Source organism: Cupressus sempervirens, chromosome 5 (genome assembly GCF_028749045.1).
Source record: "Cupressus sempervirens isolate cs-2001-9-10 chromosome 5, ASM2874904v1, whole genome shotgun sequence".
Lineage (NCBI taxonomy): Eukaryota > Viridiplantae > Streptophyta > Pinopsida > Cupressales > Cupressaceae > Cupressus > Cupressus sempervirens.
Genome location: NC_143122.1, coordinates 367979304 through 368123482, shown reverse-complemented (window position 1 = coordinate 368123482; position 144179 = coordinate 367979304). Strand labels below are relative to the sequence as shown.

At 35.0% G+C, this 144179-nt stretch overlaps 1 protein-coding gene across 1 annotated transcript; it reads right to left on the bottom strand.

Moving 5' to 3' along the window:
- Positions 1-81717: 81717 nt before the first annotated feature.
- On the bottom strand, positions 81718-142661 carry LOC149556273 (kish-A-like protein). The gene is made up of 4 exons (XM_089830474.1): positions 142413-142661; positions 142155-142261; positions 131971-132005; positions 81718-82179 (listed from the first exon to the last, which is right to left on the bottom strand). Exons 1-4 carry the CDS (start codon positions 142413-142415, stop codon positions 82112-82114), a joined length of 213 nt encoding a protein of 70 aa, XP_089686600.1. The 5' UTR covers positions 142416-142661; the 3' UTR covers positions 81718-82111.
- Positions 142662-144179: the final 1518 nt, after the last annotated feature.

Sequence of the window (144179 nt, the reverse complement as noted above, 5' to 3'; positions counted from 1 at the left end):
TTTTGTTATGATAGTTGTTGTTTTTGTTCCCTCCTTGAAGGTTTTGTACACTTTTAACATCAATGACACTGTCATGTTTGACACCTTTTTTTTTTTATCGAGTTTGCTACATTGCTTGTGTCATTGCTTGAGGATGATGAGCTATAATGTTTAATGGTACCTTTTTCTAAAATCCTATTTTCAATGTTCTTTCCTTTCTTAACTAAGGTGGAAAAGTCTTCAAGACTAGCCATCTTCATGTGGAAACACATCTCTGGTATCAAGTTTTGATAGATATATCCACAAGGTGGGAATCCTCAATTTTATAAGGCATGCGATTAGCAAGATGCCTCCATGATTGTAGAAAGTTGGTGTGTTGTAGGAGAATTGTGCTACAAACCTTCCCATTAAGTCATTGAATGATGTAATGGAACCCTTGGGTAAGTTCATTAGCTACTCTAGTGTGGGGCCTCCAAGACTTTGTGTGAAGAGAGACTTCATGTGAAGAGCCTCTTAAGATAATCCTCACTATAGGCTACTTCTTGACATAAAATGGAGAATTCCTTGAGATGTGTGACAGGACATGTTTGTCCCATGTATTTTTTGAATTTAGGAATCTCAAAGTTTGGTGGAAACAAGATCATACTAATAGATTTGTCAAATGGAAAGGGGAAAATTTATTCAAAAGAAAAATCCTTCACCCTTTTGTTTCTCATGGTATGGACCAAGTTTCGAAGTTCATGCAACTGCTAGGCTAGATCTTGGTTTGGTTGCATTTGTGACTATTGGAAATTCATAAATCCACCTCCCAAATGTATTGTGAGGTGGGGGAAGTACTCCACTTTGGCCAATGTCTTGATATGCAGTCATTGAAATTGGCATAGATATTTTCACCATACTTGTTGGAATTTGTAAATAAGAGGAATACATTGGTTGTGTTGGAATTGTCATCTATTGAGGAGACTTGTCCAATGTTTAAGCATCCTACAGTTGGACTTGTCATGGTTGACTGTGGAAGACTAGTGCTTATAGTGTTGGACATAGCACTAATGATTTGTTGGATATGTTTCACACTTAATTGGAATGCCGATTGTGTGGTGCCACTTGATGTAGATATAGCACTAGTTATCACTATGGGTCCTTTGCTAGGTGCTTGGGTTGTGTTTGGTAATACGAGAGCACCACCCTTTGTAATCTGTCTAAACAAGGTGCTCTCATCAAAACTCATAGGGGAATTAACACCATCTTTAACCAAGTTTAGGAAGATCTCAGTCTTGTTTGCCCTAATAGATTTTTCTATCATTTTCACATTATATGGATCCGCAAGGAATGTTCGAGCATCACTAGGGATATTGTTTTGTCAATAGGGTCTTCCTTTTGGCATACTTCTTCATCATCTTGTGGATTACTTCCCAAAGTGGTATTGTAGAAAGGATCTTTTGGTTCTTGTGTGGATGTTAAGCTAGGCATGCCAAAGTTTGAACTAGAGGGAAATGTACCCCCCAATGAGGTTGGTCATGGAGGAAAAGGATTCTCCATCTCTTTTTGCCTTAATGATTCTAACAAATGAGACGTGTGATTAAATGTGAATATGTTGGATCATGTATGTACCATACAATAGTGACCAAACCAATGGGTGGAAGACTATGGAAGAAGGATTAAAATGTGTGGGAGAGCCACTGAACCTTATGTGATAAAAGGGGCCAATACCTAAATGTAAACAAAAGACCTTGATTTAGCAAACGAAGTGTGATTATAGGATAAAAGTATCTTTCTCCTACCAAAGATGGTCAAGTGATCTTTAGGCAAGATAGGACACCAAATTGATTACCAACTATTTGGAGATGGACTTGTGATCCCAAATGTGTAAGTGATAGATGTTTTCTTATGGATAAAAGGTCTAGTCTTGTGATCTCAAAAGTTGTTCTTATGCCAAAGTTTTCAGGTCCAAATGATCAAGCTCTCTAGAGGAAATTTACAAATGGAAGACTAGAAATTTGGGGAACTGGGTAGATGTGGAAAATGAAGGTGTTATGGTTACTTATACAATTAACTCAATCCTCACTTGCTAGGAACAGAGATCTTGGGTTCACTCTAGGGAAGGCAGACCAATTTCAAAGTTTAGCATTACATTCAATTCTATCACAATGGTCTTCTTTAGCTTCTTCTTTTTGGATGTCTTTGATAGCATATCAGAATTATTTATCATTGTGTGCTAGGTTTTTCCTTTCCTTGTAGGCAAATGGTTTGGACAATTTCACCTTCTTATGTTTGACTTTGTCAGTCATGGCAGGAACAAAACAAGACCCAGTTTCAAGCACGAAAAATTTGCAACAAGTTGTAACTAGAATCAACCAATTTCAAATGCTAGACCCAATATAGAACTCTTGAAAAAAACTGTGAGTCAAGAAGACCCACTTACCACTATTTCACTCACTGAAAGTTTAGCTCACAATTTCACTTGTTTTTTATGTTTGGTTTTGGTTTTGAATGTTTAAACAATCAAGCATGCAGAACACATCAACAATCCTAATAAGGCTGCTACTAGGATGTACAAAGATTATCTAGAGGGCATCCTTGATATATGCAAGGTACGTAAGGCCCAAATCTGTAGATGAAAGAAAATAACACCACACAATTGAGGGGAGACGGTAACCCAAATCTCTGCCTTCACTTCCCAAAGGTATAAATTTCTTTGAGTCTTAGCTAAGAGTGAGAAGATCTTACTTCCAAGAGAGGTGTCTTTTGATTTACCTCCCATTTCTTATACTCCACTAGACTACTAGAGTTGAGGTCATCCCAAAGGGTGATAAAATCCCCAAGTAGGCCTCCTTAAAAAAAGAAAATAAGAGCACTTATTTCTTGTGCACTCAAGATCACTCGAAGGCACGAGAGGAGAGAATACATAAGTGGCCTTGGGGTTTAAGAGACACTTGTTCTTTCCCAATGAAGCTTTAAGTTTTGTAATCTACTCTTGAAGACACATGTGTTTAAGCATACATTGTTCTTTCCAACTTGACAACGTCATCAACATAAATAAAAAATGAAGATTCCTCAACAAAAATTAAATTGAGCATGTGCATAAGCAAATTACTAAAAATGAAACCAATTTCCTTTAAGTCATTCAAGATTGTGTGAGTCCATTTTAAGCACCAAACCCAAATGTTTCATAGCAATCTTCATTAACCTTAGGCATTCAAGAGTGTGTTTGCTATCCTAAACATTCATTCCAATGAAAGCATGTCAATTTCCTTAAGGCATTCATGAGTGTGTTTGACTATCCCAAACATGCATTCCAATGAAGTGTGAGTAAATTTACCTTAAGGCATTCAAGATTGGATGTAATTTTTTCTTTAAACCATTCAAGAATGTGTTTGGATTTTAGATGTTAATTTGTAACATACATTCAAAGACAAATGTTTATTACATACAAGTTCGTTAACCCTTTAATCCTACAAGAGATAAAAATCACTACAAATTTCCTAAGTGATAATAATCATTATGAGTTTTTTTTAATTCCTCCAAGGTCTATTTTTTGCAATGAAAATTTGTTAGAAATCCCTGTAAAACAACCAGTTAGTGAATAATTTGTTTAAAGTTTAATAAACCTACCAAAAATTGTAGACAATAGATGACAAGCACAGATGACAGAATAGCATAGATGTTGAAATGCACAGATGACAAACTCATAGATGCTCAAATGCACAGATGACAAATCAGGGTCAAAGATGCTAAAACTTGTAGATGACAAAAGTTACCTAGCACACAACATAGATGAAATAACTACAAATTGCAGATGACAATTTGGGTTCTACAGTAGGTCAAAATATATGCCCACAATGTAGAGGACAGAGGAAAAGGAATAGACGACAGTTTGGTTTTAATGCAGTCTACGTGGGTTCAAACAGTAAGGGCAGAGATGCCAATCTACAAAAATGCTAATCTATGGAGATGACAGAACACAGATGACACTGCGTTTAGCGCAGAAAACAATGCACGATTTTTTGGTCATGAGTTGTAGTTTTTGACAAATTTTTGAAAGGAAAATAGGGATTGGGTCCCACCGGGCATGCCAAAATGTATGCAAGAAAACTTAACCTATCGGGAACAAGAGTAAAAAAGCAAACATTAGCCACATGCATATATCAAATATTCAAAATAAAATAAAATATAACTAACACTTGCTTGAGTTTTGCAACTCAAAGTAACCAAAAGACAAAGTCCTCATGCAACCTCAAGTAGCTCAACAAAGGCAACCATGAGAGGCCATGTTAGTGTGCTTTGGATTGAAGGGATGTTGGTGCACTCTCACAAAACACAACTATACAAATCTCTTTGACATGAAATGCAAATGTGAGAATGAAACTATGCTAAATGAGTGGAGAATACCTCAAACAATGGCTATGGAAGCAACCATGCTTGAGAACATTCAAAGGATATAGAGGTAGATGCAAGAAAGAAACTAAACTAACAATGCAAAATGAGATGAAATCTATCAACTACCAAAGATTAGTAACAATGCAACTATGAAAATCACTAGAAAGCTCTAATACCAAACTAGCATGATAACAATGCATATGAGGGAGATGGATAATACTTGAGACAAGGGCTCTATTTATAGGGTTGAGAGAGGCATTGGTGAGGTGGCATCTATGTGGCATCAACATAGGTGCCACATGGAAGACGTGTAAGCAAGTCATACAAGTGGTCAACATTCAAAATTTGTTCACACATGTGTAAGCAAACTTGAAGAAAGGAGTGGGGGACAAAAGTGTAAGAGGTGTGAGAAGTGTGAGGGGTGTGGGAAGTGTGAGTGTTCCTCACATATATGTGAGCACGCACTTAGGATTAAAAGGGGGCTTAGCAAGGTGATTAGGATAATTAAGTGGGATTAAGTAGTGGGTAGGCTTAGAAGGATGAAAGTGATGGGTGTAGACTAGATTTTAGACTAGGCTTGAGACTAAATTAAATAAGATTTAATTTAATCATAGGTTTAGAGAATTTAATGAGATGAAAGGAATTGAATAAATAAGATTTATTTAAAAGGGGATTTATGGAGGATCATGCATTAAATAAATTTAACACATTAGGGATGGAAGTATTTAAATTAAATTTAAATACCTTAGGAAAGTGAACCTATTTAAATAAATTTAATTAAATAAGTAGAAGAATATGAAAAACATAATTAATTAATTATAATGTCAAGGGCAATATTAAATAAATTAATATAGTGTTTGGGATGATTTTAAGTGTCTACAGCACCTTACTTGAGAAATAAAGTGAGACCATTTTTGTTTATGGTGGGTGAGAAAGACAAATTAAGAAGTGAGATTACAGCAGCAATAAGTCAGATATTGACAAAATCTAAGGCAGTATCTCCACTAGCACCTAGAACCTCGGAACTGTCAATGAGTGGTGACACTATGCAGATGGATTAGAGTAATGTTACCATTAACATTGATGATACTAATCCATTTGAAGGTTTTGAACTTAATGAACCTGATATCGTGGATATTGAAGATGAACTGAGGAAAATTGAAGAGAAAAAGAGATTACTTTAAGAAGAAAACAAGAAAGTAGAAGAGGCCAAGCAAAAATTGCTTGAGGATGAGAAGAAAAGAAAGGAAGAGGAAGAAAAGAAAAGAATAGCAAAAGAAGAAATAAGAAAGAAAATAGAGGAAGACAAGAGGAAGAAATTGGAAGAGGAAGAGAAGAGAGAAAATGAAAGAAAGAAAAGAGAAAAGAAAGAAGAAAAAGAGAGAAGAGTAAAAGAGGCAACCAAGAAGCAAAAGAAGGATGACACTAAACCTTATGGTTCATCTACTCCACTTTCACTTGCCAACCTAGAAACTGATGATAATGATCAAACTAATTTGTTCCTATCCTTATCAAAACTTATTCAGAAGAACAAACAATGAAAAGCTTGCAAAAAACCTTAATAGAGGTCACTGAAAGACTACATAGTACTCTAGAAATACAACACAGAAAAGAAGATCCAAAACAAAGGGCACGAGCAATGCTAAAGTCATTTGATGAAGAATTTACCAATTTGATAAATTTTGTAGAAGCAAAGGCACAAATTTCACATGATGCTAACTTGTTTAGCACCATTTGCCAAAATATTAAGAATGATTTAGTAAGTCTTGATAATTGTATCAAGGAACTTAGGAAGTGTCAACAAGATGGGAAGATATTGTGCATTAAGTTTACTCTACCATATTAACTGACTAAAGACATTGATAGTCAGATTGGAGGAAAGATGAGTGAGCTAGAGGCTCTATCTAGCCAGATACAGCATCCATCTTGTAAGATTGATGATTTTGAAGGACCAGTGGCCAGTATTCACAATGATATCAAGAAACTAGAACTTTGGAAGGAACTAATTTTGAAGAGAATATCAAATTTCAGAGAGTCTATTTCTCTGAAATTATCTTTTGTTGAGAAACAATTGGAGGAATGTGTCAAGGCCAACGACACTTATTCTAACTTTTTGTATTTAGACCTTAATACAGTTAAGATTGCACCATATTCCTTATGTACAATTCTCACCTCTTTTGAATCCACCAAAGAGACATGGACTAAAGGTATGGCTAGTCTTAAGGAAAATTTTGATGATTCCATGAAGATCCTATCAACTTAAAACAGAAGGACAACATTTTTTGATAGCAGATGGACAGGCTTTTTTAGCAATTTTTGACATTTTGATCTTTGTCATTGATGTCAAAGGGGGAGAGATACAATGGAAAATTGTAAATCAAGAAAAGAGGAGAGATTAATATTGTAAAGTATATTGTAAGGGGGAACATATGTAAAAATAGACAAATCATAATAGATGTAATGTGAATGTGTTGTTTCTTTTAAGTTTTTGATACTTAGCCAATTTTCCCTATTTTGTTGCCATCAGTGCCAAAAGGAGAGATTTTTGAAAATTGGCTAATGGAGATATGTAATTTTTGTCATTTATGGAAACACATGAGGTACATGCTCACAGGAAACCTCAAAAATAAAGATACTTAGCTTTTGGTACTTAGAAAATTGTCTAATTATGAATTTGGTATACAGCAATGTATTGTTTTGTTTATAACTTGTTGTTGATGTCATATTATGACTAGTGAAGTTAATTGGAGATTGTATACATGTTGATGATGACGTGTATAACCTTGGAAGTCAATACAAACTATACAAAACAAAGATATTTGTGTTGTAAGTAAAACAAGACAGCAGAATTGAAGGAAAGAATTATTTTGTTTACAAAATAATTACTTATCCAATTAGGACCAACATCCTATATGTTTATTCTAAGTTGGAAAAGTGGATTGTGGTCTTAGCCAACCTGGCAACAATTTGTGTAAAGGCATGATATTTATGCAAAGGACATCTTGTGATAAGAAGTACAATTGTGATGTAAGTTATGTAAATATTGTGATGTGTGAACTTACTATGAAAGCGATATATATGAATTTTTGTATAATTTATTTTGTAATCCGAGATCAAGCTGAACATAAGAGATCAATCAAAGAAGAAGTTAGAGTACTTATATTCCATAAGTTTGATTACTTGTTTGGGTAGTGAGCTCTTCTTGTAATTGGAAGTGCATGTTTTGGCAGTGGACTTATCTTTCATCTATTGTACTACAACTCCTAACAAGGTTGGAATCTCCTAACAAGGATTCAAAGTCTCCTAACAAGGACTCCTTACACTAAATTTTCTCATTGACTCCTAATAGGGTCCATCCTCTAACAAGGAACTTATATATCAGCATATTATCTAGTGGGTATCATCCCCACCAGGGTTTTCCCTTGACTAGGGTTTCCCTAGTTAACAAAATATGGTGTTATGATTTATCTTTGTGCATAGTTACTATTATTGTTCAGCATTACTTTATTACTCTGTTATGTATGGTTTAAAGTAAGAAATGATATCCAGTTGGCGATTAAAGTTTGTAGATTATTGATTCCCCCCCTAGTAATCCCTACTTCTAACACATTCTTGGTCTTCACGTTTCACAAGAAGATTATGTTTTTAATCTTGGAAAATATTTTCTTAATCAATAAAGATTCTTGGTGCATATTATGATGTTCCTAGGTTCTTGGTCAACATTTCACTTGGATCCTATATCATCTCAAGCTTAAATGTTGGATTTATTCATGGTTTGGGTCATGACCTACATCTTGTAACACATTTTATAAATCTTGAAGAATGTGATCTTTTCCAACAAACTCATTGGATGTGAAGGCTCTATAAATTGATGTAATTGATACATAGGAAGACAACTCTGGTTAGCTAAGTAATTGATAATATCTTGAAGGTTCAATCTTAAGGATTGTAAATATTTCAATTTGTAATCAGGCATGTATGCCTAGAATGTAAGACTACATGTTACAAGTTTGTTATAATTAATTTATTGTCCAAGTTGATCTTTCTTTTCTCTCAATAAAATCTTATTGTTTTTGTCGTGTGCCTCTTGTTACATGGATTGGAGTAATATATTTAAGGTCCCTCCAATTGTGATTGCATCAATAAAATATTTATAATGCATGTTCAAGTCACTTAGGTCGCATTTTCAAAAGTAAAAGATTGTGAAAAACAAAATTTATCCAAATGGCATTTGACATGAGAAATTAAAGGTCTTTGTAAGGTATGTGTTATTTGGCATAAATTACACAATCCCATTTTTGCTTGTTGCCCTTAAATCGAGGGTCAGCTTACCTTCTTTTTGAATTAAGATTGTTGTAACACAATCAAGAGAATATAATTCACGAGGCCTATTCAAGGGTAGAGGAGATAATAAGAAATATCTTACATGTGGTTCAACCATGTTTTGTCCAATTTTTAGCATTACAAATTGAATATTTGATGCCCTTATTGTAAACATTCAAATTTTTGATTGACAAATATGAGAAAATACATCGTTTGGCCTACAAATGTACATGTAGCATGAATTGCCTATAACATATTGTTGCTTTGGTGATTGTAGACTTGGAGTCCCCTTGGATTTTTTGTTGGTTTCACCTAGATGTTCCTCTAGAGTCACCTATTGAAATGGATACATGAGGATTATGAAGCATAGTTTACTAGGGTCTTGCCTCATAGTTAGAAGGCTTGGACTAGAAGATGGTTCCAAGATTTGTGGGTGTGGATGTTTTAACTCAGATTAGATTTTCTTTTTATGTTATCTTGTCGAAGTGGTTCTGGTAACAAATTTTGTAAGTCTATTGCCTCAAGTTGGATAGCTCAAAGTAGAACCAAACTTATTGGCATGTTTATTATGAATTGAATTTATTGGCCTATTTGTAACTAGCATTTATGTCCTAATTTCTTGAGCCTTAAGACATATGTTATATATAGAGGTCAGCACCCTTGGTTGATCTTTGGTTATTTCTCTTAGTTGTCTCTTTGCTTGATAATGTTTTTTTTTCTAAATGTTAATACCTATTTGATTTGTGTGTTATTAATGACATGTATGGCCTATTTCTAATAGGCTTATTTTGACTTGTTCTTTGTAGACCTATTTTGGACATTTGATCCATAAAGTTGGATGCTACTTTAAACAAGTCTCACTTAGTGGCTAAGTACTTGCCTTTAGTTAAAGTAGAAAGTAGAAATATAAATAGAGATAACTTAGAAAATTAATATTATTTTTTCCTAATAATTGTAAAAATAATAACTTTATTCTAATTAAATAGCATTAATGATAACTCAAATTTGAAGAAACCAAAATTATAATATTAAAATTTAATTGATGACTAAACTACATAATTATACTATTTACTTTTGTATAGTTGTAAGAATAAATAATTATAATTATAATATGTAAACAATTCTAACTTATAAATAATTTAAATTTTTGTTTTATTAGTATAATTTTAATTACATATAATTAATAAATTTTAGATTTGGCCTTTACAATTTATTATGTTTAAGGATTCAAATGTGAAAAAAGAATTGCATAGGCAAAACAAAATGAAAGTCCTATTAAAAAAGTGATGAGAATATGTTTAAGTGCAAATAAAATTGTTGTCCGAATAATTTCCTATATAAGAGGCGAGACAATTTAAGCCAATCACATTAGTAATAAATAATTTTTATGATTTAAAAGTTTAATTTTTCTATATTAATACTTTAAAATATGAAATTTTCATAAATTAAGCAAAATTAAAAAATTAAAATTAGATCATACATTTTTTTTTTAATCACTAATTAACATAAAAAATCGTTACAATAGTACTTAACCTAGAACAAATATTAATAATAATAAATATACATTAACGTGCTATTTTTCCATCATATGTAATATTTCAAACCTCCATATCACTCTCCAATCTTCGAGATGGAATCCTAGTCCCTTTCAAACCGGGCTTCCCATTTCAATTTGCAAATTCAGATAAATAGTTCATTCTTATAATCATCGTCTTCCACTGATGTTTTTAGGTCATCTGCGTCACCATTTGCAGAAATTTAAAAGTTCTATAAAATGAGAACTTCACATTTTAATTGTAAATTGATCTATATGAAACCTGGAAATTATAAGGTTTTTGCAAATTTTAATAGATGTTATATGAAGGATTGCATGTAGCAAGGATTTATTTTAATCGACTCTTATAAATATTTAGGTGAAAAAACATACCAATACAAAGTGAAGCCAGAGCATCCACATGGAGAGAGCATATAGTTTTCAAAATCATTACAATCTTCCTAGTTTGACTCTAATATTAGCAAATTGTTGGTGGTTTAGAAAGTCACGTATGAGGAAAATTAATTTTTTTTAAAGGTTTTTGTGTGGATGCTAAACTTAGTTTTGGTGTGTGCTTTTTTTAAGGCTAGTTAGCATGTCTTGGGAGGTTTTTGAAGATTGTTTGTAATTTTAGGGGTTTTTATTTTATTTTTTTTGAAAGAAAAAGAAGTATGAGATTAGAGAGAAAAGATCAAGAGCTAGGTGTAGTTTTGGTGTGGAAAGTTGAATAATTTGTTTGTTGTAAGGGAAATTTTGGAATGTATTTAGAGGGAAATCTTTTGAGAAGTCAATTAGTTGCAGGCCAATATTCAAACATAAATTAGACTGTTATAGTAATAGAATATGAAGTCAATAAGATTTGATTGATGTAATAGAAAGTTGTTTAAATTTTCAATAGAAAATCTCTAGTTTTGTTTTGCTTTAATCAAATTTGCATTAGTTTAAGAAGTGTGTTTTAGACGGTTATTGAGGGTTGTGCTAATCATTGGATCAACAATATCAAAACTAAAAGATTCTAAGTGTGTAGGCAAATTTTTAGAGGGAGGCAACTTGCACCAAGTTGAGCTTGTGGGTGAAAATGTACGCAAGAGGAACCCTATGTGGTTGGCATAGAAGCGGAGGATGAAATATTCCATATGTTATCCATGCTGATAATTTTAGAGCCCTGAGTAGCAAGTTGAAGCCATAAAACAAGAAAATAGAAGAGGGTTTGCTCGTTGGAGAGCACATGAAAGTGAAGAGGATGAAAGTAGAGAAAGTTGATGTCGACAATGAAGCAACAAAAATAGCTTTAAATGATTCTCTTGTTAAAAGCATTAACAAGGATGGAAAAAAGAGACTTGAGATTGGAGTTCCTACCTAGACTAGATATAGGATATGGAAGAATACTTCAAATTTGAAGTAGAAGATCTACATCAATTAAGGTTTGTAAAAACTAAATTGATAGGTCATGCTAAATTTTGGTAGAAATAAGTACAAAATTGGAAGAGGAAGGAGAGGAAAAAGAAAGATTTGCAAATGAGATAAAACGATGAAAATACGATGTATTCCTCTTGATTATGAGTTATATTTGTTGAGGATAAGGAAAATGAAGAGATCCTAAAACAAGGAAGTAGAACAATAAGAGAATATATTGAATAATTTTATCATATTTTAACAAGGATAAGATAGCCCATTACATCAATCAGTTGAGACCAACCATTCAAGAAGAGTCGGGTCCAGTGAGGATTTATACTATGGAAGATGCATAACAATTTACCTTGAAGACTAGAGAGAGATTAAACAAGAAAATTGAGAACAAACAAAGAAGAGGCCAAGCTAAAAAGAAAGAGGGAGGATTACACAAAGATTGGGGTCAAGATTCAAATCTAAAAAATGGAGATCAAGGGTAGCAATAGAAATTAGAGATATGATCGTCTCCTTATACAAAGAAAATGTTAAGAAATAAAATAGAAATATTCTAAATATCTAATGAGAAAGGTTCTAAGTTATCTAAATAAGAAAATAGAATTCACGTAAACCAAATATGCTTAAATGACCATTAATATGACATTAATTACTTTATTATGCTCCCTTTATGGTCATTTTACTAACTACCCTAACAAAAGACAAAAAAATTCAAGTCATTTGGTCATGGATGCATAGATGGATAACTCCTCAAAATCCTTTGCTACATGAGCTTGTAGTTGAGACTTTCTTTGGTTGGACCTATGATTACCCAAACACTTTCTATGGAACCATTAGATATGACCAAGCTTCCCACAATAGTGACAAGTGATATTCTTCATGGAACCTTCCTTATATGTGTGTTGCCCTTTATATTGAGTGGGTACACATTTTCCTTTACATGTGGCATTTAATGCATACTTTACATTGACCATGTCACTAATGCTACCAAATTGTTGTCTCCACCTAGCTTGTTGGAATAAATTATTGTACAACTCATAAAACTTCAAGTTGACATTAGTGAAAGTAACGTTGAGCATCTCAATGAAGTGTTCATATGATTGTGGTAGACTCTTTAGCATAATCACCACCATGTCCCCCATTTCCATCTTTCATAAAATAACCTCTAGTTGATCTATACATCTTTGATCTTCATAAGTTGTTCCTACAAAGACATATTTTCATCCATCAAAGGGAAAACAACATAAATTTCAAAAACAAACTTCAACTTTTATTTGACATTTCATGGAGACTTTTTCAGGTGTGTCTAAATATTTGCAACATATTCTAAATATATGTAGATAACATCATGGGTTTTGTGTGATCAATTTTATAGCTGGAAGGATAAATATATGTAGATGATTAATTCATGGAACCCTAGGTTTAATCCCTCTTCAAGGATTGTTTAGCATCCCATTTGGGTTAGACTCCCCAATCTTCCCTTTTATCTTTGGACAAATTCCCTATTGGAGGAAGTGGGTTAGGCCTTGCAAGATTTTTTTAATGTTGGATGATGATTCTTATAATATCTACCATTCTATCTATACTCACATTTAGGTTGATTTGGATGTGTCTAAGGGTCTTTTCCTGATATCAGAATTGATTCTTCCTTGGGTTCTTAGATTTGGCATCTTGATTATGAAGGTATCCCCTTCAGATATCGAAGATGTGTCAAGACAGGTCATGTGTCTTCTCAATGTAGATTAGAGAAAAATAAAAAAATTGCTTCTTGGTGGAAGGGTGTTTCTTCAAAACATAATACACTTTGGAAGAAGAACTTTTCTAAGGTTGTTGTGTGGGATCTTCTTGTGGCTGGTTTTTCTCTTCTTGTGGTTTTTGTTATGGCTCAAACTCCCCCTGTTATGATTGGGTTTCTAGAGGATAGAAATTTTGTTGATATCGTGTAATGCCTCGCTAGGTGACCCAAAAGAAATTAACCTAAAGTTTCACTAAGTTTATCAAACATTTTATTTTATTTTTAAAGATAATAACATCAACATATAATATAGCAGAAGCAATAGCAATAAGAGATAAAATAATATCAAAAGAATTAACTCACATACATAACAACTATCATAAACAAATTACATCTCTTAGGGTTTCGTGACGTTGAATCACATTTAAGTTTAATTAATACTAAAACCAATATATAACACATTCACATTAAAGAATAACTAAAATTACAAATCCATTTAAATAATATCCAATTATTCTAAATGCCACTTGGCAATAATTAGAATGCACTATCATCCACTGTACAAGTCACAGGGTACGAAAGGTTGAAAGAATATACATCATAAAATAGATTACATCATCTCGTAAGATCTATGAAATCAAATACAATAAACTTAGAGTATAACCATCCAACATAGAAATACAAGACCAGATAGAATGAAAGGAACATTTGTACAAACACATCCAGTAATGACATCCAACGGTCGGATCTCAATGATATAAGAAAATGCACTACCACCCGACCTCATGGAACCTAGAAAGGTCCACTCCCACCACACTAAGGAGATAAACTCAAGTCCCAAATAGGATAAAAAACTCAAAAGTCAAAACCAACAGAGCTAGGTTCAAGGAATCACTTGAAAGAAAACTATCTCAAGGGTACCAAGACACAAGTATCAACTAAACCTAGAGGCAACACAGACACATAGGAAATCTACTATGCAAGTGGACAAGTGTCATCGCATGAGCCAACTCTAAGGTTACCCAAAAATCTTTTAATACTTCGGCCTCCTAGTGTCTCTATGCAATGTCAATATCCTTTCATACAGACAAGACATACTATAAAGTCAGCTCTAAGGTTACCTTGGTAGTCTTTTAATACTTTGACCCCCTAGTGACTTTTTGTGGTACCAATATCTTATTAATTCATTTTAAACTCATTTATGAAATGTTATAACTTATTAAAATAACCTACAATGGGTTACTTGTCAACCTGTTTAGGGCCTCAGCCTCCATTGCAAGCCACTTCCCAACATGACATACAGAAGACCTACCCTAAGCTCAACAAAATAAAAACATCTCAAATGACTATAAACCATACATCAATTCTTTAAAAAGCAACTGGAAAGTACTGAAATATTATTGATCAATCACAAATTCCACCAATACGATCATCCTAATAGGACTAATCCAAAATCAAGTACACATAAACCAATCCCATGCCATAACGTGACATCACCAAAAAAAAATCATTTAATCACCTTAGTCCTATACAAGCAACTGGGAAACAATCAAGGATAAGTGATCAAAGACTCAAAGGTCATACCATTCACCTCAATCCCACATAAGAAATTGGAAAGCACATCAAAACATCTTATCAAGCTCATCATAGCACACACACATGACACATCACCATGGTCAGGTATAAAAGATCATGTACAAAATATCATCACAACATCATAGAACAAAACTCCCAAGCCTATGGTAAACATCCTAACTGGTCAAAGCTAAGTCAACCCCAAAACCCATAACAGTAAACCGCACATCATAAAGAGTACGTACAAAAGTCATTTTCATAATTGATTAGGTTTTGGAAAACACACAAGTTTAATTTTCACTATAGGTTTCCAAGTTCTCATTTTCATTTTCAAGTATTATAGATTTGCTAAAGTTCTCAAATCCACACAAGTCACAACACTCAACAAAACATAACAAGTTGTTTAAACCTAGTTTTCATAGTTCAATTTGTTATCAAAATATAAGAGTTCAGTAAACATACACATAACCATTTTTGTCTTTTCAAGGTATGTTAATTACTAAGGTTTTCGAATAAGAAAATTTCCCTAGCAATATAAATCATTTCCATTTATAGTATTATAATTGATAGGGTTTTTGATTAAAATCCAAGGTTCACGTTTTTCATTTCCAAGTAGTATTTTCTCTAGAGTTTTGCAATATACAAATAGGGTTCTAATTTACATATATCACTTAACAATGTAACCCTAGAAGTTCCTCAGATTCACTTAGATAAATCAATCAATAAGTTCAAAATAAATAGTTTAATTAAACCTAGTTGATTTAATACTAAAACCCCATTTCCAATCAACTTATAAACTTACCATCTAGAATATAATTTTAAATGCATATTAGCAAAATTAAATAATTAACATTAACTATTAAAATAATAATTATTAATTATTAATAAATAATTTTTAATTTATTATTAATCAGTATTACTATACTAATAAATAATATTAACAATTTAATAATATCATAATTTTGAATTAACTAAATTAAATTTAAACTAATTTAAATTAAACACAAACTAAATTTAATAATTTAAAATTTAATAAGGGATTAAGGCCCATTGGTCATCATGGTAGAGGGTCTTGGAAGATTTATTAAGGCTCAAGTGGAGCGGGGTTTTATTCAAGGTTGGAGTTGGGACGATTCTATCCCTTCCTATTCTCACCTTCAGTTTGTGGATGATACTGTGTTGATGGGCATTGCCAAAGTTAGTGAAGCTATGAACTTTAGGCGGGCCCTAGACATCTATTTGTAGGCTTCAGATCAGTGTATCAATGATGAAAAATCTTCCATTTACTTCTTCAATACCCCTCAGCCTATTCAAAATAGGATTGTTAGGATCCTTAGATTTCATATTGGTTCTCTTCCCCTAATATACCTTGGGGTCCCTTTGGCTCTAGGATATCAGTATAGGGTGTATTGGCAGGGGATTTTGGATAAGTTTCAAAGAAAACCATTGGACTTATAGGTGGCTTTCTTCTACTGGGAGAGTGGTTCTTCTAAATACTGTGGTGCAGTCTCTCCCTATTTATAGGTGTTGTGTGCAAGTTCCCCCTTCCACCTTTGTGAAGGATTTTGATGCTCTTTCTCAATAGCTTCTTTGGTCAGGTACCCTTCTCTCATCAAAGTGGAGCTTAGTTAAGTGGGAGTATGTTTGCAGGCCAAAACATGTTGGGGGCCTTGGTCTCAGGTCTATGGCACTTATTGTCATGGCCCTAGCTGCTAAGTTGTATTGGAGATGGTGCAACAATCAACATTTGGATTGGGCCAGGATTCTTACTCACAAGTATTTTCCTAGTGTTAATAGCTTAGATGTGTTGCGACTCACTTTGGTGGGGAAAGGTTCTTGTGTTTGGAATACCCTTAAGAAGGGAGCCCAGCTGATTAAGGAGGGTTTGTTTTGGATTTATAACAGTGGATCAGATGCTTTGTTTTGGCATGACTCCTGGGATGGCCACCCACCCATTATTTCTAGCTTTCCTCAGCTTTAACCTCTTTGTCACACTTTTACTAATGCTGGTTTGTTTAAGGTGGAGCACTTTAAAACTGTCAAGCATTTGTGGCTAGGTGGAGGTGACTTGCTGGAAGGATTCTAAAGAGTGGCCTATAGGGGGTTTTGAAGAGGATTGTGCTCTTCTTTCTCATGTGCTGGAGGATAGGTTTTGTAGCTTCCTCAATGAAGAATGTATCTCTCACTTGTTTTTTCTCTATCCTTTTTCAAGGGAAATATGGCATAGATGGTGGGAGGCTTCGTGCCATGGTTGTATCCATGCCACTTCTCTCATTGACTTTTGGGAAAGTTTGGGCAAACCTCCAGCGAAGACTTCTTTCTTGCAGGTTGCCTGGATGGTTGGACCAGTCTTTATTCTTTGGAACCTTTGGTTGGAAAGGAATCATAGAATCTTTTTTGATTCCAAGTTAGATAGCCTTTAGTTGTGGAGGAATATTCTTAGTAGGCTTTAGGAGACTATTTTTGCAAAATGTGATACATCTAAAAGTATAGATCCTAGTGATCAAGCTATTGTGAGAAATTTGAACCTGGATGGTAATATTCAAGGACACACTCTTGGAAAAAGGAAATGTTATGGTAAGCAATGGGTATGTAAGGTTGGGAGGTGGACTCCTCCCCTGACTAGAATCTTGAAGATCAATATAGATGGCTCTTCTCGAGGGAATCCTGGTCATGTTGGTATTGGTGCTATAGGTAGAAGTAATGATGGTGGGGTGGTTTTTATTTTCTCTATCTATAAGGGTCAACACTCTAATAATTTGATGGAGGCCCTTGCTATTAAGATTGCTATTGAGAGAGGATGCTCTTTAGGCTGGAAAAAGATCACATGTGAGTCTGACTCTCAGATTGTTGTTGATATGTTGAATAACTAGAGTTTGCAGAACGTTAATTGGAAATTAGCCTCTTTGGCAAGACAAATTTTAAGTCTTTGTAGTTCCTTGGATTATGTCTCCTTTCTTCATAGCCCTCACAAATGGAACAGAGTGGCAGATTGTTTGGCAAAGTGGGCTTCAGAGAATGTGGATAGTTGGGATATTAGCGAAAGTAATGAATTACCTTCTGAATATTGTAGGATTATTGATCATCTATTATTGGAAGATAGGCATATGTAGTGTTGTTGTGGGCCTCTGGCCTTTGCTCTGTAATTTGAATTTATTTGAATAAATGTTTACCCCTTTTTCAACAAAAAAAGGCCCATTGGTCACTTAATGCACTGCAGCCACATCAAAGTATTGTTGCGCTAGCAATACCTACTATTGTCATAGTAGTATTGTTGTGCGGTATAGCAGTAATCACTGCAATGGAGAGAAGTAAGGGGGTTGGGTGGCGGGTTGGTGGCCCTACCCACCAATAATATCTTTTATTTTATATATAAAAACAAAACAAAATGCCCCCCTTCAATTCGTTTATTTATTTATTTTTATTTATTATTTTTATAAACATTGCAAATTTAATCTGATAGGGAAAATCCAATGAACCAATCAAATTTACAATCTAAATTTTGATTTTTTTATCCCAAAACCCCATCTGATTAAAATACCCATTTATAAAATTTATAAAATGAGGGTTTCAAACACTCCACTCCTAAAACACAAATAACTTCGATATGAAGAGGAATTGAGATTTACATCAGGGTTTCATCCATGGTATCAAACAAATCTACAAATTTTTTAGAACAAATTTATCCAGACACGAAGCAAACTGAAGATTGGAAAAAAGAAATCTATTGCATAAATTAACCACAAGATTTTACCTGAATCTAATGCTAACACGCAAATGCACGAAGCATGTGAGAAAACCCCTTCCTTCTTAAAAGCTTCCTTCTCTGAAATTGGCTTCTCCAAATCCTAGTTTTTTGCAAAATGAGCTCCCAATCTCTGATAAAAAGTTCTCCCTAAATTTGGGGCTTTGATTGTGCTATCACATGAGGGAACTTGCTAATCAATTTTTTTTTGTATTTTATTATCTTTTACATTTTCATGCACACTTTTTGCAATTTAAAATATCTTTATTAAATTAATTTTCTTTCTCTCTTTAATTAATTTATTATATTTTAATTTCATGCATAAGCTTTATGCAATTTAATTAAAATAAACTTTATTAAATTTATGTTTTCTCTCTAGTTAATTATGAGATGTTTTAATAATATATTTATTAATTCATCAAATAATATTATTTATTAGTTAGTGTTTATTATTAAAATAAAACTCCTAAATAAATTATTATTAAATTATATAAATATAAATATGCCTAATTAAAATTTAATAAAATATTTAAATTTAATTACTTTATTTAATTAATTTCTCAATTAATTAAATATAATTAAATATTAAATTTCCAAAATAAGATTTTCCATTAAATTAAATCATTAAATATCTTGTAATTTGATTTAATCAAAATAGAAAATCATCAAAGACTCACAAAACGAAATACAAAGACTCATCATAAAGAATAGAATACCAAAACAAACTCCATGGTCAAAATCATGAATTCACATCACTTAACAAATTTGAAAAGGTGAAACTGACTCAGATACTTGTCCTATTTTCTAGGACAATTGGCTTAGGTTGGGATTTGGACTCAAGAGTTATCTCCCCACTTATACCATTGAAACATTGCAATAGAGTATGCTCATCTTGGCAATTCAGGGAAGTCGATACCTGATACCTGCAATCTGCATAAAATCCATGCATAGACAAACACATATATTCTAAACTAAATAGGAAATGGCAGGAAGTGGTACATCGTGTAGATCCTGACTAGTAGGTGACTATGACTCCCTCCCTCAACCATATTAGGAATGTCAATCATAAATTAAAACATACACATATACCATACACATGCAAGTATGGGGTAAGTATCCATAGAACTGCATATAAATCACTCATCTAACTAAAATCATGAAATAATTAAAAGTCACTAAATGAACATATATATCATCATCGAAATAATCCTAAATAAATGAAATAACTAAGTAACTCATCACATAAATCAACTGAGTATGAAATTACATTTAACAATCTAGAAATTAAATGTCACTAAACATCAAGCATAAACATAATGCATAATTAGAAAATAGACCTAAAAGAACCTAGCAATACAACAGAAAAGTCAAGTAGGGGTAGGTGTTACATATTGTTTCTTCTGGACCTCTTTGTCATGATGTTTTTGATTAGTTGAAGGTTGATCCCTCTTTGGTTGTCCCTATTTCTAGACATCATGTTCTTGTTGGTTATTCTTCACCTTATTGGACTTTTATTGGCCTAGCTACCTCTGCTAGATGTATTAACTTTAGGATCTGTCTCATATGCTCATATTTTTGTGGTCCTTGCTACTCTTATTGGCCCATCATTTGGTCCTTGTCTCCCCTCTCAAAGAGGGAGTTCTTTAGTTTTGGATTCATTCTCTTGGTATGATATCTCAGATAGGGTGGAACTAGGCTAGATTACAATTAAAAATAAGAAATTGAAATCCCCTCATTCCTCTTTCGATATGACCCTCTATTCCCATAAGGGTAAGAAGAAAAGAAAATATTAAATTTATATATTTGGTTTGGGCACCCTCCCTTGATGGTCATTTCACAAACTACCCTCATAGAAGAAAAAATTTTCAAGTCATTTTTCCATGAATGCATAGAAGGTTGACTCCACAAAATGCTTTGTTATGAGCCTAATATTGAGACCTCCTTGCTTGGACTTCTGATCAACTAACCAATTTTTATAGAACCTTTGGATATGACCAAGCTTCTCATAATGGTGATAGGTGATAGGTGATATTCTTCTTGGAATCTTCCTTAAATGTGCATTGTCCTTTCTACTGAGTGAGACCTATTTCACACTGACCATGTCATCATTGCTATCAAATAGTTGTCTTCACCTAACTTGCTACAATAGTGTATTATACTAATTATAGGAATTCAAGTCAACATTATTGGAAGAAATGTTGAGCATCTCAACAAAGTGTTCATGTAACTGTAGTAAACTTTTCAACGTGATCTGGATGTCCTCTTCAATATTGTGACCAATGGTCTCTAGTTGATCCCATATATCATTGTTCTTCATAAGATTCTCTTGTAGAGACATTCTTGTCCATAATAAGAAAATTAACATATTATTCAAAAAGAAAGCTCAATTTTAATCTGATGTTTCATGGAGACTTTTCAGGTGCGCTCAAATCTCCATAGCACTATTGTTAAATGGCACTTCCGAAGTCATTTTATCAATAATAGATAATGTTTCCAATATAATTTCTTATTGGTTAGATTCATTAAACTTTTTCTAATATTAATGTGATATGTGTACCAAGGATAATTTGATATAGGCATCGATACTCAAAAATTGAGAACATCCTCTACTTCTAGTTGTTTTTGTTCCTATCATTGAATAAACTTTCCTTCTAGCATGGTGTTGGTCAACAATGGCATCCCTCCCATTTTTGATGCACAGAAATGAGGACAACTCAATCTTTAAAAGATTTTGATTTTCTATTTAAAAATAGAGGAAAAAACTTTTGCAATAGCTAATAAATAAATTTTGATTTCATATCAAAACCAACCAAACCAATTTGGCATGAAAATTATTCTCATAATAAAAAACTTCAATTTTAGAAAGAAAAAAATTTATAAAACCCTTCTTTTTTTAATTATATTCTTCATTTTTCATCAAAAAAATGGTAAAAAGATATTCTAAGAAATAAAAGGATTTGGAACCTTAGAACAAATTCCAAGTTAAGTATCTATAAAAAATTCAAAAAATTCCAAGGTAGGCAACCCAATAAATCAAACCCATCATAGGGAACTCACAAAAAAATAACAAAAATCTATCCATGAGGTTCACAAATTCCTATAAAACCCTAAAATTTAAGATGCTTTTTAAAAATTGGTAAAACCCCACATATTCACAAAAATCTCTAATTGCATGGCTCAAACCAAAAAACTCTTATACAAAAGACTTTATGATTCAATGAAAATAACGACACAAAAATGTAGTTGCACAAGCCCAAAACATAAGAACATGTGTGGCCTTGAACTTACAAGGTCATTTATTCACATGACAACAAGCACAAACATGTAACCTTAAAAATTTCACATGAAGCCACTGTAAGGCTGAAAAATGGGGGATTCTTGAGATAAATAGTAGGTGTGATTTTGAAAACAAAAAAAAAGGCAAGAAAAATCCCAAAAGATATTTTTCCCATCAAGAAAAATTGTTAAAACCACAAAATATGGGGAAAAGTACAACTATTATAATCCACAAACTTCCATTAAGTTGTAAAATTGGTCTTCAAGATTACTTGCAGAGACATGCAAGAGCAAAACACAAGAAAAATGTGCTCTAAAATATGGTGTTTTTTTTTTTTTAACTTATTGGTTAATTGTGTATTGTCTTTGATGTTATACAAAATGTCATATCTTTACTAGTCATTATATGTCAAGCTCACTTAGGATTTGAAGATAATTACCTGCATCTTTCAAGCATTCCAGAGTTTTCCTAGTTTAGAAGACAGTGTCTACCAAGTTCACGTTGGTGACAAAGAAAAGATCACAGAAGTTGAGTGTTAAACAAGCTCACTCTATTAATGAAGGAAAAGTTCGATGGAACCAATCTTAACCGAGCTCACTTGGTTACCAAAAGAACTTTGTGGAAATGCAATGTTAACCAAGTTCACTTGGTTAACACAAGAAAATCATCTTTAAGTTAGTGTCTCTTGAGCAGTGTCAGCTAATGAAGGATTTTCTTGTTTTGGCATATTGGGTTCAATTGATTTGTTTGTTGGTTCTAGCAATTGTTTGTTGGTTCTAGCCAACTGAGGAGATGAATATTAACTATTCTAAGTTGTATTCAAGCCGATTTGAAAATGTGTAAGATATTAATATAAGGTCAAGTTTAGGGTTGATTGTGTGCAAGTAATAAAAGATTTGAGGATTCTTAGAGGAAGAAAATCAAAAGGATAAGAAGAAGAGCCTTGTTGAGTTGTGTTGGTAAACAGATTAGTCACTTGAAAATGGCCCAACAGAGTGTATGTGGAAAACTATTCACAATAGTTGGATAGGCTCTTATTATGCGGCCTTCCTCTACGTTTAGAGGGGCAGCTCCCTTGTATCATATAATTTTGAAGTTTTTCAAATAAAGATGAAATCAAACTTTAAAAGATCAATAGAAATCCATTAACGAAGAATGCACCAAATGACTTCAAAGCTTTCCTAGACTAACTTAAACCGCTAATAACAACAATCAAGATCTACACTTGAGAATTACCACTAGCACAATGTTGATTGAAAGATTCATAAACATTTGCATAATACCATGAAAATATTTACTGCAAAGAGAATCAACATTTATAACAATTTAGATTTTGAAAGAAGAGAACTCAAATTGCACATTCCTTTATTTTCTTGCACCAAGAATCTAAGAGGAATTTTTTATTACAAAGACAAAATCTATACACACTTTCCAAATATTATCTTATCACCAAAATTCTAACATAAGTGTTCTCATATTCCAAAGTCCAAAAAGTCCCCTTTACAAAGCTAAGATAAACCCTTATATAGAGATGGAGGTTAAAAACTACTCTTATGTGGTTAATAACTACTTCCTAAATACGTGATTTAGGAGAGGTTAATTAACCTTACAAAAATTAACCGAACATGACTTGAAACTTGGACCTTAACACCTTTGCAAAAGAAGATCGAATAATCAAACCTTATCGATCTCCTTTTGATATTTGAATCATTTAGTCAAATTAAATCACTTTACTTATGAGCATATATCCAACTTTCCATGAAGAGATCAAGAGCATAAGGAATATAAGTGTCCATCAAATGCTGAATTTATGTTCACTATCTCTCCAAGTGTTGCATTTTTCATGAAATCATCACATACTATGTGAGAGTATCTCATATACATTTTATTAAAATGATTGGGTTGAAAGTTGATGAACTTCATGTTTCATGCAATTACCGCATCCTCAAGAGATGAAAATCTATCGACTAATTCCAATGAATTGTCTTTGGTTTACTACTCATGAAATTCCTTGTTGTCTTGAACAAATCAATTTAGCACTCAACTCTCACTCCTTCATTTGCATGGTCATACACTTTTGAGACATTTCATTACATTGTTTTATATTGCCTTCTGTTTTGCCAACAATATGACATGATGGAAACTTCCTTGAATGTGGACAAGCTCATAATTAAAATTGTCAATGATTCCATTTTTCACATGTATATAACCATTTCTTTTATTCCATGTCAAAGATGTGTATCCATTCGAATGATTCAAATTATCTTAAGCGCCTATTCTTTCAAAAATGCACATGAAATCACTCCAACACTTTGATAGGTGTTCAACAATTTATGCATGACTTGATACATGGCATTTATGTAGGTCATAGGTGTTTTGTGTTTTAATCTCCACATGGCATTCCATCAATATTTTACATTCAATTTCCCATTGGACTAGCTTATGAAATACTTGGTACTTGGTCAAATTTAATCAAACACCGAGCATGATTACTTTCTGGATCTTTTGCAAGTATTATTATTTATAGAAGTCATTCAATAACTTCCTAAATACCATTTTAAAGCTTGCATCATTTTTGAGCTTGAAGGATGGCACATTTATCAAATAGTCCATTGCCTTGGTGTGCTTCATCATTAGACATTTTAATCGCATTGAATAAATTGCATTTTTCTTGCCCTCATATCCAACAATCATTGAATTCTATAACACTAGACTTCCAAGGCCTTCTCCAATGGACCTACGCGGCCAAGTAAATCAACTATAGAAGCTCAATGTTTCATTTTTTGGTTCGATTCCATGACCTACGATCATTGATTGAATGAACCTGCAGACTTTCTCTATAAGATCTCTATCACTGCAAATGTGATCTAGGTTGGTTTAATCACTGAAAATTGCATTTTCTTCCATCATAAACTAGGAGCATCTTGTCATATATTTTATCACATCTCTCAATGATTTGTAATACTCATATGTCTTTTGCTTTTAATTTTTATAATGGATATGCTTATGATTCAATCCCTCAAGAATGAGTTGAATATTAGGGTAGTGTCAATCTCATAATCACCAACACAATGGCAATTGGAGAACATGTGATTCATGTATTATTTCATAGATAAGCTTTGATCACTTCATTCAACATACTCATTGGATCCTCTGTGGCATTCTATCAAATAGCTTATGGGTTTTCATGCACCGCACATTCATTTTCTTTGCAATGTGATGGCAATCTTGGCTAGATTCAAAGGAAGACAATGCGCTCCAATTTTTTATTGATTCCAGTTCTCCTCTAAAACTTTATTCCCAAAAACTTTGCCACAAACATGGTAATTTTTCCAATTATTGATGTGTTTTCTCTATGGGACATTATTTTAAATAGTTTTAACTCCTTCATATCCCCTTGCATTCACATCTTATTCATATCTTCATTGTGAAAATGGGTAAGAACTTGTTAATGAGGAATCATATGGTGAAGCTTGCAAAATGGTTCAAGGTGACCTCTTGAGACTTCATCTATGACATTCTAATATCTATGCCTTGATGTGTCATATCTATCCAATTGATACTTTTCCCTTATTGAAGGAGTATGGAATGCATGAAAATAATGTTTGATGTGGTGGAGAGGGAGAGTCAAAAGTCACCTGTGAATTGGAGGTTGAAGAATTATGTCAAACAATTCACATGCAAAGTCATCTTGGCTACTTCAATGTTTGAACATCCTTCAACACTTTGGAATATTGAACTTACAACCTACCAAGTTTTCAAACATTAGATAACATTATGGGTTGGTAATGAGGACAGGATTATTGCTCATGCTCGTAGATATTCTAAGGCATGTGTCAAGAATGGTACACTGACCATGAGTTGGAAGTAACACAATATATCAGATGGATCACATGTTGGTCTATGCTTCTATGCTTTGTCAAATGACTCATATGATCTCAGAAGACATTCCAAAAAATAGTTCACATGCCTTCTCTTTCATGTCAAAGCAATGCATCATTCTGAGCTTAGTCAAACCAATTTGGACATAATGTCATGAGCTGGTGAGGTTTGTCAAAAAAAAAATGTGCAAGTTGGTTGGACTTCCTTCAATACATGGGATGTCCATATGAGTTCCTCTAGGTCTCAGACTTCTTCTTGCAAACACTTTGATGATTTCAACTATCACAAACAACAGTACCATTCTGCTAGCACAAGGGTCATTACAAGTAAATAATGTCATTCCCATAGTATGGAGCTTGGGTTTTATCCATTAATCAAACATTAGATATGCCACAAGTTTTATTTTTTAAGATGCTTTGTATTGAGAAGACCTACACTGTAGCATTAATTGCCCAACTTCAGATTTCTTCTGTGCGTGAACTAGGAATGGAGATATTTCATCAAATAGTTTACATACTTGTCTCTGGCTCCAGATTTTGATTTTACATCTCTGTTATTTTTAGAGTCAAAGATAAATATCAATTATTTTAATCATCAATTATCTCCTTCAAAACTTTAAAGTCATGATCATATTACCACCTTTCAATTTCTAACCTTCATCAATTTACACAGAGAGGTTAATAACCAAATCTGAAACACATGTTTTGGATTCCAATCTTAACCTTTTCAAATGATAGGTTAAGATTTTGGCTCAAAACATGTATTCTAAACCTTGAACCTTAACATTTTTAAAGGTTAATGGTCAATGATGTGGAAGGAAACATGTGTTTCTTAACATTTTTGATGGAGAGGTTAATATTTTAAGATAAAAAATGTGTTTTGGGATGTTTCATTAACCTTTGATAACTTGAGACTCAAGAACTAGATTTCAAAAATTCAAAGTGTTGGACAGAGCCGAAGACAACACAGATGCATCAAGGCTAGGAAATTTGATGCATCCATGTTGTCTCCAGCTCCATCCAACACTTTGAATTTTTGAAATTCGATTCCTGAGTCTCAAGTTATCAAAGGTTAATGAAACTTAAGGTTCCTTTCAAATCTTGAAGTTTGATACTATTGGTGTAATTAAATATTCACTAATTACACTTACTTAAGCTTACTTAGGATAATGCATTTCATAGTAGTTTGTGATTGAGACACTTAGGAGTTTGCACCTCAATTAAACACATGGTGTAGGAGAATTCCACTCTAGGCGGTCATAGTTGTTATCTCATTCCACCTTTAGTGTACTAATCACATTATCATCTTCATCATCACACATACTTCATCACATAATGGAGGATGATCCACCTTTCATGGACATATGATTCCACCTTGTGTAGGTGATAGCTTATCTTCCCCTTATCATTGTCTCTTATCACCTCTCCTATATAAGGAGACCTATTATGTATATTTAAAATAAATCTATTGGATGTCAATCAAGTCCATTATCAATAATAGCATTCTTGCATCTTCATGCAATTGTCTTGTCAATCTCTTGTGGAAGTTATCTTGGTCTTTCATTTGATCCTAGGGGTGTTGTAGAGTCACCTAGAACTCTAACATGGTATCAGAGCTCTCATGATGTGAATATCTCTTCTCAAGAAGTGCAATCTTGGCTTGACTCATTGTTGGTGCAGCATTTGGAAATTTGGACATCAAAATTTGGAGGAGATTTCAGGAGTCCTATTTTGTGACCTTCCATTACAAGTAAAAATTGGAGCTTGTTGATGCAAATCAGAGGTTGGCATCATATAGAAAAGGTCCAAAAACCCCTAAACCAATTTTTTTTCATCCAAATTGGATATCTAAAGCCAAATCTAGATCCATTTGATTTTTGAAGGTGTGGCGGCGGGGATTCAGAAAAATTAGTTTCAAAGGCAATTTTCAAACAACAATATCTCCCCCATGTGGAGTCTTTTTTTCGAGCAATTTTTTTTTGTTTTGGGGTAGAATTTCACAATCTACATAGTAGTATAGGTGATTTTGGATCTCTATCTTTGATTTTTTGTAAAAATCACAAATCTCATTTTCTGCAACTTTCAAGGCTCTATTTGGGCACATCTGGTAATATTTTTAGGTACAATTTTTTTTTGAAAGTGCATGATTTTTCCTCTACTTTCCATATATGTAATCAGATTTTACTGATTTGGAGTGGGCATATCACTTTCATAAATAGTCCTTTTTTGGCTATATTTGCACTTGGTGAATACTTGGATTTCAATTTTCTTAATTGAATCAATAATTTGAAGGAGTTATCAGTTGATTTCAGTCATTCTTTGATTCCTTATGGATTTTTAAAAAGTTCCATTACTCACTCCATATAACTATCACGAATGGAAACAAGTAGTTTCTAATTTGCTGATGAGTATTGGATTGCTTAGAATGATTCTTGGGCAGGATCTAGAACTAGCTACAAGTGTTGCAGAAAGAAGGAAATGGTTTGATAGAAGGGATAAAGCACTTGGCTCTCTTAGATCTACCATATCCAATGATTTTTAATATCATATTGCATCCTGCACACATCCTCATGATGCCTGGACAACATTGGAAGGGATCTTTGGTAAACCTGATAGAATAAGAAAATTCAAATTGGAGAATGAGCTTATAGGTATAAATCCATGTGATTTTGACAATATTCAAGACTTTTTCTTTATGTTCAATTCCATTAGATTGGAACTTTCTAATTGTGGTATTACTAAAGATGATGAGCAGTTGATATTATCTATTCTTTCCAAGCTAGGTCCTAAATATTCAATCTTTGTTTCCACATTCTATGCTACTATGGATGCTCTTGGTAGTGCATACAAAATGCCTTCTCTTGATGAATTTGTAGTTCAGCTCATGACAGAACAGCAAAGTTAGCACACATGGGTCAATTGAAGCCTTCCAAGTATCAAGCGTTGGTTGCAAATGACTCATCTTTAAAGGCTTCCAAAGGAAAGGGAAATAAACAACACACAGATCCTAAGCAATATGATAAAGGTGATGACTCTCCTTCACAACATAATATTGAATCCAAGTCCTCATCAAGAGAGGAATCATCTAGAAGAAAGAGAGATAAATGTGCTTATTGCAAAAAGCTAGGACATGATGAGCATAAATGTTTCCATAAGAAGATTGATGAGCTCACTCACATTCTTCAAAAGAACAATATCCAGCTACCCTCATTAGTGTCTTCTCCTTCTTCTCAATATTAGGCATCTTCTACATCTACATCATCATCCAAAGGCAAAGGATAAGCATTCATTACTTCCACACATCCTGGGCAAGGTAAATGGCTTCTTGATTCAAGTGCATCACATCATATGGCATCTTCTATGGATATGTTTTCTTCTATTGAGCCTGTACTTCTCCATCTATATTGATGGGTAATAATACATACATGAAGGTCTATAGGAAAGGCTCTATTCCTATGTGATAGAGTACATTTAATGATGTTATTTGTGTACCATCCTTGATCACTAATATCCTTTCCATTACCAAATTACTCATGGGGCACAAGGTAAAAATTTTGAGTTCACTCCTGATTATGTCTATATTAGGGACATGGAGACTAGAGATTTCATAGCTATGGGAGTTGTTGATCATACATCATGCTTGTATTATTTTGCATATTTTGATGATAATGATGATGATATTCATGATGTACCTAACCCTTTATAAAGGGTGAATAATTCATGTGAGGAGAACATTGGACACTTGAATTATTTTTTTCTTGAGACAAGTGTTGGACATCCTACTCCTCCACCTCTTGCTTCTTTAGACATGAGCTCTACTATTCAGTGGGATGATCTTTATGCTTCAGATCTTGTAGTGTGGGATGAATTCTTGGATGCTCTTTTAGACGAGTCTCATAATGAAAATTTTGTTAATACAGCTGAGGAGGTTTATCTTCAAGATACTTCTTCACCTTCTTTGGAGATTGGATTTCCCAAATCTTCATGTTCTCTTGGTTTTTCACATCTCATAGGTCAGCTTGATGGTGTGACAGAATCTTTGAGCTTGGAGACACCTATTCAATCTTCAAAGATGCATAAATGGAGAACTTCTTCCACCTTCCTCACTTTTTACATGGAGTGGCTTCTTTATCTTTTGATGTATTTATCTCTTCCTAAGGAGAGACATGTTTCTTGTAGGCATTGGATTATATTTTTCTTGCAGGTATGCTTCATCTACATTGGAGCTTCTTCATTATGGGGGGGATATCATGTCTCCTTATTTCCTTCCTATGGGGGGATCATTCTTTGTATATACATGATGTATGAAATTTTTGGGGGGTCTTGAGTACTCCATCCATCTATGCATCTTGTTTTCATCTCTCTTTTTGGAGGAGGGTTCTTCCCATGAGGTTTTCTCTCTTTCTTCACTTTATGAGAGATTACATTTCATGTATTGCTTTGCATATTGTACATGGGTACCTAAAATGGCCTTGTAGCTAGGACCCATCTTGCATTGCGAGTTTAAGTGCATTCCCCTAAGTTTCACTTTGGGGAGGGGGGGGTTGGTGTAATTAAATATTTACTAATTACACTTACTTAAGCTTACTTAGGATAATGCATTTCATACTAGTTTGTGATTGGGACACTTAGGAGTTTGCACCTCAATTAAACACATTGTGTAGAAGAATTCCACTCTAGGTGGTCATATTTGTTATCTCATTCCACCCTTAGCGTACTTATCACATTATCATCCTCATTATCACACATACTTCAGTGCATAATAGAGGATGATCCACCTTTCGTGGACATGTGATTCCACCTTGTGTGGTGATAGTTTATCTTCTCCTTATCATTGTCTCTTATCGCCTCAGTTATATAAGGAGACTTATTATGTACATTTAAAATCAATCCATTGGATGTCAATCAAGTCCATTATCAATAATAGCATTCTTGCATCTTTATGCAATTGTCTTACCAATCTCTTATGGAAGTTATCTTGGTCTTTCATTTGACCCTAGGGGTGTTGTAGAGTCAACCTAAAACCCTAACAGATACATTTGAACTTGTCTTGACTCAAAATAAAGATGGAATTTTTTCCTAATTTGGCGGGTACAAGAACCATGGCAACAAGCTGCAAAGATACATTCGATTACAAAGGATCAAGTATACAAGCCAGAATTGAGATCTATAATCAAAAATTCAATTACATCATAAATTAGGTCATCTCATTATTACTCTCTAACCATTGTAGTAGTCATCTAAATCTCTTAATAGAGTTGGCTTAACAACTATTTGTAAATCCTCTAACAAGGTGGCATTTCTAGATTGAAGTTTATAAAGACTTTTAATAAGTATAGTCCTAACAGGGTGATTAAATCCTCTAATAGGGTCACACCTAACAGTGTGTTTTGTAACCTTTAGCAGGGTTGGATCCTAAGAAGGCTCACTTCAAAAGAGTGAAAATTAGTGACTAATTGCAATTGGTGGTTTTTTCCAAATTGGTTTTCCACGTTAAATCTTGGTGTCACTTATGTTCATGTTATTTATTTCATGTGTATGCAACTAAGTTAAGTAAGGTTAATCACAAATAATATCTTAATATTTACATGTTAAGCATTTATCGAGTTATAGTTTCTATTTCAGTGTTTGTCAAGTTACAGCATTTACTAGTATAAACTAAGTCCTTGTGTATTTACCAAGCATCATTATTTTTAATGAAGTTCATGTTATGTACTAACATCTAAGGGATCTAGGATTTATTTTAGTGGTAATTGATTTACCCCTCCCCTCTCAGTTACTCCTCTTATATTTCCAACAATTGGTATTAGAGCTTCTCGGTGCTTGCAGAGAAGGGTTTCAAGGACCTAAGCTAAAGATCAGGATGTCTTAGAGAAGAGATATTCCCAAGCTAAACAAAGATAACTTCCAAGCATGGAAGGAACTTATGAAGTTGCACTTGGCAACCATCAACGATTCAAGTTTGAAATAGTTGGAAAATGCTTACAAGGCTCCTACTAGAACATTGACTATAGAAGAGATTGTTGAAAATAAAATTTATAACATCATGATGATTGACATTGCATCAGCTCTCAACTATTTTGAGTTTGATGAGGTCAAAATTTGTGCTACTGCTCATGACATGTGGACCAAACTAAAGGATATCTATGGAGGTGATGATAACATAAAAAGAGCCAATGCAGAAAGCTTGAGAGGTTAGTTTGATCAGATGAAAATGAGAGAGGATGAAAACATTGCAAAATATGTTTAGAGAATCAAGGCCAATGTGAATTCTATCAAAGTCTCTGGAGGAACAATTGAATATGTAACAGTGGTAAGAAAGGTACTCAAAACCCTTCTTCCTATATATGTAATCAGAGTGTCTACTATTCAAAAGATGAGATGTGATCCAAATAACAAGATAACTTTGGATGCTCCAGTTGGAAGATTGACTACATTTGAAATAGATAACTATGATAATTATACTCCTAGTTCTAGAAATCTTGAGTCTATTTATTTGAAGCCAAGGTATCACTCAAGAAGAAAGCTAAAAAAAGTCTAAAAGAAAACAATCTGAAAGTGAAGAGGAAGATAGTTCTAATAGCGATCTTAAAGCCATTGAAGCATTTCTTGAAAGAAAGTATCCCAAAGGAAAAGGAAATTATGAAGGTAAAATCCCTTTAATTTGTTTCTCTTGTGAAGAATTTGGACACATTGCTACAAGATGCCCAAACAAAGAAGACAAAGACGAAAAGAAGCATAGCAAGTATAAAGGCAGGAAGGATTTCAAGAACTTTAAGGACTACAAGGACAAAGGTAAGAAATATTTTTTTATGGCTAAGGATTCAGATAGTAGTGAAGATGATGAAATGGTTTATATTGTTGTAAAAGATGCATCTGATGATGAAGGAGATAAAATGGCATGTATCTCTCATGTTAGAAAAAATGATACATGGATTATTGATAGTGGTTGCTCACATCATATGACTGGTGAAAAAACAAAGTTTGAGAATATGGAACATTATGATGGTGGACATGTGATATTTGGAAACAATGAACCATGTTGCATAAAGGGTAAAGGTTATATCTCACTAACCAGTGAACTTAGATGTGATAATGCTTATTGGGTTGAAGGGCTAAAGCATAATCTACTGAGTGTGGCACAATTGAATAACATTGGATTCAAGGTAGAATTCATGAATGGGAAGGCCAAGCTATTGGATGGAAAGAAAAATCTGGTTGGTTCTAGCAAACAAACAAAAGGTAACCTATTCTACCTAGATCTCTGTGAAAGTTCAAGTTTTATTGCTCAAGTAGAAGAAAGTTGATTATGGCATAAAAGGTTATGTCATGTGAACTTTGGTAATCTAATCAAGATAAGGAAGAAGAAAAGAGTGAGAGGTATTCCTAATCTAAGGAAACCTGATATGGGCCTATGCAAAAATTGTCAAATTCACAAGATGGAAAAGACAAGTTTCAAAAGCAAGGACTATCATTCTGAAGAAGTCTTGAAGCTAGTTCATACAAAATTATGTGGACCTATTGGAATAGAGAGCTATAGTGGAGATAATTATTTTATTCTTTTTTTTGGTGATTATTCTAGAATGATGAATGTAATGTATCTGAAAGAAAAGTCTGAAGCATTTCAAAAATTTAAGTGGTATCTGGAAAGAGTAGAGAAAGAAACTAAAAAGAAGCTAAAGTGTTTGAGATTAGATAGAGGTGGTGAATTCATTTCTAATAAGTTTAATGAATTCTATATTGAAAGAGGAATTAAGAGACAAGTATTAGCCCCTGGTACACCATAGCAAAATGGTATAGCTAAAAGAAGGAACAGATCCATCATGGATTATGCAAGAACTTTAATGATAGAAAAGAGTGTTGTAATTGTATACTGGAAGGAAGAAATTAGTATTGCAATGCATACCTTGAACAAAGTATAGTTGAAGAAAGACTCAAATCAAACTCTTTATGAACTATGGTATGGCTACAAACCTAATGTAAGTTACTTGAATTTATTTGGTAGCAAATGTTATATTCTGAAAGAGTCTAAGAAAGATAAATTTAATGTCAAAGGTGATGAAGGCATATTCCTAGGATACTCCTGCAGAAGAAAAGAATATAAATGTTTGAACTTATCAACTCATAAGAACATAGAAAGTGCACATGTAAGAAATGATGAGTTTGCATAAAAGAGTGAAGAAGAGGGCAGCAAAGAACATGAGGATTACAGAAATTTTGTCTATTATAAACTTGATACATTGCCAAATCAAATTTGAAGTCAGAAGACTTCACCTCCCATGTCCACAAAATCTCCAAAAGCTATCGAGTTTCAATCAATACAACCCGAGACACAGTCTAAAGGACCTAAGTTGTAGTTAGAAGCTACCAAGTTGTTGCCAGAGCAAACCAAGTTTGATGGACCTAAATCACAGACAATGGGACCCAAGCTTGATATAGAAGATCATGGCAAGGTTAGTGGAACAAATTCTAAATTCAAAGTACCTATGTTAGCAATATATGTCGGAAGGCACCATGCACCATATCAAATCATTGGAGACAAGCTAGATGGAACAATGAGAGGAAACAAATTGTAAGGTACATGTTTTATTACTGAATTTGAATCTAGATCAATGAAAGATGCTTTAAATAATGAAATTTGGATTGAAGCTATGAATGAAGAAATGGAATAGATAGAGAGAAATAAGACTTGGACTCTTGTTCCTAGACCCAAGGATAAAAATGTAATTGGCACTAAGTGGGTTTTCAAAAATAAGCTAAATGAAGATGGAGAAGTTTTCAGAAACAAAGCAAGGTCAGTATGAAAAGGTTTTTCTCAAGAAGAAGGTATTGCTCATGGTGAAACTTTTTCTCCTGTTGCTAGATTAGAAGGTGTTAGAACTTTACTTTCTTATGTTGCACATAAAGGATTTAAAGTTTATCAAATGGATGTAAAATCTGCATTCTTGAATGGAATTCTTGAAGAGAAAGTTTACATAGAACAACCTGAAGGTTTTGTGGATCCTAGCAAAAGGGATATGGTCTATAAATTACACAAAGCATTGTATGGTCTCAAGAAAGCTCCCAGATCTTGGTATGAAAGACTTCATAAGTACTTGATAAAGATTGGTTTTCAAAGAACAAATTGTAACAATAGCCTATATATCAAAGAAGGACTAGACAAGAAGATTGTGTTGGCTGAAATCTTTGTGGATGACACTTGATCTATAGGAAATGATGATTTATTCAAGGCATTTTTAGAAGAGATAAGTAAAGAATTTGAGATATCCATGTTTGGAGAGATAAAATTCTTTGTTGAATTACAAATCTAGTAGAAGAATGATGGTATCTACATTACTCAATCCAAATATATCAAAGAGATACTAAAGAAGTTTGGAATGGAAGATTCAAGACCAATTAGAACACCTATGTCTACTAGACATAAGCTTTCTGAAAATGATGATTTCAAAGAGGTAGATTAGACAATATACAGATCAATGATTAGAAATTTGCAATATGTAGTGCACGAAAGGCCTGATATTACATTAGTGGTTTGTACGGTGGCAAGATTCTCATAAAATTCCAAAAAAAATCACATGATGGAAATCAAGAGAATGATGAGGTATCTGAAGGGTACTGAAGACTATGGATTATGGTACAAAAAAAGAGGCAATTTGAATTTGAAAGCATTTACAAATGTTGATTGGACAGGAAGTGTTGATGATAGGAAGAGAACTAGTGATGGAGTGTTCTTTCTTCATAAAAGATTAGTGTCTTAGACAAGCAAGAAGCAGAATTGTATCTCTTAGTCTATAGCAGAGGCAGAATATGTGGTAGTAGTAGTTAATTGTTCTAATGTTGTTTGGTTCAAACAATTGTTGGTAGGTATGAAGATAGAAATCAAGGATCCAATGGTTATATTTTGTGATAACACTGGTGCAATTGATATATCAAAGAATCCTGTGATGCATACCAAAACCAAGCACATTTCTATGAAATATCATTTTTTTAGAGAATTGGTACAAGATAAAGAGGTAAGATTAAAATATGTGAATACTAAAGAAAAAATTGTAGACATATTCACTAAGTCATTATCTAAGGATGCATTTTGTATCTAAGAGGTAAGTTAGGGGTCATTCCCCTATCTAAAGCTCACTAAAATGAAGTTTAGTGATGCATCAAGCAGAGCATGTTGAAGATCAGCCAATTGATATAGTATTGAAAAGGGCATATTGCATATGAATCAGTACATGAGGTACACTGATATTCTCTACATATTGTCTTTGGAATGAGATGTCAAAGAGGGAGATTTTTTTGTCATATCGAAGAAATTTTATTTGAAGATGTCAAAGAGGGAAAACTTGGTCTGATATCAATAGGCAGAGTTTGCTATCAGAAGAAGATTTTGACGATGCGGAATTTGAAGATGGAGAGAGAAACTAAAGGCAGAGGGAATTCACACTAATAAAGGGAGTTTACATGGATGAGAATCAAAATGAAACTAAGGATATGTTCCTTATTTTATTCTTTCTCTAAAATTTCATTTTATTATGACATGTTGTGTTGTCATTAATGCCAAAGAGGGAGATTGTTGAAAACAATTGGTTAATTGTGTATTGTCTTTGATGTTACACAAAATATCATATCTTTACTAGTCAGTATATGTCAAGCTCACTCAGGCATTGAACACAGTTTCATGTGTCTGCTGAGCATTCTAGAGTTTGCCTAGTTTAGAAAACAGTATCTACCAAGTTCACTTGGGCAACAAAGAAAAGATTGCAAAAGTTGAGTGTTAACCAAGCTCACTTAGTTAATGAAGGAATATTTGGATGGAACCAGTGTTGACCGAGCTCACTTGGTTACCAAAGAAACATTGTGGAAATGTAGAAGTAATTGAGTTCACTTAGTTAACATAAGAAAATTGTCTCTGAGTTAGTGTCTACTGAGCAAGGTCAGCTAATGAAGGATTTTCTTGTTTTGGCATATTGAGTTCAATTGATTTGTTTGTTGGTTCTAGCCAACTAAGTAGATGAATATTAAGTATTCCAAGTATTATTCAAGTTTACTTGACAATGTGTAAGATATTAATATAAGGTCAAGTTGAGTATTGAATGTGAGCAAGTAATAGAAGATTTGAAGATGCTTAGAGGAAGAAAATTACAAGGATAAGTAGAAAAACCTTGTTGAGCTACAAAGACACATTCGATTAGAAAAGATCAAGTATACAAGCTAGAATTGAGATCTATAATCAGCAATTCAATTGCATCAGAAATTAGGTCATCTCATTGTTACTCTCTAACCATTGTAGCAATGATCTAAATCTTTTAACAGAGTTGGCTTAACAGCTATTTGTAAATCATCTAACAAGGTGGCATTTCTAGATTGAAGTATCTAAAGACCCATAAGAACATCACTCCTAACAGGGTGATTAAATCCTCTAATAGGGTCACACCTAACATTGTATTTTGTAACCTTTAATAGGGTTGGCTCCTAATAGGGCTCACTTCAGAAGAGTGAAAATCAGTAATTAGTTGCAATTGGTGGTTTTTCCCAAATTGGGTTTTCACATTAAATCTTGGTGTCACTTGTGTCCATGCTATTTTTTTCATGTGTATGAAACTAAGTGAAGTAAGGTTAATCGTAGATAATATCTTGAGATTTACATGTTCAACATTTTCTGAGTTACAATTGATATTTCAATGTTTGTCGAGTTACAGCATTTATTAGTGTAAACTGAGTGTCTATGTATTTACCAAGCATCAATATTTTCAATAAAGTTTATGTTATGTTTTGATATCTAAGGGATCTGGGATTTATTTTAGTGGTAATTGATTCACCTCTCCCCTTTCAGTTACTCTTATATTTCCAATAATTTTTTATTAGAAAAAAAAAACCCTAAAAAAACTTGTAATTTGTCTTCAAAAATTCACTGCCAAAAATGTCTTCACAAACCCTTGCAGCCAAGAATAGGCCTAATTTCCTAATAGCATTTTTCATTAAAAAATGATGAGAAATTGGAAAATATTTCAAGGTAGAGGACCACATATTTAAAAGTTATTCAAAAAAATAAAAATCCCCTCAACCCGCTCTCATACCATATAATGATTGAGTGGCTACTAATGGAGATGTAATTTCCTTATATAGAGAAAAGATAGAGAAATAGAATAGAATCATTATAAATAACTAATAAGAATTATCAAATTGAGAAAAAATAAATTACCTAATAAACTAAATATGCCAAGATAAGCATTAATTATATAATATTAATTACTTTATTACTCTCCCTTAATGGTAGTGTTAGTACCCAATATGGGCACAGTTTTAAAACTTCCAGTGTGGAACCTCGAACTACTTCAAACTAAGATTTGAAGCAGTTTGAGGTGGTTTGAAAGGGTTCATCTTGGTGGTTCATTGGTTGTTAAAGTTGAAGAGCAGCATGTAGTCTCCAATTTGAGTTAAATTTTGATGCTTTGAAGACCATCTATAGATTCACATAAGTAGATTCAGAAGTTCAAAGAATTCAAGAGTTCGAATTTGCGAAGCTCAAGTTCCAGCTTCATTTTCAGATTTACACCATTGTCAAACTTGGAATGTGAGTTCAGACACAAATCCACTGGTCAGATTTCAAGTCTAGGTTCAAAGAATACAGATCAAAGTTACGTTTAGAGGTATGAAGCAGCAAACTCCATGAACCCGATCACATGTTATCAATCTCCTTAGATACTCAGGGATCCATATTTCACTTAATCAAGCTACAATTGTTCATGATTGAAGTGATAACTGGGGGATTTTAATTGATTTCTTCATAAGTGAAATGTCATTCATCAAATCTATAGATCCTATTTTGAATATACTACAGTTGATATGGTTCTGGCATATGTACCAAATGTTTCACATAATGCACGAACTATGAAAGCATCATTTTAGTCTGTGCTATTAGTGGTTTTCATGGCCGGAGACATGTCAGAAAATTGATGGATACCATCAATGAATAGTCTAATTTGTTCCTTAAAGTGGTAGTTGAAAGATGAAATATATGACCTCAACCTCCCTATACCATACTAAAGAACACAAAGGTTTGGATTTGTACCAGAGCACCAAGAAGTTTCTTATAATAGTCAAACCCAAACATTCAGTGGTATATGCAAATGGTTTGACAGTGCGCCCAAGTTTAATAAAGGAAATAGGCCAAATTCATCCATGATGATAGTAGTCATTCTTCTCCGAAATATGTTTCTTGAGTCCTGTGCAAGTGGCATTGTTATCGAATTCTGAGTTCACAAAAGGAGTCATATGGCAAGATGAGAGAATGGCGACGACACCATTTAGAAAAATATCAAAAACATGATTGTAGAAATCAAATCAAGGGTTGCCTGATGCATGAAATATATGATCACAAACCCGATGCAAAAATTTAGTGATGCACATGGTCATGGAACTTCACAAGAAGGGTTATGTAAATAATTTTCATGACACTAGTAGCAACTACAGTACCGAGAAGCCGAATGCATCAAAGGAATGCTGATGCAGGATATTGGACATGATGCTCACAAATGGAGAGCATGAACTCGGGTCTTCTTAAGAAGAGACACGGTTATAAATATGCATGGAATGACACGGAAAATGCCATCGAACTATTGGGCAGTATGCCTCGAAGGTAGGAAAGTCACACCCATGTGAAAATAGTTTACAGAATGGCTCATGGTCCTGTCGAGCCTCCAAACGCGATCCTCCCAATTGCCAAAGTTGAGTTTTGAAGACGAGACATATAGCATTCAATAAACCCGAGTGTTGGGATAATCCGGTGTTGAAGAGTCCTGTTTGGAAGAGCAAAGGGATTATGGTAGTTATGTGTTGAGTGATTCATTCCCCCAAGCGCAAGAATGGCATCCACGGTTACATTACTCCATGCAAGAAACTCCATGGCTCGCAATAAACATCGACGGAATGATAAGGCTCACAGTCGATTGTGAGTAATTAGCATACAGGGGCAAGAGTTGAGTTTGAATTGATCTGCATTATTGGAGCATTGACAATATGTTTGAAATTTGTTTGACTAGATGCCAATGAACGTACATCATGAATATTGGAACTAGCCAAGAACCTCAAGCCTCCATCAATTAAAAGATCGATCCCTCCAAACCAATGAAAGTGTGGAAGATCGGCAGATCAGTGTTCGTAAGAAATAGAGGCATCATAATCTTCTTTAATTGGGCTCAGCTACTTTACTAACTCATACCCATTGCAAGAAGTTGACATCAATATCATGTACTATATCTATGCCGATAAACTCAACTCCAGAGTGAGTTTTTGATAACTTCGGTAGTATCAGAGGTGGATGCCATGCGACACAAAGATGGAAGACAACCTCATTGAAATAATCTCAACTTGCATCATCAAAGAGCATATTCAATATTTGTGTATGCATTGTTAACTTGAAACATCCTCATGAGTAAATCCGTGAATGGAGATAACAAGGCCCCATGGTGCAGTTCAAGCTTTGCTTGCTTCTCTAGTTTATTGGGTATCATTGATTATATCTTAGACATGTTATTGTCTAGCATGTCGTAAATCACAATGAGTATTCCTACATGCAAGTTGTAATGACAAAACCCAATATGCATAAGGCAATAACCTGAGACTCTACAGGGACAATATTCAACAAGATGTTTGACAAGATTTCCGGAAGAAAAGTATGCAAGAAGATTGCGAATTTGGGAAGATTGACAAAATAACACATTGAAGAATCTCAGCTGTAAGAGATAATAGTCAGAGGTAAAATGCATGACATAGAGCCCATTGGTTGGATGAATAGAGATGACCTTCCTATAATCCTTGTGCTCAGTTTCCTCATCGTAATGAGAAAAGACTTCAACATTTCTCACGACACTAAGGATATGAATTTAATATTATTGCTCACTCCCAAAATTATAAACATCATATGGATGTTTATGAAAAGTCTGAGTAACTTTTATAAATCTTTTTAGAAAGGTAAATATTGAATTCCCGAGAATTAGTTATTTAAACTGTTGGGAAACCGAAACAGAGGGGATCTATTTATGGAAGATTTTCTTATTGCAGGGGGGTTCCACTTTTTCCCTTTTCTGATTACAAATTTTGTGCTACAGCAGGAAGGGAGTTTTTTTCCATATTCATCAGGTCTTCCAAGGGAGAAAGAGCGGAGCTTTTGTTTACTTTTCTGAACTGTGTGTTGGAAAAGAAGAGATATTTTGATTTTGAATGTAATGCAAGGGAGGGAATTTATCTTTCCTTTTTAGGTAGTGATTTTGATGCAACATGTAATGAGATCTTTGTTGTCTTTTGCATTTTTAGAGAAGGGAGACTCGAGAGACAATTGCATACCAAAAGTTTGAGTTTGGGCAGTTTTCTTTCCACTGATTGTGATCTTTGTATAACTTTCAGTTTTTTCCAAACGCATTCAATGTCATGGTTTTCTAAATATATTTGATTTCAAGATGTCCTTAAATTCTTAGGTTTTCATTCTCTTTGTAATGTAGCATGCAAATAGACTTTGTGTTATTTGCTAAAGCATCTATATTTAATTCATTGTAAATCATGTACGGAGAGTTGTACCTGATAAAATTTAGAAGAAAGTTATCAATCCAATGATAACCTATCCAACTGTTAGTGTTGATTTTGTCTTCTCATCTAAGAATTTAGAGTTATTTTGTGTGTATTTTCTTGGAAGACAATCTATTCACTAACAGGTAGTTTTACTAGTTACCCTAGCAAAAAATAAAACTTTCAATTCAGTTAGCCATGAATGCGTTGAAGGTTGACTCCTCAAAATGCTTTGTTGTATGAGCTTATTGTTGAGCATCTCCCTCGTTGGACTTATAATTAGCCAACTAGTTTTTACAGAACCTTTAGATATGACCAAGCTCACCACAATAGTGACAAATGATATTTGTCTTGGAGCCTTCCTCATATGTGTGTTTTACTTTCTACAAAATGGCCATGCCTGTGAGTTTATTTGTGGTAGTTAATCTATGTTTTGTACTAACCATGTCATTATTACGACCAAATTATTTTCTCCATGAAGCTTGTTGCACAAATCATCAAATTTCAAGTCAATAGTCATGGACATAATGTTGAATGTCTCAATAGAGTATTTGTAGAATCATGGTAGACTCTTTCGCATAATCACCACCATGTCCTCTTTCATCTTACAACCAATGCCCTATAGTTGATCTTATATATCATTGATCTTCATAAGATACTCCTATAGATACATCTTCTCAGCTATCATAATGGAAAACAACATATTCTATAAAAAGAAAGCTTGTGTTTCATTTGACATTTCATGGAGGCTTTTCAGGCATGCCCAAATCTTTGCATTAGCATTTTGATTGTCAGTTTTAGAAGCATTTTTTTAGTGATAGATAGCTTCACCAATACAATTGCTTCTTGGTTATGTTCATAAAACTTGTGTTGGCATTTTCCCATCATTGTGGAATGAGTATATGTACCTAGAAAAAAAAATTCTAGGCACCGATACCCAAAAATTGAGAACATCCACTATTTCTAGGTATTTAAGTTCCTATCGTTAAGTCACTGATAGACCTGCAAAATGATATTGGTCAACTATATTGCCCCTCTCATTTTTTGATGTACAAGAAATAAGACAAACTTGAGCATCAAAATAATAATTGTGTATCTAAAACCAAAAAAAGATGGAACAACTAGTATAAACTTCTTAATTTTCATGTCAAAACAAGTTAAGCTAGTTTGGCATAGCACCCAACACAAATTTTATCATAATAAAAAAAAAAAATTTGGCAAGAAATGGTAAAATATTTTTTTAAAATTACATTCTTCTTTTTTTATCAAAACAATTAGTAAAAAAAGTATTCTAAGAAATAAAAAGATTTGGAACCTTAGCATGAGTTTCTAATCGAGCAACCCAAAAAAAAACCCTCATAGAAAACTAGCAAAGAGTTGAAATATCTTAGCTCTAGGTTTTACAGTTAACCTCAAAATCCTCATTTTTAGATGCCTTTCAAAATTGGCAAAAGCCCAAATTTGCACAAAAAACCCTACTTGTGCAGCTCAAACCCAAAAAAACTTTTACAAGAGACTTTTCAATATAATAAAAAAAAGTAACTCAAAATATAATTTCTCTAGCCCACAACACAAGAAAACATGGCCTAAAAACATGCATCTTTCAAACCTGCAAGATTGGAGCTTTACATGAGCTCAGTCACAAACACATGGGTTGAAAAACTTCATGCAAAGCCATTGCAAGTTTGAAAACAAAATTTTGAAAAAATTGGCAGGTGTAATTCTGAGAAAAATTTGCAAGTTAAACACCAAAAGATCTTTCCTTGTAAGGAAAAAATGGGAAAATCATAAAAACTGGAATAAAAAAACTCCATCTAACCCATAGACTTCCTCAAAGTTGCAAATGTGATCTTCAAGATAAGTTGCAGAAACATGAGTGAGAAAAACACGAGAAAAATTGGGTCGTAAAAATAGCACTCTCAATTTAAAAAACCCTAAAAAATCCTATAATTTTCCTACAAAAATCCTTCCACAATAAAAAATCTTCACAAACCCTAATGACAAAGAATCGAGCCAATTTCTTGAGCAATTTTTAAATTAAAAAATCAATAGAAAAATTGACCACAAATTTAAAAATTTGTCAAACAATTAATAATCCCCTCGATGTGTTATTGTTGAGATTCAAGGTTAATTTGTCTATCAGTGACTCAACACTTCGTCAAATGGTTACATTTCTACCAAGCTCTACAATTGCTACCGATCTTAGCATTCATCCAGCAGTGGTAACCAAGTGTCTCATTTGCTATTGAGCTAAATAGATAGTTTACGGTTCATGTCAAGCTACACAGTATCTACTGAACATTAGAGATAGTTTGCAATATAGCCCAAGTGTAGCAATGTCTACCAAGATATTCAATGGAAGTGATGGAGACTCTAGTGTTGACCAAGCTCTGTAGTGTTAACCAAGCTCTACAATGTTTACCGAGCTTCCAGTGTTAACTCAATGAATCTAGTGTAGACCAAGCCATGTAGTGTCAACCAAGCGATTTAGCAGCTACCAAGTTTCTTAGTGTTCATCAAGTCACATAGTGCTAACCAAGTTTGAGCTACTTAGATGTGATTAATATGGATTGAGTTTCAACTTCAATTGAGTGCAATATTTTTCCAAACTTTGACATGTTTTCTATGTATCAGAACATCACCAAGTTTGTCTTTAGAACCTGAGTTATAGTAGTTGGGCTGACTTTGTGAATTATGATGAATTTGGTATTGTAGCCAACTCTAGAAGGTAATGAATTGTATTGGTATATATGTAATGCATTGTATCATATCTTAATAGGTATGTGAAGAAGTTATTATGTTCATGAGTGTGAATTAAAGAAGGTTGCAAGCAATATAAGGGACAACAAAGATTTATCTATCACAGCCAGGTGATCATTGTAATACAAAGAATCTCATTCAGCAAATTAGAGTTGTATATCAGAGACCAGCCACTGATTCATCCTAATAGGTGCATCATTCAAATCCTTTAATAGGGTAGACTTAATAGTCTTTTGTTAAATCTCTTAACAGAGTGCATACTTCACTGTATGTTTGTAAATCCTTTAACAAGGTGGACCTCACAGTCCTTATTGCTCCTAACATGAAAAATCACCATAAGTGGTCAATTGCAAAGCCTTAATAGGTTAACTTTATACTATAATACTAAAGTTTGTGGGTATCATCCCCACCCCAGTTTTACTTTCTATTTGGAGGGTTCATGGGACACCATATCTTGTGTCAAAGTGTTATGAATGTTTTATTGCTTTCATTCTTTTAGGCATGCAATTAGATCAGAATAATAAATGAAGGATTAATTGGTGAAGTAAGATAAACTTGTATTGGTTCCTGATTCACCCCTCCCCTCTCAGTAACCTAGCCTACCTTATATTTCCAACAATTGGTATCAGAGCTACTGGTCACAAAAGAAGTTTGACAGCTTGAGATAAGATCAGAGGCAATGGAGGTATATAGGCTAGATAAGGCTATTGAGAATGAAAAGTTGGATCTTGAATTGTCTATTGGACAACTCAAGAAAGGAAAGGAGCAACTCTCTCAATCATTGAAAAGAAGGAAAGATCTTGCAATACAAATGGATGTGTAGTGCCTCTCCCATTTGACTTCTGTAAATCATCCTGATGGATGCAACCTTGTTGATCTTTTTTTGTGATGGGATCATGATTGTGACCCTGAGTGGTCTACACCGTCGAGGTGTTTCGATTTATGTTTCTACATCAGTTGCTTTGTTTATGTTTTTGATTGATCTATGAGATTATGATATGATTTATGGTTCACTGAGGTTTGTGCCAATGGTTACTAGGATCGATGTGGTATCATGAAGTTGTTTCATGATTACCTTGAGATGTGTGCAGAGATTGCACTATGTACTATTACCATGCTACACTGGACTAGGTTCCTGTAGTAGTGGTTAGTCATGTTTATGACTATGGTTGTTTATGTGTTTTAAATGCCTTTTTAATACAGAGTAATCAATCATTATTAAATGCTTAAGTAATTAAAATGGATTGTTCATGTTGGATTCTTTGGTTATGTGTTGCTGACATTTAGCTTGTTATATTTCTGATTAGAGAGATATTTGTTACTCATGTTATGTTTACATTTGAGATGACCCGAGGGTCAAATGTTATACCTTGATTTCAGTATCATAGATATTAGACTACTATGTTAATCAGTTAATCATATTGCATGATGATGCCATTTTGAGATGACAGTTTATTTTTATGATGATATCTAGTTATCTAATATTTGGACATACCTCTGATTATGTTAGGTGATCGATTTAATGCTATGGTTATTTACTTCATTCCTGTGTTGTTATGCTTTATGCGAATGTGAGTGATGTAAATAGATTATTTTAATATAATTAAATAAATGGTTAAATTAGGTGATTTAATGCATTTATTTCTTTGGCTATGTTATTATATGCAATTGCACTTGATCATGTTGTTTAGTGTGCAGGATTTATATCCCTAGCAGTGGCACATGGAGTTAGTGATTCAACCATTCATATTTTACCAATGTCATCCTTATATGGTCGACATATCCTTAATTAAATGTTTAAATTAAACCTTTCGATGATTATTAAATCCGAACTCATTTACATTATGTGATTAGACCAGTGAGCGTGTCTGTGCATTTAGAGTTTCGCATTGTCACGAAAGTTGTTAAGGAGATTTCTATGTTTTTTACTTTTCGAGCTTTTTAATTGATTTATTTTAATTGCTGGCAGCTTTTCCATAGATGAATTCCTATTTATAGGAATAGCCTATTTTCGTTTGAGTCATTTCGGGGTTTAACTAAGTTGGTTGGTTATTTTCCCTAATCGATTATTCACTCGAAAAGTGAATAAGTATCCAAAGAGGAATTTAATTCCTCACTTCTCACTGTTGAATTAGAAAGTTGGAGAGTAAAACCCGAAATCCTCTTCATGAGAATTTATTGTTTTGTTCGTTGTGGGAGCTACGGGTGTGGGATCATCACGAGGTTGGGCTCGTTGGATCCAGCTTGGGGAAACCTTCGATTATCACAATTTTCAGCTACTTCTGCGAGATATTTATTTTATGGTTCAGATTCTCATTTTGCCCTTTTGGCTATGAGGTAGGGCTTTCCTTTTTTATTGTTTCTACTCTGTTTCTGCTTTTGTTTTTTGTAGTCGTTTGTTTGGAGGCTGAGAACTAGTGTTCCCCTCCATTTCTGTATGTTAGTTCTACCCAGTTGGGTGGGTAAGAACATTTCCCTATTTTTCGAGATGAGGGTTTGGAGTTTTGCACCGTCATGTTGTCCGTTTTTGCATATGGTGTTCGATTCCTTTTATTTTTAGATTTTTGGGGTTTTTGTGTCTAAAGGTCAAATGGGTTTTAATTTTGAAAGTTTTTCAAATTTTGGGATTTTTACCTCATTTTGCGTGTCACCCTATTTTCTCGGGTTTTCTCGACACAATGTGGATCGTGGACTTGGATGATCCGTTTGCATATCAATCAGACCACTTCTGCACTTTTATGTTGCATTGGGATGTGTGTTGCATCCGTACTCCTGACGTTGTGTTCGGTTGAGTGATTTTATACATGTTGTTATTATTTCTTTTAGACCTTTGCTTTGTTTCATAGACGCTAGAATTTGTGTAGAATCCATACTCTCGGATTGAGGTCGGTTGAGTAAGTTCATGACTTTTGGTCTTGTTACATCATTGGGATTCATATAGACTCCATACTCTCGGATTGAGGCCAATTGAGTGATTTTATGATGTATGGTTTTATTGGCTTTGGGATTCATGTAGAATCCATCCTTCCCATGTTGCTTTCAGTTGGGTGTTTTCTTTGCATTGTGTTCTCATCATGTCCTTGTGTTGTGATCTTCGTGATGGTGGTGCGCCACACACGAGTACATGCACATACATTTGTCGAGTGACTTGCGAGGCCCAATCTTTTGTGGTACTTCCAGAAGTTATGATCATTGGGGTTGGGATGGGAGTATGCATGCCCACGGGCTCTTGTTGTAGGATGAGCATGTGTAGGGTAGGGTAGCATATGGAGGGGGCTTCTATCTCATAGCCTAGTGATCATTGTGCCCAAAGGGTTAGCGGAGGATATGAAGTTTTAAATAAGTGATAATTACAGAAAATGTGTGACTGGTAATAAAATTTAAGATAATAAAATGTTGTGTTGAGCCATTCTGTTGAGGGATGTTGAATCTGCATGATCCAAGCTTGGGCTTTTCAATGCCAAGAAACTCTCCATGATGTTAGCCCCTACTTAGTAGCCTTTTGTGTGTCTAATTAGGACCTTTACTCCTTGCATTGTCTTAGGTTCTTGGTTCAGCCATCATACTGTCTGGCGTGAGTGTTAGCCTTGGATGTTGTGCTTTATGTGTGTTTGTGGTTGGATATTTATCTCCATCAGCATGGCGGGTGTGGACCTACAAGTTCCATGTGGTTGGGAGGCGTAGCTACCTTCACCACTGCTAGGGACTGGTGTACAGAGACGATTTTTTCCTAGTGCGACCATTGCTGGACGTTTTCACTTGGTACTTCAGGTTCCGGAGTATACTTTCTAGTGATTTATGTTTTTATTGGAATGCTTGGATATCATGTTTAGATGATGTTAGTTTATTTGACGCATTCCCATATTATGATGTTTAGCATATGATTAGATGATGTGAATTTCTGTAACTTAGCATATCTTTTGCTTATTGATGTTCAGCATGTAATAGGTGATGTTATCTACTTGTAGGATTATCTTATGCTTTACTACTAGCAGGTTAGATTTTCTTATGCTTTTTTTTGTTGCATGTTGTAGTAGTGACATCCCTATTACAACAGTACCGATGATCTGGTCGGTGGCTTGGGATGTTACGCGCAGGGGATGGTTAGGACCCACGATGGTCTTATGATGCTATTGACAGTTGGGAGGAACTGCGCACTTATTTGGTTGTTTAGTTCTAAGATGTATCTCTGTTCACTGTGACGTTTATTTCAGTATGTGCTTTGCTATTATGGTTTAGATGGATAGATGTTCCTTTTTCCTTTCTGTTAGTGCACTTGAGTGTTCATTCCTTGATTTACGTGGATCCAGTACTCCTCGGTATGGAGGCTTCCTTGTTTTTAAGCTTTTTGTTTGCATTTTGTTGTCGCGCTAATTTGTTTACTCGCGTGGTAAGGTAATTCCTCGTGCAAGAATGTATTTCCTCACGTGAGAGAATAAACTTCTTTGTGTGAGAATGTAAATCCTCGCGTGGTGCGTAGGGAATCCTCGCGTGACAGTGAAAGTCCCCTCGCGATGCTCAATAGTCCTCGCGCGAAGCTGCGCACTTTCTCGAATGCAGTGATGAAAGATCTCGCGCGAAACTTGAGACTAGTTTTCTTTCTCATGCGAGAAACAGGGGCTATCTAGGCTTGTCGGATGAAAGTTTGAAAGTTGGTTTTGGACACCCTTTTGGTTTTTACAACTTCCTTGTTTAAAATAGATTTTCTAGGGGTTTAAAATATATCGTTTAAGTATAAGTTGACATATACAACTTATACTTAAGATATATTTTAATATATGCGATGAATCTTTTGAGATAGGTTTCAGACCTCTCAGAGACAAGTTAAGGATTCTAGGAAATCTTAGGGTTTCATAAATCCAAACTTAGCCAATTTTCAAAGCTTCAGGATTTTAGGCTTAGCCGAATTTCACAATTCTACATTTTATCCCAGCTTGGTGTTTTGTTGATGAGTGGTCGTTTCTTGAACCCTCATCTTGTTTGTGGTGGTTTTTGGCTTTCATTCGCATGGGTCAATTTGGTAGTGGCATTTGGAGATTCGTTGGTTACCGAAATTGTGGTGAAGTCTTCCGTTGCGATCTTTTTGATCCCTATATGATGTTGTCATGTGCATTCATACTTGTAAAAAAAAAAATCTTGGCTTGATTTGAATCCTTGTTTCCAAGGATCTCCGAGCAGGACATTACAGGATGACAATCTCTACACTAAAAGAAGTATTGAAGACTTATGTCCAGAAAGAAATTCAGATGAAGTTGATGTAGCAATCAAAGATCTATTAGAGAAGAATTCCAATCTTCAAGAAGAAGTTGGAAAGCTGAAAAAAGAGCAAGAAATTCAATCATTCAAATTATGTGAGGTCATGGAAGAAAAAGCCAAAGCCAAAGAAGTGATAAAAGAAAATGACAATGAAATTCAAAAACTATCCCTTCAATAAGTAGACTTTATTGATCAGCTCAATGATGAAAATCAAGAGTTTATAAATCTAAGGATAGAGAATGAAAAACTATAGAATGATCTTAGTATTGAAAAGAAAACCAATGAAAGAATGATGAAATCTCAAGAACACATGAATCAATTGAATGAGAAAAGTCAATATAAACACAAAGGAAAATTTGGATTAGGATATACAGAAGAAGGTAAATCATCTCATAAAGGAGCTGAGAAGAACAAAAGGCCTATTTGCAATAATTGTGGTAAGATAGGCCATACATTAAACAAATGTTGGAGCAACAGTAAAGAAAAATTCAATGGAAAGTGTTATAGTTGCAACAAACATGGACATAGAGAAAGTGAATGCACAAAGAAAACTAATTTTGAAGGGAAGTGTCATAATTTCAAGAAACAAGGACACAAATCTTCAGAGTGCAAAACCAAGAAGTGAAACCCAGTAGAACAAATTGGTGAAAGGAATATTTGGATTGGATTACAACACTTGGGGTAGACATCACTACTATGGTGAGTTTGGACACATTGGAGCAAACTGTGTGAAACATCATAGGAAGAAAAGAGATACTACAAAGAGATGTTTTATTTGTATAGAACTTGGTCATCTTACCAAAAATTGTATGAACAAAAGAAGAATTGAAGACGAAAAGAAAGCCAAAGCTGACAATGTCATTAAAAAAATGAAGCAGCAATGGGTACCAAAATTTCCTGAGAATGCAAGCCAAAATCATGAAGTGAATGACACCCAAGTCAATGAGTTGGGTGGCACAATCATTTTAACTTAATTCCCTATGGAGATCATTGGAACTATGATTCAAAATAAATCATCTAACACCAATTCTAGCTAGCTAGTAGAAAGATCCATATTAGCATTCAATATGCACAAGGATCACCGAGTAATGATAGAAATTCAAGAACTTACTGAGAAAGGTCAGGTCATGAGACCTTGCCAAGCATGGTCGGGTTGCATATTGTTTCACAATGTAGATGGAATGGTGGTAATGTTACTGAGTTTTCAATTTCTCTAAGTTGGTAGTTCCTACCGAGTCAAGAGACCTTATCGAGTTGAAAGTGTCTTCCAAGAATTAAAGACCAAACCAAGTGAAGGATAGCCTGTCACCGAGCGAATATGTGTAGAAACCATTCATGGAAATTAAAAAGAGTAAATTAGTTAAAAGGAATAAATTGAATGCATTATTTCATCATGAATTTCTAGAGCACAGAGTGAAGAGAGAATTCAAATTTTTTGAGTGATTTGAGCAATTATTGTTGAAGATTCTCCCATTTTTGAAACCCTACCGAGTGATGGCATCTTTCAGCAGAAAAGTGAAGAAAGGATTGGAAATGTTGGCTCATGGAGTGGATTGCAAGGCTCCCACATTCAAGCTGAGTCCAACAATTGCGGAGACATTAGACCCCACTGGAGTGCAATCACAAATTCCACCCAAGGTACTTCTTATCTGGTGTAGGGAACCAAGGAAAATTGGTAGAGATCCTAATTTTAAATTAGGTATAGGATTGCAAAATTTTGTAATAAGACCCAAGATGTAAGGTCAATTGGACTTTAGGTGTCAATTATAAACCTAAGAGCCAAATTGAACCAAGGGGTCAAAAATGTGAAAAATAGTTGGTTTTTCAAGGAAAAAGGTATTTTCATGTTTCCTAGATGATTTTAGAGGTCCTTAGAATCATTTGGTTAAGTTTCAAGTTTTAAGAGGTCAAATGTGAAAAATTGCAAAAAATTGCAAAAGTTGTCAAGCAAAATTGCAAAAATGATGACAACTTTGTAATTTTGTTGCTTAAACATGTAAAAGGTGCAACAAATATTTGAAATGTGGTTAAAACCATTGGTATTGACATATATATGTCTGAGATGACCATACAAACCTCAAGTGGTATTGGTTGTACGGATTTGAAGTGTTTTGAAGCAATAAAACCTGATTTTTCTGCCATTTTTCCTATTTTTTGTTGTTGTATGGATTTGAATGGACTATAACATGTGAAAGAGTGATATGGTTGGATATTTATTCGAATCACCTTTCATCTACATTTGGTTTCAGGTTTTTATCTATTCATTTGTGCAAGTTATTGTTGTTTTACTAAGGGTTGTCTGGTTAGTGTTGTAACATGACTAGTTTGCATTCATGGACCTCTAACTTGCAACCCAAAGGTGGGACCAGGCTGATTTTTGATGGGAAGCAAGTTAGGGGATTATTTTCACATATGGAAGAGTTTCAATGGCAGAAAATTTGGTTTGCTATTTTTTCTTGCAGCCCCTAGGTTGAATATCATCATGTATTCAACCTTGTTTTAAAGAAGAAGTGGTCTAGAACTCCCAAACTTGTTGTTGTGACCCAGGTGAAGGGTGGAATTGTTTTCTATCATGGTGAGGAAGGGTCCCAAGTGGATTTTTTGATTCTATGACCCCATCTCTTGGCACTTGCTTTGGAAAGCTGACCTAATTAGGCCTATTAGGACTGTGAATCTAGTTAGTGTTTGGGTATTTTGGAGTGGGATCAGCCAATAAGACTTTGGGGTCTTCAAGAGTCCAGAAAAGGGTATCCAAAAATGTTTTTTTTTTGCCACTTTTTTTGGAGAGTTTGGGAGTTAACCCTTGAAAACTAGAAATAGACCTATTAGGATTCCTAGGCCTAGATTTGGGAACTAGGTCTATGGGTGGTGTTTGAACCTTGAAAGTGGATGAATCCTAGTGGGATAGGTCTGAGTATGACAAAACAAGTCTTTTTTTTTAACCCTTGAAATCATTTTCTCTAATTTTCCCTATTTGGCCTAGTAGAGGGCTAATGTCCCTAAAGCCTAATTGAGAGCCAAGTTTGTTGTGAACCCTGGGGAGAGGGTAAGACCTTGGAGAAGTGGAGTCCACTTGGAAAGATAGAGGTTAGCATTGGGAAGAGGCTGGTAATTTTTCTTGGCATCTTGCAGTGGGTTGGGTGTTGCTAGGCACTACAAGAGGTTTTGGTAGATTATGGTTGTAGACTCTGAATCAAGTGGTATCAGAGCCACTAAGAACCTATTGAGGTAGAAAGATGTCTAAAAATGAGGATGGAGAGATGGAGATACCTCTTAGAATCACTAATGTGGAGTTGGCCAAGTTGGTCAAGGAGCAAATCGCAGAGAGCAGAGTAGTAAGGGAGGAGAATAGAAGTATGAAAAGAGAGTTGGAAAATTTGAAGGGCAAGATGGCTAAAGGAGTCATAGAGGACTCTAAAGGAGAAGGAGAAGAAGTAAATGATGAAAGAGAACCAAAGCAAGAGAGATACAGGATGCATGCAAATCAAAGAGCCATGTTGGAGGCCCTAGAAAGGGTAGGAAAAAAGGATCAAAGATCAGACCTACCTATGTTCAATGGTAAATTGAATCCAGAGGAATGTATGGATTGGATTGAAGCACTTGACAATCACTTTGAATGTGATAATGTTCCTAAAAGCCAAAGGTTAAAGGTGGCTAAGTCCAAAATGAAAGGATCTACCCTTAATTGGTGGAATTTTCTTCAAAATGAGAGGATAGAGGAAGAGAAGGAGCCCATAGCCACATGGAAAAGGATGAAATCAGAGGTCAAGAAACAATTCATACCAAAGGACTATGAGGTCCTAATCCACCAAAAGTTGCAAAGTCTAAGGCAAAAGGACTTGGATGTGGGGGCATATATAGAGGAGTTTCATAAACTCACTCTAAGGGCTCAAGTTCCTAAGAATGAGAAATAAAAGTTGGCAAGATACTTGAATGGACTCAAGTATTCCATTAAGGATGAACTAGTTTTGTTCAATCCTAAAAGTGTCCACCAATGTTATCAAATGGATTTCAAAATTGAGAAGAAACTCAAGAGGAAAAATGATTTCGATGGTAGAGGGAAAGGAGGAAATAATAGAGGTGGAGGAAGATTTGGGGGTAGAGGTTCATCTAATAGATCTCAAGGTGAACCTAGCAGCAGTCGAGAAAAATCAGATGGAGAAGCCAATCCTAGAGGGGGATTTAGAGGAAGAAGGCCTAATGGAAGAGGTAGATTTGGAGGGAGGACTCAAGGGGTCTTTAGTAGCAGATGTTTTAATTGTAATCAGACTGGTCACAGGTCTTTTAGACGTCCAGAGAAAGGAGGCAGTAGCAGTCAAGATGAAGAAAGAAGAATTCACTTGGCACAAGAGGATGATGCACAAAGTGAACAAGGGACAAGAGGCAATGTTGATCCAGAGATAGGAGAATCTCTAATGTTCAATAGAACCTTGCTGAAGACAATATCAGAGTAGGAACCTCCCCAAACAAAAACTTTATTCAAAACTTTATGCAAGGTAAAAGGTAAAGTTTGCAAGGTAATTGTTGATTCCGGTTCAATTGATAATATTGCATTAGTAGAGATGGTAGAAAATCTTGGATTGAAGAGGTCACCTCATCCTAACGCTTACAAAGTTTCATGGTTAAGTAAGGAGTAGCAAGTTGTAGTTAATGAACAAATTAATGTTGAATTTCAAATTGGGGAGTACAAGGACAAAATTGTTTGTGATGTTGCAGAGATGGATGCTTGGAATTTTTTGTTAGGCAAGCCATGGCAATATGATGTCAATTCCAAGCATGATGGAAGGAGAAATATCTATATCATCACCAAAAATGGAAAGGAGTACACTATGAGACCATTGCCAGAGGATGGAAAAGAGACCCAACATGCATCTAGTGTGATGATGGTTGGAGAGAAGGAGTTTTTGAAGAACCTCAAGGTGAAGAATAAACCATGCTTTTCCATTGGAGTGGAGCCAAAAATTGAAGACAAAAAGAAGGAAGGAAGATCAGAGATAAGGAATGTGGAACCCAAGGAAGTGGGGTAGCTTTTGGACAAATACAAGGAGGTTATTTCAAATTGTACTACTGATACTTTGCCACCATTTAGAGAGGTAAGTCACTATATTGACTTTATACCAGGTTCTACATTGCCTAAAGAACCTGACTATAGGTTGGCACTAGATCAAAACAAAGAATTAGCAAGGCAAGTTGAAGAATTGCTTGCAAAAGGGTTCATAAGAAAGAGTATCAGCCCTTTTGCAGTCCCTACTTTGTTGGTACCTAAGAAAGAGGGTACATGAAGGTTATGTACAGATTCTAGAGCCATAAACAAGATAACCATCAAGTATAGGTTTCCAATGCCTAGGATGGAAGACTTGATGGACCACCTAGGAGGAATAAAATTCTATTCCTAGATTGATTTGAAAAGTGGATACCATCAAATCAGAATAAGGGAAGGAGATGAATGGAAAACAGCCTTTAAGACTAATGAGGGACTTTAGATGGTGATGCCTTTTGGCCTTTCAAATGCCCCAAGTACATTCATGAGACTCATGAATGAGGTCCTAAAGCCTTTCATTAACCATTTTGTTGTTGTTTATCTTGATGATATATTGATTTTTAGTCATACTAGGGAGGAGCATCTCATACATTTGGAAATGGTGTTGAAGAAACTCAAGGAGAAGGTGTTGAGGATCAACTTGGACAAATGTGACTTCATGAAGGAAGAGTTGGTGTTCCTAGGCTTTGTCATCTCCAAAGGAAATCTCAAGATGAACCCAGCAAAAGTGGAAGCCATTCTTAACTGGCCTACACCCAAGAATGCAAGTGATATAAAGAGTTTACATGGCTTAGCAAGTTTTTATAGAAAATTCAATAAGGGTTTCAGTAATGTGTGTGCCCCTATGATTGATACCATCAAGGGTGGAATAAAATGCAAGTTTGCATGGACTAAAGAAGTAGATCAGTCCTTTGAGTTTTTGAAGAAGAAGGTTGCAGAGGCACCTATCCTTGTTTTCCTTGACTTTAATAAGGTGTTCGCCATTGAATGTGATGCAAGAAATAGGACCATAAGAGGGGTCCTAAGTCAAGAAGGTAAACCAGTGGCCTTCTTTAGTGAAAAGTTGAATGAGGAAAAACAAAAATATTCTACATATGATTTAGAAATGTATGCATTGGTTCAGTCCTTAAGAAAGTGGAGGCATTATTTGTTGCATAAAGAGTTTGTACTTTATATTGATAACCATGCTTTGATTTTTCTAAATAGACAAGACAAACTGAACCATAGAGATGCCAAGTGGGTGGAGTACATCCAAGCATACAATTTCATTATTAAACACAAGAAAGGAGTTGCTAACAAATTAGCAGATGCCCTTAGTAGGAGGAGTCTAACCATTTAAGAAACTAGGTTGGAAAGCATGGGAATAAATGCTATCAAGGATATGTATGAAGGAGATGCAAATTTCTCCAAAGCATTTCAAGTATGCAAGGACATAACAGGTAGCTACCATACTGATTTTTGCAGATTTTATACTGCATGAAGGTTTTCTCTTCAAAGGTAGCCAATTGTGCATCCAAAAGGGGTCCATAAGGGAGAACATAATAAAGGAGAAGCACTATGGGGGGCTTGGAGGACATTTTTGTCTAGACAAGACCTTGGAGCTAGTCAAGAGATTTTATTACTGGCCAAGAATGCAATCTGAGGTTAGAAAGTTTGTTGAGAGGTGCATGGTATGCCAAAAAGAAAAGGGAACAACATCTAATTCAGGTTTATACACACCCCTACCTATTCCAAACAAGCCTTGGGATTCCATCGGCATGGATCTTGTACTTGGACTACCCAAGACTGGATAGGGGTATGATTGTATTTTTGTTGTAGTGGATAGGTTCTCGAAAATGGAAAATTTTCTTCCTTGCAAAACAAGCAATGATGCTTCACATTTGCAGAGATATTCTTCAAGGAAGTAGTAAGGTTACATGGTTTTCCATTATCCATAGTGTCTGATAGAGATCTTAACTTTTTAGGACATTTTTGGAGAACCTTGTGGAGGAAGTTAGGAACAAATTTGGCCTATTCATCAGCATACCACCCACAATCAGATGGCCAAATAGAGGTCATAAATAGGTCATTGGGGAACCTATTAAGATGTCTTACAAAAGACTATGGTGTTACTTGGATGTGATTTTGGCACAAGCAGAGTTTTCCTATAATGATTTAGTCAATAGGAGCACTGGTTTCAGCCCTTTCCAAATTGTTTATGGAACTCATCCCACGGGTGTATTGGAGTTGAGAGATATCAGTCAAGTTGAAAGGAGAAGTGTACAAGCAGAGGATTTTTTTGCAATCATGAGGGAGTTGCATCAAGAGGTCAAAAAAAGATTGGAAAAGACCAATGACAAATACAAAGAAAGGGCAGATAAAACAAGAATGGATCTACAGTTCAAGGAAGGAGACATGGTCATGGTCCATCTCAAGGCTGAAAGGTTTCCTGAAGGAAAATATACCAAGCTCATGATGAGGAAGATGAGACCCTTCAAAATTTTACAAAAATATGGCACAAATGCATATAAATTAGAACTCCCTGTTGATATTGGTTTGTGTAACATTTTTAATGTTTTTGATCTGTATCCCTATAAGGGAAATGTTGACTATGATACAGGTTAAGTAGATGAAGTGGAGGTACTTGCAAGACTACCCAAGTAGCCACCACAAGAATTTGAATGCCTCTTAGACACCAAAGTGTTGAAGGAGACCAAGAGGAAGACATATTACAAGTACCTTGTCAAGTGGAAGAACAAGCATGTGGAGGATGCCTCTTGGCTGACTGAAACTAATTTGATCAAGATGAGACTTAAAGTGCAAGATTTGCCAACTCAAGAGACTTGAGTTTTCTTGGCCTCGAGAGTATGGTATAGGGCACCAAGGAAAATTGGTAGAGATCCTAGTTGGAAATTAGGTATAAGATTGCAAAGTTTTTTAATAAGACCCAAGATGTAAGGTCAACTGGACTTTAGTGCCAATTATAAACCTAAGTGCCAAATTGAACCAAGGGGTCAAAAACCTAAAAAATAGTTTATTTTTCAAGGAAAAAGGGATTTTCATGTTTCCTAGATGATTTTATAGGTCCTTAGAATCATTTGGTTAAGTTTCAAGTGTTTAAGAGGTCAAATGTGAAAAATTGCAAAAAATTGTAAAAGTTGTCAAGCAAAATTGCAAAAATGCTAACAACTTTGCAATTTTGTTGCTTAAACATGTAAAAGTTGCAACCACCATTTGAAATGTGGTTATAACCATTGGGATGGACATATATATGTATGAGATGAATGTATAGACCTCAAGTGGTATTGATTGTACAGATTTGAAGTGTTTTGGAGCAATAAAACCTATTTTTTTGCCATTTTTCCTTCTTCTTTTTTGTTGTACAGATGTGTACAGATTGTAACATGTGGAAGAGTGATATGGTTGGAAAGGTATTTGAATCACCTTTCATCTGCATTTGGTTTTAGTTTTTTATCTATTCATTTGTGCAAGTTAGTTATTGTTGTTTTACTAAGGGTTGCCTAGTTAGTGTTGTAACGTGACTAGTTTGCATTCATGGACCTCCAACTTGTAACCCAACGGTGGGACCAGACTGATTTTTAGTGGGAAGCAAGTTAGGGAATTATTTTCACATATGGCAGAGTTTCAAGGGCAGAAAATGTGGTTTTCTATTTTTGCTTGCAGGCCCTAGGCTGAATATCACCATGTATTCAGCTCTGTTTTAAAGAAGAAGTGGTCTAGAACTCCCAAACTTGTTGTTGTGACCCAAGTGAAGGGTGAAATTTTTTTTTGGCATGGTCAGGAAGAGTCCCAAGTTTTTTTGTTTATTCTATGACCCCATCTCTTGGCACTTTCTTTGGAAAGCCAGCCTAATTAGGCCTATTAGGACTGTGAACCTAGTTGGTGTTTGGGTATGCCGAAGTAGGATCAGCCCATAAGACTTTGGGATATTTGATAGTCTAGAAAATGGTATCTGGAAATGTATTTCATTTGCCACTTTGTTTGGAGAGTTTGGGAGTTAACCCTTGAAAACTAGAAATAGACCTATAAGGATTCCTAGGCCTAGATTTGGGAACTAGGTCTATGGGTGTTGTTTGAACCTTGAAAGTGGATAAATCCTGGTGGGATAGGTCTAAGTATGACAAAACAAGTCTTTTTTTTTAACCCTTGAAATCATTTTCTCTAATTTTCCCTATTTGGCCTAGTTGAGGGCTAGTGTCCCTGAAGCCTAATTGAGACCCAAGTTTGTTGTAAACCCTAGGGAAAGGGTAAGATCTTCGAGAAGTGGAGTCCACTTGGAAGATAAAGGTCAGCATTGGGAAGAGGCTTGTAACTTTTTTTGGCATCTTGCAGTGGGTTGGGTGCTACTAAGTACTGTAGGAGGTTTTGGTAGATTGTGGTTGTAGACTCTGCATTATTGTCCATGATATTTGTTCGTTCTATCATTGTTCTATTCAAGAACTTGGAACCCTGGAAATGAATGAAGCATTCAATGAGTAATGTGTGGATGGCACTCTCAAACCTAAGCATAATCATTTGGAAGCAAATGGCTTAACTCATATTCTTCATATGTCAAAGGACTTTCAAGTCAAGTAGATCATATTTATTTTGAGTTGAGTTCATAATGGAAAATTATGGTTAGATCACCTTATCTTGATAACAAAGAAGATGATACACAAAATCATTGGACTACCAATGTTGAATAAAGCTAAGACCACTAAAACTGTAGGTTAGGTTGAATTGACAAAGTGGACTCTTGCCAAGTGGGACAGAAGAGGTATGAAGCTTAGTGGCATAACAGATGTGGAGTTGAAGTATGGAATCCATCTGATTTCTCGCAAGATATATAGCTCTAGCTGATTGAACAGTGTGGCATGTGAGGTTGTTGATCTAGCATACAAGGTGGTGAAGAATAACTTGTCTTTCGACCTTGCCAAGTTGTTGCTAATACAATTCAACAAGAATATGGAAAGCATTAGAGTGTCAAAGATCAACTTGTGTAATTTAGGTTCTCTTTTGACATGTCTATTTTTTATTTGTTGAAAAAAATTTACCTTCCAAAGGATTTTTTGCATGGAGAAAGGATGTTCCAATTTTGTACCAAATCAATAAGTACATAGTAGAAATGGGTGAGAATTTTAGCATCATCATGGATAATTAGTTTGAGTCATTCAAGGAAAAGATACAAAGTAGATTTAGGATACCTAGGAATCTTGTAGAAGACTATGAGCAAGATATATTTTTCATGGTTGACTGTGGCAAAATTTATATTCAAGTAGTCAGACCTAGAGTGGAATGGGTTAAGCCTCTAGACTATGAGGTTAACATTAATGACACTAAGGATATCATTGAAGCTCTACTGAATGAGCATGTGGATCCTAAAGCCACCTATTTTGGAACCTATGATGAATCCAAGCAAGAATTGAGCTTGAGATCAAGATACATCAAGCAGTAAGCAAAGGAAGAAAGAGAATAGAAAAGATAATCAAGAATGCAAAATCATCAAGTTCTCCTCTTATGATTACCTAGGTCAAAGGAGATGATGTAGAACATGAAGAGGATGAAATAGAGGAAACCAAATATGAGAAAGAAGGGCCTCCCAAGAAAAAGGGGAAGATTATTATAACTAAACCTGCTAAGTCTTCCCCTATAGTATTTACAAGAAGAGCAGCCAAGTCCAAGAAGTGGAAGTTAGGTATAGATGAAGCTGAACAGATCATCTTTAAAAGGTCTACACCTACACTTCAAGAAAAATTGAAAAGGATGGAAGAGGGATCTAGTATGGCATTTTTTCATTCTCTTAAGTATGGAACTAGGAATGAAGAAGAGAAAAAGAAAATTGAGGATGCTCTCATGGCGAAATTGGGCAAGTGGAAATATTCACCAGATGAGCTTTCACAGCAAATTCTTGATGAAATTTTGAAGATAGTTAAACCTAGATGGGAAAGTGGAATGAAGACAGCAAAGGACATCTGTGAACAAACTTTGAGATAGCTTATGTCAAGTCTCAATGAGAAGGAGGTGAAGGAATCCTTGAAGCAGAATGAGAAAAAGCTCACTCTAAAATTTAACATATGTATGATATTGCTTAAGGACATTGAGTATGTGGTGAAGACAGCTACTACCACATGGAAGAATATCTATGGGTTTCACAAGCCCAGTGACTTTGTGATGCATGTTGATGACAAGGATGGTGATTATGAGGATGCAGAAGAAGAAGTAGAAATAAAAGATGATGAAATAGATTATGTCGATCTAGTAGGAAGGTCAGGAAGCCACTGAGGAAAGTCTTCCAAAAATATAGAGTATTGAATAAAATGATGCAGAGATGATTGTAACGTTAGTTATGACTTCATTTCCTCACTCTCTAAGCAAAGCCTTAGTGAAATTAGGTTTAGAGAAGGCTCCTATTGAGTTAGTTGTGGTTACCACTACTACACCAAGCACCCAACCAATCTTTGGATTTGTACTGCCAAGTTTTTCATTGACTGAAGTGCCCAACACTTCATTTGTCGAGCATCAAGTTCCTCCATCATCATGATTGACCGAGAAATAGCAAGGTATTCCTACTATCATAGTTATTTCTACATTTATTGTTATTCCATATGTTTCTGCAACTATTTCTATTCTGAGTGTATCCATAGCCAATGCAATGATAGTTGAGAATCAGTCTCAACCAAGCACTAAAGTTCTAAATAAAGGTATTTAGAAATTGTTTCTACCATTTTAAAGGTTAAGCATAAAGAAGAAGAGGAAGAAATGGATATGGATGAGGACATTGTTATTTCAAATCGAGATATCTCTATCCTCACTCTTGATCAAATGGATACCCTAGGTGAACTATTGAAAAAAAGGGCTAAGCAAAAGAAGCTTAGAGAAGAGAAGAAGAAGAAAAATTGGGTCCTTGAGGACATAAAGGGCATATTTTTTGATGCTCTGAGTATTGAGGTTGAAAGAAAACAACCTATTCTAGGTCAATTAGTTTAAATTGTCCACAAGTATAATGAAGATTTGAATGGACAAGAAAATATTTTGTAAATAGATGAAAGAAAGTTTGAAAACAAAGTGTTGGAGCAAGTTGCACTAAAGATTGCAATAGATCAAGCAGAACTATCTAATATTCTTGCTTCACTAGAAACATTTGTCAGTAATGTTGTTTCATTGTTTGTCAAATTGAGTGACACGTCTATCTCCACAAAGGAGATCAAGGATAAATTGTCCAAGATAGATGATGATATGAAGGCAAGTGCACACCAGCTGTCACTTGATCCAAGTTATAGTTCTGCACATTTCACAAAGATCGAATATCTGACAAATCTTTAGGCAAAATTATTGAGGGAAGAAACCAAACTTATGGCCACACTTTCAAAAATCCAAGGCATGATTCTTCCAAACATGGATGCACTATAGAAACACATTATACATGCAAAAACTCTCATCCATGATAACAACTTCTCCATAGTTGACCACATGATGGAATTATCAACAAAAAATCAGATAGCCTTGCATGCAATTAAGGTATTGCAAGAGAATTGGGACAAGACTATGGTACTAATTTTGAAGATACATTCTAATTTCTTGTCACATTTTGATATTAACTTGTAGATATTATACACCTTTGACATTCATGTCAAAAAGGGGGAGAAGTAAATATGTTTAATATGCAAAGGGGGAGAAGTAAATATATTAAGATTATCTGTATGTATATTCTAATAAAGGAGAATACTATATGTGTATAGGAGAGATATATGTATGGGGGAGTAGTATAGTATTATGTAGATACATGTACAGATAAGAAAAAAATATCTTTACAAAAGCAATTTTTTAAAATCAAAAAAATAGAGTATGTTACTGAGCTACAGTTGCAAGAAGTCAAAATTGAGTTAAAGAAATGGTATGGTGATAAAGAAATTTTTGACTTGTAATTTTGAGTATTCATATTTATGGTTTGATAAGTGTTTTTGTCACTAATGCCAAAGGGGGAGATTGTTGACATTTAAGGTCAATTTGTCTATCAGTGACTCAACACTTAGTCAAATGGTTACATTTCTACCAAGCTCTACAGTTGCTATCAAGCTTATCATTCATCTAGCAGTGGTAATCAATTGTCTCTGTTGATACCGAGCTAAATAGGCAATTTGCAACTCATGTTGAGCTACACAATATCTACTGAGCATCAGAGATAGTTTGCAATATAGCTCGAGTGTAGCAATGTCTATCGAACTATTCAGTGGAAGTGATGGAGACTCCAGTGTTAACCAAGATCTATAGTGTTAACCAAGATCTATAGTCTATACCAAGCTCATAGTGTTAACTCAGTGAATATAGTCTTGATCGAGTCATGCATTTTCAACCAAGTGATTTAGTAGCTATCAAGTTTCTCAATGTTTACTGAGTCATACAATGTTGACCGAGTTCAAGCTACTTGAACATGATTAGTATGGACCAAGATTCAACTTCAATCAAGTGCCAGAGTTTTCTGAATGTTGACAATTTTTTTCATGTATTAGAACATCACTGAGTTTGTCTTCAGAACTTGAGTTACAGCAGTTGGGCCAACTTTGTGAATTATGATGAATTTGGTATTGTAGCTGACTCCAGAAGGTAATGAATTGGATTGGTATATATGTAATGCATTGTATCATATCCAAATAAGTATGTGAAGAAGATTATGATGTGCATGAGTGTAAATTGAAAAAGGCTACAAGCAGTATAAGGGATGGCGAAGATTTATCTATCACAACTAAATGATCATTGCAATACAAGGAATCTTATTCAAAAAATTAGAGTTGTGGATCATATATCAACCATTGATTCATCCTAACAGATACATTAGTCAAATCCTTTAACAAAGTAGACTTAACAGCATTTTTTTAAATCTCCTAACAAAGTGCATAATTCATTGTATATTTCTAAATCCTTTAACAAGGTGGACCTCATAGTCCTTATTGCTCCTAATAGGGCAGATCACTAGAAATGGTCAATTGTAAAGCCTTAACATGTTAACTTTATACTGCAGTACTAAAGCTTGTGGGTATCATCCCCACCCTAGTTCTACTTTCCACTTGGAAGGCTTTTGGGTCACCATATCTTGTGTAAAAGTGTTATGAATTTTTTATTGTTTTCATTCTTTCATGCATGCAATTAGATCATAATAATATATGAAGGATTAATTGGTGAAGTAAGATAAAGTTTAGTTGGTTCCTAATTCACCCCTCCCCTCTCAGGCCTACCTTATATTTTCAAAAATTCTTTGATACCATGTATTGACATCACATTATTCAATGATTGAGTAATTAAAAATAGAGACGTAATCTCCTTATATAGAAAAGTACCAAGAAATAAAATAGAAACATTCTAAATACCTAATAAAAAATATTCTATGTTATCTAGCTGAGAAAATAGAAATTACCTAATAAACTAAATATGACCAAATGACCATTAATGTAACATTAATTGTTTTATTAGGCAAAGAAATAGTTTCAAATGTGAATGAGAAATATGTTAAGTCATCATAGTTACAAGATAGTAAAAATGGAGAAAATTTTGTTTTAAAACGAGTATTAATGAGTGGGGAGACAAGTATTAGTTCAAAAAAAGTGTATTTCACTCAAGATGTGAGTGTGAGGGTGAGGTATGCAATGTCATTATTGATGCTATACCTATGGACAAACTTGTGTCAAAAGAAATGGTAACCAAGTTGTGGTTAAAAAAAGAAAGTACCCACATCAATATCTTATTGCTTGGTTGCAAGATGATTGAAAAGTTTTGGAGAGTGAACAATGTTTAGTTAAATTTAAGATTAGAGATTACCATGATGATATTTTATGATATTATGCCAAATAATTTTTATCACATGTTATTCATAAGACCATGGTAATTTGACAGGAAGGCAATGTACGATGGTTATACAAAGACATACAAGTATTTCAAGGATGGAGTTTGACACAAATTGAAGCATCTAAGTAGAATGATGGAAAGGTACATAAAAACACTAGTAAATGTTTGATTAATGGAGTACAAGAATTGGTCAAAGAGTATGAGGATGAACACTATGATTTTATCATACAAGTTGTAGTAGTGTTGATTGCATTCTGAAAGGACAAAATGACAATTCCAATGGAGAAGCGAAAAGAAGTAAAATCTTTTTTTTTTAAAGCATTGTTGAGTCTAGATTTTTTAAGGATTGTAATATTGGTATGTGGTGAATGTTACAAAAAATAATCCATTGAAATATGAAGTTATAAATAAGGACAAAGATGGAACGATAAAGGGTGGATTGATGGATGATCTTCTTGAAAATAAGATTGTTAAAATTGAAGGTTTTCAAACTAATATTTTGTTGCAAGATGCAAAAGAAGAAGAATCCCTTGCTTATTTTGTAGCATTTTTGTAGATGCAAAAGAGAAAAAAAAATTGCAAAAAATATTATCTTTTGGAAGGCATGAACAAAGAGGAACACATTGTTGCAAAAGAGAGATGATGGGCAAATTGTTACGACGGTCTCAAGGAAAGAGTTATGTATAAAATTGATTATGTTAGTCAAGAGAATGACATTAAAGCTTATAATTTTCATGTTTTTCATAGTGCATTTTGGTGGAAGTTGGATTATATGAAAAAGAGGAGAAAGGGAGGAAAAATGAAGAATACAAGAGACATTAAATCGTAGAAAGGACTCATAAAGCTCATGTATACAAATAAGGTAGAGAAGTGCACTCGGAAATAAGAACATAACTTACAATATTATTGGGTTTAACTCTAGAAATAACTATTTCTAGCATAGGTGTCGAATGCAAGGGCATCCATTTAGAGATTGTTGAAGTTGATGAAATCAACCCCATGACTCCCAAGAATCACCTGAATGCAAACACCTATCATAGAAAAAGAAAAGCAAAAGTTAAAGAGGCTAGAATTCCTAGATCCACAAATGAGACATTCTTGATGAGAAAAAAAGAGATTGCTATAATCAAAAGTGAATTAATAAATTACAAAGAGAGATCATCCTTATAAAGGAGATCAAAACCCTAACACAAATCTAACCTAGGTTGCATGATAATAATTAATAAAAGAATTAGTTATTATATGCCCAAAGTTTAGCTTAAGTAAACTAGAAATAAGAAGTGAATTAATAATTAAATTAGTATGATTTAATTAATAAGAAAAAAAGTATTACTTTAACACCCCCCTTAAGATAAACTTAGGGAGTAGCTAAAAACGTACAAAATACTACTGAGTAAATTTAGGTCCTAGCAATGAGGCCTGATGAGGTACCCAAGCATAGCCAAATCTTTTTAAAGAAGAGAAATAGAGAAAACCATATGGGAAAACCCTACTCCAAAAAGAGATGGAAATAATGTTGAAAGAACTAGTGAAGGACTAAAGAAGCCTCTAAACTAGGGAATGTCCCAGAAGATAGGAACACACTGTCAAACTGTTGATCTAAAGAACCTCCACTATATAGAAAATGACAGGGTAGAGAAGACTAATTCTGAAGAGGTGATCAATCAAAGATGGAAGGTATCTTCATGCTCTCCAAAAATAGGAATGAAAGAATATCTATATGGTAAATGATCCATCTCACTGAAATGCATAGGTATCCAACCACTGTAATAGCCTAGTACATAGGATCAAATACTAAATACATAACTCACTCCAATGAACCAAGAAAGTAATAGAACCAACATAACTCCCCTATAATGCTGAGAGGTAAGACATGAACATTGAAACTAAGTGTAATATCTCCTGTAGAAAGATGAATTAGGAACATCGAGAGTGCAAAAGAAGTACAAACACCTATAATGGCACGTGTCATTGACACATCATGAGGCTAATGTCGTGGAAGGAACAATCACTTGAAAAAGGAAGATGATGAATATGGCCAACATGAAACCCCCCAACACACTTTATAATGTAGTGCGAGTACCAAAAAACACAAAGATGTGCAAGATCCTAAAATGCAAGAGTGACACTTTATCTCAGTGTGTTTGCAAAAATACTACAGTAGGATGTCAAAAAAGATCAAAAGAGACATAAGTTTGATACAACATATAGCACAACCCATGATGAATCATCTAAAGCAACAAAATTGATCCCTAGACCAGAACCAACCAAGATATCCACCAAAATGCAAAAATGCAAAAGACTCGATAGAATATGCTTGGAATAGAATCTGGAAAAACAACTAGTATCACTGGAAAGAGCTCTCAAAGAAATTTCCAATGATATAAATAATTCCTTAATCAGAGATTGAATGCTCAAGATATGTCTCCCAGAGTGCAAAATAGAACTCCTAACTTTGACAGCAAAAATAGCCATCAAAAAATCACAAAAATTGAAAATAACCTGCACCACTAAAACGAGCTCAAAACCAGCTTTTTGGTTATATCTTGATTTATGTGCAAACATGTCTCGATTTAAATGCCAACATGCATAGAATGTCTTGATTTATGTGCCAAAAAATTTTATTCACACACCCAAGATCTCAATTTTTGTGCCAAAATAAAATTTTAATTTTTGTACCAAAAAATTTGAAAATTGTTGCCTCAAGAAATGTACCCAATTTGGGAGCTATATTTTTTTGCCTTAGATTTCAACTATGTCCAAATTAGACAAATTTTATATGAAAATGGGGTTTTTGGGTGCTCTGAGCTCAATGATGAGGTCTGTTTGGGCTCAAAGTGCACCAAAAAAAAGTGAACCCCAAATCTAATATTTAAAAGAAAAATTGAAACATGAAACCCTCTGAAAGAAAAAACATACATCTGAAATCCAAGCCAACCCTCTCATAAATAGAACAGGGGCATGAAGATCTGGAGCTCTAATACCATGTTGAAGTTGATGAAAAATCAACCCCACAGCTCCCAAGAGTCACATGCATGCAAACACCTATCACAAAAAGAGAGAAGCAAAAGCTATGGAGGCTGGAATTCCCAGATCCACAAATGAGACATTATAATAAGCAAAAAAGAGATTGTTATAATCAAAAGTGAATTAATAAATTACAAAGAAAAATCATCCTTATAAAGGAGATCAAAACCCTAACAAGAATCTAACCTAGGTTGCATGATAATAATTAGTAAAAGAATTAAACAATATATGCCCAGAGTTTAGCTTAAGTAAACTACAGATAATAAGAAAAAACTTTATTACTCTAACAGAGATAGCCCTGTTGAGTTATTTGTTAGATTCTTCCTAGTTTGAATCTAATCTTTCCAAATTATTAGTAGTTTGGAAAGTAACATATGAGAGTTTTAAAATTTCCATTTTAGGTTTGTGTGTGTCTTGTTTAGGATGTTGAATGCAGTTTTTGGTGTGTGCCTTTTTTAAGCTAGGTTTGCATATTTTTAGGAAAATCTTTTTGGAGTTTTCTTTTTATTTTAGGGGCCTGGTTTTCTAGAAATAAAAAGAAGCCCCAAATTATAGAAGAAAGGATAGAGTTGGTATAATTTTGAAGAGGACAATTAAATAACTTATTTTTTGCAGGTGACATTTCAGAGTGAATTCTAAAATTCCAAATAGAGTAAGAAGTCTTGAATTTCACACCAATTATAATATCTTACCTACTCATAAACATAATGGCCATTTTTAAAAAGGTATACTTATTCACCAAATCATGATAGAAAGGAGATTTTTGTCAAATGTTGTAATTACACAACTAACATTGTCAACATTGTCATCATATTTGAGAAATCTGAAAACGTAGATACTACCTATTAAATATTTGGTTGGATATCTTAGAGAGATGTTGTCACATGAAATGTCATAACTAGATTAATGGAAACATTCACAACATAGAAGGTGAAGAGATAATTGGCGAATAGAAAAATTTAATGCCGAATAACTTGTTGGAAAAACCAAATATTGATCAAGTGACATAATGTTGTAGTGAGCACCCATGAACAATTTAGGAATCTCTATATTTTTTAATTTTATCCATGACTAAACTTTAGTTATTATGAGCTTTAATAATTATGTGTTGAAGGTAATGATGAGCATCAAGGAGAATGTTTATAAAAAAACTTTATATTATTTTGTTCAAAACTATCATAAACATCTAAATTTGATGCATACATAGAACTATGATAAATTTGTGACTAAGTTGGAACAATAATTTTACATAGATCCTTTTGATTATGATACGCATGTGCATATACTAAGTGTTGAAATTCTTTAGAATAACTAAGAGGAGGGGTGAATCAATTATCCAAGGTCCAAATGTACAAATAAAACTTTTTAGTGCTTAATAGATCCATATCCATAAAACCATAACATGCATGCATCCATTAGATCATACGATAACTTAACTTAGTAGGTTACTATCCTAGGTCAAAATAACTTTGCATAAATGTAAACATGAAATACCATAAGAACATTCACACAATTTGACACAAGGATTTTACATGGAAACCCAATTCGGGAAAAACCACCTATAACATGCTAACCAATTTCACTCTTCTGAAGTGATGCCTTGTGAAAGGCCAACCCTATTAAAGGTTACAATACACACTGTTAAATGTGACTTGGTTAAAGGATTTCAATCACCCTATTAGGAGTGAGCCTTGTTAGAGGACTTTAGAACATTTCATTAGAATGTCACCTAGTGAAAGGATTTACAAATGACTGTTAGGTCAACTTTAATCCAAAGGATTTTATCCACACTGGTATAGTTGTTAGAAAGAAATAGTAGGACTTGATCTGGTTAAACTTACAACTCATTTTTAGATTATAGATATTTGGTTCAATCCTCCATTATGCTTGGCATTCATACTCTTTATCTCTGATAGCTTGTTCACCCTTCAAGCATTCATTCCCTTAAGCCTTCTTGCTTTGTATGCCAACTACAATCTCTTTTGTTCGGCTACTAGATGAAGCAATACCCTAGACTTCTTTTTCCCCTTAGGTTCTCGCACATGACAATCTTTGCTTCTAGCCAACTATCTCTATAAATAGAGAATTTAGATCTTTTTCCATTTAACCACAATCATCCATTTTAGGGTTTTTTAAGGTTCAATAAATCTACCCACTTTTCCATTTTAGTTCCTCTACAATCTTCCTTGAATTCACCTCAAAATGGTTTACCTTGAATTCTATGCCACCAGCTCATCATAATCATCTTCCACACGCTTCGCATAATTCAAGAAATCAAATTAGTCAGTTCAAATTCGTCAAATCTTTGATTTGACATTGTTCGTTGTCACTCGGCATCTATATTTTTCTATCACTCTTTCAACAATAGTTCACTCGAAAAACAATAAAGTGTACCGATGCTCGGCACCAACTAAACTTTACTTGGCATATACTAACTTTTACTTGGCTTGCACTATTTATCTTCTTTTCTTGGCACCTCTAGATTTTTAATCAGCTTCTATTAATTTTTGCTCGGCTTGCACTGATTGCTCGACAAGGCTTGGCAGACACTTTTCTTACTTGATCATCTTCCAGTCTTTGCTTGAGAAATCTTTCATTTCAAACTTTAAGTAGATAAATAATACATTATAGTATCAATGTCGTACTTGGTCTTAGTGCTCCTTTTATACACCAAATAACTCAACCTTTATCTAGGTTATCTTGTTATCTCCTCTTTTCAAATTATCTTCATCAATCAACCAAATGATAGCTTTGAGACCAAAAAGCAATTACCTCACCAGCAAGTAGCGGGTTTGACATCATTGACAAAATAATGATTTTTCCATTACAAGTTCTACACTTCAGACAATCTCTTTTCAACAATCTCCCTCTTTGGCATTAATGGAAAACTAATGCCAACAACAATACCAAAAAGAAAATAATATCTTTGAAATTTCTCCCTCTATCAATATATGTCCTTCCTCTGTATAGGGTAATGTAAGCTTTTTCAATCTCCTTCAATGTATCTTCCTTATATCTCCCTCATCAGATACTTTTCTCCCCCTATAGGTTGTTTCTCCCTCAATTATTTCTCCCTCTTTGACAACAATGTCAAAGAATTGTCATATTTTCATACAGATATAATCAATTCAAGTTCTCCCTCTGTCACCTTTCATGTGACTGTAAATCTCATAATTCAACTCCTTGAGTACTTTAGGCATCTCCTAAAGTAAGATCCACCACATCAAGTTGTAAGATACAACATTCACCTCAGTTGATGTAGGGCACTACTCATACTTCTTAAGTAGCTTTGGATAAGGGTATTACCCCTAGTTTACCTCTAAGATATTCATGTGCATCCTTAGATAAAGCTTGTGTGAATATATCAGCTATTTGTTCTTTTGTATTCACATATCCCATTCTCGCTTCTTTATCTTGAACCAACTCTCTCAAGTAAGGATACTTGATTGCAATGTGCTTTGTCCTTATGTGCATCACAAGGTTCTTTGATATGTTTATAGCACTTGTATTGTCACAATAAAGTACCACAAGTTCAGTAATTTCTTCCTTCATCCCTTTGAGTAGTTGTTTGATCCATGCCACATTTGCATAATTTACTGTAGCAGCCACATATTCAACTTCAGCAGTAGACTGAGATATACAATTTTGTTTCTTACTAGTCCAGGTGACCAATCTCTTTCCTAAGAAAAATGCTCCACCGCTTGTACTCTTTTTGTAATTAATGTTTCCAGCCCAATCAGCATTTTTATGGGCTCTCAAATCAAATTTACCATTTTTTTTGTAGTATATACCATAATCTTGTGTTCCTTTCAGATATCTCATAATTCTCTTAACACCCATCAAATGATTTTCCTTAGGATTTGTAGAAAATCTTGTTAAAATCCCAATAGCTAATGCAATGTCAAGTCTTCTATGTACTACATATTGCAACTTTTCAATCATAGACTTGTAAATGTTTGATTCACTTCAAGAGAATCATCATTCTTTGAAATTTTATGTCCTGTCACCGTAGGAGTGCTAACTGGTTTTGAACACTCCATACCAAAAAATTTCAATTTTTTCTTTACATACTTAGACTGAATGATGTATATACCATATTTCATCTAATATACTTGCAAACCAACAAAGAACTTGATCTCTCCAAGCATAGACATCTTAAATTCTTTCTTCATTTCATTTGCAAATGTCTTACATAATGCATTTTGACCTCCAAATATGATATCATCAACAAAAAGTTTAGCTAGTACAGATTGTTGTTATCATCAGTCTTCTCAAAACCAATCTTCACAAGATAATTGTGAAGCATTTCATACCATTCTCTTGGGGCTTTATTTAAACCATATAAAGCTTTGTGTAGTCTACATACCATGTTCTTGTTGTTTGGGTCAAAAAATCCTTCTGATTGTTCTATATAAACCTCCTCTTCTTGTATATACCATTCAGAAATATTGACTTCACATCCATTTGATAAACTTTGAAACCTTTGTATGCAAATTAAGCAAGTAGAGTTCTTACTCCTTCCAATCTTGCAACTAAGGCAAATGTTTCTCCATAGTCAATTCATTTTTCCTATGCATACCCCTTGCAAAAAAATCTTTCCTTATTCCTTGTGACTTCACCATTCTCATCTAACTTGTTTCTATACACCCACTTGGTTCCAATCACATTCTTGTTCTCTGATCTAAGTACTAGAGTCCATGTCTTGTTCTTCTCAATCTAATCAATCTCTTCTTCCATGGCTTTTCTCTAGTCTTCATTCTCTAATGCATCTTTCACTGACTTAGGCTCATGCATTCTCAACAAACATGTATCACTTCTCAACTTATTCCTTGTCATTGGTCTAGCTTCTTTATCTCCAATAATTTGTTCAGCAAGGTGATGTCTTCTAACATATTCTGACAATATTGGTTTTGCTCTTCTTTCTTCAATAGGTCAATCAATTTCAAAATCACTATGTACTTCTTTATCAGGTAGATTGGCATTTCTTTCATGTACACTTATCTTAGAATTAGAATGTACCTCAACTTTTATCTGCAACTGGGCTCTTGAATGCAACTTAGCATCAATTGTACGTGACTCGGCAATCATTGATACTTGTTGTTGTTGATTTATAAATTGTTTCGCAACACCTTCATCAACAAGCATGCCTTCATAAAAGTATACAAAAGATTTGTACTCTTCAGGTTCCTTCATAGGTTCAGCTTCATGTACCTCTGCATATTCATCAAACTTCACATTTGCGCTTTCCACAACTTTTTAAGTGTTAGTATTTAAACACTTATAAGCTTTACTTCTTGTGGAATAACTTAGGAATATACCTTCTTCACTTTTAGCATCAAATTTGCCACTCCTATTATCTTTAAGAATGTAGAACTTGCTTCCAAATACCTTAAAATATTTTACATTGGGTGAGTATCCATACCATAATTCAAAAGGTGTTGAATGAGTACCTTTCTTGACTTGTACATGGTTCAAGGTATAGACAACTATACTTACAACTTCTCTCCAGTATTTCAAAGCAACATTCTTCTCCATCATTAGTGTTCTAGCATAGTCCGTTACAGATTTGTTCCTCCTTTCAACAATCCCGTTTTGTGGAGGGGTCCCAGGTGCAAAAGTTTGTCTTTTGATTCCTCTATCATTAAAAAACATCTCAAACTCATTTGGTGTAAATTCTCCACCTCTGTCAGATCTGAGACATTTCAAACTTTTGCCAGTCTCATTTTCAACTCTTGCCAAGTACCACTTAAACATTTGGAAAGCATCATATTTTTGTTTCAGAAACATAACTGTGATCATCCTAGAATAATCATCAATAAATAAGATAATATACTTGTCACTTTTATAGCTTTGCACATCAATTGGTCCACACAAATCAATATGAACAAATTCCATAATTTCTTTAGAGGAGCGAGTCTTACTTCTAAAACTAGATTTTTTCATCTTGCCTAACTGGCATTGCTTGTAAATCACATTGTCAGGTTTCTTCAGTTTGGGCAAGCCTCTGACTCTTTTCATGTTATTGACACTGACTAAGTTATCAAAGTTAACATGACATAACCTCTTGTGCCATAGCCACACATCATCAAATTCTACCACAAGACAAGTAGCATTATTCATGTCAAGATAAAATAGATTACCTCTAGTCTGATCTCCATTTCCAATCAATTTTCCATCAGTGTCATAGATCTTTTCTTTCGTGTTCTCAAAATCAACTTTGTAACCTAAACTAATTGGTTGTGACACACTCAACAAGTTATATTTAAGTCCTTCTACATAATAAGCATTGTCACACATGATCTTTTCTGTCAGTTTGATTAATCTTTTACCTTTTATCAACTAGGAAGCATCATTACCAAATCTTACACTATTTCCATTGTAATAATAAAAGGTAATGAATTTACTTTTATCTCCAGTCATATGATGTGAACATCCACTATCAATGATCCATATGTCACTCTTGTTCACGTAAGACACCAGTGCAGTTGCCTCATCCTCATTAGAATCGTCCTTCATAGCAACATACACAACTTCATCATGGTCATGAGATTCATCTTTAGTTTCCTCTTCACCAATGTAGCAAGACTTCTTTCCTTTGTCTTTATAATCTTTGTTCTCGTTGTAGACACCTAAATCTGATTACACAAATAGGTAATCGTATTTAGTCATCTCCTAGGACATCACTGATTAAATATTTATTATTTAATTAATTACTCATCATCCCCTAGTTAATTAATTAACTATATTCGAATTGATAAAATTAAATGATAACCCAAAATCAATTTATCAATTAAATCCATATTCCTCTATTAAATTAAATAAATCCTCAAATCTATTTAATTTAATCTCATATCTCCCATTTTATTAAATAAATCATTTAATAAATTATCTAAACCCCTAAACATCCCTAAACCCTACCTTTACCCCTAATCCAACTTGTCCAGCCATACTAACCTCACTTAGCCACCTAACTAAACCATCCCATCAAAGATCACTTGCCCCCTAATCCCCCTCTAATCCAAGCCTAATCCTCACTCTAACCATGTGCACAACATTAATCCTAGATTAAGAATTCCTAATCCAAGCCAAAGTCAAATTTCCATCCACCTCCCATTTTAATATTTAAACAAAGACTTCACCTCCATTTTAATATTCAAACAAAGACTTCACCCCCCATTTTAATATTCAAACAAAGACTTAACATCCTCTTTTATTATTCAAACAAAGACTTAACCTCCTCTTAAACTATTCAAACAAAGACTTAACCTACCTCATTAAATCCCAAACCACTTGCCTCCTAATCTCATCCTAAGCCAGAGCTAATCTCCCTCTTAAACATGTGCACAACCTTAAACCTAGGTTAAGACTTTCTAACCCAAGCCAAAGTCAATAGTCTTCCCCATGTGCTTACCTACCTTAATGGCCCATAAATTCCTCTTACATCCCTCTTACACACTCCTCCTCCCTCATTACTCCCTTTGACCAACCATCTTGCCCATCCTCACATACTTATCCTCCTTGTGACAAGTGTCACTCCCTGGTTGGCTACAAAGAAGCACAATCCATGTGCTCTCCTATCCTTGCATCCTAGTCCTCCCTCATCCTTTCTCCATCCTCACATCTTGACCCTCCATTTGATCACCCCTTAGCCTATAAATGAAACCGTTTCCCTTCACAAATAGCATCCACTTCCATGCTAAAGCTATCATGTTATTTTGAGAGCCTAAAAACTACCAAAATATCATTATAATGGAAAAATCCATCCACACTTGCACTCATATATCTCTCATCCATTGAAGTTTGAGCAACATCATTGAGCACATATCTCCATCCAAGGATGCATCTACACAATCAGGGAGGTTTTTGGAGTGATCTTCCTCTTGGTTTGCACTCTCTTACACCTTCTTTTGTCTAATCTTATATGTGAGCATGTTCTTGGTTTGTGAATGTTTTCAATTTAGTTAATGTTCTTTGCATGCTAATTTCTTATTCTAGAGTTGTCATCTCTTTTACTTCTTTATTTGTCTCCACTTATATTCTTCTTCTTCTCTGGACATCTAGCAGCAATGTGACCAACCTCATTACAATTAAAGTACATGATAGGTAGCTTACCTTTGTATTTCCCTTTACCTCTGTGAAATCTCCTCGCCAGCAATGCTTCAAGCTCTTCTACATCTTCTTCATCTATATCAATGTCTCTAGAAACATGTTTGACCTTTTACTTTTTCTCTTTAGATTCCCTTAATGATAATTCATCTTTGAAAGCATATTCAACATTTTCAGTGTTGAAGTTATCAAAATTATAAAGTTCAAAGGCATTGAGTCTACCCATTGGTCCTTCAAGGGTCAAATTACTACTAGGAACACACCTTAGTTCTTGTATGGTAGAGACTCTAATAGGATAGATAGGCAACCGTATTCTCAGTACTTTGTTGATTACAATCTCATCTTCAATAATACCATTAGCTTCTTTGATAGCATTCACAACATTTTTTATTCTTGTGCAATATTGGACAATGGTCTCACCTTCTTGCATTCTCATGTCATAAAACTTTCTTCTTAGACTTTCAGCTTTAGCTCTCAAAATAATTGTATCACCTCCATAAATCGTTTGTATAGCATTCCACATCTTCTTTGCAATATCACATCCTTTGATGTCATCAAACTCTAAGTAACTTAGGGCAAAGGAAAGCCTAATTGTGTTCTTTCTTCTTTTTCAAATCATTGGTAGTTAGGGCTCTAGAGGGATCAACATGCTCAGTAGTGATAGTAGATTGTGCATAGTCTCCAAGACCTCCTAGATGTAGCTTCATCAAACTTTGCCATGTAGGAAAGTTTTCCTTGTTCAATTCAGGCACCTCCTACCTATACATCTTGATCTTTAGCTTTTAGTACCTTCAAACTATTTCCTCTCAAGCATCAATGCTCTGATACCAATTGTTGGAATTCTTTAGAATAACTAAGAGGGGTAAATCAGTTATACAAGGTCTAGATGTACAAATAAAATTTTCTAGTGCTTAACAAATCCATACCCATAAAACCATAACATGCATGCATCCATTAAATTATACAATAACTTAACTTAGTAGGTTACTATCCTAGGTCAAAATAACTTTGCATAAATGTAAACATGAAATATCATAAGAACATTCACATAATTTGACACAAGGATTTGACATGGAAACCCAATTTGGGAAAACCCACTAATAACATGCAACCCAATTTCACTCTTCTGAAGTGATGCCCTATGAAAGGCCAACCATGTTAAAGGTTACAATACACATTGTTAAATGTGACCTGGTTAAAGGATTTCAATCACCCTGTTATGAGTGAGTCTTGTTAGAGGACTTTAGAACATTCCATTAGAATGTCACCCAATTAAAGGATTTACAAATGACTATTAGGCCAACCTTAATTGAAAGGATTGTATTCACACTGGTACAGTTGTTAGAAAGTAGCAATAGGACTTGATCTGATAAAAACTTACAACTCATTTGTAGATTACATGTCTCTGGTTCAGTCCTCCATTCTGCTTGGCATTCATGCTCTTCAGCTCTAATAGCTTATTCACCATTCAAGAATTCATTCCCTTAATCCTTCTTTCTTTGTATGTCAACTGTAGTCTCTTATGTTTAGCCACTAGATGAAGCAGCACCCTAGACTTCTTGTCTTCCTTAGGTTCTCGCACATGACAACCTTTGCTTCTGGCCAGCTATCTCTATTTATAGAGAATTTAGATCTTTTTCCACTTAATCATAATCGTCCATTTTAGGGTTAGGTAAGATTCAATGAATCTACCCACTTTTCCATTTCAGTTCCTCTAGAAACTTCCTCTACAATCTTCCTTGAATTCACCTCAAAATGGTTTACCTTGAATTCTATGCCACCAGCTCATCATAGTCATCTTCCACATGCTTCACATAATTCAAGAAATCAAATTAGTCACCTCATCTTCATCAAACCTTCGATTTAACATTGTTTGTTGTCACTCGGCATCTACATTGTTCTATCACTCAGCCAACAATAGTTCACTCAACAAACACTAAAGTTTACTAATGCTCAACACCAACTAAACTTTACTCAGCATATACTAATTTTCACTCAGCTTGCATTGTTTGTCTTCTTTGCTCGACACCTCTTGAGTTTCACTCAGCTTCTATTGTTTTCTACTCGGCTTGCACTGATTGCTCGACAAGGCTTGGCAGACACTTTTCTTACTTGATCTTCTTCCAGTCTTTGTTTGAGTAATCTTTCATTTCAAACTTTGAGTAGATAAACAATACACTATAGTATCAATGTCTTACTTGGTCTTAGTGTGCCTTTTATACACCAAATAACTCAACCTTTCTCTAGGTTCTCTTGTTATCTCCTCTTTTCAAATCCTCTTCATCAATCAACCAACTGATAGCATTCAGACTAAAAAGCAATTGTCGCACCAGCAAGTAGCAAGTTTGACATCATTGACAAAATAATGATTGTTCCATTACAGGTTCTACACTTCAAACAATCTCTTTTCAACACTAAGTGGGCTGAAGTAGTATAAGACAATTTAGGGACAGTATAAAATAATCTTTTACCTTTTTTGGAAATAAAATAACCATGAAAAAACCAAATCCACAATATAATTCACATAAGATCTAAGATTTATGCAACAAAAGAAATACAAGATTACATGGAAACCCTTATGGGAGAGAACTTTTAAATAATAGCTCATGTGACTCGATTTACAAGCTTTGTAGATGCCAGCCTACTTAACATTCCAATCTTACAACTTGTTGGAAGCAACCTACTAGACGTGCCAACCCCACTACAAAGCACCAACATAGCTAGACACCAATCATTTATTAAGCCGATAGGCTTATATGTGGGAGCTTTGCTCTTAGATTTTACAAAGTTTTGCTGGAAAATTGTTAGCCCCATGCCTAAAAATTTATTTTCGGTTAACTTTTTTTAATTTCCAACCCTTTGTATTCTATTGCCAATCCACAATTCTAAAATTGAGAAAAGTCGAAAAGAAAGCTGGAAGAAACATGCTTAAATCAGAATATGAAAGACAATGTTATTTGGTTGTAAATACAGATGACGACTTGAAGATGAAATGATGCATGTCAATCATTCTCAAATGTCACTGCTAAATTCAAATGGATACTATGAAGGTGAAACACCATTTGCATGAAACATTCTCAAACGATCCTAATGAGTCAAGTCTATTCATTTTGCATGAAGGATTTGCATTTGAATGTTTAATTTTTTTTCTACAATGTTTTGAAATTTCAAAAGATTGGTGAGTTGAGATCGATAGTGGATTCAAGATCTTTGATTTTCTAAGAAACTTTCTTCATATGATTTATTTTTGCAACCTATATTCAATAGTTAGTTCTCTAATTAGATGAGTTGTTTAAATGTGATTGTCTGCAATGCAAATTGTATGAATGGATCGCATCCAGCAGTGCCTAACATGACATGTGATTAAATATTATGAGTATTGGTAATCTAAGCCATCAATCATTCCTGGATTGCTACCATTATTGAAGGTGATCTATTTTTAATGGCATATAAATTTAAATCTTTGTCGGATGATTCTTTTGGTCTTATTCTTATTTGGCTTAGATTTGGAATAAGATGGTATGTGGACTGTTTTTATTGTATTTTAGTGATAGACATTTTGCAAGAGGAAGGGAGGCAACATTCATAAAGCCATTTTTAAATTTGTTTATGTTAAAAAAAAATTGTGTGTTTTATGCTTCTTTGTTTTGCATTCATGAAAGAACATTGTGCTTGCTTTGCGCTTCTTCATTTTGGATGCATGTTGATAGCATTTCTAGTTATAATATCTAATGAAAATCCTTAGGTAATGTTATGTTTTATGTAATTCATATACTATTAAAATCTTTCATTTAGACTTGATTAAGAAGACCGATACAAAAAAAATTGTTTTTAAATCGATGACATTTTCTACACATTTGTTTTATACAAATTTTACAATCATTGCATGCCATTGTAGCCATGTTTTTGAGAGATTGAAATTTTGAATGTGCCAAATAAATTGGACGTACAAACAAATTTGACTATTATCATAGTAGATTGCATAAAATTTGGAAGCAATTAGTTTATTAATACATTTTTTTATTAGAATAAAATGAAAACTCTTGATATGCTAAACATACCAAATTAGTTGGGTTCAGGGTTAAAAAGGATAACCTAAAATCAAATTGAGATGTAATTCTATTTTAGATTAGATGATGCTATAAACGATGAAGAATTTTTGGATTTAACATATCAAATTAGAAAAATCTTATAGATAATATTTAGTTTTAGAAAATTATTTTTACATATTTACAACTATCATTAAGAAACCTAAAATTTATTTCTATTTGTTGTATTTACATTCTATTATTTAGTTATTTGACATAATTAAATCTTTTTATGTTTATAAATATTAAGATTTCTTCCTTGAAAAAACTATAAAAATTATATAACTTGACAAGATAATTTGAAATTAAAGATGAACACTAATAATACAACAAAATTATAATTAGAAACATCTTATTTTTCTTATTAAAAATAGATAGGTTTCTATATTTCCCTAATATTTTTGTATTTAGATCTCATTTTGTACTTTTCAATTAAAAATTTGAGTTGGAAAAGAGAAATATTAAAAGAGTGAAAGAAAATATAAAAAGATCTTATTGAAATCTTATGGATGAAGTTGATTTTTAGAACATTATTTTTACATATTCTTTTCATATTTATCATTAAGAAACATAAATTTTATTTCTATTTGATGTCTTTAAATTCTATTATTTAGTTATTTGACAAAAAATTAAATCCTTTCATATTTATGAATATTAAGATTTTTTTTCAAATTTTTATTAATATTATATAATAAGAAAATCCTTTGAAAATAAAGATGCATATTAATAATATAGTAAAAATGTAATTAGAAATATCTTTAAATGCATTTAATTAGAAGGTATTGGATATTATTAAATGCTTATATGATAATAAACATATTTAGTAAAATCCAACATTATGAAATAAAAAATATGATTCATGTGGTGGATAAAGAAGTGTTTGATTTAATTAAATTGAATTCATCATAATTAAGGTAAATAAGTAGCTTTCTCACATTTTAATCACAAATTACACTAAATTTTTATCATTGGCTAAATATAAAGATATAAATATAATCAAGAAAAACTAAGTTACAATGTATGACATTTAGAAAAACAATACTCTCCTAAATACTAATTAGAAAATTAGTCAAATTTTAAAACTAGATAGTAATGTTAAAGAATCACTTCATCCCTTGTTTCTTTATTTTTAAAATAAAATAAAATAGAAGGTATTGAACATTATTAAATCTTTATATGATAAGAAACATATTTATTAAAAATTCAACAATATGAAATAAAGAATAATATATGATTTAATCAATTTGAATTCATAATAATTGAAATATATAAGTAGTTTTCTAACATTGTTACCGTAAATAACATTAAATTTTTATCATATTTTTAAATGGATCTAAATGATAATAGATGAAGTAGATGAAGTGTGAATAGGAAAGAGTACAATAGAGTAATTATTATTTTAGTTGACATCAAATTTTCAAAATGAGATCTTTGGATATAAAAATGAACTAAATGTCATAAATAGTAACACATAGTATGAAATTTTATAAAATGTGGATATTAACTATATTAAGGTTGATGTATGAATATTTGTGTACTTTAATCAATAATATCGAATTATATTACATATTTATATGTAAGGATAAGATGGGGCTAAAAATTCATACAATTTTTTTTTTATTATGAAAAAAAATTGTTGTTTTCTGATAAGACTGAATGTGTCTATTCGTTTTATCAAAACTTCTTTATTAATTATGTCTATTGTTCTTCCCGACAACCTATATCATTCCTATCAGCTTATCGTTGTATGTACAAAAACAGGCAACTGCTAGTTTAGGTCGTGCCAACTTCCAAATGAATAAGTGTTTTTCTTTCCAATATATATGTATCGTTCAATGGATGACAAAGCCTTCGTCAAATCTGACTACTCTTTTCTCTCATATGTCTGCTCTTAAGTGATTCGCCTTATGTTCTTTCCTCCACAAATTAACATATTGACGATAGAGTATTTATCCAATTATCTCCTTTTTATTCTTTTCTAGTTGCTCAAATTCTCCTGAATATTATCGCATAACTTGCGTATACTTTTCCTTCAAAAGTTTCTCACGCTCACTTATATATGCTCCTGCCTTCGGAGATGATTCTTAGTAGTGTGTATTGTAAGTTAAACTCAAAGATCAATGCATTTCAAGATTAGATCAATAATATAAAGTCATTTGCAAGAAAGACACATCTAACAAAATTGTACAAATTCTGATTGAATAATAATATTTACTGACCATAAGATTTCTTATGAAATGATAATTCCTTTTAAAAGCCAATTGTTTACAATGTCATTTTACTTTACATCTGCAAAACTAAATCAACTCTATGGATATCTCTCAAAAAAATTGGATTGGCCAATCACAAAATCTGAAATCTTAATAAAGTACATTTCAAGGCAACCTAGCCTTTAAAATATCAAAGGTCGCCTTTCTTTGTATGGCCGAACTTGCAAATGAGAACACATGCAACGTGCATACGTAGAAGTTACTCATTACAGTATAACCAACAAAAAATTATCAATCATAGGGTGCATGGTGTGCTACATTGAACATGAAAGTTATGATGGACAAGCAACCTTTTCTCATCAACTATGACTTGAAGGCTAATCTCCTCTCATCCTAACTAGATCTAAATATCAAAAAAACATTATAGCCAAGCCCATAATAAAGCATCCTGCAGCCACCCAAGGGCTCAATCGCTCACCTGTTTATCAAGTAATAAGGTTAAAACAAATGCACATGCTAAATAAATAATAATTAATTCAAACTTTACATGCTTCATGAACCATTGCAAAAATGACTGGCTATGCAACTCGCTTTGAACTTTTAATCAGAGAGTACCAGAGACAGTGGATAGCAGCATATGCAGAAGTGATCATTTCAAATATTTTAGGAGTGGCAATTCATCGAAATAAGCATTTGCAAAAATAGGTAAACAAATAACCTTTTAGAAGAGCCGTCTTTCTAGTACTCTTCGTTCTCTTTCTGTGATATTTATGTCTAATAAAAACGTGTGTATCACGGTAGGGGAAAGGACCCTTGAGCATGGATCAATATTTGAGATAAGAAATGTTGATTACTGGTTCCAATTTTTCACTAAAATGTGACTAAAAGCATACATTTAATACAACTTATACTCCATAAGATGCATAGTAAGAGGCAATGATAAGATGACAAGTAAGATATTTAACTACTGGATCATGTTATCAACAAGTTTAGGAATACTTAAGTTTTAGCAAATTTCAACTATGCTGAAGGAAATTGCCTCAAAATTTACATTTCCCTCCATTCGAGTACATCAAATAAAAATGATAGCTTGATCATAAAATAAACTTAATAGTTGTACTTTATCTAGGCATTATGTGGTGTATATAGAACTTTTAGATCCTGACCATACGGTGCTCAACTATGAGATCCTCTCCTGTATGGCTCACGAAATCAAGATATACAATCTTCCAATTGATCATTTATCTGTTTGCCAGTATAATTGCTTCTAGATAAGCACACAGCACTGGCTATTTAGAGGTCCTGTACACAATATGATGCATTGAACATAGAGCTGGCTACTATAAAATTGTTTTAAAAAATTATTCCAATAACAATAACATGCAGAAGATACATTATGATTTACAAGTGTGGTTTAGATGCAGACAAGAAAATTGATGCGCTTTTTCTCACTCTCACAGATCTGCTCCTGTCACCTGACCTCTTTGGATTAAACATATTGAACATAGTAACAACAGAAAATCTGGGTATAAAGAAGACTATTCCAAAGCTGTATTTAGTACCTAGTGAGGTGAAAAAGGATAACTCCTTTAAATTATCTGACATACTATGGAAGGCTTTGTCATTTATAGATGGGTCCTTATGATGGGACCTGGATCAGCATCCTTGAGCACAGATGTCTTTGGCGCACTGTTTGGGATATAAATGCTGGCTGCAATTTCCAAAGGATTTATTTTCATTTGAATGAATGTTATATTTACTGTCTTCAGAAACCTTTCCCTTAATCAATAAACATACCATGCCATCAAATATATTAGCTCTTGACAGTTCCACAAGTGAATTTGGGTAGGAACTGAAAGGATTATCAGTTGTACACTCAGATGCAACAAATTATGCAATTGGAAGATAGAGACGTGAATAAGGATGGGTATCATTGACAGCATCAAGAGAAATAGTAATATATAAATGGTGGTGACAGCTTGTAAGACCAAGTGTTCAGGGAATTCGCATAAATCTCACTCTTGTTTGTTAGTCCCTGCCTTATATAAGGCAGAGAACTAATGTTCCCGACAGACCCGATAGACCCCTGCCGCACATCACTATTAATTTTTGTCCAGAGAAACAAAGGTTTATTCGAGCCTTTCTAAAGTTTGATTTTAAAATGAATTATAGTATACAAATTCTGAATTTTTGATTGGTTGAGGGCCATGGGCATTAACCATATTTTTTTGAAAATTAAAAAGCAAAAAACTAAAACCAGATTAAGCATACATTTAATACATGTGTCGGATATATTTAATATGTTTTAAAAAACGTTGACTACGTGTTGACTCATCTTTTTCCACTGTCAAGTTTCACGAAATGCTCAGACCGTAGAAGAGAGACAATCTAGAAAGTCCTAAATTTTATTAGGATTGGTTTATAAGAAAAACTGTAGGTGTTAATATATTAAAATATTATGTTTTTATATTAATTGTTAATATTTAAAATATTTATAAATGAGTTTGCAAATATTTAAATTTAATTAAAAATGTAGTATATTATAATTTTTAAATTGTGATTTCAATTTTAAAGTTTTAAGAAATTATAGTTTTTAAAAATGTCTTAGTAAAAATGTGATTTTTTTGTCATTATTATATTATTTTTATAATTCATTATATTTCTTAAAATGAGTTAAATCATATATTAAATATAAACCATCAAATAAGAACTAACAAACAGTTATATATTAGCTATTTCATCACACTTCTTTATTTAATATTTGGGATAAGAAACCAAGTGAACCATATTAAATGTATTTACAAGAGTAATACTTCACTGTAAGTTTTCATTAGAAAGATAACATCTTAGGAAGAGAAGAGGCAAGGAGCAAGAAAAACAGATACATAGATATAAACATACATTATTAGCATTGTGACTAAAAACTACCCCACTAACTTCTTAACTATCATGTTAGAAAATATGACCAATAAATATATTTTTTAGAATAAAATATAGTCACTACATAACATACAATCAATGCATTTTTTCACCTTCCAACCCTTGCAAAAGGAGCACTGTCTACCGGACAACTTATATGCACCTCTTTTGAGTGTATTTCATTTGTATATTAAAGACTTAAGACTATTTAACACTACTTTGGGTGCATATAAGTTGCACCGTACCCACTACTTGCACAAGGTAGGGACTCAAGTTCTCCCAGAGCTCTTGTTTACTTCCTTTCTTTGGTAAATGCAGGGCAAAGGCTGATCAGAATCCTGACAAGCTTGACATCAAAAGTATGTCATATCTGTCATGTCCCCATTTTGGAGGTAATTTGATCTAATTAATTTAATTAATTAAGTTGTCCAAAATAATGAATATTTTATGAGGATGACTAATTAATTATTTTAATTAAATAAATAAGTGGTATTAAGTTAATTAAAGCAAACTGAAATACTATATCAGTCATATGACCCTTGTATGTGAAGTGTTTGACAAAATTTCTCAATTCAGCATTAGAGGTTTTTAGCGGCCTAGTGATAGGGGTCATTACAGTGATATCAGAGCGGTTTCCTACCAGCCTAACAGGGTTTATGCAGCCACCATTCAATTTAGTTAATAAGAGCAAAAACAAAAAGACTCTATTTACACAGGGAACTAGCATAGCTGAGAACATGGCTGATAGACATTCTCAAATCCCACCCAGAATTATGAGAGATGATGAAGCTTTACAGCATCAAGATAGGCTTCTACAGTCAATAGAGGCAAGTACATAGGCAATGATGGCTATGATGCAACATTTGATTGGGGAAAACGCGAGAAATAATCATAATAATGACCAGGATGACAGGAGCATAGCAGGATCACAACATGGGCAAAGGACACGGTCTAGGACAGCTGACAGACCCACAAGTCCTACATTCAGGGAAGAAACTCTAGCACTCACACCTGATGCTATGGTAACAAATATTGCAGATGAACTCTGACAAGCGAAGAATGAGTGGAATTCATTACCAGCATATGTACAGGACGGATGGACATTTGACAGGTACCTAAACTACAGAGTTGCCATGTAGAGCAGGCAAATAAACAGAGTGAGTTGCAACAGGTCACCAACAAGTTGACTAGATTTCTATTTGGCAGATCTTCTCACAGGGCAGATGACACATTTACCAGGAACTTGCATGAGGAATTCGAGAATCTAGCTTACAGCCAGGCTGAGGTCTCAGATTCTACTCCACCACAAGAGGAAGTGGTGAAGGATATTACGCAAATTGATAGTAACTGTCGACTTGATACTCAAGTTGAGACACTTGTATACAAGTCGCCAGAGGGTGATGTCACAGGTACTCAGGATGGTTTGGTTACAACAGGCAGTGACTACAGCGTAGAGGGTTCAAATGATGATTTTGAGGATGTTGTTGTACACGATGGTGAGATATCTGGTAAGATGAGCAGACATTGAGTATTCATGACTTTGCTGAGAGAGAGTACCAGGCACATTTGGATGCTTTGTCACATGAGGTTGAGGCTAGTAATACTTCGCATGATTTGTCTAGCCAGCTGAAGGTGAGCGAAGGCAGTATTGTGACTTCATTATCTCATCATGATAGGATGCGGGATATGATAGAGGATCACATCCGGGTGATTCAATTATAGGGCAGACATAAGGGAGTTCAGGCAGAGTCTTCTTGTGTTGACTTACAAGCGATTAGGGAAGGAATGGAAACGATGAAGTTGAGTTATTTACATCTTCTATCAGATCGTGACCATCTTCTTAGCCTTGCCGGAGACTATTCAGATGCCTTGAGGAGGAAGGAGGAGGAAGTTGACAGGCTTTCTCGCGAGCTTGAGGACACTCGAGCTTCTTTGGTGAATACTCCATTGTCATTACAGGACTTGGAGAGACATGGAGATGAGCATGGCGTGGAGTTGAGTTTAGTTTCATCTTGCACACCTGATACTCAACTTTCTGCAGCAGGTGGATCATATGTGGTCGTTGATAATGTTGTGAGTTCGTCTTGCATTCACATCCAGGATACAGGGACAGTGTCAGACAGGTATGTGGAGTTGGTATTAGTCATATTACTCAGGTGAGGAGTTTGCTTGAGTTACCAACTAATTCTAGTTTACGGATATGGACTCGAGATTGTTATATTGGCGTTTGGGATTCAGTTGACTGGAGATCTTTATCACTTTTTGGTAGCAGTGATTGTTCGGGTGCTATCATGGATTTGATTAGTAGATTGCACAATGTTGTTTTTCCTTGTGCCAGCAGCTTGTCCGATGTTGGTATTAGTTTTTATACACCGGTGTTGGGCTTTGTTCATATATCCAGTCGACCATTCTTGCTGGACTGTGTTGATGATCTTTCATATTTGGCAGTATGTACAGATGAGTCCCAGGATTATACTGGCATTGATGACATCCAGGAGGATGCAGTGGGCAGTTTTGAGGGCTTAGTTTCCTCGGCAATTTCTTTTGGTACAGAGGAGTTGGACAGCGGTGCTACAATTTTTTATACTCCGTATTTTGATATGAGCTTTGGAGTTGATTCGTAGGATATGAATGGTAATACTCTAGAGACCAGTAACTTTGAGGATACTTGTCATGTCCCCAATTTTCGGTGGCAGTCTGATTAATTAATTTGATTAACTTGGTTGTCCAAAATAATGAATATTTTATGAGGACGACTAATTAATCATTTTAATTAAATAAATAAATGATATTAAGTTAATTACTTATAAAGTTATCAAATAAATTAATATTAAAAGATAACTTTATATTTAATTAATTTAATAAAGTGACTTGGATTATAAAATATTTAATAAAGTCACTTAAGAGATAAGATCAAAAAATGTTCTAGAAGTCTCTGGAGAAGATGGAGAGGAAAGAATAAATAGGCACCCCGGGGCTCCATTCGAATCAAGCAGTTGTTTATCTCTCTTTTGTTTTCAGATTGTGATTTAATCACAGGTGCATTGTGGAACCTAGGGTTTCTGCAATTGTCACAGTTGGCCATTGAGAACGATAACTCTCAATAGGTACGCAATTTTGAGGGTGTGAAATATCATCTGAATTATTGCAGATTGGAGGTGACATTCAGTCATTTCATCAGGGCGTTTATTCGTGGCTTAAGGCCAAATTTGTGGAGGATCATTCTGAGGATTGATATTCGAAGATTTACGCTTTGCAAGGTTTGAAGTTTATTATTTTTTCATCAAGATCTATTGGCGAGAAGATTAAGGAGATTTCTTTAGCGTTTATATAGAAGGTTACAGTGAGAACAGATCGAGATTAGAGGAACGAGCTCCAATGGACATCGATTGCATTGAAATGCATAATCTCTGTAATCAGGCCGGCTAGAGCTGGGGACATTCCCTGCACCGTCATATTAGTGGTCGGGTTTATTACTGTCATGGACCCGCAGCTATTCCAGGTTTACTTTGACTCGATTTAGAGACCCGAATTGCAGCAAGAGTGGAATCGGGATCTCACAATCTTCCAGCGCTCCAGTCAGGCATTACATCCGAGTGTTACTGTACAGGGCAAATTCGTAGCAGCAAGATAGGGAATCGAAAGATGGAAATCGTCTTGAAAACCAAAGGAGCAGTCTGAAATATATTCATGACTTTCGATTTATGAAAGCCGAAACGCGTCAAACTAAAGGGGTTAGCGGAGCCAGACATAAATAGGAGCAGATTTGCATTATGGTCTTCCGATTTTTGCTAACATCACTGCAGATGAACGGAGTTATCACAAATAGTAAATAACGACTTCATTTGCCTTTGCGTCCAGCTACGAGCTTGGACTGAGCATTATTTTTCAGGTCAAGTTTTATCAGTAGCTCCACCGAAGTTAAAAAGGACAGGTTCGAAATTTTGGGATTCAACAGCACCATGGGGACACGAATCTGCGCGGCAGTTGGTTTTCGAATATTAATCTAACAGACCCGTCGGCATTCATCAAAACCATTCATTAACATTGCATCCAAGGTCTACATTCTGGAAGTCAATAATCAGACTTTGAGTAACTCACGGGATAGCTGGAAACAATCCTCAGACACCATTGTGACTCAGCCGACTAGTTCACCTTTATATCTGAATTGGAGACAGCATTCAGCGCGATTTGGTAGAGAGTCGACAGGAACAGACCCAAACCCGTCAACAACTACATCAGCAGGGTTGCAGTCGGACTTGGAGAAGTGCATTCGTTAAAACCTCAGGTTCATGCCATTGATTTCTTGTATAAGATACTATTTGCAGGCTCGCATTCAACCAAGGATGGATCACCAACTGGAGGGAGCCGTGGCTAGGACATAAACAAAACCAGGTTCTCAATAGATCTCTAGAGTCAATTAAATTATCAGGCATTGCTATTCTTCCTGTATTACTACCCGTATGGTAAGCTTGTTATTGATACTTGGGTCTGTAATTATTACACTATTACGAAGAGTTTAATATTACTGGCGCTCCAGTTATCATTGCATTTCTTGTATAATCATCTTTTTTGCAAGTAGTATCAGAGTTGGATTGCAAACTGTTTGACGAAACGTCAAACCCTTGAAGTTTTAGTATTTTGGTGTTTAAGAAGCAATAATCCTGTCGGGGTTATTTCAATACTCCTTTGGACAGTGCGTCAGAGGAGGATTGTAGGAGACAGTCTAGCTAGCGCCATCATGTCTCTAGTCAGCTGAGAGTTAGTGAGCGAGACATTGCTATCACTTGCCAGCATTTCGATGCTGCTCGTCAATTGTTAGCAGTTTATGGATGGGGTTCTCCTATTAGTGATGAGCAAGGAGGCAATTATCTTTCCTTGACAGAGATCCACTCTTTATGGGAGGCTATCTGGATTCTAAGACAAAATTATATGCAGTTGGTAGCCGACAAAGATTATCATATGGAGTGGAGTAGTATAGCATATGATGCATTGTTGGTCAAGGAAGATGAGGTGAGTGAGCTTACTCAGCAGCTCATGGTGACTTCTGAGATTCTTGAGAGTACACAATTAGCTCTCGAGGAGTCACAGTTTCATTTGGCTGAGGTGACCACGGAGTTAGAGCGACTGCAGTCTTTACCGGATTCTATACAGTCACAGGTTGTGATGTCTAGTGATTCAAGGATGTCCATGGTCGAGATTGTCAAAGACAGTGGAGATGGGAATGCATCCATCCTTAATACTAGCATTGGCATGTCGGGTTCTCTTCCACAGGGTTCAAGTTCAATTGAATTGGGTGTTGCAACAGATTGTTGTGGTATGCCTGACATGGTGGTGGTCTCTACTACTGATGGCATGGAAACTGGTGATGTTGTATCAGAGATCATGTGTGATGTTGGTGAGCCTGCAGTTGGTATGGTTCCTGCTAGTGATACTACTCCTTTGGCGGTGTCTTCGGAGGTAGTAGTCAGTTCAGGCTTGGTTAGTGATCAGTTGCAACTAGTTTTATCTAGATTGCAATTTGAGCCACTGATTGGGATTGGTGCATTCTATCGGCATTACACTGTGAGGTATGCTCATCAATTTACCTTTGATGACCATGTTGATGAGATGATGATATCGAGATGTACTTTGGTTCCTAGTGCTTGTCATTAGTTATGGGATGGTTTGACGCCATGGGATGAGAGTTGCAGTGGGCATGACATGGCGATAGGTTCTGCGGTTGACAGCTTGATAGTACATGACTTGGAGCAGAAATTTGGGAGTGATGCTTTAGCGGTTGTTATTGATTCTACTCCTTTGGCTATGTCATCTCCTGACTTAGCTGGTGATCAGTTGTAGTGGGTTGCATCACCTGTGCATGGCGAGCTGTCGCTTGAGGCTGGTTCTTTCAATCAGCATTATACTGCAATGTATGTTCATCAGTTTGCATTTGATCCATGTGTTGAGGAGTTGATGGCAGGCCGACTTGGTTTGGGTTCTATTTCTTGTTGTTTATCTTGTGATGTATACTCACCATCAGCGGTGCATGGGAGTTATGGTTATGAGACAGTGGCCAGTGATTTGCAGAGTTGTGCTGATTGCAGTAGGTGTACAGTATGTGGATTCTCCGTACTTGGTGCAGTTTCATTCAGGAGTGTTCACCATTGTGATAGAGTTGGATTGTACATCCCGCATAGGTCAGTGAGATGCATTGATGGTATTTACTGTGTTGGCAATTTGGGATGTCCACTCTACTTAGGTTCTGATATTTTGGGAGTTTGTGTCTCGTGGGTTCCTGGCTATAGCAGTAGTGGATTTGAAGTTCAGTTGAGCAATAATTCACACTTCATTCATGGATTCTTCTTGGTTATATTGCAGAGGATATTGCTGGAGTCTGCGTTGATTGACAACAGTATAGTTCATGACTACATTTGGGATCCAGGTGGATTGATTGGTTTATTGTTCAGCCATTGCTTGGGGACAAGCAATTTCAGGAAGGGCGGATTGTCATGTCCCCATTTTGGAGGTAATTTGATTTAATTAATTTAATTAATTAAGTTGTCTAAAATAATGAATATTTTATGAGGATGACTAATTAATTATTTTAATTAAATAAATAAGTGGTATTAAGTTAATTATTTATAAAGTTATCAAATAAATAAATATTAAAAGATAACTTTATATTTAATTAATTTAATAAAGTGACTTGAATTATAAAATATTTTATAGTCACTTAATAGATAAAATAAAATAATGTTCTAGAAGTTTCTGGAGAAAGTGGAAGAAAAGAATATATAGGCATAGAGGGCTCATTGTCTATCATCCAAGTTTATTTTCTATATTGTGTCTACTTGAGCATTTGTGGAGCTTGAAGGCCTGCAAGTATTCAGCTTAATCATTGGGAACGATACCTCCCAAGTGATTGCATAACTGAGGAGGTGAAAGATCCTCTGAAGGGTTGCCCTTTAGAAGTGGCACTCAACCATTTCAAGTTGAGATTAATTTGTATACTCAAACTTACCCGAGGGTTTGAGTTTTTGGTTGCAAGAGAAACAAAAAAAAAAAAACAAATCCGAAAAAGCAGTCCAAAAAAGCAGAGCGAAAAAGCAGATCCAAAAAAGCAAAGCAAAAAAGCAAATCCGAAAAAGCAAAGCGAAAAGGCAGCATTAGTAAAAATTATTGCAGCCATCTACAATCAGGTTCCTTTGGATATTTCATGCATTTTTCTTATCATTTAGATGCATATTAGAAGGTAAAGCTGTAGGTGAAAGTTTGTATCAAATTTTAGCATTCTTCTTGCGGATGTAAGCCAAGAGTCTTGGCCATTTCATACTAGCATTGTAGTTGACATTATATGTGTAATAAAAGAGACATAAGTTGCTGGTCTGATATAGTTGTAATTGAATATATATTTATCATTCATGATCAACTTATTAGTTTGCATGTCAATTGTTTGACAAAATGTCAATTGGCTGTAGGTTGTCTTTTTAGCATAAATAATGTTATAATTTTGCATACCAAGTGTTTGTATTAATACCACTTGGCTATAAGTGCATTAACACCATCATAGGTTGCATCCAAAGTGTTTGTCATAATTACTATTTGCTGTAGCAGCATATTGCAAGTAGTTTTAGTTACAAATTTGCATTGAATATTGTCAAAATAAGTTGCACATTCATGTTAGGTCATTATTTAGTCAATTTTGAGTCTTCTTGCAAAAAATTCTCATTGAAGAAAGAGTCATTAAAGCGAACTGAAATACTATATCAGTCATATGACCCTTGTATGTGAAGTGTTTGACAAAATTTCTCAATTCAGCATTAGAGGTTTTTAGTGGCCTATTGGTAGGGATCATTACAATATCCCTACTTTTTGACATTTTCTTCAAAAAATAAAAAGGATTCAACAAGTAGATGATAATAAATAATAATATAATATTAGAAGACTGAATGATTAAAATAACATGAATTATGATTATGTACTATTTGTATACTAAAATAATACATATATAGTATATACATAATTATATAATATAGATAAACATAGTAATAATCATCATTATAAATAATAATTTATAATTTTTATTATAAATAACTTATACAATTATACTTATCCAAATAATTACTATAATATCAAAAGATAAAAAGAAGAAGAGAACATATATTAATAGTATTATAAATGACATATTGATTATTAAGGGTTGGAACAAAGCAGGATAAAATTAGAAACTATCATCTTGAATGTATGCTATCAGGTCAAACCCAAAATCAACTCATTCACATTTCCAATAGATAAATAATCCACATATTAGGAGAAGCGATTAAGTTTGGTAAACAATTGTTAGAAAGAGACCACGGATATATGCCTCTCAGATGCATCATGTCCATTCACAAGTATAAGGAGGCATTTGATTTTCTCTTCACCGGGGGAAGATACAGGGTGCTCAATCCAGGCGGACATACAGTTCTCCAACTGAAGCATCTGACTCGGAATGTGGGTAGACTTGAGCAATGACTAAAGACAGATAGAGAAGAGTCAGGGCAGAAGTACTTAAGAATGGACAAAAAGAGGCAACGATCATCAGAAATATGGGAATCTCAGGATGCACCAAATGAGATTGAATTGATATTGCAAATCAACGTCATCCATGCTTGGGCAAAATAATATCTGAACATGACTTCAATGATAACCGGTGATTACCATCTTCAAAGGCGTGATTCAATAGTGATGAACAATTTTACATGTTCCCTCCCAGATCTGCCCGATAAAGTGATAGAAAGAAAAATACAATCGGACAAATATCAAACTTAACCTCTTCTATAGGGGGAGTCAATATATGTTGATTTACAAAAGATACAGTTTGGTGATAAGACATCACTGATGCAAGGGCACCATTCAGCGTAAGGAACAAACAGGGATTATTACAGAAAAAGAATACATGAGAATAGAGGTAGGCAATATCAATACACAGCAAGTCAATGTTTCATTCACAACTGAAGACTATTCGGGCAAACAAGTAGAAAATATATAATCGTAGCAGTGGGAAATCACAAGTAGACAAGACATAGAACTGAATAAGAATCAAAAGGGACTCAGGGAGACCAGACATGATGAGATTTTCCCCACCCAAGTTCGGAAAATGGTTGAGCACAGACTACAGAAATCTCAGATTCAAATTTAAGAGATAAATACAAGATGGGCGACAGGCCAAAAGACATAGCAGAATATAGGAATTGCAGTACATTGATATTAAAGATGTCTTCTTAATATTTCTTAAGGGATTGTATTTGATACCCTTGCTGTCTCTCTATCAGAAATAATCTGCGAATGCAGAGAAGAGAACAACAGAAAAGAATTGGGACTGGATATTGGAAATCATATGAGCAGATTGGCACAAGAAGAAAGGCATGCTCTAAATAGTTCAAACGTTACCAACATTAGATTAAGGAAGACAATAAGTCAAACATAATCCCATTCAATAATCAATTAGTCATCAGTTAGCTAAATACTATAAATCAAATACAATGCTGAACTATATCAACAGTCATCTCAGGGAAAGCATCCAAGCCGAGGAAGATATCTGACTTAGCAAACCAGTTACAAACAGTGTAACCACAAACTATAAAGGAGATAGCAATTCATATAGGAGATCACAATTTGTATAAAAGGAATCACAATTGTAATGAAGGTCACAGTTTATATGCGTGGTTCGCAGTATATATATATACAAACAATAGTTACCGGAGAAGAGGTCATCATATATCAGTACTGATATTGGAAGCTATTTAAGATCAAATTATTTCTCCACATTTATTAATGATTGGGGGATATAGCACAGCCTTCGTTATTTAGTTCACATACAAGAATGTGAAAGAATAAGTATGAAGGAATAAGAAAGAAAGAATTAAAGAAATTTTATTAAGGGCATTTAAACCTAATTCTTGACTGGAAGGTTTAAATGAATTGAAAAGAATTCCAGTTTGGAGACATTACAAAGTATAACTTCAGAGTCTGATGTTTATGAGTCTATGACCATATTTGGAAAGATTATTAATATACTGTCAAACACTCCTGATTAAAGAAGATACAAATTCTACAATCAGAAAGTTTCAGTTCGGCAGATGTAAAATAGTCACCAAGAATACTTTCAATTGTAAGAGCGTTGCATTCTGTTTTAAGCATAACAATCCAAAGCTAGTTAGGAAACAGTTTGTTGAGGCTCCTCCAGGTCAAGGCAAAAATTGACCATAGCATTAAGAAATTTTGGTACAAGCAATAAATTCATTCTGAATATTCTTTATGTTTTGTCTACTTTTTCTTTTTAGCAAGATCACTAAAATAATTACGAAAATAATGGATAAAAAGCCTAGAAACTAGAGGAAAAAATAAGATTTACCAATCCAGAGAACCAAAAAAAGCAATATTTCTTGACTGGACTCTGACTAACACATCCATACATCTCATAGAATGCCGATGATAATAATGCTGCTTTTGGAGGTGCTGAATTTGCCAATTTGGTCCCAGAATTAATGCCTGAATGGCTGAGAATTCAGAAAATTACCTAAGTTACCAGATTCTCTCCAGCAACCCTTAAAGTCTGGTTCAATTCTGTCCAAAGTCCGGTCCTCCTCAAATTCTCCTAGAAGAGCCACAGATTCTGCCCAATTCTGTCAGAGGAATGTGGGTAGAATTTGGAGCGAATTTTGAAGAATTTGCTGCCCAGCAGCTGAACCCGAGCTTAATTTGGTCTCAAAACAAATTGTTTTTACTTTTTTAAAGTGTTTTTTTGCCTAAGTTGGTTTATTCGATCCTCCCAAACCTAATAGTGACCACTAAAAAGGCCAAAAATATGGTTTATATGTCATTTATGCATTTGTGAGTGAAAATGGAAATTGGTTTATGGAGGAAATTCAAATTGACAATTGGTGAAGTCCAAATTGACAATTATAGAGGAATTTCTTTAAAAAAACTATGATATATTCGTTGAATCCAGGGCTTCAGATCTGAATCTCAACTTTTGATCTAGCTTGGTTAGAAATCCTCAAACCAATATTAGAAAAGTTCAGATAACTGCACTTATCTTTTGATGATTTCTTTCGTTCTCGAAGTGTCCCTTGAAATGGAAATATGTCCTATGCATGCGACCAAGCAAGTGTATGATGTTGTATGTATGGCTAAATGATGCAATTAATATCCTATTATATTGAAACATAGATATGGCGGTGCATTTTCCTGTGTTGCTTTACTATTAGCAGAGTGGTATATGGACTTATTTGTTGTTGCATATACACACACATATTTATTTATTTTTTAAGATATGTTTTGGTATGGACGAACCCAAAACAAATCCGACCCAACCCAAAAAATATTTGGATGAATTTCGAACCTGAATCTCGAACCACGCATCTGTACTAGAATCCGAACCGGCAACTTGGAAAATTACTGATAGAACTCGATGGAAATTCAAAATGAATCATCAAGAATCAATCCAGCTGCTGCAGAGAAGTTAACATTTGTAACAAGGACTAGCATCAAACAAAGAGTAGATAGCTTCTGGACTTTCAGTTCATAGTGAAGACCAGTGAAGATGCGAAGCAACACAAATGTTAAAATATAAAGGCCAACAGCCACAATTCTACAGCAAAATTTGAAAATAGTATTAAGCTACATAATAGATATAATAGTTATGGGCTAGTCAGTAAATTACGAGTTGGTTGGTAATTATGAATTGGTAGGGACACATAAATTAATTGGTAGTTGTAAAGTTGGTTGACAGTCAAGAAGTACTTGAAAGTTTCAAAATCAGTTCATGAAATTATATAAACATATAGCATGAAACACTAACCCCTCTCCTCTATCTGTAGTATTCTATCTCGTCCTTTCTTCAAATAAAACTATCATATTTGGCACCATGTGTGGAAAAGAGAGCCTCTGTAACAAGGGGAATATATATTTTTTGGCATTCCAGATAAGGTGCCATGTGGGGAAGTCTGGGAACTATCACAGTTCACTGATTAGAGTATGTCCAGAAAGGTGTGTGAACAGATATTAGCTATAGCTGGCATAGCAATTGTTGGTATGGAAACCAGAATGAATAGGTATGCATCAATCCAGTTTGTTTTTAAGATCATACACATCATATCTTAATTGACAATAGGAATATACCCATTGGCTGGGGTGGCATATCATTTGATTGGAGATGGCTGATTGCCAAATGCAAAATTTTATCCATGCACTACTCTCAACAACGTTACCAGTTTCTGTTTTAAAAGTATTGCATCAGGAAAGGTCACCGTTCCCTCAATAGTACAAAAGTGATCTGCACCTGCAGTACTCAATTTAGACTTTAAAGCATCATCAAAATTTAATTTACAGAAATGGTGAAAAAATAGCTTCCTAGTTTGACGTGCATAAAAGTTAATTGTGATCAGTTTACATTAATATCAACAAAGAAGCTGACAAAACTGTAGAATTGAGATCTTGTGTGCATTAATTAAATGACATGTTCAGAACATTCAATTGCAATACAGTAGCTGTTTGGCATGTATGGAATCACAAGATGCTAAAAAGAATTTCCAAAGACATCATACCTAAGTAGAATGTTCTACAATTGTGTTTGAACAAACCAAAGTAACGAGAATCGGAATCGTATCGGAATCGGCAAGGCCGAATCGAATCGTGAATCAGCGATGAATCGCCCATGAATCAGCGATGAATCAACAAATTTGAAAAAACCCTTTAAATTTAGAGATTTTAACAATTGAAAACTTATTTCATGCACCCTTTATTGAATATAACTTAACACACTATAACATCATCAAATAGAAGTTAAAACTTAACATACATAAACATGGAAGTTTGTGTTTACCGCATGGGGTAAAGAGTTTTTATAAGACAGCTGCCTTAGTTATTATAAGACAGCTTCACATCCAACACCTACTCCAAGTGTTTCAAAGCCTATCACCCCTCTTGAAAGGCTTGCTCTGTTGTTCTCTCCACCACAGACACTCCATGCCTACAGCAGCTTCAAGTCTCATCAACTGGTCAAACTTCCCACGACTGATAACCGCAATGACTAGGGGTCTAGGGGGCAATGCCCCCAACGCGGTCGAGGGGCAGTGCCCCTGCCGCCAAGACCAAATTAGCACTTTGAAACCCACACAAAACTGCATGGAACACAGTATTTTTGTGATTTTCTTCTGATCCCACACTCTTTCTGGCAACCACTAATGTTTTACTACCTGATTATGTCTTTCCCTTCCCTTGGGCATCATTTGTTATGCATTCTGAACATTTTTTATTTGTCGTCGGTTTTTTTTTTTTTTTTTAACTCATGCTTCCTCTATATCTTTTTGCTGTACAAATACAACATTTCCTTGCTGAATTACTACGCCGCCAAGATAATGCAAGTCAACTTCCTAGCTGCCACAGCTGATTCATGGAAAAGATTCTGGCGATTAATAATTTTCAAGTCAACTTCATAGCTGGCGTGGCCGATTCACGGCAAAGATTCTGGTGATTTTTGCCATGAATCACCTAAATCAAGCGATTCACCCAAAAAAATCGGCTCTAGCGATTCACGATTCAGAAAAAATCGCCAGGCATGAATCTTATCGCAAATCACACAAACAGAAGGACAGAATCCTTCCCCAAACCCTATTTAGCAACAAGAAATCAAAAGGATGTACTAACCAATTTAACAGCAAGTTACATAGCATGGTCACAAAGGGTAGAGCTCCCATCCACTAAACCTCAATTGTGGAATTGGTTTGCAAATGTGCACTTTGATTTGTTTGTTTCTAGGTGCAGTACTCGCTCACAAAGCAATGTGACCATTGATTGAGTAAAAAAGGAATCATAAAAGGGGGTGTGTATATCTAATTTAATACTAGAGGAAATTTAGCATAATAATTTGCTCATAAGCAGATAAGGCAAAATGGTCTTTTTGCTCATAAGTAGATAAGGAAAAATGTTTTTAAAGGCTTTACTTTTAATAGGTTGTGAATCTTTATGTAGCCTTTGACACCTAGATATAACTATGTGGTGGACCATCTTTGTAGGATGTTGGCTTTAATATTGAGTCCAACGTTCATAGGGTATTGTTCTGAATTCTGTTTATTTGATTTAACATTGAAATTCTAGCAAAAAGTTGTCACATGTCTCATCTATTTTTATCTTCTTCAAGATTGTCTCTAAAAGTACTTTGCTCTACTTTCATGATGTCATTGCTTCCACTGTCAGTCGTTAACTAAGCTGGTATTGCAAATTGTGGTGCTTGAGGTGTTCAGTGTTTTATCTGAATCCGAAGAACATTTTCAACGTTTGATTCCCAAATTCCAGAGTTGAATCTCCTGCCTGATTACATTTCTAATTCCTACACCAAGGCTACTGAAATGGATGACTACCTCATTTCAATCAGTATGATGGACTTGCACTGTGCAGTATCTCAGCATTAATGTTCAGACTTTAGAGTCACATTGACTCAAGAGTAAGACAATCAGTGAGGTGTAAGGGAGACACTCATGTCAGTCAATGGATTATGCAATCAGCTTTGGAGGTTACATTCACTTTTTATGTAGGGAATTGATTAGTTGAGCCACTTCTTGGACAATACAGATTGATTTTTATTGAGAAGTGTGAACATGAGTCAATTACATGTCAGCCAGCTTCACCCATACTGGACAAACACACCTAGATAATATACATTTGTTACCAACATCACCCAGTTCTGGGGGCATACTCATACCATATGAATCCAGGTATGGATTCCAGTCCAAGTCCCACCTCGGTAAACCAAAGGCTTGTCTTATGGAGTCTAGGACAACTGCAGAGTATGAGGGATGCGTCCTTTCCATACTTGGGATCCCAGGCGAGAAAATTTAAAATGCTTTTCTTTAAAATGGGAAAAATTATAGTTCAAAAGCTGAAAAATAAACCTAACCCACCCTACTAACCCTATAAGGTGACTTTTATGTCACTAACAAAATGCAACACTTATTCTTACCTTCCAATCCAAAACCCATTCTCATCCCATCGCTCAAAGTTGTGCCTTTTTTTCGGAAGTGTTGAAGCATTGCTCAAGTTCAAAAAAAAACTTTGTACCAAAAAGATTCGTTACTCAAGCTGAGTTTTTACCTTTTTTTATGATAGCCTGTAAGTTTTTTCAAATTTATTCTAAACTTCCTTTTTTCTAAACATTTCAATATATTATAATTTTTTCGAAGTGTTCATTTTTTTAATATACCCTAGAATTATGTTGTTTTCATTGCTGATATTTTCTGTTAACATAGAATAACAGGTGGGTGACACCATTCCATGTGTCACGTGTGTATGGACCAACACAAAGTTGCAAAGACAGAGCATGAGCAGTGGTGCACACTGAAAAGAAGTATAGAGCATATGTAACACATGATGTTTGAGAAGGTAGTGGCAAAGCTGTTGCAGATTATGCATAGAAACCCCAAGATGGATTGATTGTCAGTTTGTACAGCACAACTATAAGGTGCACACAGCTGATTTGCACTAAGTTGTGCTGAACTGCTTAAGTACATCAAGCCACTATGCAAGCACACAAAGGAATGGCACATGGGATGCAATGTAATGTAGTCTTGAATTGATCTGCAAGGTTATGCTTGCATAAATGCACCACCTTATTGCCTAAGGAAAAAAATTATAGACATGTCGCTATAGCCAATCAATGATTCATGGGAGAAAATGGAAGTATCCACCATTTCTTATAGACAGAAAATACACAAAAACAAATGCCTAATTTATGTCATTGCCGAGTAGCTTAAAGGAGCAATGTTCTTTAAAGTAATTGATTGTGAGCAGCAAGTGAAGGGTGCAAAAAATTTTGCCAACATTATGTAACGTCCTGAGCTAAATTTAAAGCAAAAATGTAGGCAATTTACAATTAGATTTAAATATCTATGACCAAAACCTTATAAAACCATAGATTATATTAATATTTGCACAGAAACATTCAATATGCTTCAGACTTCATTCTAATCCCCTAAAATACATTAATGTTTACACGCCAACATTTTGCCTCAAGACCATACTTAAAAATTCAATATTTTATTATTTACCATGATATGCTAAATCCTAATCGATTTTACTAGGTGCTAGTGAACCGAGAAAATTTACTTCACAAATGCAAAAATGTAATAAACCCTAATCTTACTAATCTGTTCAGAAATAGAAAAAAGATTGCAGAATATATGTTTTCCCTAATCTACTGAATCCAAATTACAAAACATGAATTTGGGATTAGCAAAGAAAACCCAATTCACACAAACAGTTTGAACTTAACACACAACCCACAAAAATCGAGTTCACAAATGCATTGGACATTGTAGAACATCTGCATAATTAAAGAACTCATATAAACATTACGTCAAGCTGCTAGAATAGCCATCACCAAATTGATCACTAAAGCTTTGGCCCATAATCATTGCGATGGCATGCAAACTCAAGCCATGTGAGATTCACAACCATGAAATCCAAATTCAAACATTGGATGAGAACTTGCTACAACCAAAAGTGTTCATCCTTTGTCACACATGATTGAATGATTCTATGGGATTTTTGTCCTTAGATCATTAACAGACCTATGGATTTTTTTGCTAAAATCTACATGCTTGAACAAAAGTGTTCCTAGTGATTTTGGATTAGGGGTTGTTAAGAGCCTTTTTTTGGTTCTCTCTTTGTTTACTGTTTAGGCCCTACATCCAAAAAGGGCATTGAACTCTACAACAATGACTGGCAATCTCAACATTGGTACACTACAAGGATTGCCCATACTGATTGAGCCCCAATTACCCCTTAATTTGTGCTTGGAATCGTGCTTACAAGCATGAAATGTGCTTGAGAAATAGGGAGGAATGTCCCCTACAAACTACAATTGTCTAACCATTATTGCAAGGATCCCTTCAATTTTGAAACCCTACCTACCTATTTAAAGGCAATCAAAGATCATATCTTCCTTTGAAACACTGGTATATGTGTATGCACATGTTCCTTTTTAAATGAATTTTATGCCCACAAGAAACCTAAGCATTAACAATAACTCGATCGTGCATGGAGGCAGGTTGATAGGTTGATCAATAGTGTGAAGAGTTTTGAACTTAAAAGAGTTGGAGATAACTCACACATGCCATTGGTCAATTATAGGGGTTTGGGCAAGAGGCATGCTAGCAAGGTCAAACCTGATACTCTGGTAAGAAAAACAAAAGGAGTTGGGATGGACAATTTGTATGCCCAAATGAACAAGTTTGATACTTCAACGAGAATAGGAAAGAAGGCAGAATTAGGAAGAAAGTTGTGCTAGGAAGGGAGACTCCACAATGCCAACACCTTACACAAATGCTTGGCCATGCCTTCGTACTTATTTTGGTGAACTTAAGCAGATGCATTGGTGATGAAGGGAAAGAGTTCATGCACAAGGTCGAATCAAGGGAGATAATGGAGGTAACAAGAGGGCACTTTGGACAATAACACAAATTATGGAGAAAATGGATATGACACATCTTAGAGTAGATTGAGAGAATGTGTATCCTAAAAATTGTCTAATTCATAGCAAAAACAAGATATAGGCACATATTCATAGAGCAATGAATTTATTGGTTGATGCAAGCTATAGGAACATATTTGGACACCATGTGTCATCACTCAACTTGATGATGCAAAAGCTTGGCATGCAAATTGAGTGAATCAAATCTTATTTAATCAAGTGAAAGATCACTTGTGCACATTTGATGACCAAGAAATCAGCACTTGCAGTGGGATAAAAAGCATGGGTTGCCAAATAGGTAAGTTCTTGAATATATCAAAATGCAAGAAGCAAATAGCAGTGTTGATCTCTAAGAGGCTCACACCTGAATAAGAGCAGTCAGGAAGTTTCAAAAGAGAAGTACTGGGTGTGTCCCATGAAACAACCTCCTGGATAAGTCAGCTCTTCAATCTTTGGGGGATGGAAAGGGGGAGAAGGCATTTCACAAAGAAGCTAAGCTAAAGAAGGTGTTTCACGAAAGCGAAGCTTTTACAACACTTAAAGATTTCTTCAGATAACCTTCACAGTACCATGAACTATTCTAATTCAGAGATTAATTACCTTTGTACAGAGATAATATACCATAGACCATTCAGTGTTGGAAAGGAGAATAGAACAAGTATAATATTCATATCCTTACAATGGGAAGCATCTATAGGTATCTGACTAAAGGCACATATCTGAATCTTGACAGATGTACGACTTTCTGAAAGAAATTACATGATATAAGAAGACTATTTCTAAGTGGAATCCAGACAAGAGAAACCTTAAAGTGCGTATCTTCCTTAGACATAAATAGTTCCTGTAGTGGTCTATTAAAAGTCCATATACCCCCATAGTATATCTTCCTTGGAAGCGGGCTATAAATGGTATAATTCATCATCCATTTTAGAAAAAAATGGAAGAGAAAAGGCTATAGGATCCATTATTTCTTAGCATAAATGAAAGACAAAGCTGACATAAGTAAACTGGACTGGACATAATGGAAATCAAAACAGAACACTTTGATAAACAAAAGAAGAAAGGCAACGGCAGCATGGTCTTCATATTTGTTAAGCGCACACATGCTAAGGTTGGAAATCAAGCTGCAGATTACAAATGCTACATAATACATCAGACTGACAAACAATGGCTCTTTTGCCAGAAATTGAAAAGTTCGGCTATCAAAACTATCTTTGAGCTCTATTTTTGTCATTCTCCGCTTTTCCACATTATAGATTGGGTCTTTGTAGCTTCAATCACTTCTTTTACAGGCTGGCCGCATGACCATTTTAATTATGGGAACAGTTATAACCGTGTTCATGCCAAGGATTTTTCATTATTAATTTGTCATGCCTGTGGCATGATCGCCAATTGTACTTTTTCCAATTGAATCCTCATTATTCGAAGGTAAAATCCCAATTTCAACCCACAACAAACAATATTCTTTTGTCATCTGTCACAAATCCTCCTTTGAAATTAGTCACACAACGCCCTTCAAGAAGATCTTTATACATATAATGTGGGGCTGGTTTGTGCAAAGCATGACGATGTGTATTGCCACATGTCGCACGAGTGAGTACTCTTAAAAAGTTTCATGTCAAAGCCTCCAGATTCGACAACACCACATGTCCTAATCACATGTTTTGTAGAAGCTTTAAGTTGGGCAGTCTGAACATTCACACAAAATGCATTTGGGAGGAAAGAGGAAGGGCTTTGCCAGTTAAATTTTAGAATCACGGAAATTGACTGCTGTAAAGAATATCTACAAATGCAACCAAGAGAACAAGACCAAAATCCCACACATTGGCCAAGAATAAAACATGCAAATCGCCCATAGGACCACCCTTTACTTCTCCTATAGTGGTTCCCCTATTCTTTTATTGCAATACTATCTTCGCAAGGACACGATAGCCTCTCTTTCCCATAAAAGAACCAAGGGTGCAAGCCATTGGAAAGGGCATTTCAGTTTGAAGCAAGGGCCATTGTAAATGATCATATTGCATGTTGCATTTACACCAATTTACTTTTCAAACTCATCAAATCACCATATAGACAAGAAATGATAATGGCAACTTGTTAGGCAGGCTACACAAATCCAAGCTATTAATAGGTGTGCATGAACCAATTCATGGTTGGAACAAGAGAGACCCTACACGGTATTAGAAATGTAATGTCCCCTTTTTTAAATAGGATTAAACAATAAGCAATAATAATAAATTTAATATAAGGCTTGTCAATGGGTTTTCACGGGTTGATTCGTGCAAAGTTACTTGGACGGGGGTATTCTAGGAAGCACCAGAGGACAAATGGATAAAGGTCAATTCTAATGAGGCATCAAGAGGCAATCCAGAGCCAATGGATGAAAGGTTTGTGGTGAGGGGTCCTGAGGGCAATATTATAGCCACAAAAGCAAAGAAACTAGAGGATGGGACAAATAATGTGGCAAAAGTCAAGGTGACCTTAACAGAAGTAGAGATGGCCGGAAGATTGAAGGTAAGAACAATTGCATTTAGAGGGAGACTCACAAATCATAGTCAATGCCATTGGGGACAAGAAGTCTCGCATATGGAAAATCGATAAGATAATAAATATCATCTAGAAAAGACTGAAAACCTTTCAGAACTTCAAGGTATCCCATATTTATCGATAGGGCAATGCAGTGGTAGATTCCCTTTCCAAGTTGGCAGTTAACAAAGCAAGTTAGGCAAGGGGTAATGCGGTGGATAAAATGCCCAGAGGTGAACACCATAAATGACAAATCCCAAGACACGTAGCACCCTGATAAGGATGGTGTTAACATCATTGAAAGAGAACACCAAAGGAGATCTAACCCCCAAAGAGAAGGATGTGGTGGATAGAAACCTCACACCGCCAACAAAAAAGTGATCAAACCCTGGAAAAGTAATTCTTGGAGACGGAAGACATAGTAGATCCAACCCTTGGAGATGGACACCATAACTATAAACCTCAAAGGAGCACTTAGCAAGGCAGTAATGGGGGGATAATACACTCATAGGCAGATGTCACTATAAATCTGTTGAACCAAAGTGGAAGGGGTAAATATCCAGTAGCATATACCAAGGATGGCAACACATGAGGTATGACAAGGAGTAGAGGTGGTAGGACGGAGCGACAACATATCACAAATGCGAAGGAAAGGAAACAAATTGGCTAGAAATCCAAAAAATAAGATGGGGTAAACAGGGCAAGCGGATCTCTGCTACAAATAGCTTTATGGTGAAGGCAAGGAGAAGGAAAGGGAGGATATAATACACAGAGGCAAACAACAAAGGTAATCTCCAAAGAAGGGCTACCTAACCGAACGAACATGGTGGCCAAAGTCCTTGATGGACACAATTGAAGAGATTGTCAGTAAACCATTAAATGGATGAGAGGGATGAACCACCAACTGCAAACACTAAAGCTAACAAAGCACACAACGAGATAGGTAGTGAATGTTGGAGTAAATGTCGAGGGGCATCGAGACAAGTCACCACACATGTGAAGGATGAGGAATAAATTCGTAGGTTGTCCAAGGAGGAATACGGTGTACAAATGGCATGTAGATGGCTTCACTTTACATTGCATTTTGTCAGAACAAAGAAGAAGGCATAGGGTAGTCTACAATCATGGAACCCAATTCTAGCCTACAATCACCCAAGCAGCAGTTGCTCTTTTGAAGCAAGGTCACAACGAAGAGATTCAAGCATGTCTTTACAATGGACAACTCATGGTTCCTTCTCATGGTGTGGGGGTTGTTGAGATATGATTTCTTGCCAGCACCCTATAGACAAAGAGCCAACACAGAAATTTCATCGCTTTTATGTGCTTGGGGGTGAGTGTCGAGTCATAACTAGGTTTATAAAAAGCTGAGTAGAGGGTGGGACTTGACATTTTACACACAACAAAGCCAGGGATAGATTTCCTCACTACATTTAGAGATTGGAGATAGGTCTTGAGCTACCCACAACATTTGCACCCCTTCATCCTCTGCAACACTAGGTCCAACCACAAGGATAGAAACTTATTCCTATAACTCACCATTCAAGAAGGCACTCTTGACATCTATTTGATGGACCTCTTAGCTAAGTTGTCAGGGCTAGGACTAATCTAATGGCGCTCATATTTATTGTTCATGATCAATTCCTTCACACTAAAAGAAGCCTTTCGCAACAAGACAAACCTTGTAATTATCTAAAGTACCATCAACCTTGTATTTGACTTTGTAGACCCATTTCTTTCCTAACGAAAGATCTGCTAGAACCCAATTGTTATTTTCCAACAAACTATGATGCTCAATCTTCATAACCTCTTCCCACTCAGGTATACCTTTGGCCTCTATGTATGTTTGAGGCTCATACACACTGCGAAGGTTGGCAATGAGAGAAAAATTTACAAAATCAAAAGGTTTGCCCTTCTTATAAGTAGTTTTACCCTCAATGAGCTCATAATCTTAAAGATCACCAATCGTTTTAGCCCACCATTTAGGTATACCTTTGGCCTCTATGTATGTTTGAGGCTCATACACACTGTGAAGGTTGGCAATGAGAGAATAATTTACAAAATCAAAAGGTTTGCCCTTTTATGAGCAGTTTTACCCTCAATGAGCTCATAATCATAAAGATCACCAATTGTTTTAGCCCACCATTTAGGTTGAAGAGTAGATGTACCAACGTCAAAAGCAAGAGGTGCAACAAGATCATTACCATCAAACAGAAGATCAAATGAATCCTAAGGAAAAACAGGTGGTGTGGTTACATGTTTGGGTGATTCTATAGGAGAAGGAATTGATGGAGAGGCTAGAACCAGAACAAATAGAGCATTCTCGGCTAGAGCCCTCCCATCAAGTGGCCCATTGTAAGATGGACACCCTAGTCTTGAACTTTCAAAGATCGATCCACTAATGTATACCTAGAGGAGAGAGCTGACATGGCCCTAGTTCCTCATCAAAGACCACTTTATGAATAAAGATGAGATGATTAGTCTTGATGTCAACCAATCAGTGGACTTGGTGATTATCATTGTAGCCAATTAGCATTAGTTTTTGGCTCTTGGCATCTAACTAGTTGCAATTAACATTAGGGATCCAAACAAAAGCAGTGGAGCCAAAAACTTTGAGAAGACCGATTTTGGGCTTCTAGCCTGACCAAGCCTCTTCCAAAGTTCGTTTCTTGATAGTCATTGTAGGAGAGCAATACAGACCATGCATGAACAAGCATGACCATGTCATTTTGTTGATTGTGCAATTTTCACATTCACACCGTAAAGTTTAGGGGTGTACAATGTTGTTAATTGGTACTTTATGTCATGTTTACAAAAATGGGAAAAGGAAAAGGAACACAATTCTCCTCAATGATCAATTTTAATAGTAACTATATGTTGACCAGACTCTTTCTACAAATACTTTAAGCTTTTGAAATAAAAAAATACCTCTGATTTTTGACGAAGGAAATACCCCCACAGTTTTTTACTGAAATCATCAACAAAAAGTAAAAAATAACCAAACCCAGTAACAAGAGTAGCCACAGATCCACAGATATCAACTGTAATACCTTAGAAGCTCTCTAAAGGTCACCATCTAAAAGAGGAGTGTGATGTTGCTTCCCAACCTATCGTGCTCTTAAGCATCTAGATCTAAATCTCTAGCAGTCCAATGACAAGATCTTCCTAAACAAGCTATGAAAGATAATGCACTTTTAAGTGCCCATATTGTTGATGCTAGAGTGTACAAATAGAGGAGTGTTAGACCACCATAGCAAGCTCCTAAGAATCACCAAAGTCAGCCAGTCTAAAAAAACAATGATCCTCAACACCGATGATAACAATAGACTGAGTTTCCTGATCAATAATACTACAGTAATGTGAATTGAAGGTCAAATCTAACCCAAGGGAATGACTCTGAATTTGACTAAGAGAAGGTTGAGTTCCATTCCTGGAACATAGTACACATCAAGAAAATTTGCATTCCTTCCTCTAGACTAGATTTGTATATTGCCTTTTCCAACAGTAGTATACTCTTCCCCTTCTCCAAAAATTAATGAATTTGAGAATGACTAAAAATCTGTGAACCAATCTCGATGATGAGTGAAGTGGCGGAAGGCAACTAAACCAATATACCAGGCAAAAAAATTTACATGCTCTACAAGTCTTCTAGCCATGAAGGCATAGAAGGTAGACTCACCCTACCCAGTGTGCTCCGCAACATGTGCTTTAAGTAGTAAACCAGATTGCTTGGCTTGAACAACTAAGCATTTACGACAGCAGTTGCACTGAATATATTTATCCTTCAGGCCTTCTGATAATTGAGCAAAGGGATCCTATTCAGAAGACTAACAAAACTAATAGTTGCCTATATCCTTATTAACGAAGTTAGCTGATAAATCTTGTGTGTTCGAAGATAAATTGGTACCATTGCCACATTGTTATTTCAAGCTATCTTGTTGTAAAGCATTATACAGATATCGGAAAAAGATACATCACCGTAAGTGGAAGCAACGTTGAGAGTTTCAACAAAGTGCTCAAGCGAAGATGGTAGACTCTTCAGTTGATCATCACACTGTCTTCCATTTTGCGTCCAATGGCTTCCAATTGATCTCTAATATCCTTGATTTTATTGAGATGATCCTACAAGGACACTTGTTCATCCATCATGATCATGAAGCGCATGTTCTTCAAGAAGAACGCACAGCTCTTATCAAAGATTTCATGCAAAGCTTTTAAATGACTCCAAAACTTTGCAAACGTTTTGTCAAAAGGAACTTCTAGCAGCTGATCATCCATAATTGAGAGTTTGATGAACATGACAACTTCACACTTTGGCTCATCAAATTTGTCCTGCTCTTTGCCTTCATCTGTAGGACAATTGGTCTTGCCCAAAACTATTTTGTCAAGACATTTGTATTCAAGGATCATCATCATATGCTGCTTCCAAGTATTATAGTTTCTGCCATTGAATTTCTGACTCCCCTCGAGCACAATATTCGCCAGAGATATTGTACTTAACTGATGTCAAAATTGGTGACCGAATGGTGGCAAAAATAACGAGACAGAATACTTTTAACACAAACAATGTGTAATGAAAGACTCAGGCAGAAAAGCTGGCACAAGTTTCGATTGTTGAATACCCAGAGAAAAAATGACAGAGACCCAAAAGACTTAACAAATTTTGAAGAAGGGTTTTCCAAAAAAAAATGCAGACACTGGAAATGTACTGTGGGTTCAAGAAAACCCTAGGCATCACAAACACAATGCAAAAGCAAATGAGAACCAACCAGTTTGGTGAGAAAATATTGCCAAGAAAAAAAGAACCCTAGTGTGTTCATCAAAAAACAAGTTGTGCAAAAGAAATTGCAGGAACTGGGCAAAAAACAGTAGCTGTAATACTCGTCTCTGCAAACTACGACAAAGAATGGGTCATGTGAACCAAACCAAGCAAGACACAGGCCAAAACAAATCTGTCGTGAGCAGAGAGGATCGTTTGCAGGAACAAAAATGATCAGGAACTAATCGCGTAAGCCAAAAAACTGTCATCCATTTGCAGAAAAAACAACCCAGAAAAGGGTCAAAATGAAACGTCTACAAGTGTCAATTAGATACAATTCCTGGCAAAAACGGGAATGACCAAAAAAGCAAGCCCTAGAAAGGATTGAAGAAGGATATACAAGTTGTCTGAACCAGATACAAACCAGAACACAGAATAAATGTGTTGAGCAGCATAGCAACAACTGAGGAAAATGGTCATGTAGGAGTCAACCAGAAATCTGGTCATACGAACATCATGAAGAAAACCACAAACTTCTGCAAAAAACATTAATCAAAAGCACAGGAGTTGATGAGGTGCATAACTAAGAAAATTTTCTTAAAATATAGAGATGAATAATTTCATTAAAAAAAATTGTTTTTTTTCAATAAAAAAATTCAACTTAGCTCTAATACCATATTACACAAGTAATTCGTAGAATATTCAATGAATTAATGAATGAGCAAGACACTCATTTATAGTTTACGAAACGATGTTTCAATTATGCAACAATCGTTATTATTAGAGACATTATAAATTATAATAATGAAAGAATATCTACAATATTAGAAACATTCTAATATTTAAAGATTTACAATATCAACCATTATAATAGTACTAAACAGGACATTAAGGAGATATTATTCGAATAGGTATGACCCCTAAGAATGCAGACAATGAGGTAATAAAACTTGATAAAACCAAAGTAAATGAGGTGAAAGAACTAAAAAAGTGTAAAATCAACAGGATGCAAACCCCTGCATTGCATAACATATCAATATTCAAGTTATGGGCATCCTGTGCTCATCGTTTTTATTGTTAAAAATAATAAATTCTCCACTATCTTAACTATTGGAATTTTTTGTACATTTTTTTTATAATGTGTTGATTTTCCGGGATCGCTGCAAATGTACTAAGCACTGCCATGTATTTGGTATGTGTTATCCAAATGGCAGCGACATCTTATTTAAATTGAGAATAAGCCATGAAGAGACATGTCCCACATGTCTATTCGATAATTAGATAAATAATATAATAAACATTTAATCATTGTTATATAGATAGATAGATGGATAGATATATTAATTTCACTCATATAACAATAAACTTTTATATATATCAATTATAACTCATATATAATTATATATAGGTTTATCCGACAGAAGCTCCATCAACACTCCCTCTTAGCTAGGGAGGATAAACACATATATTACCTCAAAGTAATATCAAATTCGCAAGATTAAGGATATCTCATTTAATATTGCATTCCATATCATGAGTATTAGTCTTCCAGAATATCAACACATGATATTTACAAAGTACTCAAAAGGTTTTGACATCACATCTGATATCAAGAGTATTGGTCTCCCAGAATATCAATGATATTCACCAAGTACTCAAAATAAAGTTTGGTATCACATCTGGTATCAAAAGTATTGGCCTCCCATAATATCAATAATATTCACCAAATACTCAAAATAAGGTTTGATATCACATCTAATACTAAGAGCATTGGCCTCCCAGAATATCAATGATATTCACCAATTACTCTAAGTAATGGCCTAGCGGAATGTTGAGATGCAAGACATTCACCATATGCTCAATTTGTTTGATCTCATAATACAAGTTATTGTAAGATCGTCACCTTACAGTAACTCCTGCAAATACAAATGACATTATTTGGAAATCATAACTTCCTCAAGATGTACACAGGGGATATGCCCATTGAAATCACATAGTCACGAGGTATATTCATGAATCACAGTCCTCTTGACTGCTACAATTTATGATCACTAAAGAATCCATCCCAACATGGTTTACTCCCTCTGAATCAATATGACTGAGATTACCGAAGGTTGATTGAATCATATCCTCTATATGCTCCCTCTCTTTCAAGGTTGCCTCTAATGAAATGTTAGGTTCCCTTTGAATCTCAATCTCCCTCTTCTTGCAATAACATTCTTGGAGGAAAAGGTCAAAGCAAATAGCTCTTATAGTGCATAAATAAGAATGTCAAAATGAATTAAGATGTTAGTAATTTAACTCATGCCTATTACTAACATCATAAATGATTATAACATAGCTCTCTATATTTTATATTTTCAATAATATAATACTTAATGATGTATAGAAGTCAAAATATAATTATACATCATTTTTATCTTTTATATTCTCATAATGAATCTCTTTATGTTCAACAAACATTAATTCAAATTATCAAATATCATTTTTGAATGAATGTATATATATAAATACATATATAAAAATAATAAAATATATATCTACATACATAGCTATCATATTTCACAATAATCTAAACAAAGCATGTTATATATTATTGAACATATATATTTTAAACTATAACATCTCATAAGCTATAGAAACGAATATATAATAAATGTCTATGATCATATTTTTATACATATAACTTTAGGGTCGATGCTCGATGCCTCTAAGCCTTTGTCTGCTTTAGTAGATTCCCTGGTGGATATGACGATCCTATGGATCCCACTCGGAGGTATCCACTTGAACATCCCTTACCAGTGTGGCACGTGGACTCCTATTTAATAAAACATATCTCACGGTTGCATTCGTGCATTCCTAAATTGACCACCTTATCGAATTCTACATTGCAAGTGAACTCATTATTTCGCTACTTCCAAACCATATGCGGTCATGTCCTTGTTTATACGTCATTTCATGGGTTGATTGTCGTTCCTTCCCCTACAATACTTGTTCATCAATCCCCTCTCGATTAAGTCGTTTTGCTCGCATATGTGTACGTGTTGTAAATCATTTTGTGATGAAAATTTTACACAAGAATGATTAAATCCAATTATGTAGTGCATTCAATAATGATACTCCCATTAATGGATCGCCACTTTGCAATCAATATTGGTAATCTTATTGTTTTAATATCTTTTCAATGTTATGGATGATTTATCCAATGACGTTTGTTATCAAAGATGGGTCGATAATTTGCGAAATGATCCCAACAAGATTTAAATGAGACGCAATCATTTTCCATGTGTAATTCATTGTAGCTGACGTGGATAATGTTTATTGTTTTGCATGCTGACTATAAGAATGTCAAGTGTCTCTAGTTGAGGTGGTTCCAATATTGGCTATCACGCCTCTCTAATTTTATTTTTTCAACGTGCAAGCGTCGTCTCTACAAGGATCAGTTCACCCATAATATGAAATTATTCCAAGAAAATTACCTTTCTCTCAGACTCTGGATACTTCCACGACTTAGATTGCAGCCAGAAAGATTATCGCTTATGAATATTGTGCCAGATTAAGGAGGCTCTCCTATATATACTCACAAGTTGATAGGAGTAGGAGATGCCTACGAATTCTTCAATATCAAATGCTCCCATTCTAAAAATTCTTTCAATCTTATTGTTCTCATGTAATGTTTGTCATTGTGTTCTCCCTATTTTGCTGCTTTGAATGAGAACTTCTTGCACGGTCTGCATCCATGGCTATTTCTCCATAATAAATCTCATCTATTTGAGTACCAAGTACTCAAAAGGTTTTGACATCACATCTGCTATCAAGAGTATTTGTCTCCCAGAATATCAATGATATTCACCAAGTACTCAAAATAAAGTTTGGTATCACATCTGATATCAAGAGTATTGGCCTCCCAGAATATCATTGATATTCACCAAATACTCAAAATAAGGTTTATGATTACATCTAATACTAAGAGCATTGGCCTCCCTGAATATCAATGATATTCACCAATTACTCTAAGTAATGACCTCCCAGAATGTTGAGATGCAAGACATTCACCATATACTCAATTTGTTTGATCTCATAATACAAGTTATTGTAAGATCGTCACCTTACAGTAACTCCTGCAAATACAAGTGACATTATTTGGAAGTCGTCACTTCCTCAAGATGCACACAAGGGGTATCCCCATTAAAATCACATAGTCACGAGGTATATTCATGAATCACAATCCTCTTGATTGCTACAATTTGTTGATCACTAAAGAATCTATCTCAACATGGTTTACTCCCTCTGAATCAATATGACTGAGATCACCGAAGGTTGACTGAATCATATCCTCTATATGCTCCCTCTCTTTCAAGGTTGCCTCTAATGAAATGTCAGGCTCCCTTTGAATCTCAATCTCCCTCTTCCTGCAATAACATTCTCGGAGGAAAAGGTCAAAGCAAATAGCTCTTATAGTGCATAAATAAGAATGTCAAAATAAATTAAGATGTTAATTTAATTCATGCCTATTACTAACATCATAAATGATTATAACATAGCTCTCTATATTTTATATTTTCAATAATATAATACTTAATGATGTATAGAATCTAAAACCTGTTTTTACCTGAATCTAAAAGCATTAAATACTCGCTCATTAATCTATCTTCATGATTGTAAAGAAAATTATACATTGAATTACTAAATTGCAAAACATACACTAGTTCATCAAATAATACATTGAATTACTAAATTGCAAAAGAAAGACTAGTTCATCAAGTAATAAAGATTGAAACATGATGATAGATGACAAGTTTTTATTAGTTTATCAATAATCATAGTATCAAATGCCCTTCAAGGGTCAAATGGATCATAACAAAATGAGGGATCAATGGCTTCATCCCCAACTGCAACTATATCTAAATCTTCATCATTAGAACCCAAACTGGTTCCACTAGTCCCATATGCTACTATATCATCGTCCTCCTCCTTGACATAAGGGATTAGATGAGTGAAATGTTTTTTAATAAGTTCCTTTGAGAGTTGCATAAGAAAACAATTAAAAAAACACACTCTTTAATGTTGTTTTAGCATTGGGTTCGCTATGGGTTCATCTGGGTTCACTTCAGCAAGGACCCGTACGAATCCACAGTCAAAACTAAGGACCCTGCCCAGACCCGAACCGAACCCAGGGACAAATCCGGACCCGTACGGACTCGAACCCGAATCCGGGCAGCAGGGGACGAATCCGGCAACTAAGCTGCAAATGGGTCTACAAAATGAAATACAAATCAGATGGTACATTGGATAAGTACAAAGCTGGTTTAGTGGCAAAGGGCTTTTCTCAGCGTCAGGGCATTGATTATGAGGAGACCTTTGCTCCTACTGCAAAGATGAGCACCATCAGATTAGTCCTAGCCATGGCAGCACAGTTTGGCTGGAAGGTCCATCAGATGGACGTAAAGAGTGCTTTCCTGAATGGTGATCTCCATGAAGAGGTCTACATGACGCAGCCTCCTGGTTTCAAGGTTGCTGGTAAAGACCATCAGGTTCTCAGATTGGTAAAAACTCTCTATGGTTTGAAGCAGGCCCCTCGGGCATGGTACATCAAGATTGATACGTACCTCAGTGATCAAGGCTTCAAGAGGAGTTCTTCAGACTCAAATCTGTACATCAAAACTACTGACAGTGACATCATCCTTCTGGTTATCTATGTGGATGATCTGATCATCACTGGCAGTTCGGCATCTTTGATTCAGGGAATCAAACAACATTTATGCCAGTCTTTTGATATGACTGACCTTGGGCTCATGCATTATTGCTTAGGTGTTGAAGTTTGGCAACAGTCTTCTGGTATATTCATCTCTCAGTCCAAATATGCCAGGGCCTTGTTAGACAAATTCCGAATGCAGGATTGCAAACCTGCATCTACACCTATGGAGAAAGGTCTCAAGTTATCAGCTAAGTCTGATTCTCCTTCCGTTGATGATACTACGTATAGGCAACTAGTAGGCAGCCTCATCTACCTATCTGCTACTAGGCCTGATATCAGCTTCACAGTCAGCTATATTTCACGCTTTATGACAGCTCCTAAGGCTGATCATTGGATGGTAGCAAAGCGTGTGCTTCGTTATGTGAAGGGCACTTTTGATTATGAACTTCTATATTCTCGGAGTTCTAATCCTAAACTCAGTGGGTTCACAGATTCAGATTGGGCAGGCTCTGTTGATGATAAAAAGTCAACATCTGGATATGTGTTTAGTTTGGGATCCGGTGCAGTCACATGGACTAGCAAGAAGCAGCAGGCAGTTTCTCTCTCTTCTACAGAGGCTGAATACAAAGGGACTGTTAAGGCAGGATGTGAAGCTGTCTGGCTTCGTCGGATGCTTGGGGATATGCAGATGTCACCAGCAGGACCGACTACTCTGTTTGTTGATAACGAAGGCGTTATCAAGTTAGCACGGAATCCAGTCTTCCATGAACGAACCAAGCATGTGGATGTTCATTGTCATTACATACGACAGCTGGTTGAAGACAGGACTATAGATCTGCAATATGTTCCTACCACAGATCAGATTGCAGACATTCTCACCAAGCCTCTTGGTCCTGATAAGTTTGTCAAATTCAGAGGACAGCTTGGTGTGTTAGATAGATTAACCATTAAGGGAGGGTATTACAATAATAGATAAGACGTCTATTATTAGTTAATGGTTATCTTGTAAATATCTTTAGCTTTAGTTTGCTTTCGTTGTTTTGCTTTCTCTGGAATAGAATGTTTCTATTCTTTACGATCGTTTCCTAAGGAAACATCGTCTCATTCTTTTTGTATAAATTGACCTTTCGGTCTCTGTTATTAACAAGCAAGTATTTACCAATTACCTCGTAATATATATAACAATGATTAAATGTTTATTATATTAATTATCTAATTATCGAATAGACATGTCCCATGAATGGGACATGTCTCTTCACGGCTTATTCTCAATTTTAATAAGAGGTCACTACCATTTGGAAAACACATACCAAATACATGGCAGTGCTTAGTACATTTGCAATGATCCTAGGAAATCAACATGGTATTAGAGCCTAGTTGCAAATGTAGGAAAATGAGTATGAACAAATACAAAGCAAATAAAACTAATTAAAGAGATGAGATTTATTATGGAGAAATAGCCATGGATGCAGACCGTGTAAGAAGTTCTCATTCAAAGCAGCAAAACAGGGAGAACACAATGACAAACATTACATGAGAACAATAAGATTGAAAAAAATTCCAGAATGGGAGCATTTGATATTGAATAATTTGTAGGCATCTCCTACTCCCATCAACTTTGTGAGTATATACAAGAGAGCCTCCTTAATCTGGCACAATATTCATAAGCGATAATCTATCTGGCTGCAGTCTAAGTTGTGGAAGTATCTAGAGTTTGAGAGAAAGGTAATTTTCTTAGAAGAATTTCATATTATGGGCGAACTGATCCTTCTAGAGACAATGACAAGGAATGCATAAAAATATGCTTGCATGTTGAAAAAATAAAATTGGAGAGGCGTGATAGCCAATATTGGAACCACCTCAACCAGAGACGAGGGACAATTGGGTTATGTAGACACTTGACATTCTTATAGTCAGTGCGCAAAATAATAAACATTATCTACATCAGCTACAACGAATTACACATGGAAAATGATTGCGTCTCATTTTAATCTTGTCAGGATCATTCTGCAAATTATCGACCCATCTTTGATAACAAACGTCATCGGATAAATCATCCATAACATTGAAAAAATATTAAAACAATAAAATTACCAATATTGATTGCAAAGTCGCAATCCATGAATGGGAGTATCATTATTGAATGCACAACATAATTGCATCTAATCTTTCTTGTGTAAAATTTTCATCACAAAATGATTTACAACACAGAACTCTATACATATGCGAGCAAAACGACTTAATTGAGAGGGGATTGATTGAGGAACGACAATCAACCCATGAAATGATGAATAAACAAGGATATGACCGCATATGGTTTGGAAGTAGCAAAAAAATGAGTTCACCTACAAGGTGGAATTCGATAAGGTAGTCAATTTAGGAATGCACGAATGCAACCGTGAGAGATATGTTTTATTATACAGGAATCCACATGCCACACTGGTAAGGGATGTTCACGTGGATACCTCCAAGTGGGATCCATAGGATCGTCATATCCACTAGCGAAACTACTAAAGTGGACAAAGGCTTAGAGGCATCGAGCATTGACCCTAAAGTTATGTGTATAAAGATATGATCATAGACATTTTATTATATATTCGTTTCTATAGCTTATGAGATGTTATAGTTTAAAATATATACGTTCAATAATATATAACATGCTTTGTTTAGATTATTGTGAAATATGATAGCTATATATGTAGATATATATTTTATTATTTTTTATATATGTATTTATATATATGCATTCATTCAAAAATGATATTTGATAATTTGAATTAATGTTTGTTGACCATAAAGAGATTCGTTATGAGAATATAAAAGATAAAAATGATGTATAATTATATTTTGACTTCTATACATCATTAAGTATTATATTATTGAAAATATAAAATATAGAGAGCTATGTTATAATCATTTATGATGTTAGTAATAGGCATGAATTAAATTAACAACATCTTAATTTATTTTGACATTCTTATTTATGCACTATAAGAGCTATTTGCTTTGACCTTTTCCTCCGAGAATGTTATTGCAGGAAGAGGGAGATTGAGATTCAAAGGGAGCCTGACATTTCATTAGAGGCAACCTTGAAAGAGAGGGAGCATATAGAGGATATGATTCAGTCAACCTTCGGTGATCTCAGTCATATTGATTCAGAGGGAGTAAACCATGTTGAGATAGATTCTTTAGTGATCAACAAATTGTAGCAATCAAGAGGATTGTGATTCATGAATATACCTCGTGACTATGTGATTTTAATGGGGATACCCCTTGTGTGCATCTTGAGGAAGTGACGACTTCCAAATAATGTCACTTGTATTTGCAGGAGTTACTGTAAGGTGACGATCTTACAATAACTTGTATTATGAAATCAAACAAATTGAGTATATGGTGAATGTCTTGCATCTCAACATTCTGGGAGGTCATTACTTAGAGTAATTGGTGAATATCATTGATATTCAGGGAGGCCAATGCTCTTAGTATTAGATGTAATCATAAACCTTATTTTGAGTATTTGGTGAATATCAATGATATTCTGGGAGGCCAATACTCTTGATATCAGATGTGATACCAAACTTTATTTTGAGTACTTGGTGAATATCATTGATATTCTGGGAGACAAATACTCTTGATAGCAGATGTGATGTCAAAACCTTTTGAGTACTTGGTACTCAAATAGATGAGATTTATTATGGAGAAATAGCCATGGATGCAGACCGTGCAAGAAGTTCTCATTCAAAGCAGCAAAATAGGGAGAACACAATGACAAACATTACATGAGAACAATGAGAACATCCACAAACCGAACCCCGAACCCGAATCGGCAACTTAGATTTGCAGCTAATGGGTTTCTTCCCTGGGGGAAGATCAGAAAGGACCCAAGTGTTGTTCTTCAGCAAGCTCTGGTGTTCAGATTGCATGGCATGTTCCCACTCTGGAATTCCTTTAGCCTCGAAATATGTTTGAGGTTCAAACACACTGTGAATGTTGGCCATAAGAGCAAAGTTAACAGAATCTGTAGTTTTGCTCTTTTTCCGAGCAGTTCTCCCATCAACGAGCTCATCATCATGAAGATCAACAAGTGTCTTAGCCCACCACTTAGGCCGGAGAGGAGAATGACCAACAGTAGTACTAGGAGATGCTTGATCAGTAGGATCCTGATCAGAAGAATCTGGATCAAACTCAAGTGAAGCATCTTCAAAACGAGGTGATCCTGCAAGAGAAGCCGGAGGTGTCTGTACAGGTATCACTGGCAGGACTAGAGCTGGAGGAGCTACTGGAGCCCTCCCATCAGGTGGACCTAATGGAAGCCAAACTCCCAAATCATGAACCAGCATACGCTGGTCTGTTGTATCAGGAACAGGAGAAACAAGCATGAATGGTCCTCGCTGCTCATCAAAGACTACATCGCGGTTGTATATGAGACGAGATGTCTCAACATCAATAAGGCGGTAGGCTTTGTGAAGACTGCTATATCCAGCAAACATCAGTTTCTGACTTTTGGCATCCAACTTGGTGCGTGAAGCATCAGGGATCCAAACAAAAGCAAGAGAGCCAAAAACCTTCAGGTGACTGATTTTGGGCTTACGACCTAACCAGGCCTCTTCCGGAGTTTTACCTTTGACCGCCACTGTGGGTGACCGATTCAACAAATAAACTACAGTGTTAACTGCTTCTGCCCAAAAATGCTTCGGAACATGTCTGTGTTCGAGCATGGAACGAGCCATCTCAGTGATTGTCTTGTTCCGACGTTCAACTACACTGTTCTGTTGTGGCGTGTGGGATGTGGTGAATTGGCGTTGGATGCCATGTGTATCCAAGAAGCTGGAGAAAACATTAGAACAAAATTCTCCCCCAGTGTCTGATCTGAGTAATAATAGATTTCCCAGACTCTTTTTCAACCAAGGGTTTAAACTTCTGAAATACAGTAAATGCATCGGATTTCTTTTTAAGGAAATACACCCACATTTTTCTACTGAAATCATCTACAAACAACAAAAAAAACCTGTACCCAAGAACAGAAGGAGTGGCCATAGGGCCGTAGATATCAGCATGAACAAGCTGAAGGACTTGAGAAGCTTGCCAGGAATCGCCATTGGGGAAAGGTGAGCGATGTTGCTTCCCACCCTGACATGCGTCACAAACTCCAAGGTGTTGGGTTTGAATCTCTGGCAAACCAAGAACAAGCTCATCCCGAGCAAGTTGTGACAGATAATGCACATTTAAGTGCCCATATCGCTGATGCCAAAGTGTGCTGATGGAAGATCGCCGAGCAGCCATAGCTAAGTCTTGAGAATCACCAAAATCAGTAAGTCTGAAAAGACCATGATCCTCAAGACCAACTGCAACAGTAGACTTAGTCGCCCAATCAGTGATGGTGCACTGATGTGAACTAAAGGTGACTGCCAAGTGTGGAGAATGTCGCAGCAACTGACTGACCGAGAGTAGATTTAGTTCCATCCCTAGAACGTAGTACACATCAAGGAATATGAGCTTCCTCCCAACAGACTGAATTTGAATGTTGCCTTTACCAACAACCATGTACTCTTCTCCACCACCAAAGATAACAAAATCTGAATAAGGCTGGTAGTCAGTAAACCAGTCTCTGCGGTGAGTGAAATGTCGAGAGGCACCTGAATCAATGTACCAGGCAGATGATTGCACATGATCTGCGGGTCTTTTAGCCATGAAGGTGTAAAAGGCAGATTCCGCCTGCTCAGTATGCTCTGCACTGTTCGCTTTGGGTTGCGAACCTAATTGCTTAGACTGGGCAACTAAGCGTTTCCGACATGCAACCTTCATGTGACCATACTTGTGGCAATAGTTGCATTGAATGTTCTTCTTTTTGGTACCATCGGATGCTGGAGCAGAAGGCTTCTGCTGAGATGGTTGCTGAATCTTGCCCTTATCCTTCTGAAAGGATTTCGCAGCAAAGGCTTGCTCAGTGGAGGTGGAACTGGAGCTGCTACCGAACTGTTGTTTCCACCGATCTTGCTGAAGTAGCAGGGTGCAGAGATTAATGAACTTTAGATCAACACCAGTAGATGTGATGTTGAGAGTCTCGATAAAATGCTCATAGAAATTTGGTCAACTCCGAAGAGTGATTACCACAATATCCTCTTCCTCCATCTTGCGACCGATGGCAAGTAACTGATCACGGATTTCCTGAATCCGATTCAGGTGTGCCTGGAGTGAGGTGCACTCATCCATGACAATAGAAAACAGAGTGTTTTTCAAAAAGAAGGCTCTGCTCTTGTCGGAAGTCTCATGAAGACCTTTGAGATGTGTCCAGCTTTCGGCCGTTGTCTTGCCGGATGGAATCTGAGAAAGCTGGTCATCAGCTACGGAGAGTTTGAGAAGCATTACTGCCTCTCGATTGTTCAGATCCCACGTATCTTGATCAGGACCCGGAGAAGTAGGACGCTGCTTAACACCCAGAACAAGTTGATCGGTGTTTCGATATTCGAAGATTGCGATGATGTGCTGCTTCCAGGTTCCATAATTGCGACCATTGAATTTGGAATTATGCTCGAGCAGAATATTTGTTAGAGATGCCATGGCACGTTTTTCAATGAAAAACTATGAAAATCTGTGAAGGCACGTTCTTCGAGGCAAAAATACAGACGACCCAGAAGAATCAAAGAATGACCCAGAAGAGAGCTCGAAAAACCTAGAAGGAATCTGCTGTCGTTTTTTGAATCCGCTGGCTCGAAAATCGAGGCACCCAGAAAAAACGGACGACAACCTAGTTGAGCTCTCGAAAAACCCACCAAGAATCTGCAAACAAAATATTTTTTTGACCCCAAAAATTAGGATTTCGAAAAAAAAAAGGCCCTAGCTGAAAAGAGCTTGAAAAAACTTCAGATTTCTTGATAAAAAATGGTTGAATCTGCTTCCTAGAGCACGATGACAAACTGAGACGGCTAAGAGCATGAAGATTTGATACAGAAACATGTAGACTTTCACCCCAAAAACGTGAGTCTGCTAGTCGCGCGACTGTTAGAAACGATCTCAAAAAAAAGGTCTTAGATAAAGATCTGAACCAAAACTGTCGATTCCGCGTCTTTGGTAGGAAGTACAAACCCCTGCAACTACAACATGAGCCTCCAAATCGCGCGGGTGCAGCCTGAAGACGCGAAAATGGAGTGTAAAAAAAAAAGGCGATTTGCAGAGGATGTTAGGCAAAAGAAATCGCAATTTTCAAATACCAGCTGAGAATGGTACAAAACGACCACGATTTTCATGCAATTTGTAGACCCGAGTTCAGACTTTCTCTAGACAGAAAAACCTAGGCGAGTTTTTGGAGAAAATAGCTGAAATAATTTTAGAAAAATTTAAACAAATAATTTCAAGAAGAAATTATAAATTTTAACAAAAAAATTTAAGCATTTAGCTCTGATACCATATTACGAGGTAATTGGTAAATACTTGCTTGTTAATAACAGAGACCGAAAGGTCAATTTATACAAAAGAATGAGACGATGTTTCCTTAGGAAACGATTGTAAAGAATAGAAACATTCTATTCCAGAGAAAGCAAAAAAACAAAAGCAAACTAAAGCTAAAGATATTTACAAGATAACCATTAACTAATAATAGACGTCTCATCTATTATTGTAATAATATATACATACATACATACATATATATACATATACATATATAGATACATACATATATATATATATACATATATATATATATACACACATATATATATACATATGTATATATATATATATATATATATATCTCATATATAACAATAAACTTACACACACACACACACACACATATATATATCAATTATATCTCATATATAATTATATATAGGCTTATCCGACAGAAGCGACCAAACATCAACAATATGCCTCATCATATCTATCATTAAATTTTCCATCTATTTCATTTGCATAATCATAGTTGTCAATTTCTCCAACCACTTTTACTTCTATTGTTTGGAATTCAAAGGGACTTCAATCATTTTGTCCTTAGAATTATGAACTTTTCTTCAGTACTATTTGTATTTCCCTTTTTAATTTTTTTCTTGGTTTTCCAAAAATATAATAAAATCCTAGTCACAGAAAAACTAGCAGTCAATTATCAATAAGAATTTTCCAACTTTATTACTAGCTTACTGTTAAATTTGATTTTTAATGTTCAGATACTCAGGAATCGGCTTAGGTTTATGTCAAGTATTTGGTATTATAAAATTATTGAAGTGCTTTAAATTTGCAGCAGTTTAACACACTGAAATGCCTTTGGAAAATAACCTCCAATCTGCTTCAATTACGGGTTTTCATCTACCAAGCCTGCAAGGAAAAGAAAAGGGTTTTCATCCACCAACTCTGCAAGGAAAAGAAAAGGGTTTTCGTCCTTTATTTTCAGGCCTTAAGGAATTTCATCCTCAGGCTGGTATAGCACAATCTCTGCTCCACAAGAGATGAACCTAAATATACAAAGCTGTTCAAGGATGCATCTCTATCCTCCTTGATTTCTTTTATATCAGACATCCCTTTCTTTCCAAAGGCCACCTCCCTCCCTTTGTCTTTTAGCAACAATCAATTGTAACTAACTTTTTGACTATCCCTTTTAGAACAGGTGATGCTTCCCACACCCATGATTTTAAATTGTTCCTTCTCTTTTATTAAACATCTTAATGAATGGTAATATGAGCCCTTGGAAATCAATCAGCAAGAAACAGAAACCCAGCATTTAGCTCCTTTACCTTTTTGGCTAACACTTGGTTGCACCTTACCAAATGGTTAAAGGAGCATGTAATCTAGTTCCACTCAATTGAGAAGGCCTCACAACTTACTGAGGCAAAGTCAATACAAAGTTTTAAATAATTCGATTAAGGAGTAAAAATAATATTACAGACTAGAAAATTAAAGGTGTCCAATAATATAGATATAAAGTAAATAATTAAAAACATGCCTGTAATAAAACTTTGATGGCAAAATACTGTAGGTAAATAGATCCTTGACACTACATATGAGTGTCCAGTGTGCTGAGACAGTGATATCTTTAAGCTATAAACTTCTTATCTTCACCCTCAATAGTGTCCCCTATATCCGAATTGGGGAAGAATTAGGGGAATGCTACCATGCATCCAGAACTTACCTCAAGATCCTTATATGGGGACACCCTCTACCATTGAGAAAGTATCTTTGTACTACATGTTTTAGTCAAAGAAAAGGCAAGGAGATGCAGCACGATGACTATTTTATTCCATTGTTCAATAAGAATATATTCGAACTCCTTAAAAATGATTCAAAGAGGTCTCCCTCTTTTGCTGCTATAATGTCCCTTATTTTCATAATCATGGAGTCAATATCATATCATGCTTCACCTAGATGTGGCTCATCTATATCAATAAATTTGATCATACTCATGATGGGCTCACTGAAACTAAAGTAATCAATGTTAGCCAACTAAACCATCATCTAGGATTAGCGATCTGACATTTTGTTACTTTTTAACTTTTTTGTATTCGACTGCCTCCATACAAACCAAAGATTGCTGATAGCTGTGGTGTTCAGTACCTCTCCAACCTTCATGTTACCTCTCTAACCCTTCATAAATCATCTCAAGGCAATTGTTTGAGGCAAATTATTGCTCTTCAACATAATGGCCTATTGAAAAACTAATAATAACTAAAATTTCAATATAAAAATTCTCCAGGTTAATACATCCTCTATTTTGTTACTTTAATATTACAATTGAAAAAACAAAAAACTGATTCTTAAAAATTAGAACTTTCAAGATTATTTAAGTTACCTTTAACAGCTCCAATGTTGAAAAATACCTAAAAATGGCTTGTGACAGATGATTAGTCACAAACATCTGAATCTCATTTGCCTTTGTATGAACTTGTTTTATCAACAAAATCTATCTGCCCAAGTGGATTAAGCGAATGAACAAACATTGTCTAGAATATATGATGATAACTTATCTCAAACAACCACCTTGTGGTTATTTTTAAATTGCAGGTTATGACTTAGATAACGCTTTTAAGCCCTGCCAACACCATGGATTCTGTGAGAAGAATCGCCAGGAATTTTGTGTCTTTCACTTGTTGCTCACAATCAACTATCCTCAAAAGCAATGCCCTTGGGGCAAACTATAATTGCATTGATCATGAACCTATTTCTACAAACATTCCATCCAGAATTATGGCCACCCCACTTTCACCCGACAATCCCTAACAGTTTTGTGTTGAAGTAGCTAATAAATGGTTATTCTTAAGCCGGTATGCATTTTTTCATACCCAATTCATTTATAACCTTTAGAAATATCATTAATTTGCCTCACTTTTTCTTGAGGGTATGGAAAACTCACAAGATTGAGAAGAAGCCATCAAAATAATTACACTGCCCAATCAGTTCATTGGCATAATCCATCACCTCATTTGGAATGTCATTTCTGATGTACCCATATCTTTTGTTCTTTTCTAGATAAAATGAATTTCATCTTCTTCTAGAAATGGTGTATCTAAAATTGAATTTTGTGGCAGCCATGATTGGAGTGGAAAACTGACCAACATGTAGCTTGCTAGATCAGTATACTTTGTTGGATAAAGGATGAGACTTTGATTGGGCTTTCTCAAATACTTTCTCTACTTCCTCTTGCTATTGCTTCCTACCGAATTCATTAACCTTTAGAAATATCGTTAATTTGCCTCACTTTTTCTTGGGGATATGGCAAACTCACAAGGTTGAGAAGAAGCCATCAAAATAATTACACTGCCCAATCAGTTCATTGGCATAATCCCTCACCTCATTTGGAATGTCATTTCTGATGTACCCATATCTTTTGTTCTTTTATAGATAAAATGAATGTCATCTTCTTCTAAAAATGGTGTAACTAGAATTGAATTTTGTAGCAGCCATGATTGGAGTGGAAAACTGACCAACATGTGGCTTGCTAGACCGGATTACTTTCTTGGATAAAGGATGGGACTTTGATTGGGCTTTCTCAAATACTTTCTCTACTTCCTCTTGCTCTTTCAGATTTTTTATAGTTGGTCGCCCATGTTTGTTGTCACATTTCAAATCATATTGCTTCATTAGGAATTCCACGCAGACAAACTTTTACACATATATAGAATATTGTATTTGCTTTGCACCCATTGCAGTACTGAGCATAACCCACCCCTGAAATCTGCTCTATCATTATCATGTGTCTTTAAAGCAACAAAAAGAGCCATTTTTCGAAGCCCATGTTGACCCTTATACCACAAGCTAGAAACTACCAACTGCTGTCACTATACCAAACCTTCACAGCTACAAACTTTTAAACAAGCAAAAATCAAGGGGGGAATAACTATGTTAAAGCAGTTAAACAACAACAACAATTTTCAATGAATACAAAAGACCTAAAAAATATTATAAGAACTTACCTTCAATGTGAAAGAACACTGAATCCTCCTTAAGACAAACTCGTTAACCTTCCTAGAAGCCAATAAAGCTTATCGACATAGTGATGGCAATAGAATGAAGTTTGAAACCAATCAAATGTTTAGATCTACACAATGAGAAGCAATGGAAGTTTGGTTGAGAGAAAGGACATGAAGTAACAGTTATTTTCTTTTTCATTTCGTGTTGTTAGTATTGCTTTAGGCTTTACTTAAGTTGCTTTAAAATTTTACATTATTTTTGGCCTATTGAGTTTCATCCATAATAACATGGGGACGCTCCCCCCCCTCCCCCCTTTTGCATCACGTCTTGGAGACGGGGACGTCCCAGTGTTCACTATTTGCTGATTCAACTATTTATGTTCAATGTTCGATGTTCCAATTCAAGGCAATGTTCAAGTATTTACTCTTTTACATCTTTATATCTTATATTGCAATACATCTTTTCATACCTAGCATTTTAAGTACCATATGTATAATATATACAACCCCCCACCATTCCCAAATTAAGGTCCCTCTGTCCCCTTGTGATGGGGGCAAGATCCAAGACCAGAATGAACACAACAGGAAAAGAGAAATATTATTATTAGTGATAATCGGCTACTACATTCAATACAAGGAAAACAAACCCAAGGACATGCCCTATGGGCTTACAATAGTATGATTCTGGAGAAAAAATCCCTCCTCACAGTACCTTCTCTCAAACTCCACTGAGAACTATCTTTACAGTGCCAAAAATGTTCTCAAATAGACCCCAAATGGTTTAGGGTTAGGAATACATTCTAGAATATGTCAATTGGCATCCACTGCCAAAACAAAAGGTTCCAGAAGTCACACTAGAAGTCGGTGTAAAATTAGAAGAATCCAGAAACAGTAGCCCAACTTCCAGGAGGCATAACTTTTGAATCGGGACTCCGATTGACAAACCGTTTACATTTTTGAAAAGCTCTCGAAGTGCTCTATAGCCCTATGGACCAACTTCGCTCGTCCCCCATACGAGGTCGTTTAGTGCCTCAAATCTGACTTTGAAGCACTCTTAGGAGGTCTTCCAGGAAATTTAAAACTGCAATAACTTTCTAACCGTGAAGCCTTTTGACCTTATTCTTTTTCTAGAGCGCTTTAAATTACAAGTATAATCATCCCTCCAACTTACACCCTCTAACTCATCATAATTTTGGCTCAATTACAAAATAACCCATTTTCTGCTTTGACACGTATCCCAAGGTGCTCAAAAACTCTAACCCAAAAAACTAATAGTGGAACTGTGAGAATTAGAACTTTAAATTGACCCAAATGGGTATCTAGAAATGAAAACACATTAAACAGAAACTATCTCTAAGCATTTTTTTTTGGGTGATACAGGATTGCCCTTACACCACTGGATGCTCCTACATCACCTTGCCCTGAAAACTTGTCCCCCCATTCCACCGTCCCCCAGGGAACTGTAACTATGGTTTCTTCCAATTCTTTAACAGGAAATATTTTATTTCCGATCATTAAAGACCCAAGTTTGCCCCAATTATTGGCAGGGAAGACTTTTGGACTAGGATCAAGAAACAAGACAAGCAAAATTACCTATAGATTTAGATAGTTTCTGGACTAGGATCAAGAACCAAGACAAGCAAACTTGGCTATAGATTTAGACAATTTTTTGAAGGCCTTAAAAAATGTGAACAAGCAGCTAACCCACCAGAGCATACTGATGACACATAGACTATGGTCAGAGCCTTCCATTCATTTAATGAAGAGATGCTCCTTATGTTAGACTAAAAGTTGAAGAGATATGAGATCAAAATCATATTCGTTTCCCAAAAAAATATGACCAACATGCTTGGTTCCATCAAGCATCTCCTTGAACCAACCTTGGCATGTGGAATACATTGATTGTATGTATCATAATTCGTACTTTGGAGAGACAAGAAGATCCTTTTAAATAAGGCTCAAGATATGTAACTCGCAATTTCATAGAAATTGAATAAAGACATTTGCTTCAGCGAAGCACACACATAATGTCAGGATCAAGTGATTCAACAAAGCAATAATCCTGGGTAGCGAGGAGCATTATATGAAAATGAAAATTGATTAAACAACTAAAACTTGGAAACATCCTAATCAATTAATAATCTCAACTGGGATGATGGCTTGGCTCCCATTGCTTCATGGAAACCAATTATTTGTATATAAAGAACACAAAATGGAGGATTGACTGTTTAATTAATGTGTTAATCAATTTTCAAAAATAATTATAGTTATAAATTATAATTAATCCCTTTATTTAATATTGTAATAAGATTTAATTATCGTTTGCTAGCATTTCATTTTGGATGTAAGAGTTAATCAATGATATCTATACTCTCCATTGTAATCCAGTTATCCATATAAGAGGCCCAGATCTTCTTTCTTATCATTCATTCTAATGATGAACAAAACATTTGGTTTAAATCATAGATTAGATTTTTTTAAATCCAATCCTTCCAGGAAAACTATACTCTTAATAATAAATAACATTATATGCAAATGGGGTTGCAACCAGAGTGGGATTCCAGATCAGAGAGGCTCAAATTCTTCTTAAAAAATTCACCAAAATTTTATTAAACCTCATCAACAAATTGATATTGTATTGAACAGGGGAAAAGAAAACTCCTTATATAGATTTACAAAGACGATGTTTCTAAAATAAACAATCGTGAACTAAAGATGAAAATAGAAATTACTTAGTAAACTACAGACTAAGATGACCATTAAAGAAACATTACAATAGTCTAATAAAGAGTCTGAATTGCTGCTCCATTTACTTTCCTATATTTTAGCTATAAAAATAGCTAAACAGTAAACTATGTCAGGCACAGCCCATTTAAAAGAATCAATATAATTCTACACAATCTAAGTATGACAATTCAGAAGAGGAATAACCACTGAGTTCGCCAATATAGAATCATATTGAAAATTTTGAAAAGAATATTATATGACCCCAACAGAAAATTTAAGAGATAAACTATACCTGTTCAAAGCTTAGTAGCCTATAAAAATGTTGGAAGACAACATAGCTGGAAAGCACAGGATAAGGGGGGCCAACCTGATTATGATGAAGCCTCCCATGGCAACCCAGGATTGGCAGGAACGGGTTATTTCACTAGAGATGCAATTGGAACATTTTTTATAGCTGGATCTCAGTATTTAGGGATCCACTTGAACAATGTCAGAGTGTGGGAAGCACTCCATGCAGGTCTATATCTCAAATATAATGCTGATTTTCATACCATGCTGGTGGAAGGAGATCCCCAAGTGTGATTAATGCTTTAAAAAGAGAATATTGTCCAATTAGTAGCTTTGTGCACTTTTATAAGAAGCTTCCTATATGTCTAAGTAAATTTGATTCAGTACACATTCAGCATTGATCTGTGAGCCAATATTGGCTCGGCTATCTCAAACTTCTCATTAGAAAGTAAAGACAGTGGGAAGGACTCATAAACATCATAGAAAAGAAAATTCTGTGTACAGTAAAGAATATTGATTAAATAAAATCTCTACTTTTGCTCGCAAATGCATTGATATTGGAAGTGCTATATTGCACGTCAGATCTGATGGTTTGGTTATGTTAGAATTTTGTGCAATCAATGCAGAGTAAAGTGAGCTTTGGAGTTATCAAGTTGGAAGATCTGTGTTGGCCTATTATTTCCGTGTATTGAGTAGACTTTATTTGCATAAGGCCAGGGTCGGATTTGGCATTGTTTGGTTATTTTTGGCATGTTCAATTATGGTGGAGCAGATTATGGGTGTTGTACATGATCCCTTTCATAAAGGGAAGGTTTCTGATCATTTGTTCAAAAAAACATTTCATTAACCAAATGTGTCTTTGCTCAGGCTGTTGAAAGTAGTTCTTGGTACAAATGGTATTGCCGATCCAGGTCAATGTTGTTCTTGCATCTCCATTTGAGCAGATTTCAAAGAAAACAAAGGGATGGTTATTGTCAACACAAAGGTCAAACAATGTATTTAAGAAATTTCAACTTTCGAGAAGGAAGATGATATGAAGTACCGGGCCCTTCCTGGTAACGCACGGGTCCCAATCCGGTTTGTCCCAGGTCTGAATCTGGATGTGATACTCTGGTTTTGGGCAGGGTCCAGCCCACAGCCTGTGGGTTCAGCCTGCCAAACCCAGGAAGTATTTGGAAAAAATTTGCTCACTCGTGGCAGGAACCAGAAAGTGTTTGAGCAATTTTTTGTTTTTTTCACTTATTATAACATTTTTTTGTCTTTTTTGGTCAACTCAACCCCCTAACCCTAAAATTGACCACTAAAAAGACTAAAATGGTGGTGTATGTTGCTATTTTAATTTAATATTAGCATAGTGGTGCATTACAAACTTATTTGCAACTGCCTATATGTATATACTTTTTTTATTTATTTGTATATGTTTTATGTGCAGACGAATCCAAAACAAACTCAAACCCCACCTCCCCAAAACAAAAGTTGATCGAACCTGCAAACCTGAGTCTTGAACCCAAACCCAGATCTGAACCGGGACCAGCAACTTAGCAGTAAAGAGTCATAAGGTTTAGTGCTGGGCAAAGGTAAACAAAGGATTCTTTGGGAGGAGTTTCTCAGAAGGATATTCAGATCTTGAGATGGGATGTGTGTAGTCTAATGGACTTATATCAAGACTTCAGAATGGTTATTAGGCATATGCCTACGTCACATCGCAAAGGTTTTCTGGAAATTTTTAGCATCTACAGTTGACCATATTCTGACAACAATTATTTATCTCATTCTGTGAGGTGCACTGAACTCATTAAGGGTGCCCATATTGCTGGTTTGGAAGTGTCAGTAATTTCATGTCCAACTAAGGCTAAGGGGGTCCCTGTTTTGAGAAATGTAGTCCCTAAGTCAGGCTTATGATCAATGGAGATTTGTGTCATGTGTCACAGGTGTGTCTTGGTGGGGCATTTCTGAGCTGTAATGAGGCGTTTGGATATGTTCTGCTTTGGGATATTTATGTCTGTTTTTCTGCTTCAGTTCCCTCCGTATCCCTTACCATGCCTGGTTTGGCTCTCACTGCAGGATTTTAAGTTTCTGAGCATTAGGCAGTATATGTTGTGTGTGTTTCCTTCTCTGGTCTTTTCTTCTGGGCCTGTCAGGCCCTGCATCAGTACTTTGCACACGAGTTTTGGTTGGGTATAGTTATTATGCTGGTATTGCATTGGGATGGAGCCCCATGATAGAACCCAATATTATATTAATAAAAAAATTTAAAATATGCCAAAGAGATGAAGAAAATCAGCAATGAATCCAAAAAAGCAGCAAATCTTGAGGACGCCAATAGTGCATTTGATACTATGGCGCACAACTGCAATATCAATGTCCTAAAAGGAAACAGATGAAACTAATCTTCACAGGAAACACAAACATGCCTCTTTGAACTTAGAAATAAGGAAAATGGTTGCATATTATTAAGCTACCTATCCTTGCAGCCTTCCAAAAAAAACCTCGAAACCTGTCCAAAAAAACAATATTAACAAAAGATATTGTTTGAATCTACTTTTCTACTTTTGTGTAAGAATGACAAAAAAACAAAGAAAAGATTTAAAGAAATACGCATCCAACGTTCACAAAGGAAAAATGCACAAAATTCAAGTATAAAATAGCCATGAAATAACAGTATCATTATTTAGCATTTCACAGGGTTGGATATATATGTAAACATTCATCGCATTGGACCCAGAGAATGATTAACAGCTAAAATACACTAGGCATTATCCATAAAAATGATACAAGATAAAATCATCTCTAAAGTTATATCATTTGAAACTTATTTAGAAAATTACCTGTAACTATTATTAAGAGTAAGGATCCCAAAGACAGAAGTGGTAAAAAATAGTTATTATTCTCCAGGTATGGTTACTCACTATTAGTCATCCCTCAGAAACATACAGGATACTTCCCCATTTTGATATCTCTATCATGCTAGAGAAGCAAAAACAATACAAGAGAATCAAGATACTGTATGTGCCTAACTTGCAAGTTCAAAAGTACTTGACAATGGTTACATGATTCATTCCCTTCAAATTAAATTTGCATAGAAACGTTCTGCAGTTTTGGAGTCAAAGTTTTGTTTAGATAGTTCTAAATGTCTAAAATTTATAATCAAGCTCTTGTTTTGCAAACTTATATATTTCGTTTGTTCAAAAGAAGATACTTTTGAAAGCCTGGGTGAAAGCATGAAGCCAAAATAATTGACAGCATGCAAAATTGCAAAACAAAATCACGAAGAGAATAAAAATGGGTCAGCTTCAGGAAGTGTCAAGGAGATGAAAAGGTACTCGGCAAATTTAACAGCCAGCTGTGATGCAGTACCAAGAGGAACAGGTGTTGAGCTATGGAAACTCTCATCAGGTAAAACATTTATAGTAGTACATACTACATATCAACCCCTGTAAATCCTCACATTCCCCCTCCTTAAGTCTCAAGATTAATTAGAGAAGAGGCCTTTGAAACTTGGTACTTTATTCTTGTCTAAGAAGATCAGTTAAGAATTAGGGATGAGCCCTCTAGGACTTGGTATCTTCTTGATACTGCCAAGAATATTTGTTTCTGAGCAGTAGCAATAACAGTTGACATCAATTATTATTGCATGGACAAGAAAGCAATAACTTCAGACTTTATAAATTGGGTGACACTGAACACAGGATCTACATAATTAAAAGGTTCTTAATTGCCTCCTATTAAAAATGATAATAGATAACAAGAATATTTCACAGGCAGCCAAAGAGGTTGCACCCTATGACCATGAGATCTTACGATGAATTTTAATGGAACCTCTACCAATAACCTGTGGGTCACGAGACCTGGCTGATCCTTACAGGGCCACAGTAGTAATTTGAAAGAGGCAGAACCCTTTCTATACCAAGAGGATCAAATAATGAGGGAAAGGCTAGGATTGACCAAAGAGCTATGTTACCGGTACAACCCCTCCAGAGCTTGGACCACAGTCCAAGCTTGCCTGGGTTTGGATCTGGATCCAATTTGCTGTGTGTTCCAGCAGGGTCCTAACAATTCCCTACAGGTCCATTCCAGGCAAACCTAAGTCATTGGCAAATACCCACACCAAACGGGCAAATTTAGCCTTTTTTTAATTTTAATTCTTAGATGTCTGCTCTAGTTTCCTTTGATGTATTTTTTACTACAATTTCTCTGATGCTTTATGCAGTGAAACATTCGTTTCTGCAGAAGAGGTAATCAGTACTTGGACATTACTGTCTCTATGCACTTCAAAATCAGAACTTTTGAAGTGATTGTGTTCCTTTATGAGTTATGTAAAATGCCTTACTGTATGGTTTTCTTTTTCTTAGTACATAAGGGGTACTTTATGTTCAATGGAGTGCATTACTCATGGCTTGGATTCATAGGAAGTTGTGACTGCTTTTCTCTTTGATGTCTGCTATTAAAATTAAAAATTCTAGAAAAAGAGAAGTTGTTTATCCTTGACATCAAATTCATGGTCCATCAGACAAAAACCAATGCTGACCTCTATAAGTTCTTTAATGTATTTTCCTTTGTATCTTTTGATTGCTTTTTTCATGGATGTGTGCTATAAAATGAAGATGCTAGATGAAAAAACTGTTACCTCTTCACATGCAATTCAGATTCCATTAGGCAAATATCCATGCTTTGTGTTATATTGTCCTTTGATGCGTTTTTCTAGACTGTTTCACTAGTTTTTGTAGAGTTGTAAATTGTACACTACATAGTGCGTCCAATTCTATGCTTACGAAGTGCCCATTTTAGTGTGTGTTCATTCCTCTAGGCATTATAGGACTTTTACCTCAACTTAATTAATGTGGGCCCTTAATTATAATTGTTCCCTCTTTAATTATTTCATTTAATCATTATCGCTTGTGTACATAGGCCCCATTTCATTAAAAGTGGTCTTTTGTATGTTTCAATTTATCACACCTCAATCCCACACACGTTTTGAGTATCCCCGTGTCCATATTTACACCAGATTCAAATTTGAGCCTCAATTGGCTCGTCAAGGGCAGCCCTGGATGTAAGTCGCTCCCTACATTATAAGGTGTCCCTTACGTTGTAAACTGGGCCCAAATTGAAATCACAATGAGGTATTTTTATTTTAGGCGGGATTCTGATTCCATGTTGGCCTCCTCTGGGTTTTGTGCCCCAAAATGGCTAGGTGAGCTATAAGTACAAGGCTACCTCACTCATTTTGGCATCCCATACATTGATAATCAAGCAATCAATCTATACACAAGCATTTGATCAAGCATTCAAGGAGTAGTCAAGCATATTCAAGCAATTAAGCAATTCATCTCATGATGGTGGTAAACCTAGCAATCATTATGCAAGCATGTCTTTAGTGATGGTCTTTAAGATCTTTGCAGATTCATGCCATTGCATCGACACTTGCAATTTCATTTCAAGAAGTGCTTGCACTATCAAGGTATAAAACACTTATCCAAGCATCTGCTACTAACAACACACTTTTTCATTTCATGCAATATCTTTCATTGATGATCAGCTGGATTAAGATAACTGATAGGTGTTTGTGACCAAAAAAAATTGTTCAAAATTGATTTGGAGTTGACAGATGTGCAAATTGATAACATCTTTCAGAGTTGACAGAGTTTATGGCAGCAAGTGTTTGGCATGATCAGGAGATCCTGCATCTTTTCAATTCATCAATTCCCTCTGCTTGCTAGAAGACAGTGTGTTCTTTTGGCAGCTTGTACAATCTTCTATCTTGCCCTGGGATTGTGTCTCGGTTATACAAGTCATTTGTATCTTGCCCCAAGGTTGTGCACCTTAGCCTACAAATCCAAATCAGAAGCAAAAAGTTTCCTTGACTTCGGCATTGTATTCAATTCTATTCATATAGTAAGTGTGATTCTCACCATGGGTTTTCCCACATTCGGTTTTCCACATTAAAATCTGGTGTCAAGGTGTTTATGTGTCCATTGCAATATCTTTCATTGATGATTAGTTGGATAAAGATAACTGATAAGTGTTTGCGACAAAAAAAGTTTAAGCTTTGTTCAAGATTGATTCACCCAGCCTTCCCCCGCTCTTAGTCTTGTGGTGTGTTCAACAGTTTTAAACTCTGAGCTGCTATGAGCTAATTAAATAATGTCTTTAGACTCGGACAGCTGTAAGAATAACTCCTTTTATGTCATCTACTTTTGCACTTCTTGTGACCTAAAATATGAAAAATAGAGGAGAAAAAAAAATTAAAAACGCATTGTGCCTTGAGCCATTATTGTATATAGTAAAAAAAAATTATACTTTGTTTTTCCAATGCTTATATGAGTTCCTTTAGTTTATATAAGGAGGAGTTTAACATGTAACGAATCCAACAATTGGCAATAGAAGTAAGAGAGGAGAAAGAAAAGCTTAAGGGGGCACCCAAAGTTGTAATTTAGTTGGGGGTGTCATAAATTTCAATTGCCATTCTAAGATTGTGGAAAATGTTGTCAAAAGACCATTTTATAAGAAAACCTATTTATTGCAACTTGCAACAAGATTACATGTCAATATAATTGTTAATTCAAAGGAGCCTCGCCAATAGAAATGCCTTTTTGTGCCCTTAAAAAGTATGGAAGAATTAGAGAGTAACACATGCCTCTGCTGCATCATTGTTAAAGAGAATGGAGTCATTTCAGCAAATGGTTGAGTTAATATAATTGTATATGGTGAATTTTCCATACATGCAGTTACCTTGGCACCAACACTTCCTACTAGAACCACTAGCAATCAAAGGTAAACTTTCAAGGAAAAGTAAGGCTACAGGTTCAACTCCAAAGCTATGGTAGATATGTTGAATGAACATTTCAAAGATAAGGCAAATAATGTTGTCACAAATTCTTCCTTGCCAATGGCATTCCATTCCTTGTTTATCCTTATTTGTATAAGACACATCCAAGATTGAATGAGTAGGGCCTTTATCATATGTCACCACTGGAGACAAAAATGATAACTACTATCTTGAATACTAACTATTCCAAAACAAATTTACCACAAAGGAAATGAAGGCCACATAGTGTTCACATGAATGCGACAATATCATGGATGGGTGGACAGGCATTAGAGAATGTTCATTTGCCAAAAATACAGTCACATGTAATGATGACCATTAGTTCCTCATAACAATTGGTTTTCAAATTATTTCTCAGAAATGTCATTGGAGCGATTGGCCCTTACGATGTGCTAGAAATTGTGGCAGATGTGGCATATCTGTGCACAATAACCAAGCATCTCATTAGGGCTATCTGCAAGCATATCTATTGAACCCTTTGTTGTGGCATACCATGAACAATGCACTCAATGCCATTAGGAAAAATTATGTGAATCATATTAGCTGTAGTTGATGTCAAAAGTATGAATTTTCATCGATCTCCATCACAAGGAAAAATTATGAATTAGCTGTAGTTGATGTCAAAAGTATGAATTGTCAAAAATTATGAATTAGCTGTAGTTGATGTCAAAAATTAGCTGTAGTTGATGTCAAAAGTATGAACTGTGGCATACCATGAACAATGCACTCAATGCCATTAGGAAAAATTATGTGAATCATATTAGCTGTAGTTGATGTCAAAAGTATGAATTTTCATCGATCTCCATCACAAGTCATGTACACTATTTCAATCCTTCTCCTAGAAAGAATTTATCGAACCCATTGAAACCATAAATTCATCCTATTTCATTCTATTAGAGAGGATAATTGAGTTGCAAAAACCCTTATAATTATCAAAAGTATGAATTTTCATTGATCTCCATCACAAGTCATGTACACTATTTCAATCCTTCTCCTAGAAAGAATTTATCGAACCCATTGAAACCATAAATTCATCCTATTTCATTCTATTAGAGAGGATAATTGAGTTGCAAAAACCCTTATAATTAATAAAAATGACACGAGTGGAATTGGCAGACCAATTCAAAAACAGAGCAATGGTGAAGAGTGAAGAAATTGGTGAAAACCAAAAAACTTTTGGTCAAATGCAAAATATATGAGTTGTCATATCCCCATTTTTCAAGTTAAATATGTTGAGTTGTGTAGCTGCGATATACATCTTCAAGCATTCTTCTTGTTCACTTTGTTGGTCTCTGCTTCCATCTGGTTATTCTTCTACTTCTCTTTGTGGTTCTGTTGCACAGATGTTGTCACTAAGTTCATCCTTCTTCTCGTCAACTACTGGTCCTATTGCCTTGGTTATGGTTTCCTCATCCACCATGTGAGTATCACGGATGCTTCAGCTGACTCAGTTTTTGCATTATCATTCTTTGATGATTTGGCATTTCTCCTGTATGTCTCTGCTGACTTGAAAGGCTCTCAATGTAGACTTCAGCTATTGATATAGTTTGTCGTTGATCTTCACATGTCATTAATGATCGAAATTATGAGACATGTTGACCCTGTGCATCCAAGATGTCGTTGGTTTCTCTCCTATCTTGACTGTTTTGTATTCTGATTAACATCGGCTTCTACGGGAATGTATCCTCAGTTTTTCTCTTAATTGTGTAGGTGCTGGAGAGCTGGAGAAGTATAATTCAAGCATAGAGACATTGCACAGCTTTTTTTTCTTCTTAGCAGCTGTAATACACATGCTGAAAAAATAAGTTCACAGGCGGTGGATGTATATTGTCTACTCTCTTGTTGTTGTCTTATGAAAAAGAGATAATTGCTCTGCTCGTTTTTTTGTTTTCACAGTGATCGACATCAAATATATTTATTTGTGTCTATTCATTTGTGAGAAAAGGAAGTTGTCATTGAGTTGATGTCAATTGTGCTGTAACTGTCGTGCATATTGAAAGCTCTACAATTTGCAGAGATACTGTAATCTTTGCTAAAAGCATATTTAAATAAAGGGACTGATTTGAGGGCTGGATTGTTTCTCACTGAGGAGGGTTTTCCCCAGGGTAATTGCTGTACTGCTTCTGATTATTCTGTGCTTAATTTTTATTCTCTGATTGTATCACTTCTAGTTCTTAATCTAACAAAATAAAATACGGTAAGTCTGCCACTCCAAAACTTAGGGATATACAAGTGCATTAAAAGCATGACCAAATGAAGATCACTGTCCAATAAAGAGACTACCTCTTCCAATTCTACAATGAACACATTCAGACAGACATGAGGCAAAGGTGGGAGTAGCTCAACATGTCTTTGCACCTAGCTGCCTATGCACTGAACCCAAAGTGGTGTATGCAAAGGCTTGGAGATGATGAGGAACTTTGCAGAGGCAAATAAGAAGATGAGTAATACAAAGGAAGCGACATTATTTTGACACAAGTAGACCAAACTTAGAGATTTTAGCACAAGAGAACCTAATGAGTTGATGACGATTGTATGGACCTCCATCATAGATAGTCACACCACCCTTGTGGCTCTGTTCACAAGTTTGTAGTTCCTCTATTATTGAGAGGAAGTAGTCTGCATGCAGTTTATCCAGTCTATCAAGACAAACAAGCTTACCTCTAATAGGGAAAAGAACCTTGTGCTTTAAACAAGACTTTGCATCTCATAGACCACAAATGATTGCATACAAGGAAAATCCAATAACATTATGGGATGTAGACTGAGGAGCTGATGTGAATTGGTAAAGATTAGGTCATTGAAGTATGGGTTCATTCTAGTAGAAAGGATAATTGAGTTGCAAAAGCCCTTGAAATTAACAATAATGACGCAAGAGTGGAATCAGCAGACCAAGTAAAAAACAGAGCAATAGTGAATAGTGAAGATATCGGCAAAGAGCAAAACTTTTTGGTCAAATGTTGAAGATATAAACTCTGTCACATCCTCACTTTTCAAGTTAAATAAAATATGGCAAGTCTGCCACTACAAAACCTAGGGATATACAAATGCATTAAAAGCATGGCCAAACGAAGGTCGTCGTCCAATAAAGAGACTACATCTTGCAATTCTTCAACAAACACATTTGGCCAATCATAAGGAAAAGGTGAGAGAAGCTCAACATTTCTTTGCACAAAGCTGCCTATGCACTGAACCCAAAGTGGTGTCCACAAAGGCTCGGAGACGAAGAGGAGCTTCACAAAGGCGATAAAGAAGATGAACAGTACAGAGGAAGCCACATTATTTTGACACAAGTGGACTAAATTTAGAGACTTTAGCACAAGAGAACCTAATGAGTTGATAACGATTGTATGGGCCTCCATCATGGATACGCACACTGCCCATGTGGCTCTGTTGACAAGTTTGTAGTTCCTCTATTATTGAGAGGAAGTAGTCTACATGTAGTTAATCCATTCTATCAAGACAAACAAGCTTACCTCTAACAGGGCAAACCTTGGGAATTACACAATACCTTGCATCTCATGGACCACAGATGATTGCATACAAGGAAAATCCAACAATACTATGGGATATAGACTAAGGAGCGGATGCAAATTGGTGAAGAGTAGGTTGTGGAAGTATTGTTGGTTGGGGTCTAGTAGCAGGAGCTAGATGCGTCTAGCAACTACAGCAATGAGTTGTATGCCACAGCATTTGCATCGGAGGATGAGTTAGATCAGCTGGAGGGCCCTATAATTTGTATCTTAACTACATGAATAACATGAATATTGGCATCAGTTGATTGTCAATTCTCAAATTTCTTGTGAGTTTCAATTTTTTTTACTCATATTGTTTATAACAATGATGAATTGTATTTTCTTTTACCAAGTTTTGTGTTTTATTTTTAAAATATTGTCTTTTTATAATTTGTATCTTAACTACATGAATAACATAAATATTGGCATCAGTTGATTGTCAATTCTCAAATTTCTTGTAGGTTTCAAATTTTTTTACTCATATTGTTTATAATAATGATGAATTGTATTTTCTTTTACCAAGTTTTGTGTTTTATTTTTAAAATATTGTCTTTTATAAACTACTTTAATAGATGTTCCCCCACTACATCTCAGAAAAAATATCTGGAAAGAAATAAAAACAGTACCATCCCAAAAACTAAAAGAAACACAAGTATTTGAAGCTAGTCCTTCGAATGACAAATGAGGCCAAAGCTTCTCTGGTGACTGGCACTATCTAGGCCTTTTGTAAGGAGATTATAAAAGACACTGCTCTCAAAGCTCCCAGGTCTGGCAGCTGCTCTCATATTCATTCAAGTGAGTAACTCCAAATTTCCAGAATCCTGGTCTAGAGAATAAGTAATTACTGGTGTCATGTCTGGGTTCAGTGATTCTGCTAAGCAGACGAATTTTCTTCTAAGTAGAAGTAGATCCCATTCAAAAATGCAAGATGATGGCAACTTGGATGCTAGAGCTTTGGTTGATAAATCACAAAACTAGAAATAAGGTATTAGTCCTCTCAAGCACGATGACCTTGACCTGAAAGAATTCAAAACAACCAAAGGCCAAGTTAAAATTTAAGTATGAAACTCTCTCCGGACTAAAAGGGTGATTCTGAAGATGAAAGACTGTATCATGATCTTCAAAAGAGGCAAGGATGACAGTGAGGCCTAAAATCTCTCCAAACAAAAGACGTGAGTTTAAAGAAACAGGGAAAAACAATATTATCCTGACATTTTTTATTTCGTTCTCTGTTTTAGATTATCAATAAAGGACAAAACAAAAGAACAGAGAATTGATGCAGCTAAAAATCAGGAACTCCATACCCCTTGAGTTGATCATTCTCCCATTATGTTGTGTAGGTTTAAAGTAGGGACATGATAAACTGTGTGGCCACCAGAGTTAAAAATGGTTGATGGTTTCAGCAAATTGATGAACAGTGGATGCTGGCTTGAAGTCCAAGACCGCATGCTTAACAGAAATTTTATTGGAAGCACTGTTTTTAAAAGTTATTTTCATGATGGTTTCCTAATCCTGCTATTAGTAGAATGAATGCCGAATGAATGAATTATCATGTCATTGTTTGGAGAATAGTAGCAGTTAGTGCATTAATATTCTGAGTGAGAATAAACTCCATGATGGACAAATATGCGTGATTTTTCTATAAACCTTGGTTTTATGGTCTTCTTGGTGGTATTTTTGCAGGCCAAATCGATGAATTTGGGTACTAGACTAGCCATGTTAGCCTCCATATCAGGGGATCAGAATTATGAAAAAACATAATGTGAACATGTGGCTATCAATTATCATATAGAGAAAATTTAATTAAATTCTCCTCCAAGTTTATATAGAAAAGAGAGACTGAACAAAGTCTTTACGATGGAAGCATCTGGGATCTGCTAAAACTAGAGGCTCAGCCTTGACCATATTAGTTCCATTATTCATCGGCCTTTGTTTCTAAAGTAGAAATGTGAAATCAAAACTAAAATTTACATACACAGTCCCATACGAAAAAGGCTCTATATTCATAAATTTAGGGTATTTAAGATTTTAAATCGATTCAACATATATAAACTCGGGCATATATTGATTTCTTCAGGAAAAAGAGACCTGTCTCTTATTTATCCAAATCACATTGAATAGTTTATTGATACCCAATCTAATCCAAACTTAATTAATACCACTTCAATACTGACCACGCTGGCGACGTATACAAAATTTTGGGAAATCATATGAGAACTGCCTATATTTAAATGTATTAACAGATCGATAAGGAATTAGATTCTGAATACAACAAAATGGAACAATATTCTCAAAACTAACGTACCCTGTTCTGTGCTCGAGAAGAGCCGGAAAATGCATCTTGATATAAGTGCAGGTACATATCACTAGCAGCACAACTATTAAAAAGGACTGGAAATTGAACAGAGCTGACTGCAAGAACGACAAATAAACACCGAGAAAAAGCAATCAAATATGTGATTATTAATGCAGCCATAAAAACACACAATAAAAACATTGGACAAATGGAATAGATATCAGCCATTATTCCCTGAAACAAATATTTACAAATGAATGGACTCACCATTGTTTTAGCCGTTAGATCTGCAACAGTGTGCCCTTGACAGCAGAAGCACTGTAAAATTCAAGAGAAAGTGAGCATGAAATTACTCAAAATCATCGTGTAAGCGATTGAAAGAGAGGGTCTGAGTAAAGCAAGTTTGGAGGCTGTTTTATATTGAACGAGCTTTTATGAAAAGACTTCCGAGGTACCGTGTGTAGGACTCTTAAAAATTAGATTTATTAAATTTGCATCAGTCCTCGCAATAATGGTAAACTTAGAAAGTTCTTAATGAATATATGAAGTTTTGTTGAGTGTGAGGTTGAAAAATCTAAAAAGATGATCGTGTTTAAGACAATTTTTGAAGTTTTAGATTCTTAGTTTTAAAGGCTGATTTCTATGGAAAACAATTGTATTATAATAATATTAAGTTATTATTCTCTTAAATAATTCAAATTAGCATTTTTTTTAAAAAAATTATAATTAATTTTTTTATAGGTACATCTAAAAAATTATCTTAAATTCTCAAACATTTTATTCATTAAAATGATTTATTTTCAACTCTTATTTATTTTCTTATTAATGTCTCAAATTTTGCCATTTATTAAATTCTTTTTTAACTACAAATATTATAACAGAATTTAGACAAACTAAGCAAGTCTATCATTCATCAATTAAGTAGGCATAGTGTCAAGGGAAAGGTAGATGTTGACACAACATGTGGGTTTGTAGTAGAGTGTGTGGCATCTTCCTAATGGATGCATTGTTTACATTTCCTCCTCTTCAATATTTGGTTAAGACATTCTATCAAACACTCAATTACCTTGCTATGCTTCCACTTTTTGAATAGTTTATATTAGAACATTCTTTAGCACAAATAAGGAGTATGTTGGAAAAGGTTATCGAATTTGAGTTCATTATTTATTTATTTTTAATTGATAATAGCTTGAAGCTAGATTTGACTTCATTTTTGTTGTTCGTGTTAATAGTCTTTTATTTTTTTATTTTTTAGTAATTTTATTTGTTTATGCACGATTATAGGTTTCAACAAAATTTATGTTAAATCTTCTAGATCTTTTATTATTTTCTACATGCATTGTTGACGAACATACGCTTTGATACCATTTGACAAAGGGTGCCCCCCTTAGTACCATAAATTCATAACAGAAACAAAGAAACAATAGCAAAATGTGATAATAAAATACGGACTTCTTACTTGCACTACAAATGCGAAATTACAGAATTCATAAGTACAATATGCTATCCCACATGGGCGCCTTCATTACATTAATCTGCAAGGCAAGTTGTGAACTATCACCTAGAGTTGTCCTAGACAATGTTTGGGCCTTTCTTAAATAAGCAATTTTATGTTGCCTGGGAAGGTTCTAGATTCCCAAACTTAATACCTAGGGCCAACTGACCCTAACAATACATATTGAGTTAGCCAAATACATCTTTGACAAATTATTTTTAAAAAATTAGTAGTCCAACTTCGAAAGGCCATAACTCATGAACCATTGCTCTGATTGGCTATTATAACCACTTTTCAGAAATGCCAACTCGTGATCTACAAGCTTGCAACCACACTAGCACCCTTCCATTGAGTTTTTAGACCTCATCCAGGCACTCTAAGGCCTCCGATGGTGAGCCTGAAGATTTTTCTGCAAATTTTTCCATTGAAAATCTACAATAACTTCTTTGATATTAATGCTTGAGCAATGAGATTTTTATGGTAGGCTTAGAACTCTAAAATGAACCTTCCTATAGAAAATGAGAACATTTTGAGCTTGT

What these genes read in the sequence shown, in the direction of transcription:
- LOC149556273 (XM_089830474.1), bottom strand. An exon ending in CTTCTCGAGCACAGAACAGG is followed by an intron (nt 132,006 to 142,154) that starts GTACGTTAGTTT and finishes TTTTTTGGACAG; the next exon opens with GTTTCGAGGTTTTTTTTGGA. An exon ending in TTGGAAGGCTGCAAGGATAG is followed by an intron (nt 82,180 to 131,970) that starts GTAGCTTAATAA and finishes CTTGATAAACAG; the next exon opens with GTGAGCGATTGAGCCCTTGG.